The sequence below is a fragment of the Equus przewalskii genome, chromosome 13, assembly GCF_037783145.1.
Source record: "Equus przewalskii isolate Varuska chromosome 13, EquPr2, whole genome shotgun sequence".
NCBI classification, from domain to species: Eukaryota; Metazoa; Chordata; class Mammalia; order Perissodactyla; family Equidae; genus Equus; species Equus przewalskii.
In genome coordinates this window covers 26,562,973-26,679,750 of record NC_091843.1, presented here as the reverse complement: position 1 = coordinate 26,679,750, position 116,778 = coordinate 26,562,973, and the positions used below count along the sequence as shown (strand labels likewise).

Here is a 116,778-nt window from a genome sequence, read left to right as displayed (position 1 = left end):
GAGGAACCTCACAATAATTCTGCTAAATTCCACCGTGTGAAAGAAGCCAGGACAAAAGAGGACATACAGTATGATTCCATTTAGATGAAATTCCAAGACATGCAAACTAATTTACAGTGATAGGAAACAGATGAGGATTGAGGAGGCACAGTGCAGGAAAGGACAAGAGGGAGAGACGGCAAAGGGGCACAAAGAAACTTCTGTGTGTTACGGTTATGCTCATTATCTTGATTGTGGAGCTGTTTTCACAATGTATATATATGTCAAAGCTGACCAAATTGTACATTATAAGTATGTAAAGTTTATTATATATCAATTATGCCTCTTTAAATAAAGCTGTTTAAAAAGTAAGACTTTTCAAAAAGTTCTCTTAAAACACAAGCAACAAAGAAAAATAGTAAGTTGTGCTTCAAAGGACACTGTCAAGAGAGTAAAAAGTCAGCCCACAAAATAGGATAAAATATTTATAAATTATATATCTGATAAGGGTCTAATGTCCAGAATATATAGAGAGCTGTTATTACAACTTGACAATAAAAAGACAACCCAATTTCAAACAAAGGATATGAACAGATTTTTCTCCAAAGGTGATGTACAAATGGTCACTAAGCACATGAAAAGATGCTCCATATCATTAGTCATTAGCAAAATGCAAATCAAAGCCACAATGAGGTACCAATTCACACCTACTATGATGGCTATAATCAAAAAGACAGATAATAACAATGTTGAAAATGTTGTGGAGAAATTGGAACCCTCATCAACTGCTGGTGGGAATGTAAAATGGTGCAGCTACTTTGGAAAATAACTTGGCAATTTCTCAAAAAGTTAAACACAGAGCTACCATGTGACCCAGTAATTCCACTGCTAGAAATCTACACAAGAGAAATGAAAACATACTTCCAACAAAAACCTGTACACGAATGATCATAGCACCATTAATAATAGCCCAAAAGTGAAAACAATCTAAATATCCATCAACTGACAAGTGGGTAAACAAAATGTGGTATAGCCATACAACGGAGTATTATTTAGCCACAAAAAGGAATTAATACCTCAATAAAACTGTTGTTTTTTTAGAAAAGAGTGAAGTACTGATTCATGCCACAAACTGGATGAATTTTGAAAACATTATGCTAAGTGAAACAAAAAGCTACATGTTGTATGATTCCATTTATGTGAAATGTCCAGAAGAGGCAAATCCATAGAGACAGAAAGTAGATTAGTGGTTGCCAGGAGCTAAGGGGAGAAGGGGATGGGGGATGATTGCTAATAGGTATGGGGTTTCCTTTTGGGGTGATGAAAATATTCTGGAATTAGATAAAGGTGATGATTGCACAACTTTGTAGACACACAGAAAACCATTGAGTTGTCCAATTTTAAAAGCTTGAATATTATTGTACATGAATTATAGCTCAATTTAAACACATTTCTTGGTAATGATGCTAGAACACACATACCTTTGCTTCCTCTCTCACTTTGCTCTGTCACTAAAATGACAAAGAGTTTTTTGGTTTTTTTAAAGAATAAATCTATAAGGACAGAGAAAACAGCAGCAGAATTTTGGAAGCTGGAAAGCAGGTGGACTAGAGGTAATTCCCTTAACAGACCCCAGAAAGCTCAATCCTAAACCTGCAGCTAGAAAAGCTGAGAAGGCCCCTATTTACACAGCAGAACAGGCTCAGGAACTGAGGTGTTAGGCACCTGGGAGAGGGCAAAGGTGGTGCTAAAAAGGGGAGGATTTGTTAGAAGTCTGTTCACGAAACTGTCATGGATACTGTCATCCTCTGACTCCCCAAGACCCCCCACCCTCCCGCTAAGAGGAGACTGGAAGTTTCTCCCCAGGCACAGTGCAGCATATGGGCCCAGTTCTGAAGCTGAGAGTCCCGGCCTTCTCCCTACCCAGTTCCCAGAACGCCAGAAGCCAGGCCTTCTCCCTCCAGGCAATTAATGGGAGGATCCTCCTCCAGGGAGGATGGGCATCCCAGGAGGAATTACCTAAAGATTCTGACATTGGGGGTTCCCAGGTGAAACAACCCAGCCAGGCAACTCTACGGGGCAGCCCTCGGTGGATGCGCCCACTCTCGGGTCACGGCTTCCATTTGGCTTTCAGGCAATCAAGGATCATGGGACGCCTGAAGAAAGAGAGTGAACAAAACAAATAACCAAACCCCAAAAAGCACCAGGGAGGAAACAAACGGTCATTAACAGCCTTAGAGAGATACAGGACCCTACTCCATCCACGAAACAAGAATAGGATGCTATAAAGATATGAGTACTATTAGAAACACAAACAAAGGAACAAATGGCTCTTGAAGATTAAAAAGACAAGGGCAGATACTAAACATCAGTAGATGGAAGATAAAGTTTTGTTGTAGTTTCTTTTTAATCTCCCAGAAAGTAGACCACAAAATAAAGATAAAAAGAAAGAAATCAGAGAGAAAAGATAAAAGAATTAAAGACCAGCTCAGGAGGCCCAACAGCCAAATATCAGAGTTCCAGAAATAGAGAACAGAAAATTAAGGGGAAGAAATCATCAGTGAAACAATTCAGTACAATTTCCAGAACTCGAGGACATAAATTTCCAACTGAAATGGCTCAGTGAGTACCGAGGACAAGGTATGAAAATAATTCCACACCAAAGGACATCACCATGAAGTTTCAGAAAAACAAAGACAAAGAGAAGATTCTGCAAATTTCCAGAAAGGAAAAAAAAAAACAGATAGAAAGAATCAGGCATCAGAATGACTTTAGACTTCTTAACAGGAACCCTGGAAACCAGAAGATCATGGAGCAATGCCTTCAAAATTCTATGGGAAAACAATTTCCACCATAGACTCTTAACTGAGCCAAATTATCAAATGGGTGAGGGTGTCGTTAAGATATATTCAGACATTCAGTATCTCAAAAAATTATTCTTTCTCCAAAAGCTTCAGGAAGTTATGCTCCACCAAAATGAAGGAGTTCACTAAAAATAAAGGAAGATCTGGACATGGGAAACTAAAATTCAAGTCAGAAAGGGAATGGGGACCCCCAGGATGATGGTACAGAGAAATCCTAGGAGGAAAGCCACAGATCCACACTGGATCAGGCCTGCAGGCTCTGAAGGACATTTCTTCAACCAGATAAAATGGATAACTCTCTGATCTACCTGACTGTGCTGGGAGGCAAGTTAGTCATTCCTGGAGAGCATTCATGAAGCACAGGAAAACCAAGACAACTGTTAACTCTTGGGAAACAAAAGCTCTACAGGACGTGAATAGCAATCCTAGTATACTACGTAGCTCAGCTACGAACGGCATTTACATTGTCATGATGTGGCAACCACTGAATACTGACCTCACCGAACATACGATAGAGGCGTATGGGAAGACAGGAGGATAGGAAGAGGGACAGACGGACAGAGGAGGAAAGAGGGCTAAATCTTCATCTTCCATAGTGAAAAACCAACCAGATGATGCTTACAACTGGAAAACCAGGGAATAACAATCCCAGAAGTGATTCAGAGATGTGGAGTTAAATACCACAAGAACTGGCTTAAGAAGTTTGAAAGTGGCACGAAGAGGAAGGCAAGGAGCTGCTGTGTTCACAGCCAGTCTTACAGAAGCATTTGATCTTTGAAATATGTGAGTTTATAACTGACACAAAGTAAAACAGGGCCTTTTCCTTGTGAAGCCACTTTAGGCCACAGCTGAGGGTGACCCCAAAGGTCATCCTGTCCTTGCCCCCAGGAGGCTGGAGATAATTTGAGCAAGGGTGGGCCCCAAGACTGAGTTTCCCAGGGTGGGCCGGATGAGGGCTCCCTCCATCTCTTCTCACAGGGTGAGAGGTCCCAGTTGTCACACAGCCCCACCACCCACCATCACTGCATGGGGAAGGAGACAGAGTGACAGGAAGCAGGAAGGCCTAGTATCTGAAACATTCTTAGGGGATACAGGGTTAAGGAGGATTCAGCTCCCCCATTGTTCATATGGAGAAATTCTGGCTCAGAGGTGGGAAAGGAACTGGCCCAAGGCCACACAGCAAGGTCACAAAGAACTGGGACTGGCCCATGCAGTATGACACGAGTGTTAAACAAAAGAGCTCTGGGGGCTGACCCATGGCTGAGTGGTTAAAGTTCCACACATTCTGCTCCAGCAGCCTGGGGTTGGTGAGTTCAGATCCTGGGCACGGATCTACTCCACTCATCAGTCATGCTGTGGAGGCATCCCACACACAAAAAAATAGAGGAAGATTGGCAGAGATGTTAGCTCAGGGCTAACCTTCCTCAAGAGAAAAAAAGGAGGAGGGGAGGAGGATTGGCAAGGATGTTAGGGCAAATCTTCCTCACCAAAAAAGAAAAAAACAAAAAAAACCCCAAAAGAGCTCTGGGGTAGACTTCCTGGATTCACATGGCATTCAATGGCGGATCACAAAGCTGAGGAAGGGAAAATGCAGGTGAGTCAGAAACATCTTTTCTCCAGAAAGCACGGAAGTGCTCAAAGACTACTGGGGTTTGTCAGAAGGACCCCAGAGCCGACTTGAAGGGGCACCTGCCAGCCAAATAGGGGACAATTCCCGCATCAGTTAGAATAATTTACCCTCCTCTTTAGAAGGAAGTATTTGTTCAGTCTCAATTGATGATCCTTCTTTAGAGAAGGATACAAGCTAATTAATGTAGAAGAAAAGATAGAATTAGAAAATCACCTGTTTGTAACCTGCAGTGTAATAATTGATTCACGCAAGGCCCACCCATGGATGCCAAAACCGTGAGACAAAGGGTTGGGGCAGAACAGGATATTCACATCCCAAAGTTAAAGACGGAAAGGCCTTTACAATGGTGCAGACCTGCTGTCACCACCAAGCCACTGAACCTAGCATCACCAGTAGTGGGACAACCTGGCATTTTGCGTTTCCTAATCGGGTAAAATAATCAGCAGCAGCTTTGCTAAAAAAATCGTTGACCTGAATTTGCCTTTAGATCTAAACTCCAGTTTACAGGAAATACAGGGGCCAGCAGAACAAGTTAAATAACACGATGAGGAAACAGACAAATCCAGGGACAGTGTATAGATGACAACTGTGCCCATCAAAGAGTCGATATCACGAAAAAAGGCGTGTGTGTGTGGAGAGGATTCTATACTTTAAAAGATTAAAGGGAAATCTAATAACAAATGCAATCTGTAAATCCTGACAAGCCTCTGGTTTGAAAAAAAAGTTGTAAAACGTATTTTTGAGGGGCCGGCCCCGTGGCCAAGTGGTTTCGGTGGCCCACGGTTTCACTGGTTTGGATCCTGGGCGTGGACATCGCACCGCTCATCAGGCCATGTTGAGGCGGCGTCCCACATGCCACAACTGGAAGGACCCACAACTAAAGCGTGCAACTATGTACTGGGGGGATTCGGGGAGAAAAAGCAGAAAAAAACCCCATATTTTTGAGAAGCTGGGGAAATTTGAATAAGGACTGAATATTAGATGATATTTGGGAATTATTACTGCTTTTCTTAGGTGTGATAACGGAATTTTAGCCTGCTTAGGAGAATATTTTTCTTTTTAGGAGTTGAAGTCTGAATGAAGTACTTGGAGGTGATGTAACATGAGGTCTGCAACTAATTTTCAAATGGTTCAGAAAAAAAAGATGATAGAAAGATAATAGATAAAATTAATAATAGTTGAATCTAGGTGGTGGGTACATGAATGATCAACTTTTCTGTATGTTTGAAATTTTTCATAATAAATGGTTGGAAAAAAATTAAAGCAACTGTGTACAAATTTGATTTCCTCCTATATAAGAATTGTACCGGCTGCTAGGAAGACACTACATTCCCATCATTGTTACAATGACACATTGTTACACTGACAGTGGGCTCTTTCACAGCATGAGCACAAAATGTGTGTTGTATAACCCTCTTTGAAATTTCTCAGTGACTATCACAAGTTTTTTGGATAGGAAAAAAATTCCAGCTCCACCACTTACCAGATGTGTGATTTTGAGCAAATTACTTAACTCCTCTGTGCCTCAGTTTCCTCACCTGTAAAATGGGCATACTAATAGAACCTGCGTGATTGGGTTGTTGGGAAAATTGAATGAATTAATACACATATGCCTGTCTAGAGACTAAGTGTGAAATAAATGTTAGGCAGTTCAATGATAGAATTTTTTTCTGCAAACTTGCTAAATTTGAATCTGGGACCCTGCCTGTGTGCAGAGATTTGGACCTGCTCAACAGAGCCCTAGGGGGCCTCCTGCTCCCTCTCTGGGCCTTCCTGGAAGTCTCCTCCAGCGGAGACCCTCGAGCTAGTCTAGGTGGAGATGCCTGCCCTGCCTTGGTCTAGGCACTCCTGGCCCCAGAGGTGTGAGTTCCTGCCAGTCCCCCTGGGTGAGCCAGGAGGTGGAGCGTCCCGGAACCTCCGGTCCATCCTATTCTCCTTCTTGGTCCTGAGTCCCTGAGGGGGAAGAGCTGCCCCAGGTGGCAGGCGGTGCATGTCCAGCCCTGTCCACCACCCTACATGGCCTGGGGCCCTCCTTTCTGTGTGGGCCCCCGCGGGCCCTAGTACACCTTGGCTATGCACAAGGGGCTGGAAAAGGTGCTCTTTGTGGGGAAGGAGCTGGCCTGGGCTCCAACCCTGTATCTGCTACACCTGCCTCAGGCCAGTCACTGACATCACTTCTTTCATTCACTCACTCATTCATTCAACAATTATTTATTGCGTGTCTACTGGGTACGTGGGCTATGCTGTTGAACAGAGCAGACAAGTGTCCCTGCCCTTAGGGAGTTTACACTCTAGCAAGAGATAACCAAGTAAATGATATTGTTTGTTATGAGAGCCGTGCGTGAGAGGGGAAGAGGAAAGGCATCACTGGTGCAGCAGGATGGGGCAGGGTGAGTGCTTTATAGGGTGTAGGGATGGGCCTGACTGGCGAGGCGAGATCTGAGTACAGGTGTGAAGGAGACGTGGTGGTTAACAAAGCCCACGTCTGGGGGCATGAAGGAACAGCCGAAGCAGAGGTCCCACGGCGGGGATGTGCCTGGCAGGGCTGAGGAACTGCAAGGAGGCCAGCGTGGCTGGAGTGAAGCCACTGAGATGAGAGTGAGTGGACGTGAGGTCAGCGAGGTACGGGGCCAGATCTGTGGCCATCGTCACGACTTGGGCTTTTCCTCTGAGTGAAATCGGAAGCCGTGGGAAGGCTTGGAGCAGAGGAGTGACATTATCTGACTTGTGGTTTGAAAGGGTGGCTCAGGCTGTCGCGTTGAGAATCTGTCCAATAGGGACAGATAATCCCACTGCCTCATGAGACTGCTGTGAAGGTCCAGGGACAGCCTGGCTGGGCACCACGGTGTAACAAAAGGCCCTGAACATAGCACAGTGTTTCTGGGAGAAAGAGACTAGCTGCTTGACTCCTTCCTGTCTTACGGAAGGGGCAATTGAGCAAGGAGAGGATTTGATCCACCCAAGGTCAGAGGTTCTTACAACCAGTTCAGGTTCTGGAACTCTGGGACTCTCCTCCCCACTGGCATCTGGCAGGTAGGTCAATAGGATGGCCTTTGGACATGTGATCTCAGCCAGCACAGCCAGCAGGACTGACCGAGTGCTCCCCTATGACTCACTCTCCCGACACACAGATATTAAGCACCAGTTCTACGCCAGGCACCAGGACACAGGGGCATTTGGAGACACCTGGCAAGGGCAGAGCCTGCCTCTGGTGGGGCAGGAATCAGATATCAGTTAGAGACCAGGGTTCCAATGGCTTAGGGGTCAGGGGTCAATCTGTGGCTGGGGTCAGGTCACAGCTGAGGCTGGAGGCAGGGCAACCAGTTAGGAGGCTGTGCTGAAGTCAAGATGGAGAGGCAGTGTCTGAGTGTGTGGAGGAAAGGGGGCAAAGGCTAAAAACATCAGAAGGAAAGTCCACAGGATTTGAGCCGGACTGGATATGCAGAGAGAGGTGGGACCAAGAGGCCGCTGAGCTTTCCTGCTGGGGTGATGGAGAAGATGATGTCATTCATAGAAACAGGAAGTCCTTGGCACGTTACAGGAACAGAAAGAAGCGCAGCGCGTCCAGCCTAGTGAGTGAGGGGAGAGCGGTTTCGGACGCCGTTGAAGGGACTTGCCGGGGCCTGCTTGTGTAGGCCTTGTCGCAGCTTGGTTATTAGTCCAAGAACAATGGGAAGCTGGTGGAGGCTGTCAGCCAGGCAGGGGCTGGGTCTGGTTTATGTTTTGTTTCGCTTGTTTTTTTTAAGATTTTATTTTTCCTTTTTCTCCCCAAAGCCTCACCGGTATGTAGTGGTGTATTTTGTTGTGGGTCCTTCTGGTTGTGGCATGTGGGATGTCACCTCAGCATGGTTTGATGAGCGGTGCCATGTCCGCACCCAGGATCCAAACCGGTAAAACCCTGGGCTGCTGAAGTGGAGCACGGGAACTTAACCACTCGGCCACAGGGCGGGCCCCTGGTTTATGTTTTATTTATTTCCTTATTTTTTAAAGATTGGCACCTGGGCTAACAACTGTCGCCAATCTTTTTTTTCTGCTTTATCTCCCCAAACCCCCCCGTACACAGTCGTATACCTTAGTTGCAGGTTCTTCTAGTTGTGGGATGTGGGATGCCGCCTCAATGTGGCCTGACGAGCGGTGCCATGTCCGCACCCAGGATCCGAACCCTGGGCCGCGGCAGTGGAGTGTGCGAACTTAACCACTCGGCCACAGAGCCGGCACCTGGTTTATGTTTTAAAATGACGTGTGAGGGGCTGGCCCAGGGGCGTAGTGGTTGAGTTTGTGTGCTCTGCTTTGGAAGCCTGGGGTTCGCAGGTTTGGATTCCCGGTACGGACCTAGCACTGCTTATCAAGCCATGCTGTGGTGGCATCTCACATAAAATAGAGGAAGACTGGCACAGATGTTAGCTCAGCAACAATCTTCCTCAAGCCAAAAGAGGAAGATTGGCCATAGATGTTAGCTCAGGGCCAATTTTCCTCAAAAAAAAAAAAAAAAAAAAAAGATGTGTGGTATACAGATTTAAAGGGGCAGAGTGGGAGCAGGAGACCAGTTAGAAGTTGAAGTAGGGAGCCAGCCCCTGGACCAGTGGTTAAGTTCCCCCGCTCTGCTCCGTTGGCCCAGAGTTTCACTGGTTTGGATCCTGGGTGCGGACATGACACCACTCACCTGGCCATGCAGAGGCAGCATCCCACACGCCACAACCAGAGGCACTCACAACTAGAATACATAACCATGTACTGAGGGGCTTTGGGGAGAAGGAAAAAAAAAAAAAGACTGGCAACAGATGCTAGCTCAGGGCCAATCTTAAAGAAAAAGAAGTTGAAGTAGTTTAGGTGAGAGATGGAGGTGACTTCAAGTGACGGAGAAGACAAGGAGAAGCAGATGGATTCTATGGCTGTTATGAAGGCATAAACGGCAGGACAGGCTGTGGGAGTGAGGTCAAAGATGGTGCCTGGGTTTCGGGCTGTGAATGGAGGGTGGCATTCGTTGAGATGGGGACGACTGGGAGAACACATTCTGAAATAGGTAAACTCCAGAGTTTGGTTCTGGCTGTATTCTGAGTGCCACTCACGCATAGACACCAAGAAGAGGACTGAAGGTACCAGACCGAAACTTAAATGAGAGTGAACGTGTATATTTGCGAACGATCAATTTGCAGATGGTGTTTAAAGCCACGGGACTGATCAGAGCAGGCCTGCAAATTGGGTTGGGAGGAGATCGGGAGGGGAAGGAGTGGTGCCAGCATGGTACGGGGAGCAGGTAGGGGGGTAGCAGCTGCAAGAGGACGCAGTCATTGTGTTAGAGCATGTTTGTCCGAATACAGGAGTGACTCAGGGTTGGGGGGGAGAGACTGATGATGCTGAGGAGGAGGGGTCCCACTCAGTGAGTCCCATGGTGCTTCCGCAGAGCTGCCCCTCCACAGCAAGGTCACTAGGCTGTCGAGCCTCCTCCCCAGGCTGGGTGGCCCTGGAGTGTCTCTCCTCCAAGGCACCAAACCAGCTCCCTCCCACCTCTCTTTTCCTGCTCCCCAGGACTCAGACCTCCTGCCTGGGCCTGGCAGCTCATTTCCCAAATGCTGCCACCAACAGTGCCATCCACTGGGTTTGAGGGAAAAACGAAACTTACTGAATTACACTAAGACCCTAGCTCCTGACTTTCACTGTCTCTTGATGGAGCTCTGTCTCATCTCTTTGATTGAATGTACGTCATTCCCACGTGGCTTCTCATTTTATTGTCACAACAGCCCTGTGAGTCTCAGGGAGATTAATGAGATGTACAAGTGCTAGTTAAGCGCCAGCAAGTGGCAGAGCTGGGATTTGAACCCAGATCTGAGCTGTCTGCAGAGCTCATTCTCTTACCTACCAGGCCCTGCTGCCTCCCACAGACCCCTTACTCACTTTGACCAGTCTTAGGGAAGGCCATGTCTCCTGTGGCCCCTACTCCCATGGGAGGGATTAGAAAGGCAGATGGGATGCCTTCCCAATCTTTGTTTCATTTGGGCAATTTCTACCTCCATTACTCTCCAGACAAGCTTAATATCAGTTTCCCAGGCTTGTGTCCCACCCAGGAATGATTCTTTTTGAGCATTTCCTCACATCCCTGATGGTTTGCCTGCATGCCTCCAGAGATAGAGAGCTCACTACCTCCATGGGTAGTCTGTTCTAGGCAATAGGATAGCATAGTGACCCAGAGTATGGACTCCAGCTCAAGTTGCTTTGGTTGAATCTCAACTCTGCTACCTACTGGCATCCTGTGCCTCAGTTTCCTCATCTGTAAAATGGTAATAACAGTAGTACCCACTTCAAGTACTAGTATGATTATAAGGACTAAACAAGATGCTACTTTTAAGTTGCTTGGTACGTGCTTAATAAACTTTAGCTGTTGACATTATCATTACTGTATTTTTCCTGAGCTAGAATACAGCTTGCCTCCTTCTGCCTCCACAGTGGGCCCAGCCCTGTCCTTTGGAATTCTTCCGCACTCACCTGCAGGTTATCCCTATTGTTCTGCATTTCTCAATTTTCATTTTCTCCTGACGCCAGAACTTTTTTTTTGCAAGCTCAGTTATTCACCGTGCAAACACGATTTTCCTATAAACATGACTTCTCCTTGACAGTCACTGGTTGTTTGCCTGGCAAACTTGACATTGCCAAATTCATAACTCGGGGTGGAAGAATGTAGCTTCAAGACCTCGCCCCCTGCCCTCACAGGCCTGCTTGTTGGCTCCCAGGCTTTTGCATTCCCTGGTTTGGGCCCCAGTGACTGCTTATCCTAAGCATCTACCATCAGGGCAGGATCACATCATGATGAAGAGCCCAAACTCTGGAGCTAGACAGAACCAGTTCAAATCGAGACTCTTCTGCTTCCTGGCTGTAAGAGATCTTAGCCAAGACACTTGGTCTCCCTGAGCCTCTGTTTCCTCATCTGCAAAATGAGACCAATAATCATCTTGCCTCCTTCATAGGATGTGGCGAGGACTGACTGATACATAGAAACCACTCAGCACAGTGCCTACCTCAGTAAACGTTTGCCATGAACATTCCAGGGCCATGCTGTGCAATAGGGCAGCCACTAGCTGCACGTGGCAGGTGAAGCCTTGAAACGTGGCTAGTCCAAATTGAGATGTACTGTAAGTGTAAAATACACACTGGATTTCAAAGACTTAATACACAAAAAGAAAGTAAAATATCTTGACAATTTTTTACATTGATCATATGTTGAAAGGAAAATATTTTGGATTTATTGGGTTAAGCAAAATATATTATTACAATTAATGTCATTTTTGTACTTTTTAATATGGCTACTAGAAAATTTGAAATTACATATGTGGCTCAGTTTTGTGGCTTGCATTGTATTTCTTTTGGACAGTGCTATGGTGAGTTTTTCTTTTCTTGATAGTGGTGGTTTTTTTTTTTCATTGGAGGAGAAGAGAAATGGTACATTTGGTTTTGGGGTATTTGAATTTTAGTGGCTGCACCTGTCTCATAGATGGCATCTGAGCCGCACAGGCTACTTGGAGATTATAGAGATCCAATCTCCCCTCTGCAAAGATAGGGAAACTGAAGCCCATAAGAAATGGGATATACTCAGGGCCACACCATTAATAGTGGCAGAAGCCAGATCAGAACCCAGACACCTCCCCCATCCCGACAGGCGGCTTCCTGTCAGAAGAATGCCACCTGGTGGTCATCCATATATGACCGCTGCAAGCTCCCACAGCACAGGGCTCCCTCAGCTCCTCAACCTCCTTGCCAGCCTGACTGCGCTGAGCCCCAGCCTGCCAGGGGTGTCACAATGAAGTGATTAAGGGCACAATCTGTGGTTACAGACAAGTGCAGGTCTGAATCCCGCCTCTGCCCCTTTCTAGCTGTGTGCCCCTGGACCAATCGCTGAACTTCTCTGCCCCTCAGTTTCCCCATGTGTAAGATGTGGGTAATAACAGTACTTACCTCAAAGCGAATGAATGACATAACACCCGTAATCTGAGTCAACAAATATTTACAGAGCACCATCACTTACACTCTGTTCCTGGTGCTGGGATACAGCAGTGACCTAAACAGACAAATCCAGTGGTTCTCCAAGTGTGGTCTCCACCTGGGGACTCGTTAGAAGCGCAAATTCTCAGGCCTCCTCTCCAGATCTACTGCATCCGAATCAGAGGCATGCTCAAGGTTGAGAACCACTGGACTCAGAGACGTGGATGTACTTATCAGATGGGGTTAAGCAACATGAATGTGGCAGGATACATGGATAAATGGCTTGAGAAAGATGGCCTGAGGTGGCGGGATACTAATTGATCTGTGATGGTCAGGGAAGAACTGTCTGATAGGTGACAAAATTCAGCAGAGATCTGAAAGCAAATATTTAGAGGAAAGGGAAAAAGGGCATGCCTTTGCACCTTCCAAACACTGCCTGTAAACTGCATACACAACTTCTGCTTATATTGCATTGGACAAAACAGTCATATGGGCCACGTCTAGCTGCCTGGGCTGGGAACTGTAGTCTTTATCCTGATCAACCATACATTCAGCTAAAAACTGAGACTCCTATTTACAATAGAAGATGAAGAAAAAGTATACTGGGGAACAATTGTTTCTGCCATACTAAGCGATCCTGATGTAAGTAGCCTTTGGGAGTCTGGTTTACACTTGTATGCTTCCAACAATGGGGAGATCACTATCTCATGAAGCAGTTTTATTTCCTCTTTGAGCAGCTCTTTTACCTTTTTTTTGAGGAAGATTAGCCCTGAGCTAACATCTGCTGCCAATCCTCCTCTTTTTGCTGAGGAAGATTGGCCCTGAGCTAACATCCATGCCCATCTTTCTCTACTTTAGATGTGGGATGCCTGCCACAGCATGGGTTGACAAGTGGTACAAAGGTCCACACTCGGGATCCAAACCGGCGAACCCTGGGCCACGGAAGTGGAACATGCAAACTTAACTGCTGCGCCACCGGGCCAGCCCTGAGCAGCTCTTTTAGAAAACTGTTCAACTCTACCTCTCTACAACTCCTAACCACTGACCAAGTTCTACCAACTTAGGACTACACACAATACTGCCTGCCCTCTCCTCCCCAAGACAGAACTTTACCTCTTTGAAGTCCCTTAAACATCTCTTTGGACTGCCTAAGGTCAATAATGCTTCCCTGAAACCACATCTTGGGAAAGGTCCTCCTGATCTTGCATCAAAAGATTGAGAATAGCCTTGAGAGTGCCCTCCTGGATGACAGGGAGCTCCCACATGACCACCCAGGTCAACGAAGGCTAACTGGAAGCAGAAACAGCTGGCAAGGCTAGTGCTCTACCTCAGGCAGAAGCCAGAGGAAGCCATGCAGGCACACATTTAGTTCCAGTACTCTTGGAATCTTCTGTTTTGTAATTTCCTCATGTTTATTTTGCAGTTCAGTAATTCTCTCTTCACTTGGCTCTAATCTGCCATTGAACTCATCCACTGAATATTTAATTTCAATTATCATATGTATTTTTATTTCTAAAAGTTTTCTTTGGCTCATTTTTTAACATACCTGATTATTATTTATACTTTTTGCCCACTCTTTTTTGTTCCATGTGTATTTCTTTAAACATTTCTTATGCAGTTATTTTATATTGATAATTCTAATATGATCTGAAGCCTTTGGGGTATACATGTCTGCTGTTTATGCTCTCATTCAGGTGGCTTATTTTCATGTGCGTTGATTTTTTTTCTTTTGGAGCCATATTTGGTTGAACCTAACCTGTAGGAAACTGAAGGGCCTCAACCGTGCATGGTTTTCTCCAGAAAGGATTGCTTTTGCTTCTGCCAAGAGCCTGAGGACACTCCTACCTGGGACCACATTAGCCCAGAAATCTGAGGATTTCTGGCTTAACGTGGTCAAGTTCAGCTCCCTCACCTTGGGGCTGGGGATGGGAGAGGGGACAGAACCTAAATTTAACCTCCTCTCATTGACTCTGGCATTTGCCCCAACGGCCACCCCCAACTTTCTTTGCCTACAGCTCTGTTTGATGTTCTCTTTCTCATTTCTTTAATGGCCTTGTGGATTTCCTTTACTTCTCTGGAGCCCAGGAATGCATGTTTGTCTTAATTTATCCAAGATGTAGAAAGATCCTTCAAACTACAGTCATGTGCCACATAACAACATTCCAGTCAATGATGGACTGCATATATGACAGCTGACCCATAAGATTAGTACCATATACCCTAGGTGTGCAATGGGCCATACCATCTAGGTTTGTTTAAGTACACTCTATGAGGTTCAATGACAAAATCGCCTAACACATTTCTCAGACCATATCCCCATTAAGTGACACATGCCTGTATCTAGCTGGCTGAACTACAGGTGAAAGCCCATTCGTCCATTTTCTCAGTGATTCATCAAACAAATCTTTATTGAGCTCCTACTTTTGCAGACTGCGCTGGGTGCTGGGGCAGCAGACACTGAACAAGACATACTCCCTGCCCTCTCAGAGCTCAGCAAGGAAAATAGGCTATTAGAATAAAGGGCGACCAGTGGAACCATGCGGGGAGTAAGGATGCTGTGGGAATTCAGTGGAGAAGCACCTTGAGGGGCATCCTGGAAGATACCTTTGAGATAGTGCCGAATAACTGATTCTAATAGATGAGGCAGTGAAGCCAAGTGGGAGAAAGTAAACAGTGAAGGAGCCAAGCTGGAGGGGGGGACACAGGGGCAAGAGACTGAAGGCATGGACAATTGGCAAAGCGAAAGGAAGTAGGTTTGGCTTGGGCAGAGTGAGAGGGTGAAGGGTATGCCAGGGCCAGATAAAACACTGGAGATTCATGGAGGAGACTGGGTTCTAGACTGAAGACAACAGGGTGGGGCAGTGACAAGATGGCAGGGGAGCGACAATTCAATTAGTTTTAGATCACACAGCTGCAGTGTGGTCTAGGGATAGGCAGGGGCCAGAGGGAATACAGAGAGACTTGCTATGAGAGAAACTGTTGCAGGAGCTCAGGTAAGAGAGAGCAGCCAGAGAGAAATAGGGACCACTTCTAGCGGCCTGGTTGTGGGTGCAGTTATAGCCAGTGCCTTCAGGCTCACCTGCCAAGTCCGGGCTTCCGTGGTCTGCAGTCGCAGATGGGCAACAGCTCGTCTAGTCCTGCCCTGCTCTGCCCGCCTCAGTGGCCAATAGGCTGCAACGTTACAACCGGAGCTGCACAAACTGGCTCTCCTTGCAAACGAAACTCTGAAAGGAACTGCTTTCAAAGACCTGGCTGATTGCATCTCTGGTTACCAGGAAACAGCAGAAGTTGCAAAGTCCCATCAAAGGAAATAGAAAGAATGCTCCAGCAACTGCCAGCATTTTTCCACCAGGATTCCAGCCAGCTGTCACTCATGCTGTTGGCATACGAAGTGAACAGGCACAAGAATAGCAGCAGCTTCTCCAGTGCCAGGCACTGTGCTAAACACTTTAATCTTATTTAACTTTTGTGATACAGCCGTTATCATAGGAATTTTCACTAAATGGCTGAGCAGTTAAGCAATTTGCCTAGTTACACAGTCTAAAGCTGGGGAACTAGGATTTTCACCCGGGCACGTTTAGCTCTTGAGGGTCTGCGCACCACATCCTGCCTTAGAAACCAGGCTTACAGTGAGAAAGCATTCACATTTTTTTCCTAATTATTTTATTTTGGAATAATTTTAGATTTATCAAAGTCACAAAGCTTATATGGCTTTTCTGTATACCACTCATCCAGTTTTCCCTAACATTAACATCTTACGTTACCATGAGACGTTTGTCAAAACTAAGAAACTAACACTGGTACATTACTACTACCTGAACTTGAGACTTTATTCGGATTTTGCTAGTTTTTACACGAATGCCCTCTTTCTGGTCCAGGATCCAACACTGCATTTAGTTATCATGTCTCCTTAACCTCCTCTGGTCTTCTGTCCTTGTTTTTCTTGATTTTTGACGATTTAAGCACTGCTATCTTGTAGAACGTCTTCCACCTGGGCAATGGGATTTTAGCAAGAGTACCACAGAGGTGAAGTGCTCTCACCTCCTCAGACTACACGGTATCATGTAACATGATTTATCACAGTGATACCAACCCTAGGAATGTGGGGAAGGTGGTGCAGGCCAGGTTTCTCCAGGGCAAAGTTAGCACTCTCCCTCTTTCACATTGTTCTTTGGAAAGTGAGGCACTAAGTCCAGCCCTCACTCAATGGGAGGAGAAATTAAGTTCCACACAGTGGAAGGGGGAGTATCTACTTACACTATTTGGAATTCTTTTATAAGGAAAACTTGCACTTTCTTCATTTATTTATTGAAATCACTTATATGGACTCTTTTTACATTGTGGGTGGTAATCTCACTCCTCATTTTTCTTTAAAGATTTTATTTTTCCTTTTTCTCCCCAAAGCCCCCCGGTACGTAGTTGTATATTTTTAGGCAGGCTGGTAAAAGCCCTGGCTGGACCTAGGTCTCCAGGACTCTTGAGGGGAAGAGTGTTGTAAAGAATGCGATCTGTATGTCCAGACAACGGAATATTAGTCAGTTAATAAAAAGGAATCAAGTACTGATACATGCTACATGAACCTTGAAAACATTATTCTGAATTAAAGAATCCATAAAATCTATACACAAAAGACCACATATTGTAGACTGCGCTTATATGACATGTCCAGAACAGGCAAATCTATAGACAGAAAGTATTTGGATTAGTGGTTGCCTCGGGCAAGAAAAAGGAGCGACTGCTAACAGGTTTGGGGTTTTTGGGGGGGGGGGGGCGGTCACGAATATGTTCTAAAATTGATTGTCGAGATGCCTGCACAACTGAATATACTAAAAACCACTGAATTGTACACTTCACATAGGTGAATTGTATGGTATGTGAATGATAGCTCAATAAATTTGTTATTCAAAGTGCAGCTCAGGAGTCAGAACTGCTTTCTCTTGTAAGCTGTGACCTTTGGCAAGTCACTTTCTATGTCGGTTTTCCTTACCTGTATTACGGGAATGACAGCAGCTTTTCCATCAGCTTTAAGATTCAACAAGATGATTAAAATGCTCAGCAGGGTCTGGCGTGTAAGCAATGCTGCTTCATCACAGTAACCCGCCTGTCTCAGGACCTCTCTACAAACTCCTTCCCTCTGCTCAGAAAGCGGCTTGTTCCTTTGTCAGTTTCTGCTCAAAACAAGCCTTCAGAGGTCTGCCCTAAGTTAACAGCATCCCAACATACCTTCCTCTCTTTTTATTCAGTACTTATTAAACATTTACTGACGGTAGGAAACTTCCACACTTGCGGACTATGCTCACAGATGGACCAAATACATGATTCTCTAGATGACAACAGAAAGTTTGAAATTTTCAGAGATGAATGTGGAGAAGAGTGAAGTCTAATGCAGCTATGGATGTTTGGCTCACACTATTCCAATTTTCTTCTAGTTGTGATTTCCCTTTCCTCTGGAGAACAGAAAGCTAAAAAACATTCCCCGAATCATTTTCAGCTGGTGACCCAAGTTTGATTGAGCTTCCACATCAGATACAATCATGAGACTTGAAATTTAAATTGAGATAAACGGGATATTGAGCATGTATTTTATCACGTGGATTACAGCAGACGTGGCACGGTTCTGGAGACAAACTGTCTCTGAGACTTACCGCAAATGGCCTTGATAGTAGAAAAGGTGGCATGATGTGGGACCCTGAAGCTATCATGGCAGCTTCCCGATTTCACACAAGATGTCCCGATTCAAGCACAGTGATGCCATTCTGGAACTAGTAAATGTAGCTAATCCAGCAGCTCAGACTGAGGCATGTTTACATTCGTAATAAGCGATGATTCCTGACTGGACAAGCAGCTCCTTGGGCAGCCTGACTTGAGAATAACTCTGTAAGCCACCTGACATGGTGTAATATATCTTTTTATTCAAATTGTCTAGAGTAGAATCTGTTCTGTATCAGAATACTGGCCAATATGAACCCCCAAAGAGAATACACAGAACACACAATAGCTTTTAACGGCTATTTTTTAAAATAAGTAAGTAATTGTGTTGAATAATTGATCCTGATGACAGGTCTTGCATTGTGATTCTTTTCACTCCGTTATTTTCTGCTTCCTTCTATTCCTCATCTGTTGCCTTGTCATTGAGAGGAAAGGTGAGAGCAGACTATACATTCAGCTGTAAGATCTGCAAGGAAATGTTCTTCTGAAACGCAACATCTCATTTCTAATTTGCTTTGATTCTTCAAACCTTCCCCTCTTGTCCTGACTTTTCCTACGCAACTTATCACTCCCTTGTACTCTCAATGCCCTCACGTCTCTAGCCAGGGACACTCAGCATCCTCTCCTCTCCATTAGGCCTGGCTAACCCTGTTCACCCACCAGCTACTGTCCTGCATCTTGTATCCACCTGTCAGAGTAGCAGTCACCATTGCAGGGCCCTATGCTAAAACTCTTGCAGAACACTCAGTACCATCTGGTGCCACTGGGTCCTTGGAACTGAATGCAAGCTTCCGGAAAGCAAAAAACTTTTTATCGTTGATGAAAATAGGGCTTGGTGTGTATTTGTGGAATGACTGAATCTTTATGTACTTTATGTACTGATGTGGAACAATCTCCAAGATCTGCCAAGTGAGAAAAAGATGCAGCAGAGTGTGCTACCAATTTTGCACAGAAGGTGTGGGGGGGCGAGTACACCCACACGTGTTTATATATGGCTCAAGTCTGGAAGGCTCCTCTTCTGCTCAGGGTACACTTGGCTCAACAGTTTCTACTTCGTTCTGGCTCTTTAAGAATTGGTCCATTTTTGGAACCAACATCTCCCCTTTCAAACAAGGTCTCTAAGGCCTTGGTCTGCTTTGGACGACTCAGGCAGCTTACTGCAGCAATGGGCAGCAGGGAAAAGACCCAACTCCAGGACTAGTATCTCACCTCTCCTTATCCTCCTCCCGCTAGCAAAGTCAGTTTGCAGACCACAGGCTCATCCTCTGTCCCATGTCAGGGGCTGAATCAACCCCTTTTGTGTCTATCTACATTGTCTGAAGCAATATATCTTTGAAATACCGGCTTGTTTATCACTGTATCTGTGACCTTGAGTCAGTCTCCCGTCCTGGTCAAACACTGACAGCAGGAAAGAATCAAATATCCCTGAGGGGTGGCCACTACAGAGAGAAGACTAGAGTCAAAACAGCTTACATGAAGACAATTTATTAACAGAAAACAATTTGAGGAGTCCTGTTCACAGACGGCGACCACGGCGACCCCCTTTCCTGCGGGTGCTATCAGAGGGGATGGGGGTGACATCCTCTGTGGGGAGGAAGAGAAAACATCATTGCCTGGAGCTGGATGGGAAGGCCTTTATGCCTCCCTAGGCCAGTGGTCTAACGGATCGACAGCAGATGCTGCTGCTCCCCAGATGAGTCTTTGGTACCTAACAGATGGATATGCAGCTGCCCCACTGGCTGTTTCCTCAAAACTTGATTTTCACTTCTGAACTTACTTCTCCAAAGGGAAAACTGAGGCTCAGAGGGGACACAACCTCCATAGGATGCCAGAGGCAGACGACAAATCCAGGTTTCTGACACCTAGCCCACTGACTCTCTAGTGGGAAAGTCCTTGGAAACAGGGCAAGTGAAGACTATCTCCTTTTCAAATAGGTAAAAGGTTGAAAATATTCTGAAAAAAAATCTTAAGAGGAGAGAGCTGGATCATTAGACTGAGGTATCAGTACATGTTGCTGCCAAGTGCACAAAAACAATAGGATAGGGCTAACACGTCCTCTTCCTTTGAGCTGAAAGGGGCCAGATCACACGTGAGGGCACTGGTGCTACACAAAGGTAGGGCTTGCTGTGATTTTCAACTATGGGAGCCGCAGCTCCCCACATTCACTTTTGGTTGTCACAATGACTGGCAGGTCCTACTGATACTTAGGAAGGAAGGACCACAGATGCCGAGTGTCCTATGATGCAGGAGACAGGCCACACAAAATGCCAATAGTATTAACTCTTTCAAGAAACATTGGACAGGAAGGCTAACTCCTCTCCTGTCAGTGCTATCAGCTACTGTCTCAAGCCCTGCACCAGGCAGTGTGGGACACAGATTCAGAAATGAAACTGTGCTGTCCCAATGCTGAAAGGAAGGACAACACTCACATCAAGGTAACAGGGGTGTCCAGGGAGAGACTTTAAGTCACACGGTGCCTCTTGCAGTCCCCACCAACAATCCTGACTGCCAACAGTGCCCAGACCAGGCCCTGTTTCCACTGGGTACATCACATGCTTTCTGGGGTCAACGCTTCAAAGCAGATCCAAGTGCTAGCTAGAGGGGGACACTTACCAATCCGCCCTATCTTCATTCCAGAGCGGGCAAGGGCTCTGAGGGCTGACTGGGCCCCAGGCCCAGGGGTCTTGGTCCTAGGAAATGAAGGTCTACATTAAGAAAAGCCTTTGGCCAAGTCATCAGGGCTTCTTTTTAAATCCCACAACCCTCTAGTTCAGGATCTGCAAGCTTTCCATAAAGGGCCAGACAGTAAATATTTTTGGCTTAGCGGGGCATTTATGGTTTCTGTTGTATACTTTCAAAAATTTAATTAAATTTTATTTATTTATTTTTTGAGGAAGATTAGCCCTGAGCTAACATCTGTGCCCATCTTCCTCTACTTTATATGTGGGACACCTACCACAGCATGGGGTGCCAAGCAGGGCCATGTCCGCACCCAGGATCTGAACTGGTGAACCCTGGGCCGCCGAGAAGCGGAACGTGCGAACTTAACCGCTGCGCCACCAGGCCGGCCCCAGCATACCTTTTTTTTTTTTTTTAATGTAAAAATTATTCGCAGCCCACTGACAGTATAAAAACAAGTGGCAGGCCAGATTTGGCCCATGGGTGATAATTTGTGCCCTGCTCTGCCTGCAGCCTTTTAAAGCACTGTCTCTTCCTGACACATCCTATGAGTCTAAGTCTTTTTTAGTGATCTGTCCATTTCCAACTGCTCCATTCACCTAAGACCCAAGACACTACCATCTCTCCAATGGACCACTTTAACAACTTTCTCTCTGATCTGGTCCCCACATAGCAGTCATCTTTAAAAACCCTACTCTCAGTAGGTCACTACTATCAAAAAACGTTTTATCCCTCACACTCCCTCAAAGTTCAAATCCTTACTGTGTCCTTCAAGACCCACAAGGACCTCGCTCCTGCCTATTTCTGATGACACCTGTTGTCACTCTTTCCTGCAGATGTGACAACTTCATTCCCACCCGAGACCTTTTCTTTGTAGTTGTCTCTGGCTGGAATACTCTCTCCTCGTCCTTCCTTTACTGGACTCCTGGCACAACATCTAGATTTTAGTTTAAATTAAAGTGTAATTTAACCAACTAAAGTGTAATTTAACTAATTTCACTAACTCCATCCTTGACACCATACTTTTGCGTTCCAGAACTTGCCACAAATGGCAATCACATGCTCCTGTGCTTATGGGGCTTAAAGTCTGACTCTCCCACCAGCCTATGTACCACACAAGGGGGCAAGCACCTTTTCTCAACATTCTCTTCCACTATGTAGAACACAGCACCCGGTATACAGTGGGTGCTCATTATACACACTAAGTTGGAGAAGAGGGGAGCAGTGCAGGAATCAGTTATTAAATATGTGCACACATCTAAGATGTCCTGTACAAAGTCACAAAAGAAAAACCAAGCCTAAATCCACGTGTTCTGGCACCCAAGCCCAATGATCTCACACCCAGCCCCTGGCTGACCCACCTGTTTCCTCCCGTGGCCCGGAGTTTGATGTGGAGGGCAGTGATGCCCAGCTCCTTGCACCTCTGGGCCACATCCTGGGCAGCCAACATGGCAGCATATGGAGAGGATTCATCTCGGTCGGCCTTCACCTTCATCCCACCAGTCACACGGCAGATGGTTTCCCTGGGACAAAAGCAGACGGTCATTTCTCATCCAATAAGGATTCTGAGTGCTTATATGTTTGAATGAGTTAAGAGTGCCACACTCAGGGATGGCAGAGGACGAAGGTCAACTTGAGTGTGCATCCCTTCTGACAAGACTGCCATGGGCTCTGCCTTCATGGGGTTCACAGATCCAAGACAGCTAAACTTGGTATTGACACATTATATTTACTTTGCATTTAATCCACCCAATTACTCCATGAGGAAGGCACTGTTAACCTCATTTTACATACAAGGGAAACCAAAACTTGGAATCTGAGTGACTTCACACAAGTCACAAAAACTTGCTGATGGCAGCCAGCACCTGCACCAAGGGTGGACTTCCAGTCCACAACTGCCCCTACAAAGTACCAAGAGATCGAGGATTCAATGATCGCCCCACTCTAAAGCCATAAAGGCGCAGATGTGCCTTTTCCTCTTTCTTAAGTCCAGTGCCTGGGAAATTACAGTATGTGTGGACCAAACAACCAAGCACATTCCCCTATCTAAACATTCTTTTAAATTCTTTTTAAAGAACACCTTAAATGACCACCCAGTTGCGGGGTCATTTTCCCCCCAGCCCCTTGGCATTCTGCCTCTCCACCCAGGTACTCACTTGCCGGAAAGATCGGTGACGTGGACAAAAGTGTCATTGAAGGATGCAAAGATGTGGCAGACACCAAATACATTTTCTCCTTCAGCCACCTGAGGTCCAAGGCTGATGACCTGTTCTTCCTTCTTTTCCTTTCCCTTGCGAGGTGCCATTTCTGAGACGAGGAAAAGAACCCCAATGTTAACAACAGACACGGATTTCCAGAATCCCTCTCCCTGCACTATTAAAGGAAACCCCACATTTTGCTCCTCTGTGTCCTGTCTCCCTCCACCCAGGACTGTGCTATACTCTCATCTCTGCCTCACTAAAACCCACTTCTCCCTGCAGTTAGGGGATTTCAATTGATGGCTAAAAAGCAAAGTACCCTTCTTTGAGGTAACCCTTCTCCTAAACCTTTGTACCAAAGCACAGCTCACAGCACCCACAGGATAGAAGCTGAGGGTTCTAGCAGCAGACCACAAGCATTCCTCAAATGTTTACCCAGTGGGGCTCAGAAATATGAGAAACACACTGGCTAAAGTCTCTGTAGATCTGGGCAAATCAACTCTTTGGGCCATAGTGTCCCAAATACATAAGCTGACAAATTTTGGATGATTTGTTTAGGGTAACATAGCAAGTCAGTCACAGAGCAGAGATCAGAACCAGATCAGGGGATTCTCAGTCTACACCTCATGATAATTCCAATGTCAGGAGTTCTGGGTTTCCTGGCCCCCACGCACCATTTAGAGGTTAGGCTCACAGAAGCCGGAAAAGACCACAGCCCCGAAGGCTGGTAGAAAGCCAATAACCCAGGCATGCACTGGTGAGAGCTGAAGACGCTTGGAGGGGTGAGGAGCCCACTGCCTGAATTCTGCACCAACGCCTCAGCTTAGAATTCAAGGCTCCCTTACCAACACACCCCTCTGGCTTCATCTCTTACTATTTCTGTGCCCCACCAGATGCCTCCAAAAGCCAGTTTAAATGCTACCTCCCATCCTCTGGCAATTCATCTCCTGCCACCCTTCCACAACTGTTTAAAACCAAACTCTTAAGCTTTTACCAGAACTAAATATTAGAGGCACTAAAACATGTCCCTTCAGAAGGCTAATAGAAAAGACCTAGCCCAGAAACTCAAGGTGCCTGTGAAACCCAGTAATTCCCCTCTGACATACCACGCAGTCTAAGAGCAGCCATAGTGTCACAGGACCCAGAGAAAGGAGACAGGGACAGCTGGAATGCAGGCGAGCATGAGAATCTGGAAGGCTGGGAGACGACTGCCTTCTGCCAAAGCCCCAGGCCTCCTCACCCTCCCAAGACTCAAGAATCAGAACGATTTCCTAACACTTTCAGAAGACACTAGAACCAAGAAGGGCTCAGATGAAGCCAGGATGGAGAAGACAGAGACAGCAGAACCTCACCTGGTTCATGAAGACAGTGGCAAAACCAAACCTGAAACCAAAGAGTCCTGACTCCCAGCCCAGCACTCTCTACGCTGGCCCATAAGGGACCACCACTCCAGACCTGGACAGTCCGTGTCCCTCGATCCAGCCTGTGCCTTCCCTACAGAATGTTTAGTTAGTGTCTGATCACGGTAAGCACTGAGTGTCGCCCCGGGTGTACAAAGCTCACTGTTCCTACCCTCAAATCAGACCCAATGGGTGAGAATAGCAAGGAAAGTGCCAAGGGAACTCACAGGGGAGCAGCTCCACGTTCTGCCTGGAGGAGGCCAGAAAGGCTCCAGGAGAGCTGAACTAAGCAGCATGACTATCAGTTCCTGCACGGTGGGCACTGGGAACGCCGATGCCCATTTGCAGTCTCCCACCGCGCGCCACCCCGAGGGGCAGGTGAGAACGGTCAGCCGGAGGTGTACAAGCGCACGGCAGGTGCTCAGTGGACACTGACGTGCAGTCTCTCCCCCAGTTTCTGGCTTTGACAAGCCTGCCCCGAGCGCCCAGAATCTGCAACGTGCCCGACTTTGCCATCGCCCCGACTGAGGAAGCACCCGACACAGGGCCGCTTTTCCTGCACGGCCCCGTGGAATCCTCACTACGCCCCATGGGATCCACGATTCCCATCTTACCGACGAGGAAATAAACTGGAGACTAGGCGCCTGGCCTGCGACCGCCCAGGAAGACGCTGGCGGGACAGAGGCGGGAGCCCCCATCACACTCAGAGCCCCGCTCCTCCCCAAGACGACGTGCTTACACGCAGCGGCGGTCCCAGCGCGGGGCCAGGGCCTTCGAGCTACACCCGCGCTCGTCCCCACTTCACAGGTTCCTTCCTGGAGCGAGACCGCCGCCTTCAGACCAGGCGCAAACTTGAGTCTGGGTCCGCCGGCCGCGCCGCTCTCGCCCGGCACCTGGCTCGGCCTCCGCGGAAAGACCCCAGTCCCACGACCCCGGCCCCGCTGAGCGCCCCCTGACGCAGGATGCCACCCGATTGTCCTCTCCAAGGCCTCCTACCTGCACGTCTTCTCCAAGCTCCGCCACCGGAAAGACAGAGGAGGAGAGGGCGGGGCGATGGGTCACGTCCGTGTCTCCGGAAGTATATTTCTGAGGTCACGGGCCGAAGCCGGCTCCCCGAAGACGCCGCCTTTAGTGTTTCCAAGGAGATTAAGACTCGCCTTGCGGAAAGACGGTTGACTGGAGGGAGTGCCAAAGGAGGTAAGGGGCCCGGTGTCGCTGCGAGCAGGTCGGCCTCTGAGACTGCACGAAGCAGCTCTGCCTGCGGGATGAGGCGGGCCTGTATTCTAAGATGGAGGCGGCCGCGGCTAGACGGACTTCCGCCATCCTGACCCCGGGCCTAGTCAGCCTGAAGGCCGCAGCGCACTTCGTGGCGTGGAGGGGAATAACAACAACAGCACGGTAATCACCGACTTTCGCCTACCATGTACTGGGCCAAGTAAGAATAAATTATTCGATACTTGTTATTATATACCAGCCTGGGCTAAGCGATTTGTATGCATTGTTTCATTTAATTCTCACAAAGTTATCAAAGAGATGCTGTTTTAATTTCTCTTTTACAGATAAGGGATGTTAACTGAGATCACACCTTTTTAAAAAAAATATATTTATTTATATTTTTTTTGCTAAGGAAGATTGGCCCTGAGCTAACGTCTATGCCAGTCTTCCTCTATTTTGTATGAGGGTCACTGCCATAGCATGGCTTGATGAATGGTGTAGGTCTGCACCCAGGAACCGAACCAGGACCAACTGGGCTGCCGAAGGAGAGCATGCAGAACTTAATCACTAGGCCACCAGGCCTGCTCCCACCCCTTTTTTAAAAGTTGAGGTCTAATTGACATATAACCTATTAGTTTCAGGTGTACAATATAATGATTCAATATTTGTATATATGATGAAATGATCACCACAATAAGTCCAGTTAACATCCATCACTATATGTAGTTTAAAATAACCTTTTCGGGGCCAGCCCCATGGCCAAGTGGTTAAGTTCACCCACTCCGCTGCGGCGGCCCAGGGTTTTGCTGGTTCAGATCCTGGGCACAGACATGGCACCGCTCATCAGGCCATGTTGAGGCGGCATCCCACATGCCACAACCAGGAGGACCTGCAACTGAGATATATGACTATGTACCAGGGGTGTTTGGGGGGATAAAGCAGGAAAAACAAAAACCTTTTCTTCCTGTGGGGAGGATTTTTAATATCTACTCTAGATCACACATTGGTGACCTACTTGGAATTCTGACTTCAAAGCCTGTTATGTTTAATAGCTACTTTCATCTATCCCTCTAATAGCAATATTGAAGGATCTTGAAGGATTGGGAGAATACAGATGGAGATATGAGGAAGGGCTAAGAAGTAGGTCGTATATATATGTGTGTATATGTATAGATGTATATATATGTGTGTGTATATACACATACATTACATATGTAAACCCAATGTAATGGGTTATATATATTGCATATATATATATAATTTTTGGGACAAAATGAGGATTATGCAGAATAGCATATAGCCCTTTATGCACTGGAATTGATACCACTGAAAAACTTCAGCTCAGTTTAGGGAAGAACTTTTTAAAACAAAGTGTAGTGCCCCTTTCCCCTTTACAAAACTAATTAACTACAGAAAACCCATAAAATAGAAACATGCGGAAAGGAGAACAAAAAAATAAAGAGAAGCAACAGTTTTACCCACTACTGTTAACACCTTGGTGTATGTCCTTCCCAGACATCATGTATGCAGATACATTCAGAAGAGGCACTTCCTTTTTTAAGAAAAAAAAAATAACCTTAAAATATTTTTCCTTGGTGTTTTAAAAAAATCCATGCTCATTGTAAACAATCCACACAATACATAAAAATATGTAGAAAAAAGTAAAAATCATCTCTAAATTCTTTCTGCTAGAGGTACCACCATTATTAAATTGGAGCATCATTCTACAAATAACTTTCTGTACCTACATCTATACTTATATCTTTATTATATAATAAGCAATCTAATGTAAATGAAATTGTATTCTATATGGAATTTGGTAACTTTTTTTCCACTCAACATTGTGGATCATCCCAGAACAACTAGTAGAGATCTATAGCATTTTTTAAACAAATATTTTAAATATTATTTATTATTTTGAATGTTAAATGCATCCACAAAAATAAAAAATTACAGTTACCAAAGAATATACAAGAAAAGCCCAACCCTCCCCGCTCCCCTCTGTCCCCAGAAACACAATCCTCTTCCTTGCAAGCGACCAGGAATACCTGTGTTGCATCATTTTTAACTACAACATGTAGAGCTGTACCATTATTTATTTAACCAGTTCTCTACTGTTGGACATTTAGGTTATTTCCACAATTTGCAAATATAAACAAAAATTGTCAAGAACACACTTGTGCTGTTCTTTCCTCAGGGTAAATTGCCAGCAGTCAAAAGGAATATGTATTTTACGTTTTGACCTATGTTGCTAAACTGCCCTCTAGAAAGTTCCTATCAATTTTTACTTCTGCTAAACTGAGAAACTAAGTATATCTCCATGTTGTGTTTTATTTCTTCCATGGTTAGTAGGATCAGACATCTCTTTATGGATTGTTTTGAGCATTTGTGTCTCTTCTGTGAATTGTCTCTTTATATTCTTTGAAAGAGAGGGCTTTTGTGTTCTTGAGTAGTGAGTTCCCCAGTTGAGGAGGTATGTTAGCAGAGGCTGGAGTACTGTGGAGTGAGTTCCTGCTTTGGATGGAGTTATGTTAAACAAACAAACCTCTAAACCTCGGGGAGGGAGGGCTTCAGGAAGGGAGCAGGGCTTGATTGCACAGCTGCAGGCAGCCCTCTCACTCACCTCAGGACAAGTTTTTCCACAGGAAACTCTTATCTTCCTTTCAGAAACCATCAAGGTCACTGCTTTCAAACTCCACTTTGATTATTTAATCAACATGTTTATTATTTCAACAAATAGTTCTTAGTTGTGGGTTCTTGGGCAAAAATTGTAACCTCTCTGGGCTCTAGTTTCTTCATCTGTAAAATGGGATAATAACAGTACTTTTAAAAATATATATCGAAACATATACCTTTATTGGGCACTTACTCAGTGCTCAGCTCTGAGCTACAATAATAATGGCATTTATCTAAGACTTGAAAATAGAGTTGGAATTAGCTAGATGAAGGCAGGAAGAATAGTCTGGGCAGGGAGAACAGTATATGCAAAGGTCCTGAGGTGGGAAGGCACTTGGAGGGTTCAAGGAATGAAAAACATGGCCTGTATAGCTGGGATGTTGTGTATGAGGGAAGAGGGATGAGGGATCAAGCTGGAGGAATGGCAGGAGCCACTTTCTGCAGGCTCTTACCTCCCTGTTGCCTTGTCTGTTTTCTCCATCCCACTCCACCCCATGCACTGTCAACACTGTGAGCACAGGGAACATGTTCACCATCACTTCTCATCGTTTATTCATTGATTCAATAAATACTTATTGAGGGGGCCGGCTCCGTGGCCGAGTGGTTAAGTTTGCGTGCTCCACTGCAGCGGCCCAGGGTTTGGATCCTCGGCACGGACATGGCACCGCTCGTCAGGCCACGTTGAGGCGGCGTCCCACATCCCACAACCAGAAGGACCTGCAACTAAGATATACAACTGTGTACAGGGGGGGTTTGGGGAGATAAAGTAGGAAAAAAAAAAAAAAGGAAGATTGGCAACAGTTGTTAGCCCAGGTGCCAATCTTTAAAAATAAATAAATAAATACTTATTGAGCACTTAGTATGTATCTTGCACTGTTTTAGATCCTTGGGCTACGTCATGACAGACAAATGATCCCTTCTCTCTTGGGGTTTACATTCTGGCAGGAAGGGCAGACATATTATCTAAGTAGATTTTCTATTATGTTGGAGGGTGGTTAGTAATACAGAAAGAAGAAAAAGTTGAGCAGCGTACAGGGTATGGGGGTGTTCTGAGGAAAGGCCTGGGGCAGGTGGCGGAGTTAAGCAGTGAGGGCAGCGTAGCCTTGCTGAGGAGAGATCTGAGCATGTGGGAGGGACGAAAGGGAGCAAGCCTTGCCAGTATCTAAGGGAAGATTAGTGCAGGCAGAGGGAATACCATGTGCAAAGGTCTAAAGGTGGAAGCACCACTGCCCCTTTCTAGGAAGAGCAAGGAGGCCAGTGTGGCTGGAGTGGAGTGAGTGAGGGGAGGCGAGTGGGTGACGAGGAGATGTCACGATCAGTGGTAACGGGTGGTGGGGGCAGATCACTAGGCCTTTTAGGTCCTTGTAAGAACTTTGGCTTTTACTCTGAGTGGAGCCATTGGAGGGTCTGAACAGAGGAGTGATTGAATCTGACTTATGTTCTCAAAGAGTCAGTGAGGATGCTCTGTGGAGAACAGACTCTCAGTGGGGGTGAAAGATATTGGTAGCTGAGATCAAGGTGGTATCAGTGGGGTAGAAAGAAGTGGTCCACATTTGATTGTATTTTGAAAGTAGATCCAATAAGATTTCCTGATAGATAAGACATGGAGCGTAGGGGAAAGAGAGTTACCATAGATGACTCACTCCAGCATCTCTGGTTGGAGTAACTGGAAGGATGGAGTTGCCATCATCTGGGATAAGGAAGGCTGAGAGTGCAGCAGATTGTGGGGGGAGATCAGATGTTCAGTCTCAGGCCTGAGTTTGCGATATTTATTACGTATCCAAGTAGAGATGTTGAGGAAGTTTTTGGGATAGATGAGTCTGGAATTGAGAGGATCTGGGCTGGAGGTGTCAATTTGGGAGTCTTCAGCATCTAGATGGTATTTAAAATCATGAGACTGCTTGTGACCACCAAGAGGCTGAGTGTAAATAGAGACGAGATCCAAGGATGGAGCGTCAGGAGCGTGGGGATGAGAGCAGGAGATAGCCAAGGAAAAAGAAGAGGGAGCAGAGAGACGGGAGGAACACCAGGAGAGGGGCATCCAGGAGGCCAAGGGAGGAAAGAGAAGCAAGAAGAAGGGCATGGGCAGCTGTGTCCGTCTGCTGAGAGGTTGAGTGAGATGAGCCCTGAGGATGACCACTGATGGAGCACCTCAGAGGGCATTGGGGCCTTGACAAGAGTAGTGGCAGTGTGTGTGCCAGGTGGGAGTGCAAAAGCTGGAATGGAGGAGATTGAAGAGAGAGAGAAGGAAGTATAGACAGCTCTTGGGTTTTGCTGTGCAGGTGTGCAAAGGGGCAGAAGAATGAGGAAGTGGGATCAAGAGGTTCTATTGTTTTCTTGTTTTAAGATTGCATCAATAACAGATATTTGTACACTGATGGGAATGGTCTAGTTGAGAGTGAAAAATTGATGATGAAGCCGTGTCCTTAAGTCAGTGGGAGGTGACCAGCTCTAGCTCACAGGTGGAGGAATCTGCTTTAGATGGGGGCGTGGATAGTACATCTGCACACCGGGAGAAGGAAGATGCTGGAGGGTGAGCATACCTGGGAATGGGAGCTTGGGAAGTTGTCAGCAGGGCAGGAGGAAGCCAGCAGCTGTGAGGCAGCACGAGCGAGGGTTGGGGAGGGTAGGGCGGGGAGGGATATTGAAGATCGGAGGTGAGAGGAGGTTTGAAATGGTCACCGAGGTCAAGGGGAATCGAGGGTGATTCTGGGGCAGCATTAAGGGTCCACTTGAGGTTAGGGGCTGGTGTTTTCTCCAGCTGTGCTCAGCTGCATGGATGCAGGCATTCGATGGGCAGAGTGTTGGATTTAACCAGGGTTGTGGTTTTGCTAAGAGAAGACAACTTGAGAGAGGAGCAGGGGAATCAAGGCGAGTGCACGGGAACGATGCTCAGGACTGAGCGTGGCATTCACACTGGATCTCTGAGGTAGTGAGGACGTCAGGGGGTGAGGGACAGCATGAAGGTGCTAGGAACAATGGATTTGAGGTCCTGATGGGGCAAGGGATGCTGAAGTCAGGGTACTGCTGCTACTTTGAGCTGGCAGTCAGGCACTAGGGGGCATGAGATTGAGATGATGGTTTGGGGAGGAGTTACAGGTATTGGTAACAAGCATGCGAGTGAGTGGCCGAGATGGGCTGGGGGACAAGATCACTAGATAGGAGCAGGTCAGGGGACCAGAGGCCAGGGTGATGGCAGTATCGTCTCTGTGAATATCGAAATGACCAAGAACTACAACAGGAACAAACTGATTGGGAGTGACACTGAGTCCATGGTAAAGCCCTCAAGGATGGGAGGGTGTGACCCAGGGGTTGGGCGATGTCTGCACTGAGGTGGAGTCCGTGGGTGCTAGGGTGCAGAGACAAGATACAAAACTGGCGTCTTTTGGCGGGTCGGGGCAGCGAATGGCCTGAAAGGGACAATGAGGAGCAGGGAGGACAACATACTCACATCCTGTGGTTTCTCCCTCCCTTTCTCCACCTTCTCTCAGTTCCACAGGCTGTGGAAGACAAGGGAGAAGCCACTGGAGGCCTGCAGGGGGATACAGCGTCCTCAGGGACAGCCAGCTTTCCTAGGACAAGACAGGAGTATTCAGAGAAAGGGCTGGGTTGGAGAAGATTCTGCTGCAGATGTTCTGGGATTCCTGAGGGCAGCAGAAGGCTTGGAGGGGATAGGAGGAGTCTGAGGGGGGGACTGAGGAGTGGCTGCCCAGGGCCCCACAGGGACCAGAGCCCTGGAGACAAGGGAGGCCCTGGTTCGGGGTGGGTGAAAGGCAGCCTGGGATTAGAGACTGAACCCTGTAGTTGCCCGATGAATAATAGGCAACAATAGTCCTTACACTGCACGCTTACAACGTGCCAGACCCTGTACTAAGTGAGTTGCATCTATCGTCTCATCGAATCCTCTCAACTCGATGAGGTAGACATGGTTGTTCCCCCCCTTTTACAGCTGAGGAAACAAGTAAGCGGTCAGCAGCCATGGTGGTGGTCCTGGGCTCCGAGCCCAGGCAGTCTGACTCCAGAACCCCAATATTTTCCATCTCGGATCCAGGCATTCTCGAAATATCTGTTGAGTGGATGAATGAAGAGCAGGGACTCGGCCTTGAGAAAGCAGAATGTAAGCCCTTTCCTGGACCCTCAAGCCCAGATTGGAAGGCCCCATACTTCCCATTCTTAGCAACAGTTCATATTTAGTTTGCCCATGGGCTCCATCTTCTCCCACTGGAGGGAAGTTTTGCAAAAGCGAGGAAGGGGAGGATGGGGAGAAGCAGCTGTGGCCCAGAGAGGGTGAGTTAGTTCACCACAGATGCACAACAGGAGTCAGAGACTAACTGCAGCCCAGTGGGCCCTGGGGCTTGGAGGTAGGGCCCAACCTGAAGCAGCACCCTGCATCCTTCCTGGAAACACCCAGTGTCTGTCCACCACAGGCTGTGACCTGCCTGCTTCTGATTTTCACAGGACTTATCCACCGTCTGAGTGTATGGGCCCTGGACCCTCTTAGCAGTTAGCATGCAGAGGGGTCATTGCAAGGCCTGCTGTCAAGGTCTTTATCTAATGGGGCATACAGGCAAGAAACATGGCCCATGTGGAGGAGGTTTAGGAACAGGCTGAGGGGGCCTGTGGGACACTGGAGCGCAGCTCCAGCCTGGTCAGGGGCTCTGGGGAGGTGCTATTTAAGCAGAGGCCCAGAGCGGGAGTAGGCTCAGCCAGGACAGGGAGAAGAGGCTGGGGGAGAATTCCTAGGCTGAGGAAACAGCCTGTGGGAAGGTCTCCAGTCAAAGGAAAACTTGGATCATTCAGGATCTCCCATGGAGCAGTCCCGTGTGGCTGGAGGGCAGCGAAGGGTGAGAAGTGAGCTTAAAGATTGGGGGGGTAGGCCTGTGGGGGTTAAGGGTTGGGACTTTATGCTGGTGGGGGAGAGGCTAAGACCCTGATGGACAGCCTCTTGGTTTGTTCCTGGGCCCAGCTCTGCTGCGTGAGGACGGTCAGGGCACGGTCCCAGGGAGCTGCCCCACCCACCCTGAGTGGGCCAGAGGGGCTGGAATGCCTGCTCTCACCTAGGTGTCCACTAGATGGCGTCTGACCTCCATGCTTCTAGGGGAAGGATGGCCTGGGCTGAGGCTGGCACGCAGGAGTGCAGGGGGCCGGAGAGTTAGGGAGGGGCTTTGAAGTTTCTGAACCCAGAAGTCGGCTGGGAAGTGTGATTGCAAGTGTGAGTGTGTGTGAGTCTGCGCTTTAGTCAGGACATCCACGTGGGACATGGTTGGGTTGTGGCCTTGGTGTACATTCTCCCTTTGTCCTCATCACACCCCCAGGAGCTCAGATAGTATCTTCATTTCCAAGAGGGGAAGCTGAGGCAGGAGAAGGTCAGGGAGGTGCCCAGGGTCACTCAGCTGGTTCATAGTGTAGTAGGTAGACAGAGATTGCTGCCGGGACTCCCAGATCCAGACCCGGGCCTCACTTTGCCACGCGGCAGGACCAACTTGCGAAAGACCTGCTCTGAGTCACCTCAAAGGGAAGAACAGGACCCAGTGGGTTGGTGGTACAGGATATGGATTCTGGGACCATGCACTGAGCATCCTCACTGGGCAGAGCTGGGCCCAGGAACAAACCGAGAGGCTGCCCATCAGGGTCTTAGCCTCTCACCCACCAGCATCAAGTCCCAACCCTCATTTATTCATTTGTTCAGCACATTTGTTGAGCACCTACTATGTGCCAGCCCCTTTGCTAGGCACTGGTGAGCAATAAAGTACTGGATACCATAGACATGAAGGCACAATCTAGTGGAGGGGACAGCCAGACATTATACAAATAACCTGGCCAACAGCTTTATCGTTAGAGGTTGTGGTAAGTGCTGGGAAGGAAACAGGCAGACCCGAGAAGGTGTAACCTGTAAGGAGTGGGCTCACTCTTTTAGAGGGGGCAGGGACGGGACTCTGAGGAAGAGACCTGGAGGGTGAGAAGGTGCAGTCATGAGGAGAGCTGGAGGAACAGCATTTGGGCAGAGGGAACAGCTTGTGCAAAAGCTGCCCAGGCAGAGAGGAGCCTGAGGGACTGCACGAGGGCGGGGGGGCCTAGAAGAGGGGACAGAGGTGAGGTCATCTAGGAGACCAGGCGTCTGGTGGGCCCTGGTGAGGAGTGTGCGTTATATTCTACATCCCGTGGGCAGGCAGTGAAGAGCTTTAAGCAGGATGTGGCGTGTTCCGATTTGTGTATTTCGAAGTCCCCTCTGGCTTTGTTTGGAGAATCAGGAGAAGATGGTCATGCAGGTGAGAGATGGTGGTAGCTCAGAGCACAATGGCAACTGGGAAGATGGAGGACAACACCCAGATTTGAGAGAGGCTTCGCAAGTAGACTCTGTAGGATTTTCAGATGGATTGGATGCACGGGTGATTCCAGGTTCTAGAACTGAGCAATGGGGGGACGGTGGGGCCATTTACCAAGGTGGAGAAGTCTGGGACCAAGGTGGAGGAGGTCATAACTTGAGTGAGGGGTGGGAATCAAGCTTAGGCCGTTGGAGGGGGCTGAGGGTTGGGCACAGGGGGTGAAGGGGAGCACTTGTGTGGTGACAGACAAGAAATAATGTACAACTTTTTAATGTACAACTTAAATAACAACGCAGTGATGTAATTCAATAAAAAAAATTTTTTAAAAGCTTAGGCCCTGTTATCTTTGGAGCCACCCATGTGACATCCTGGTAGAAAGATGGAGCAGACAGTTGGGGCTCACTGGAAAAGTTGGAGCTGCCTACAGAACTTCAGGAGCCTCTCGATTGTTCTTAATGTCAAGGGAGTGGATGAGATCATGCAGCCCACAGTCCAGGTGGCTCAATAATGGGAGGTAGTGAGGGCCCCATCACTGCAGGTGTGCAGGTGAGCCTGGCTGATGTCAGTCATGGCTGCTAGACAGGGGAGGCCTCCTTGAGGGAGGTGGAATGAAATGGCCTCTGAGGATGCCAGAGACCCGGTCTCTGGGTGGCCCTGGGGCTATGTGGAGGAGCTGGATGTGCTGATTGTCTCTTTGTCTGGCTAGATCCTCCTTCCCAGTGGCACTTCCCCCACTGCCATCTGGCAGGGCCCAGAAACACAGACCCTGGGGTGGGGTTGGGGGGGCCAGCCTCAGGGATGGGGCTGTAATTTCAGCTGGGGGCAGGGCTCCTGGGTTTCAGTGCCACCTGGTGTGAGGTTCCTCTTTCTGGCACCTCCCCCATAACTATCTCTGCTGACAGCCCCACCCCCCCCAACTGCAGCTACTCAGCATCTCTGAAGGCCAGGTCCAGGGAGCAGCTAGCTGCTGTGTTCCCACGTGGAAAGGCATTGAGTCAGGTGGCACAGCATGGAGGGGGGTAATTGGAGGGGCTGCCAAGTTTAATTAGTGGTTGTGAAGCCCTGGAACCTGCATCTGAGAGGCCCCCCAGACTTTCATCTTCAAAACTTCCCCACCAGCCCGGATGAAAGGGCCAGGGAGGGGCCCGGTATTAATGGTAATTATTAGTTTCGCTAATAAAGAGAAGAAACGGGATTATCACAAAACCCAACTTGTTCTCCCGTTCTTTGTCTACCTCTTCTCTCCTTTCTCCAGCTCTGTCTCCTTTTTCCTTCTCCTCTCTCTTTCTCATGTTTTTTCTCCAGGCCTCTCCACTGCCATCTGTCCTTGTTTCAAGGTCAGGACCCGTCTGCATCTCTGGGTCTCTTCAGCTCTCTGTACTGAGATGTCTAGGGTACCAGGATATAGAGGAACCCTATGCTCATCTGAGTTGTAGAGGAAGGGTGGAAGGAGATGGGGGGAGGGTGTGCATGTTGGGGTGTCTGTGTTCATTCATTCATTCATCCACTGTTTTACAAATAGTTATTGAACACCTACCCTGTGCCTAGCACTGAGTTGGGCCCTGGGGATTCAGTGCTGAACAGGACAGACATGGGCCCTGCCATTGGGGGACATTCAATCAGTGGAGAGGGACAATAAACAGTAAACTGACCAGTGCACGTGAGGTCATGGATTGTGATGCACACTAGGAAGGGTTAAAGGACAGATATGATGGAGAGCTATGTGGGTGGCCACATTAGACTGGGGGACCAGGGAAGCCTCCTTTTTTTTTCATGAGGAAGATTGGCCCTGGGCTAACATCTGTTGCCAATCTTCCTCTTTTTTTTTTTCCTTCTCCCCAGTATCCCAGTACCTAGTTGTATATCCTAGTTTCAAGTTGTTCTAGTTCTTCAATGTGGGACGCCGCCATGGCATGGCTTGATGAGCGGTGTGTAGGTCCACGCCCAGGATGTGAACCAGCGAACCCCAGGCCACTGAAGTGGAGCACACGAGCTTAACCACTCAGTTGTGAGGCCGGCCCCCAGGGAAGCCTCCCTGAGGAGGCCTTTGGGCTGAGACCTGAATGATGGGAAGGACCCAGTTATGAGAGAAGATTGGGAAAGGGGTCTGCGGCAGGGGCAAAAGCCCTGAGCCAGGAAAGAGCTTGGAATAGGTGAGGATGTGAAAGGAGGATAAGGTGGCAGGAGGGGAGAGCTAGAAGGGGAAGGGGCGAGCTGAGCCAGGGCAGGCGGCGTGCCACCTGTGCACTCGCACCAGCCTATGCCTGGTGGAATGCTCTGCTGTCACTGTCTTGAAATTCTTCATTTTCGAACAAGGGGTTCTGCATTTTCATTTTGCCCTGGGCTCCATAAGTTATGTAGCTATCCCTAGTTGGGAAGGTCGGCAAAAGAAGTGAATGTGTGTGTGTAGAATGTGAGGGCTGCTTGGTGAGTGTCTGGTGAAAGAAGGAAGGAAGGATTCTGTGCTCACACATGTGTGAGCTCGTCTGTGAGGCTGTCACGGGGCCACACTGGCCTAGATAGGGGCTGCCGCTCTGTGTGGAGGGCTCACACACAGATGTGGCCCCAACATGCCCAGCGTCCGGCAGCGCCTGCTGCGTTTCCCAGGGCCTGCTGCCTGTGGGGCTTTCAGGAGCTGTGTGCACCATGCCTGAAGCAGCACCACGAATAGGGGTGAGGCCAGGCTCGGTCCAGGCCTGGCTTTGGGACACAGGGTGACTCTTCCACCCAGGTGGAGGTGACCCTGTTTTGCCTATAAGACCTGAGACTTTGGAACCAGACAGACTTGAGTTCAAATCTGACTTTGACAGTCTGACTAGAGGATGTGAATAACTGGACTTTGGGTAGGTGGTTTGCTTCTCTGAGCCTCAGTTTCCTCATCTGTAAAATGGGGGGCATTGCTTCTTAGAATTGTTGAGATGGTTAAATGAGATAATCAGAGGAAAGCTCTTGGCAGAGCCAGTGCTTGGTAAATATTTGCAATAATAATAGTTATTTTTATCATACAATCTCTGGAGACTTGGGTAAACATTTGCTTCAGCCTCTAAATGTCTGCATAGTCATAACACGTCACTTAATCTTCCTGGGCCTCAGTTTCCTCTTCCGTTAAAGAGGGGTGATAGCACTCTGGCCCATCTCTAACCAGGGTGGCAAGACGCTCCCACACGATCACTGTGGTGCTTCTCTGTAAACTGAGGTGCACATGTGAGTTGTTGGCACATTCTCGCCCCCCATCTCCGCCATCTGGGGCAGGTTTTCTCCAAATCTGCCCACCCAGAGAGAAAAGCACCCCTGGGTTCTCGGCAGTACATGGAACACAGGCTGGATTTCCAGCCCTGAGTTGTTGCCCTTGCGCTAAAAAGTCTGCCTGGGAGGGAAGCTCAAGTTCAAGGTCCACCGCTGGGCAAGGAAGAGGAAGATCAAGAAGCAGGGCAGGGGTGGGGAAGGATGAGCTGAGGGAGGACAAAGGAGCTGGAGCCCAAATCCCCGGTGGCCTTGCTTCCTGCTTCCCCCTGGGCAGGAAGCAGCAGAAAGCCATGAGAATTAGTCTCTGACAAAGGGCCCGGGCAACACTCTCTCCAGCCCCCACTTCATCTCCCACATACACCCCCAAAGGCTGATTTGCAGGAGCCTTCAAAACTCATGGCAAGCCTTGAGCAGCACCAGCACCGGCCTGGGAAGGGGAGCCCCTCCCCCACAGCAGTCCTGGCCAGAGGAACCTGGAAGGGAGCACTCAGAGGGCCCTTGGCCATCCTCGGCCATCCTTGGCCGTCCTGGAGGGAAGACCATGAGCTCTGGGGGCAGGATGGCTGGGTCCACATCTAGGTGCGGCCACCAACCAGCAATGTGACTGTGGGCCTACTTAGCCTCCCGTGCCTCAGTTTCCTCATCTAGAACACGAGTGTAGTCGTCACACCTTCTCAAAGAGCTGCTGGGAGAGCTACACGCTCTAAGGTTCGTGGCAGAGCCTGACTCATAGTGAGTGCTTTAGAAAGGTCAGTTGTTAAATTCTTTAAAAAATGAGGCCACCCACCAAGTTGTAACAGATCTATCAGATCTCCTGATAGACTAAGTTCAAAGCCTTCCTCTATATTTTGCTATATTTTTGGCTGGCAGCAATCATTCATTCATTTATTTATTCAATAAATATTTATGGAGCATATTTATGGTAGCAAAGGATGGCAGATGGGGGCCCCAGGACTGATTGGTTCCTAGAAGGGCACTTGAGAGAGAACTAACATTTATTCAGCACTAACTATGGGCTTACTTTATGTACACTCAGATTCCCGCTACCCTGGAGATGGGTATTAGCCAGTACAGAGGAGGCCAGGTGAAGTCACGGACACGAGATCACACCGCTGCTAAGAAGCAGTGCTGGGACTCAAACCCAGGCCTGCCTCCCTCCAAAGTTCGAGCTTTTCCAAATCTAGATTCCAGGTCTACCTTCCTGCTGCCCCGCCACCTTTTGGCAGCGCCAGATCCCTAGAGGCCAAAGGTCAGGCTGTTTTCTGTTGCCTTCTGTGGCAGGATCTTTGTCATTTCCTCTCTGGTTCTCCTGACCATGCGAAACAACCTTGGGGCTTTCCCCTGGAGGGGAAACCCAGCCTGGAAGCAGCCCAGCCTGGAAAATCTGTCTCCCGGTGAGTCCTGATGTTTGTCTCCTTGGCTGCAGAGCATCGGCTGCCTGGGAGCAGGGCAAGGTGGGGGGCTCCCTGGATGGGTGCTGAACCAATGATTCCCCAGGGGCCTGGACCCAGCCTCCCTCTGGCTCTGTAGCCTGCGACAGGTTGTAGCCCCACCCTGGGCCTCAGTTTCCCCATCTGTCAAAAGTGGAACAGTAACAAAACTCCAGCACCAGGCCCCCTGCTGGCATTTGTGCTGGGAGTTTATGTGCTATGGCAAGTCTTCGTGTCCACCTTTCCTCTTGGGCTCCCATGGGGATAAAAATGGGACTGTGGAGGACTTGGAAAAGGAATGCAGAGCTGGATAACAGCTGATCATTGTCGACTGACACCCTCCTCGTCCAGCCCCAGCTTCTGCCTCATGCAGACTCCTGCCTGTGCTCACGCTCCCATTACCCAGACCCTCTGTAGCAACTGTGGCCCTGGGGCAAGGAGAAGCCTGGGGCAAGGTTGGAACCAGGCAGTCTCTGAGCCAAGAATTCACCCACCTGGATATAATACCTGTGGGGCTTCCCGAAGCCTCGCTGACATCCTGCTATGCTGGATTTGTGCCTTGACTTTCGCAGCAGGCAGAGGTGGGAGGGAGAGTTTGGGAGTAGGAAGAGGAGACCCCTGGGTAACCAGGAGACATCCTTATGGCAGAGCACAACACTCATCTTTTGCTTAGGTTGGGAAACCCCTTTGGCTCTTGGGCCTCAGTTTCCCCATCTGCACCATTCAAGGCATACATCACATGACCTCAGAGAGCCCTTCTGGCTCTCCTAGCCCCAGATGGTGGGTCTCTGACTTTTGCCCTCCTCAGGGGTCCAGGCTCCAGCTTTGAGCAAATGGAGACCAGTTCCACCCTCAGGGGATTCCATCTGGGGTTTCAACCACGCTCCCCAGCTCCATCTGCTGCAGCCGCCCCCAGATGCTCTCCAGAGTGGACAGAAACAGAGGGAGGGAGGCATGAGCATGCCCTCTCCCCAGGAGGACTCCAAGGCAGGAGTCTCACTTCTGGGCTTGTGCGCTTGGATGGAGAGGTGATGAGCTGGAGGGATGGCGGGCGAGGCAGCTCCACATGGAGAGGCCAGGGCCCTGGGCACATGAGCACGCCCACCCTCCCTTCCACCAGATGGTGGGGGCTGCTGAGGGGAGAGTTCCTTGCTCCCTCACTCCCCAGGGGCTCTGTGGGGGCCTGGACTTCTTTCCACACAAAGGATATGTGGGGAGAAGCCTTATCCACAAGCAGACTTGAGGCAGACTTGGGGAAACATTTCAATCTGATGGAATCACAGTTGTAGCCTTAGAACCTTAGTATGCTGCAGAATTCTAGAATCTCAGAGGCATAGCATCCTAGAATTTTAGAAAAGTGAATCATAGACTTTAGGTTTCTAAACTGTGCTGTCCAATACTATAGCCACTAGCCACGTGTGGCTGTTGAGCACTTGAAATGTGACTCATCTGTCACATTTGAGATGTGCTGTAAGTGTAAAAACCACAGTGGATTTTGAAGATTTAGTACAAGAGAGAGAAGTTAAAACATCTCATTAATAATTTCTTTATATTAAATTACATATCAAAATGATAATATTTTGGGTATATTGGGTTAAATACAATATATTACTAAAAATTCATTTCATGTTCCTTTTTACTGTTTTAAACATGGCTACTAGAAAATTTAAAATTTTGTGTATGGCTTGCATTATATTTCTAATGGACAGAGCTGTTCTAGAACCTAAGAATCATAATATTTAAAATCTCAGAATCATGAAATTGTGGCATTTCAGAACCTTAAAGTGACAGAATTTTATTTTATTTTATTTATTTATTTTTTCTCCCCAAATTCCCCCAGTACCTTGTTGCATATTTTAGTTGTGGGTCCCTCCAGTTGTGGCATGTGGAACGCCGCCTCAGCGTGGCCTGATGAGCGGTGCCATGTCCATGCACAGGATCTGAACTGGCAAAACCCTGGGCCACCGAAGTGGAGCACGTGAACCTAACCACTCTGCCACAGGGCTGGCCCCTAAAGTGGCAGAATTTTAGAATCAGATTTCCAGATCCTTACATCGCTGACTTTGAATCTTAGACACTAACTCTTAGAGCCTGGAAGGATCTGAGAACAGTCCTGGTCCTTCTCCCACCCTCTGTCTCACCCTGATGGTGCTGACCAGCCTCTGCTGACCTCCTCCCTTTGCCCAGTGGAGAGCTCACCACTGCCACAGCTGCTGGGTTTTTTGACTGGTTAGAGTTTCTACATGTAGGGTGGGATCTGCTCCCTGCAGCCTCTTCTACCCTCATGGTTGCTTCCCAGAGCACCTTCCAGGGTCTCCCAGAACAAATCTGCATCCTCCTTCCCAGGAAAGGCGAGTCTGGTCCTGCCCCTCCCTCTCCCAGGCCATTGTCCTACAGGCTGCAGGGCCTACCTCTATACCTGTTCCTACAAGTGGGCTTCAGGGACCCTCCAGCAGGGACCCTCAGCTCCAGATGGCCCTCTCTGCTTCCCCATCCTGAGCAGAACTGTTCCTTGGACCCCAGTAATGGAGAGGGGCTCCTTCCCGCCTGTCCCAATTTGTAGATTATTCTGTCTGTCCATCTGGGTAACTGGCCTGCACTTCATGGTCTCTAGGCCCTGCCCTGTTCCCAACTCCAGGAAGCTGTGTGATGGGAGACTACAGGTGCTAGGACATAGGGTGACATGAGAATCAGGAGCTTGATTGAGTGCCCCAAATCTGCTTGAAAAATGCTTTGCTCCATTTTAAGAGACTCTGAGGAGGAAGAAGGAAGAAGCTTTCTCAGCAACAGAGTCAGGAATTCCAAGGTGGTACTAAGTGGCAATGACTCACTCAGAGGGCCTCAGCAATTCAGAGGAGGAAGACCAGAGGTCAGTCAGGGAAGGCTTCCTGGAGGAAATGGGACTGGAGCTGGGACTTGAAGGCAAGGGGAGGTTGGAGTTGTGAAGAGGTAGAGGTGAGGGCATTCTGGGCAGAAGGGATGCTGGGCACATGTGGTCTGTACCTAGGCCTTGAGGGTCCCAGGCTGCCTGGAGTAGAGAGGTCAGAGGATGATAGGGCTGTGAGGATGGGTCAGCTGGCTCAGGGCAGCCTTGGAGTTAGCATCTGGGGGGTCTGTGTCTACGATAGAGAGGAGAAACCCCAACGAGGTATAGGGGAGTGTAGGATAAAATAATAGTAACAATTATAGCTATGCCAGGCATGGTGTTAAGTGGCTTCCTAATATCTCATTTAATCTTCTCAACAACCCTATGAGGTAAGTACTATTATCCCCATTCTACAAATAAACATTTGAAGCCAAGTTAAGTGACAGTAAGTGAGGGCTGACCTTGGATTCCAACACAAGACAGTCTGGCTCCAAAGCTCTTAAGCAGTGGATGGAGGTGGGTTGGGCGAGAAGGGAGGTGGGAGGGCGTGCATGGTGTGTGCAGCATATGAGTGAATGAGTGGACTGGGCTGCCTGTGTGGGGAGGGCATCCCTGCTGTTTCCCCCACTCTCCCCTCCCCCAGCCCCACTCCATCTCAGGACAGACCCAGCCCAGACAGGTTGTGAAGAGGGGGCCTTGGAATGATAAGAATTTCCATGCCTGTTGGAGCAGATAGCCCCAGACAAGAGTCTGGCCACCAGGTCAGTTCCAGAGCCAACTTCCCACCAGGGTCAACACTGCCCACTCTTCTTGCTGGCACATCTCCAAGGGCCCAGGAATGGTGTCTAGACTTGACCCTGGGAGTCCTTGCCTTGCTGGTGCCACCTCCTTCTCAGCGTCTGACGCACACACAGCCAGGCAATGGGGAACAGTGAGAGGCAGGGGCCTGCCCAGGCCGTCCTAGCTCTGCTGCGTCACTGGTGATGGGGGCAGGCCCCTGTTCCTCCCTGGGCCTCAGTTTCTCTATTTCTGTAAGGTGGTGGATTGGATTAGTTCAGGAATCGTAAACTAAGATGCCAAGGGGGCCCAGGAGGATACTGCAGATGAACAAGGTGGGCTGGGTGTGTGTGTATGGAGTGGTGGGGACCGAGGAGAACTGGACAGCAACCCCCAGACCTGGGAACCTCGACCATCCCTCCCCACTTCACTTGAGAGGGGGGCTTTCTGGATCTCTGCTGTGGGGGCACTGGGACCCTGGGCCTCAGTTTCTTTAAAAGGGGGAGTGGTTGGGGCTGGCCCCGTGGCCGAGTGGTTAAGTTTGCGCGCTCTGCTGCAGGCGGCCCAGTGTTTCGTTGGTTCGAATCCTGGGTGCGGACATGGCACTGCTCATCAAGCCACGCTGAGGCAGTGTCCCACATGCCACAACTAGAAGGACCCACAACGAAGAATATACAACTATGTACCGGGGGGCTTTGGGGAGAAAAAGGAAAAAAATAAAATCTTTAAAAAAAAGGGGGGGAGTGGTAGTGCCTACTCCCTATCCCACAGGAGTAGTGAGAATGAACTGGAATAACTGGTGGGAATCTTGTGGAGAATCCCACCCCCTTTGATTAATGTAGTCTTTTGACTTGAGTGATGTATTTAGCTCCAGGTGATGAAGTGAAGCAAACTGAAGAGTGAGGTGGTCGGACAGTGGAGGAGTGGATGAGCAGTGGCCTGGGGGTGAGGGCGGGGCCCGCGCAGAGCCCCTCGGAGTAGCATCTGAGAGGTTCAGGAAGGAACTGACTCACCACCGCCCTTGGCACCTGCCGCCCTGGCGCCAGGCCTGGGCCCTGCCCTGCCCTCAGGGGACTCAGAACTTAGAGACCACTTGTGCTGAGAGTGTTGTTCTTCTGTCAGGTTGTAATTGGTGCATCACAATGAACACAGTAAGAAGGGAACTTGACCGATTTACATTTGTTTGCAGAGCCATTATCTTCTCTCTGTGAGGATTCTGGAGGTCTGTCACCCCCATCCCTGTTCTCTGGGTCAAGTTGAACCCTCCAGGGACTTGGAAGAGTGTGAGCAGGTGGTCTGAAACGGTGCTTAGCCACAGCTCAGCTCTTTTGCCAGCTGAGGGGATCTCCCGCAGGTTGGCCGAGCCTCCATTTTCTCACCTGTAAAATGGGGGTGATGATCTCCACTGTGTCTACCTCTCAGGACTGCTGTGGAGTCCCTGGGAGTGGCGTACAGAATGGGGAAGTGCTTTCTGAAAAACAGGACGGGGGCTGCACGTGAAAGGGACTGTGCTAGCTGAGTCCTCGACCCAGGGGCAGCTCCTGGGAGTGAGGGATGGGCTGGGGAAGGCGTGACACACGTCCTAGGTTCTGCCTGAAACAGGAAACCTGGCCCCAGAGATGGAGCTGCTTTAGAAACCAGCTGTGAGTGCTTTTCAAACAGCAGCAGCATCGACGAAAGTGGGTGTACAACAGGGGAGGGTGGAAAAGGAACCCCGTGGAAGGGACAGAAGGGGGCACAGAACCCAGGTGGTCTTGCAGCACTTGGGGACTCATGGCCCCTGAGCACTGGGAGACAGGGTAAACAGTGACAAGAACTTAGTCTTTTAGTTAGATGGACCTGGATTTGAACCTCTTCTGCCACTTCTGTCTGGGTGACCTTGGGGAAGTTGCTTCACATCTCTGAGCTTTATGCTTTCTGGGTTGCTGAGTAACAAATGGAAAGCAGGTGGCATGCACCAGAGTAAGTAATTAATTGCTGTTAATTGCTCGTATCCCCCACCTAAGACAGTGTTTGGTTGCTTTCCAGAATTTTTTTTTAATAATTTTTTTGGGGGGGGCACTGAGGAAGATTAGCCCTGAGCTAACATCTGTGCCAGTCTTCCTCTATTTTGTATGTGGGCTGTCACCACAGCATGGCTGCCAGCGAGTGGTGTAGGTCTGTGCCCAGGAACGGAACCTGGGCCGCCAAAGCAAAGCACGCTGAACTTAACCACTAGGCCGCAGGGCCCGCCCCTCCAGAACATTTTATATCCATTGTCTATCTGAAGCATGGATAACATGCGTGTTTCACAGATTTTCTCCTTCATTTGTTTAACAGATACTAAGGTCTGCCAGGAAGTAAATAGTCCCTGTCCTTGAGCTCACTGTGTGTATATATGAGAGAAAGAGAGAGAGAGAGAGAGAGGAAACTGTTACACCATGTGGTCAATGCTGTAATTATGGTGACCATGTTCTCCAAACCACAAATCAGGTCACGTGGTTTGACAGAGGCTATTTTCTGCCTCCACTAAAGTCCAAACATGAAATCACATGTAGTTACACATTCATTGAATCACCTTTTACTTTTTTAAAGAAGCAAATGACATGAAATTTGGATTGTCCTTGACAAATCCCACTATTGTCCCAGAAAATCACTAGAGCCTTGACAGGGTCCCATACGGATCCCTGAAAGGAACAGGAAGACTTCCCAGAGAAGGTGCTGCTTAAATGGGGCCCTGAAGGCCGAATAGGAGGTCTTTAGGCTGAGGAAGGGGGGGGGGGGCGGGCTGAATGCCCTGGGGACAGGACCACCCCTTTCTGCTCTAAAGACTCCCCTGTGGGAACTAGGGATGCGGCTAAGTAGGCAACAGTGTTTGCCTTCAGTTACTTCTCACTCTCATTGCTCCAGAGCCCTCCCAGGAAGCAAAATTGTTACAGGCCAGTATAACAGCGTGGTTACATTGCATTGTGTCTTCTGCGCATTTTTACGTGTCTATCTCTGCAGTAGACTATATATTCCTCCAGGACAGGGGCCACATTGTCTTGTTCATCTGTTTGTGTCCCTCTACTTGCCCTCCCCCACCAGGATGGTGTGAGGAAGACTACAGGAGAGGTACTAAAAAATGTCAAGCAGATAAATGAATGAAGTACCATTGATGAGCATTTTGTGGGTAGACAATGCCCTCTGTTTGGTGATGAATCTGCTGACTTTTATTTCATCTGTTCAGTCAGCAAATATGTGCTGGTGGCCTACCCAGTGCCTCATGCTGTGTGGGGCACTGGGGCTCAGTGGAGTCTGAGACAAACACAGTCCTGCCCACACAGAGCTTACATACTAGAGAGGGACAGGTAATTCCAAGACGGAGATGTGACATGTAGACCAGGAAGGGTGGCCTAGATTAAGGACATAGGAAAAGCCCCAGGAGGAAATGAAATTTAACCTGATACCCAAAGGATCACAATTAATCATTTAGCTAATATAGTGCTTATCATGTGACAGACACCACACTGAGGGCTTTACATATTTAACTCATTTAATTGTCACAGCAGCCCTGTGAAGTACATACTATGTTATCCCCACTTTAGAGATGAAGAAACTGAGTACTGAAAGGTTGAGAAACTGGCCCAAGGTCACACAGCTTTTAAGTGGCAGAGCCAGCATTCAAACTGGGCAGTCTGGCTTGAGTCCACGCTCTTTTTTTTGGTGAGGGAGATTGTCCCTGAGCTAATATCTGTGCCAATCTTCCTCTAATTTGTATGTGGGGTGCCACCACAACATGGCTCAATGAACGGTGTGTAGGTCCGCGCCTGGGATCCAAACCTGCAAACCCTGGGCTGCCAAAGCAGAGTGCGCAAACTTAACCACTACATCACTGGGCTGGCCCCTTGAGTCCACGCTTTTAATGACGAATTAGGTAAAGGGGAAGGTGGAGTATGCCATTTAGGATAAAAGATCAGGCTGGACAACAAGGCAGGGAATTTATCCTGAGAGCAATGGGAAGCCGTTGGCAATTTTAAGTAAGAAATGGGCATGGTGAGGTTGCATTAGAGGGGCCAAAGCAGGAGGGAGGGAGAGCACTTAAAAGGCCATTAATATGGGCCAAGGCAGAGACAAGATGGTGGCTTGGAGAGGGTGGTAGTGATGAAGAAGAAGAAACGGGGTTGGATTAGAGAAAAAACCTGGAGGCAGAGCCAATGGGATTGGCTCATGAATGGGATGTGGGGATGAGGGACTGGTGTCAGATTTCTGGACCGGACATGTGAATTGGGCACACAGGAGGAGGGGGAGAAGCAGGTTTGGGTAGAAGACACTGAGTTCAGCCTTTGATTTCTGGAGGTGGATAAAGGTGAATCTGGGACAGCCAAGGGACATGTCAAGTGTGCACTGGGGACACCACCTGGCACTGAGGAAGGGGTCTGGGAAGGGGGAATGGTCAGCAGAAGAAAGTCCCCAAAGCTCTGGGAGAGGTGGGTGGGTCCTGAGGGGACAGAGGAGCAGGGCATCCCAACAGTCTTTCTCAGAACCTCCTGGGATGTGGTTAGAAATGCAGGTCCTCAGCTTCACCTAGACCCACAGAGGACCACCTCTGGGTGGGGCCTGGGCCCCCCTCCCTACAGGCTTTCTGGGTGACGGTGACTGCAGGGTCTTGGGCCCAGCCCAGTTAACAGCAGCTTTGCAGACTTGAGAAGAGTAGGAAGAGCTGTCAGTGATGGGGGCTTACCCCAGCTCACAGGCTGCCCCCCAAATGCTGAGCGTGAGCCTGCTTTGGATCTGTAGCTTCATTGGTAAGATGGCTCCATGACCTGACTGGCTTCCCTTCCCCTCCAGCGTCCCACTGCATGGCTCTTATCACCTCCTTCGTCTGCTTACAGCGTTCTCACTCCACCAGGCCCTCAGGATAACGTCCAGTCCACAGAGCCCCTCACAGAAGGGCCCATAATCTGCTCCTAACCCTCTTCTTCAGTTTTCTTGCTTGTTCTTTCCTTCCTGCTTCCTCTGTCCTTCTGTGCTCAACCCTCAGCCTCGCAACATTCAGCTTTTCCTGAGCGCTTTCCATGTGGCCTTTGCACAGGTTGTTCCTTGTTCTGAGAATGTCCATCTCCCCATCCTAATCCCACCCATTCCTCTTGGTCCTGCTCAGAGGCTGCCTCCCCCAAAAGCTCCTTCATTCTGCTCCCCTCTTACTATGGGCCATAGCACTTGCCCTGGGCCTCCCCAGCAGGCTCTTTGCTCAGCCAGCTTTTGGACATAGGAAGGGACATACAGATCATCTCCACATATGCCTGGAGACTTTCTGAGAGTGCAGACCCATGTCTCTTTCAACCGTGCATCTCCCTTACCAGGAGCACAGCGCCTGGCACACAGAAGATGCTCACAGGGCCTCAGGTGGATGCTCTAAAGTAGAGATTAGCATGAGTGAGATTCTAGGGGCTTGTTTAACCTGCCCAAGACCCAAACCATCTTCAAGGACTTTACTAGTTGACCATAGGAATATAAACTACAAAGGAGAATTTGCTAGTGTTTGTTGATTTCCCTGGACTAACTGGTGGGGTGGCTGGAATGTGTGTTAAGAAGTCACAAGCCTATCTTTGAACATGGCCTGCAGTTGGGGCTTGTGGCCACCACCATTAGGCTCAGTCCTGTCTGATTACACTCCATCCAGACCTGGCACATGGGTGCGTCTGGGAGTCAGGAGCCTGGTCCCATCCCCCAGCATCTCTCCTTGTTCAGGCCTCAGCATCTTCCCCCTCTGAGGCATGAGTGGGCTGGCTGAAACCCTTTCCCCTCAGCACAAGGAAGTTACCCTTTGGGGGAACTGAGATGAGTCTATCCTCCTCTCATGTGTCACGCTTGGCTCCTCTACCTCCCTTTGCTCTGCTCTTGTTGCGCATATGTTTTTTGAGCTTTGCTCCTACAGTTAGATAGATGATCAGGAGCCTCTGAAGGTCCTTAGGAAAACACCAGTCCACTGTTTCCCAAATTGGCCCCAGCCTCACCCCAGGCCCACTGAATCAGCATCTCCAGGGGAGAGGCCCGGTGATCTGCATCATTAGCAGGCCTCTTAAGGCTCCCTAAATCAAATTCACTCCCCCACTCCCCACCCCTCAATTCGCAGGCTGGCTCATGGATGGCAAAAAGCCCCTGCTTGGAGCACTCAGATCTGAGTTTAGGCTGCGGCTCTCAGCTACATAGGAGACGCCCAGAAATCATGTCATCTCTCTGGGCCTGGTTGTCCCCGTCTGTTTGATGAGGACAACCACTGAAGCCTTGCCTAACTTGCAGGGCCGTTCAGATGGTTGAAATAATACCAGGGGTGGGAAAGTGAGGCTCTGTGGGAGAAGAGATGTGCACAAGGTCATCCACCTCTTCATCTGCCTGTTAATGCCAGGCGCTGGGGATTCAACGGGGAACAACTTGTTGGGGGAGATGACAGTCTAGTAAACAATGAAACCAGTAAGTGTACCAGATAATCATGATAAAGGAAATATAAAGTGGTTTTTGAGAGTCAGGGCAAAGGGGAGGGGGCAGGAAGGCCTGCCCAGAAGGGGTCACTCCAGCAGAGACCTGGTTGTCGGGAGCCGTCTGAGGATGCCTGGGGGGTTGTCATAGGCCCAGTGGCGGCAGAGCCTGGAGGTCCCCTCGGGCTGGCCAGGGCGCTCCCAGGGCCCTCGGAGGCGCGGCGGGCGTGGGTCTTTGTCTCCCTCGTTTTCTCCGCAGCCTCGCCGACCCCCAGTGCTGTTCCCTCTTTGACCCCGAATAACTTGTTGGTTTCCCCCGAGCTTTGTTTCCCCGGGGTCACCGCCTCCGGGACGCCTGGCAGCCGCCCCGCGCCCTCGTGGGCCCCGCATCTGACACCCCCTCCGGCCCCCGCCCCCTACCCGCTCGAAGACAGGGGTCAAAGGCAGCCCGCGTCACGTGGTCGCCGAGCAGCACCGAATCGGCCGGGAGAGCCGAGGGAGAATCCGGGTGGAAGCTGAGAAATCCAGCCCTGATAGCAGCGCCCGGTCCCGCCCCGGCCCCCGCCCCAGGGCGCTCGCCGCCCGGGCCTTCGGAGCCGCTCTCCGGCCGGCAACCCCGCTCCATCACGGGATCGAACCCCGCTCCCACGGCCGCGATCCGGGGAGGTAGGCGCCGGGGCCGGAGGCGGCGAGGGGCGGCGGGCCGGGGCCCCTCGGCGCGCGGGCTCGCCCCTCTGTGCTCCGCGGGCCGGCGGGGGCGAGGCAGCGCGCCCCAACTCCAGTCTCAGGGACACCCCACCGCCCAGCCGCGGGAGCGGCGAGCTGCCCCCGCGCGGGGCCGGGGGCCGGGCCTGGGGGCTGGGCACCAACAGGGGGAGGCGAGAGGGGGAGGCGAGGAGCGGGAGGCGGGGCGGCGGCGGCTGCGGCGTGGAGCGGGGGTGGGAGCGGCGGCGGCGGCCGCGAAGGGGTTAACCCGGCCCGGGCCGGAGCCCAGCGGCGCACGCACGGCCCGGGGGACCAGGCGTCCGGCGGCTGGCCGGGAGCGCCTCCTCCCCCGGGCGGCGTCCCACCCGTGGCAGGTAAGAGGCCAGGAGGGCCGGGGCCGCCAGTCCCCTGTCGCCGAGCCGGCGGGGCCCGAGCCGGCGTGCAGGCCGCGCGGGGCCCAAGCGGCCGCCGGCGCAAGTTTGGTGCGGGCGGGCGCCGGGCGGGCAAGTACAGTCCGCCGGGCCCCGCGCACCGGGGTGGGAGGACAAAGGGGTGGGGGCCGCGCGGGGGCCGGGGGCAGGCCAGGGTGCGGGCGAGGGCAGCGCGGCAGCTGTAGGTCACGGATAATGTCACTCACGAGGAATGCCCCCTCCCCCTCCCCTCCTCCCGAACAGGGGAAACTTTTGTCTGGCGGGGGAGGGGGTTAGAGGCCGGGTCCCCGCTTCGGGAAGGGTAAGGCAGCCGGACCGGTTTTCTCCGGGCTGTGAGCGGCCTGGTCTCTAACTCCCTCCTCCCTCCGCTTCTCGGGAGCCACGAGCCCCGGCGTCGAACGCTGTCCTTTAACTCCCTGGGACCGGTTGAGGAGGGGGCGCCGTGAGCGCGTGGCTCTGGGACAGGCCGGGAAGCTGGTGACTGGCCTCTTTGCTTTTTCCCAGATTCGAGCACCGGGGTCAGCCAGGAGCCAGGCCCGGCCCGGCCCGGCCCGGCCCAGGGGATCCAGAGCCCCACGGTCACGCCCAGTGCTGTACCTTCCCCCCAAAGCATTCCGAATGGCTTGGGCGGTATTGCTCCCTGGTCTGCAGTTCAGATTGACCTGAGTGTCTGTCATTCTCAGCTCTGTGACTTTGGCGTGGTTCCTTATCTTCCCCTAGCCTCAGTTTCCTCACCTGTAAAATGGGCAAAATACAGTATCTGCCAGAATAGGGATGAAATGAGGTACGGTGGTACCTTAGTGAACAGTGACATGTTTATGCTCAACAAGTATTTGTTGCGTGTTTACCATATGTCAGGCACTGGGCTAATTGCTTTCCATATGTTATCTCATTTAATTCTCCCACACTGCCATTAACCACATTTTACAGAGGGGGAAACTGAGGCACAGAATGGCTGAAGGTCACACAAGAGGGAAGTGGTGGAGCTTGGATTTGACTCCCCTCGTCCAGCCTGAGTCTCAACTACAGGACTCTCTAAGGTCCTGCTGCAACTGAGCTCATGGTGTCATTTTCGGATGGAATTATGGGGACACTTGCCCCCTCTTCCCATTACCCTTACTCCCAGGTGATGCTCCGTCTGGCTGGCGCTGGTTCTGGGTGAGGTCTTGTGCCCTGGCTCTTGTTACTGTGGGCAGCTGGAGCAGAGGGGAAGTCAGTTGGAGCCTGGGCTGGAGCTCCGTGATGGTCCGAGTTCTGTGCTGGCCGGGTCCGTGGCAGGAACACTCTCCCAGTGCGGGTAGCACAGGGAGGAGCCCGTCCCCCTGGCTCCGGCTGGGGACAGCTGGTGGCTTTGTCAACAGGCCTCTCCCCAGCACCCAGGGGACAGCAGAGCCTTTCATCTCCATTCAGACAGGTCACTTTCAGATCAGCAGGGGGCAGAGGTAGGGCTGAGAATTGGAGCCCTTGGGGCGATGAGAGGTCTAAGGCCATGGGGTTTAGATCCCAGGTGTCCTTCTGTGGGACTCATTGACAGGGTCCTCATTGCTAAACTCATGGGCTGCTCCAGGTACCCCAACCCCAAAGGTCCTTGAGGGTAGTAATGGGGGGTAGACTTTGAGCCAGTGTCAGGATGGCAGAATCCTAATGGAAAATGCATGTGTATACGGGTTTCTGAGTCATATTCTGTAGGCCCTCAGTAAATACCCTGTGAGTGAATGCGAGGGGTGGCCCAGACTTCCACCGGTTTTAGTGCTCTGTGCTGGCCCAATCTTTTGGTGGGGGCTACTATTTCATGACTCCTGATCAGGCTCTGATTGGGGACCTTGAATAATTTCTTAAAAAATGGAGGGGCTGGCCCCGTGGCCGAGTGGTTAAAGTTCGCGTGCTCCGCTGCAGGCAGCCCAGTGTTTCGTTGGTTTGAATCCTGGGCACGGCCATGGCACTGCTCATCAAACCACGCTGAGGCACTGTCCCACATGCCACGACTAGAGGGACCCACAACAAAGAATATACAACTATGTACTGGAGGGCTTTGGGAGAAAAAGGAAAAAAAATTAAAAATCTTTTAAAAAAAGGAAAACAAATTGCTAGTTAATGTGACATCTGAAAACAATGGAGTAGTAGATGATAAAAGAAGTTCTTGGGAGAGGAAGTTTGTGCATTGCTGTTCTAACTGCTCCGAGGGCTGTTGCAGCACTGTGCGTGGGGTGTCCAGGGTCCATAGGCTTTTCCTGGGCTCAGGGGATAGGGAGCCCTCCTGGGCTGACAGTTCACTGTCAGCTCTCAGGAACAAGAGTGAAAAATTTCACTACTTAGTTGGACTTTGTGGGGACTCAGAAAAGTGAAGGACTGAGTGGAGGGGCCAGAAGGCTGAAAGGAGTCCTGAGGGATAGGATGACGGTTGGCATGTGGTCAGACTCTCCTTGTTCTTGTGATCAGAGCAGGAGGAGAGGACTCTGGAAGAATCAACAGGTGAAGAGAGGAGCCAGCAAGGAAGAAAAGATGGATAGTGAGCCTCTTATCACAAGGGGTATGCAAGGAACAGTTTTACAATCACGAGTTGGGGATGTGGTTAAGAGTATGAAATCATAGGCTGGGGGCTGGCCGAGGGGCCGACTAAGAAACTTAGAAGTAGGCTCTGGCCTCAGCAGTGCAGAGCCCTCTCTGCCCTGCTTGACCTGTCTTCCATGCTTTGGGGCCACAGCCAGGCCTGCAAGTCCCTAGAGACTGGGCAAACTTCTGCTGGCCTGGAATTTGGTTTGGGGTATGACTTGAAATATCTGGACTGTTTGAAGGACTTGGACATTCTTTACTTGAAATGGAACGTTAGGGTAATTTGTTAAATATGTATGGAAAATGTCTGTGGACAGGGGTGATGGGGAAATGAAGTGGGGTGAGGTGCTGCTGGTTTCTGACTGGAGAGGCTGCTGATCTGATGGGGGAGGGAAGACAAGGATCAAGTGATGGCGAAGAGGCAGGATGTGATCAGTGATAGCTGGGCTTTGGAAGGTCAGTGGAGGGGAAAAGCTCTTCTGGTTGTTAATGTCGGCAGGGCTTCCTGGGGGAGGAAGTGTTTGTGAGGATGCAGGCTGCGGGAAGGGGGTCAGTGGGGGCAAGCTCGGGTCCTGGGGAGCCTGCGGGATCCTGCTTGGGAGTTTGGATTTTACTCTGTAGCTGGTGGAGAGGACAGAGGGTTTTAAGCAGCTCGTTGAGTCGATGCCTGTTACTGCGCCTTGTGCCAGGCTCCTTACAAATGCCCCATTGAAATCTCACAATACTCCTGCAAAGTAGCTGCTGCTGCCACTGGTAATGCCACCCCCGCCCTGTTTTCAGATGGGGAAATGGAGGCTCAGAGGCATCGAATCACTTACAGAGCTGTGTTTGAACCCAGACCTGAACTGCTTCTGCCCTGTAGTGCTGCTCCTCTCATGGGTCATTTGGGCAAAGATCGTGGCAAGATTGGCAGGGATGAGACCAGCTCAGGGATGCTGCTGATCGTGGTCCAGCAGAGAGCTAACCAAAGTCTGACTCAGGCCATGGGACTGAGAGAGAAGGAGCGGGAGGCTGCAGGACTTGGTAGCTGCCTTGAGGATTGGGGTCATCACAGGTGGTCTAAGGTTTGGGGAAGGGCCCTTAAGGGGGCAGTGTTACTGCTTTCAAATCCCTTCAGGGCTCTCTACGGGCAGAGGGCATAGTCTTGTTCTGTGCGGCTCCTGACGACAGAGACTGCACCAAGAGTGCCAGGGAAGCTAATAGGGGAATAAGCTACCTGGGGAGGAGGCAAGGTCCCCATTGCTCAAGGAATGCAGAGAGGCCGGAGAGTTGGAGAGGGTGCAGAGGGTGTGTAAGAGCAGGGTCAGGCCTGGGTGACCTCTTTCAGTTCCCTTTTCACCCGAGAGTCTCAACACTTGGGGTGGCACTTGGCCTACTTCCGCCCCCTGTTTTTCTCATAGCGTTTTGGAGCTGCCCCTTCCTGCGCATCTCGGGAAGTTCTCTGTATGTGCCCAGCCCACAGTGCTCTGCCTGGGAGAGTCCTTGCCCTGTGGAATGCACTCAGCCCAGCTGACCTTCAAGGGGCCCCTGGGGATGTCTGGATCAGCTGTCGGAGCCTGGGCTTTCTGGGACTGTGGTTTCACAGAGGACTGGAACCTTCTGCTTCCATTTCCCAGTCTGTGAAATGGGTTCAGTCTCTCTTTCCTCAAATGTGAAGAAATAAGTCTAAATTATGCCAAATCAGTAGGAGCTGGGGGAAAGAGCTGGAGGGTTTGAAAGTGAGGAACGGGAGGAGTCGGGGTGGGGGGCCAGGGTTATCCCCTTCCTTCTCCACACTAGGGGTTAAAGCAGGGTCTCCTGGTCTTGGGGGTCACCAGCAAAGGTGCTTTCTCCTGCCTGTGGGGCTGTGACAAAGCTCTGCCCCAGCTTGGAGGTTTGGAGCTTGGTGCAAGGGGTGGATGTCTTGGACTGTGTGTCCTCAGGGCTAGAGCCTGTTTGTCACGGAGTCACAGGGGGGACTGAAGCTCTTATCTAGATGGAGGAGAGTTTGTGTTAAGTTGCCTCCTGACCCTTTTTATTCCTGCCTGTTTTATTTCTTGACACAAGTTGGATTTAATTTTAAAATGTGGTTTGCGAATGAGTGCGTATTTACTGGAGGGCAAGATATGGGAGGTGCTGCTCCATGTCACCCCCACAACCCCCTCAGCCCTCCAACAAAACCTGCCTCTTTTCCCTCCCACTGTGTGCCCCGTCCCTTCCTGCTTCCACGTCTCTGCTCATGGCAGGAATGCTGCACCCAGTCGCTTCCCCTCACCCGCCCAAAAATCCTCCCCCGCCAGTGCTCAGCTCCAGTGTCACCTCTTCCGTGCAGTCATTCCTAATTCCACAGAGCTGGCGTTGCCCGCTCCCTCCTTTCCATGTGCAGAGCCTGTTATCTGCACCTCTCACGGGGCCCTTCACATGCCTGGCTTTGAATTCTGGTTCCTTAAAGACGTGTCTCATCTCCTCTAGGCTCTGTGCTCCGGATGCAGGGGCTGTGTGGGGCTTGTTTCTGCACCAGTGGGGTGGGCGGCATTGCAGAATGGGGTCAGAAGTCCTGGGTTCAAATCCCAGCTCTGCCACCATTAACTGTGAGATCTAGAGCAAATTACCCAAATCTCTCTGGGTATTGATTTCCTCATCTGCAAAATGAGGATAATAATAGTCCTGTTCTGCTAGGGAGGCTGAGCAGATCAGTGCTTGACCCATGGTAAGAGTCCAGTGAATAGGTGCTCTTCACAGACAACGACGGTTATTGTTATTATTATTTGTACCTGGGAGGTGATCTGTCCTCTTAAAATGGAGAGCAGAATCCCGGAGTTTGAGTTGCTAAACTTTCTGTCTAGTGGCTTGAGAAGGCTTGTTCAGATGAGGAAACCGAGGCACTGAGAGATAGGGTGATTTGCATGGGGTGTGGGAGCTGCTGGTCTTGTCCGGAAGCCTGACAGAATTTCCTCTCTTCGTTACACCTGTTTTTCCTCTTCTGTCCTTTCATCACGGTTAAGGTGCTCAAGAGCTATCTGTAGCCCCAGCCTCGTCCCTCGTGGCCATGTTGAGTGGTATCTAAAACTTGTGCCAGATAAGTTGGTCTGGCTGGCAGGCCCTGAGGCTGCCTTGAGGACCAGGGGCGCTTACCCTGGACTCTGTGCACTGTGGGCTGGAGCCTTGAGAGGCCTCCCTCTGCCCTGGGAAGGGGAGTGGATGGTGGCAGGGAGAGGTGATCTGAGCAAGATCTTGGGGCAGGTGACTAGGACACAGACAGAGCAGAGGCTGGGAGCTTGGCTCTGGAGCCAGACGGTCTGGGTTCACATCCCTGCTGGGCCACTTCCTACTTATGGGACCTTGAGCAAGCTGTTTAGTTCTTCATCTGTACAAAGGAGATAATAATTGTCCCCATCTCACAGCATTTAGAAAGATAATGCAGGGAAGGTGCATAACTACGAGCTCAGTCCCTGTTAGTTATGGTCGTGGTTGTGGTTGGTGTTGTTATTACCGACGGAGGAGCTCATTTAATCCTCCGGACAGCGGTAGGAATTAGGCACCATTATTATCCCCTTTTAGCAGATGTAGCACCTAAGGCTTAGTGAGGAGGACACTCAGCCTGGAGAGGTTCAGACTCGGGGGATTACTGTCAGGGTCTGCTGCTTTCTGAGGGGCTGCTCTGGCGAGATGAAGCAGACTTGTTCTGCAAGGCACCAGAAATGAGGAAACGTAAACTATCGCATCTAGCCAAGATGGAAGGGGTGGCGTCTGGAGGTGCGGAGCAGAATCCTGGCACTCAAGTGGTTGAGATGTGAGGACTGGCCTCGTTCAGACCTGAGGTCTGGCTCCATGAGGCAGGGCTAGGATTCTCATCACCGGCAGGCCGGCCAAGGATCGGCCTGTCCAGGCAGGTCTGGGTGGCCGTCGGCGGAGGTCTGCTGTAGTCATTGCGCAGCTGCAGCCACCTCTGGTTTACACGACCTGCCCAGGCAGAGGCCGGGTGAGGAGAAATGAGCATCGTCATCACAGGGCCTTCACTGGTGCTGCTCCCTCTGCCTGGATTCCCTCCCTCCTCTCCTCACCTGGGCAGCTCCTACTCTGCTTTTACAGAAGTGTGAGCCTCACATATTCACAGAAACTCTCCCTGATTTCACCTGCAGGTTAAGTCAGTGGTTCTCAGAGTTGGTCTCTGGACCAGTGGCATCAGCATTACCTGGGAACTTGTTGGAAATGCAAATTATCTAGTCCCACCGCAGATCACAAACTGAGGGGTGGGATCCAGCAATCTGTTTTAAGAAGCCCTATAGGGGATTTCAATGCATGCTAAAGTTTGAGAAACACTTGGTTAGGTATTAAAAAGAATGGATGCCTCTCTCCTTGGGCTTTCCTGTTTTCAGCATATCCAGACATTCAGCAAATGTGGAGGACCCAGAGGAAAGCCCTGTTTCTCTCTACCCTGTTTATAAGGAGCCACCATCTTATAACAGCTTCCTACCCCCAGGAAACAATCTTGTGACACAGGACTGTGGTTCTGATGATCACAGGATACAGTGCTGGGGCTACTTGAGGAAGGCAGGACTGGAGACTTGAAGCATGGGTGGCAAGTATGGGGGCCTGGAGCAAGCTGGTTGTGTTCTGGGTCTGGGCCCAGGCTTCGGGTTGGGCAGAGAGTGTGAGTCCTGCTTCAGAGAAGTGTGTATGCTGGGGGCAGGGGTGCGTGTATGCATTAGCCATTACAGTGTCTGGATGTGATCTGAGAGGGGCTAAGGGTCCTTAGCTGTCACCGGTCCAGTGGTTTTAAGCATCTCAATAATTTTAATGATGATGATCATATAATTGCTACTCACATTTATTGAGAGCTTATCAATACTTGCTGGGCACTTCTATGTAATCTTATCTGGAGTAATCCCCAGAATCATCGTGGAAGGTAGGCACTATTATTGTCCCCGTTTTGTAGACTGAGGCCATAGGCCATAAGGTGGTAGATCTAGCAGTTCTGTAGAATTCTGTAGAGGTGTTTAGAAGCATGATCTCATGGGAGAGAAGGGCAGTGGGGACTTGTCTTGCAGTGTTGGTGTAGAAGGCACAACGTAGATTGGTTTTCTAAAGATGTGAAAGTATATATTCTATTAAATGAGTGAATCAGGCTTGGCGGGGGGGCGGTGATACGATTGTGTTGGGATGGTTAGGGCTCAGGCTCCCCAGTTCTGGCCCCCACTGCAGACACTGTCATTCTCCCTGTCTTTTGGGCCATTTGAGGCACAGAGAGACTCAGTGCTGAGTTCAAGGTCCCCGAGGTAGGACAAGAGGTAAAATCAGAGACAGAAAAGTGGATCTCCTCTGGTTCTAGCAGGAGGGGATAGGGAAGTGAAGATCAGAGCCCACTGTCTGTCCAGCTGTTCTTTTCTGTCTCAGTGGCCCCAAGGTACCCGAGGGCTTTTCTGACACAGTTAGGGACCCCTTCCTTTCTCAATGGGGAGCTGAGGCCCAGAGAGAAGCAAAGATTTGCCCAGCTAGGGCCACATACTGGGACCAGAATCCAGAGCTGTCTCTGTTCTGACCACAGAAGGATTTGTTTCCGGACAACTGTCCCTGCCCCCATCTTTGGCAGGCTGGGGAGCCGTAGCCCTCAGGGTGGCCCAGAGCAATGCTGGGGGCAGAGATGGGTGTGTCCTGCGGAGAAAGCTGCCAAGGAGGGGTGAGGCAGCTTCTAAGAGGAAGAACACCAAGAAGCCCAAACCCCAGACGGAAACCAAATGTATTTTCTGGGTCCTGAGAGGATATTTGGAACAATGGAAGTAGGATGGGGGAAGTTGCACTATAAAAAGGGCTTCTTGATATCCTTAAAAAAAAAGCAGTCTTTAGGTTTGACTTTTGTTTCTCTGAAGGATGTTTATGTAACTTCCTGAAGCAGGATCCCACAGCTCCGTGAAGTTTGTCAGATGCTGTTGTTTATAGGCGCAGGGCTTTGGAGCTGGGAAGGACTTGACCAGGTTGTCTCCCCCGTTTATAGTTGGTGAAACCGAGGCTCTGAGATGGGGGAGGGGCCTGCTTGAGGTCCCACAGTGAGGCAGCAGAAGACTTGGGACTGGAGCTTGGTTTCCCGGTGCCTTGCAAGGGGCTGTCTTCTTGGCTTAGCACTCCCAGGGCCACGGCCCGCGTGGAGGCTGGGCAGGGGCTGTGCTGGGGTCTCTCTTGTAAACACTCAGAGCTGCTGGGGTTGGGGCAAGGCCAGGTCTGATCTGCAGCGAGGTGGGCCCACTGGATAGTGACTGCGTGGTGGGGAGGAGGCCAGAATGGTGCGCTTGATGATGCTATCCTCGTCCAGATGCTGGGGCCCAGCTGTGCACCGTCTGCCCAACAGCTGGGAGCTGTGAGTCACACCAAGTGGGTGCAGAGGCGAAGGCTATTGTGTGTTGTGATTCATTCTGTTCTCCTAGCCCTGAGGGATGACTAGACCCTGAGCTCTCATTCGTGCCCACGCCTGTGGACTTGAGTGGCTATGCATTAGGGCTCTGAGTTTACAGATGTGAAGGGGCCCAAAGGGCTTGGGGGAGTCCCCTCCCTCTGCCACCCCCTATCTCTTGAGTATCCTGTGATCTTGACCCATCCATTCTCACCAATGCAGGGGTCTGTGAACCCCTGAAATCATGTGCAACCTTTTGTAGGAGTTTCTGTGCATTCTTTTTCTGCAGAGAAACTCTGTAGGTTTCATCGAGTTGTCAGAGGACTCGGTGTCCTGCAAAGTGCTGACAGGAGGGCAGGGGGCCGCTCGCATGCACTGCAGGCTGAGAGAAGGTTGCTGAAGAGGCAGTGTGCTTCTAGTAGAAGGTAGCCTGGGGGCAGTGCAGTATCATGGTTCAGCGTGTGGTCTTGGCAGGGAGTGGGGGGGCCCTGTTGGATTCTAAGCCAGCTTCCCCACTTAGGAGCTGCGTGACCTTGGGTGAGTTACTGTGTCTGTACTTCAGTTTCCCTCTCTGTAAAGTGGGAATAAGAATAGTTGCCTCATGGTGTTACAGACTTTTAAATAAGGTGATGCCTGTAAAGGACTTATCCCAGTGCCTGGTACAAAGTGATCCCTTGGTAAAAGTTTGCTATTAGTTCCGGCTCTGCTACTGAGTTGCTGTGTGGTCCCATTAAGTGCCTTATCTTGGGGTCTCCACCTCCAGCTCTGCACTCTGTTGGGCTTTCCAGGAGCTGCAGGGCGAGGCCGAAGAGCAGGGGTGTGCAGGCGAGGGGGAGGTACCCCTCTGCCTCCCAGGACTCCCTAGCCTAGGCCCTCCCTGGTGCTTAAACGTGGCTTTGTCCTGAGGCAGGGTTATGTAACCAGCCGGGCCTGGCCAGGCAGGACACGATCCTCAACCTCATTTTGTCCTCCATTGTCTCTTCCTCTCCCTTCCCCCATGGAGCTGTTGCACTAGCCGACCTGTTCCTCAAGCTCCAAGAATGAAATCGAACCCACACTATTCTGCCACCAATTGATTTAGTCCAGAGGTTTGCCGGGCAGGCGGCCCCTCCTTCTGCCACCTGGGGATGCACAGAGCTGATGCCTCTGTGCCTGGGGAGGGAGAGAGGGACTCCTTTTATCCGGGAAAGGTAGGCTGTAGGCTGGGGGGGCTCTTGTCCCACGGCCCCTGTGGTTCCAGCAGGTGTGCCCACCCTCTGCCATGACTCCCTCCCCAGGAGTGCCCTCCCCATCCTTGCAGACCAGCGCCAATGCCTCCTCTCCCAAGAAGCCTTCCCTGGTACCTCAGCTGCAGGGAAGTCTCCTCTACTGAGTTCCACATTGTATTCTCTGTCCCTTTTAAGAAAACAGAGGCCACAAACTGGCAGGCCACATCCGCCCCACGGGCAGATTTTACTCGGCCCATGCCAAATATTGAGCTAACAGGAGATTTGCCAACAGGAGATTTCATATAAAAATCCCAACTTCTGGCTTTACTTCAAAAATAGGAAGATCAGAAAACCTCAAGCCTGCATTCTCCAGTGGCAGCTACTAGAGATGAGGCACGTACGCTCCACTTTGCCCCATCCCAACCTGGCCCCTTTGCACACTTACATCACCTTTCCAGGCCCCTAGGCATCTGCATTGACAGCCCTGTCCTGAAGGCATGGCCTGTTTTCTCTCCTGCCTTCTGGTGTGGGGCGTCTTCTGTCTGCCTCATGGGCTCTTTGAGGCGGGTAGAAATTGGGGGGCTGACTCCTTCTGCATCCTATTGTGCTGACTGTAGCGCTGAGCATTGTGCTGAGGCTCAGGGCTGTGTACACAGAAGGAGCATAACGAGTGCTTCCGTGATGAATGAAGGCATGGCAGTGGTGCTCTTGACCAGCTGTGAAGTTTCCATTTAATAGAGGCTGCTGGATCAGTCTGCCCTGTGGCCCTCGAATCCTCCTCCCAGATAAGCCGTGGCTGCTTAGCCACTGACCCAGGCAACTTCTTAAGCTGCAGATAAACAGTCACTGAAAGTGTGGTCCCCATGCTGCCATATAACCAAGGAGAGAAGCCTTTTGCCTGCAGCTGTCCCCGCCTCTCACTCTTCCAGGGGTTTGGAGGACTTTAGGGGGGAAGGGAGGCTGGGAGTGGCAGCCTTCAGAGGGCATCCTGTCCAGCCCTGTGTGTCCTGTGGGGACAGAGGGACGGGGGGATCAGTTCAGATGTTTACTGGACTGGGCTTCCCCTCCCTCAGGCCTTTCTCTGCTTTATTCTCCTCTTAGAGTATGGGCTTTATCCATCAGCTCCTTTGCCCGGCTGTCTGTCCGTCCAAGATTTATTTCACTCTTTTAATTGAAATCCTAACCATCCCTCGAGGCCAGCTAAGATGCCTCCTCCTGGAAGAGGTCTTACCTGAGAGGTCACAGTTGTTCTGGGCGCAAGAAAGACCTAGGAAGCTTGTAAAAAATGCATGCAGATTTCTGTCTCCCATCCTCGATTCCTTCAGTCTAGGGTACAGCCTCTCCCTTCCTAGAAGATTCAGATATGGGGGTCTGTATACATGCTTTGAGGATCCTGTCTTAGCTCATGGAGCCTAGGGCTGGTAGGGAGGACCCCTGGGTGGCAGTTGTGCTGTGTGACATCAACATGCGTCTTCCCCTCTCTGGGCTTCTCTTTTGCCCTATGTGCACTAACACGCTGAGCTCTTCCTAGTGGTTGTGGCTGAAAGTGCCTTGTGAGCCATTCTTGGAGAGGATGACGGGGATCACAGCAAGTGTTAGGGTCTGGGTGGAGTGAGGGGCCCCTTGGCCAGGCCCAGAGGGGTTTCACATTCTTCAGGTAACAGCTCAGGAGAGCAGTGCCCTGATGTCAGAGGAGGAGATAAGCTGGAATCCTCGGTCAAAGTGGGCAGAGGCTGTGTCCCTGGTGTCAGGCCCCATAGGGAGGTCCTGAGCCCAGGGAGGTTGGAGGACTGGTCTGGGCAGCCCAGCAACCTGCATAGGCTGAGGGGTGCCCTTTTGTGTGGTCCTGTGGCAGGCAGGCTGAGGCTTCAAGTGCAGGCCTGGACAAGCCATTTACAGATGGGTAACCTGAGGTATAGAGAGGGAGGGACTCTCCCAATGTCACACATGAGTGTGTGGAAAGCTGGGCTTGGACCCTACGTCTTCTCACTCCCAGGCAAGGCCACACTCCTCTGTCGCGACCTTCCTTTGCAGGGTCAGTGCCAGATCACCCAGCTGGGACAATCATCTGATTGTCTGTGAGGACCTTGGGCCTGGAAAAGTGAAGCCATCATCGTCACAGCTACCCTGGAGGCATGAAACCGGTTGGGTGTGCAAATTACCCCTCAAACATCTTCCGTCCCATTTTTTTGTTTTTCCTTTAACTGTCTCTGATGGGCCAGTTGCTTCTGTGCCCATTTCCGCCTGGCACTGGGCTTCATGCTCTTTCTTCTGAGAACAGAGCTTCCTTCTGATGGTCGTCCTGCTGACAACAGGAGAAGGGCAGGCGTGCGCTGGGCCTCCCTCCTCCGCCTCCTCTTGCTGGGCGCATGGGGCAGCCTTTGTCGGATGCTGGATCCCGGCAGCACTAGTGGGCTAGGAGGGCGGGCAGCAGCAGCCCCGTCCATGATCCTGCTGGCGGCTAGAGCCGCCCCATGGGCCCAGCTGTCAGACCCAGAAGTTCTCCCTCAGTGGCCAGAAGGTGGACAGAGGCATTAGACAGGGACCATTGTTAAGTCCTATCCTGGTCCAGCAGTCAGTTGTCCTGGGAGAGGAAGGGGATTTGGCTGGGAACTGTTCATGCGACGACCCTGAGGGTTTCAGCTGGCACAGGTGGGGTGTCATCTCAGCCTCCAGGTCCTGGTCTCCTAGTGGGTGCAGAAACCAAAAGGTGTGTTCAGATGAGCGAGGCTGTAGTCTCTCATGCAACAGATTTTTATTGAGCATCTACTCTGTTCCAGGCACTTTTCTAGGCACTGGGATGCAGTGAACGAAACAGACTCAGTCCCTGTATAGACTTGGGGCTGGCGTTCGACTGGTGGGGTAGAATCAACAACCCAACAAATACAACTATATGTCAGGTGGGGAGAAGTGCCTGGAAGAAAAATAAAGCTGGGTTGGGGGTAGACACTGTGACTCGATGGAGGGCTCCTCTGTGTCGGGTGGTTGGATGGTCGTGGAATCTCTCTGGTAAGGGGGCAGCAGACTCCAGGCAAGGGAGCCACTGGGTATCTGGGGAAGAGCGTTCCTGGCAGAGGGAACAGCAGTGCAAGGCTTTGAGGCCAGAGGGTGCGGGTGCTGGGGGCGCAGCAGGGAGGCTGGAGTGGCTGGGCAGAAAGAATACGAGCGGCCCTGTTAGGAGATGGAGCCAGGGGAGAGTGGAGGGTAGAAGGTGTAGGGCCTCCTGGCCCACAGAGACAACTCTGCTGCTTAGTCTGAGTAAAGGGGAAGCTGCTGAGGGGCTGGGCTGAGGACTGACTTGTTTCAACATACATTTGAGAGGGATAGTGTGGGCTGCCACGCAGAGACGAGATGAGGGTGGACGCAGGACTCCCAGCCCTGAGGCTCTGCAGTCATGTGGATGAGGGCGTGCTCAGAGTGGAGACAGTGGGGGAGGCAGCCAGGGGTCAGATTCTGGATTGATTTTGCAGAATGAGCTGATGGGTTAGATGTGGGGTGGGAGAGGAAGAGGTGTTGACGGCAAGGTTTCTGGCCTGAGAGACTGCAAGGACAGTATTGCCATTTCCTGAGACTGGGATGGCTGCAGGACAAGCAGGTTTGGGGAGAGAAATGGAGATTTTAGGTCAGATGTGTTAGATTGGAGCCTACCCTGGGGGTGGAGAGGGGTGGGACACCTGCATAGAGATTGGTCCTGGGCCCTGCATGTTCCAGTTGTTGAAGGAGCGATTCCTGCAGGAGGGTGAGGGGTCCCTGTAGGACCCTCCCAGCCTTGAGAATCTGTTCTGTGAGAACAGATGTTTCCTGGGCCCTTCATGTTCGTTTTTCTCTTTGCAAACCTCTTCCTGCTTTGCCCTTCCTTCTACACAGAGGAAGAAGGGAGATTCCGAGAATTCATTGTCAAGGTTTTGGCATGCCTCTTGGGTGGGAGTTCCTTCTGGGGAGGGGCCAGGGGTGCCCTGGAAGGGGAGACCCGAGGCCTCAGGCCTTGCCCTGGCTCTGCTACCAGCACAGAGAGTGTTCTCTCTGTGCCTTCGTTTTCCCTCCTGTACATGGAAGTGCTGAGCTGGCCCCAGGGCTCTGAGGCGGGCAGGGAACGCTTGAGGAGGCCGCAAAGCACAGTGGTTCAGAACCCAGGCCTGGAGTCCAGGCACGGATGTGAATCCTTGCTCTGCTGCCTGGCTGTGAGACTCCAGGCCAGTGACATAACCTCTTGGAGCCTCAATTTTCTCATCTGGAAAATGGGCCAGCCATAGTACCTGCCACACAGGGATACTGTGAGAGTTAAATGAAGAAATGCACATAAGACACTTAGCAAAGGCCCTGGCACATACCATACCCAGTTCACAGAGGCTGTTAGTTAGTACCAGTGACCTGTGTAGTCCATCAAGTTAAGCGGTTTTGCCTGGTGGGTGGTGGGAGCCATGGGAGGTTATTGAGCAGGAGCACGTCATGCATGTACTTTGAGGGGGCAGCTGTAAGTGTAGAGACTGAGGCTGAGTCTTCTTGGCAAGCCCCTGAGCCTGTTCCACCTGCCGGAGTGAGAACTGAGGGCTGATGGACTCTCCCTTGCTTCCCCAACTGAGGTCTTCACTGACTTGGCATGGGCAGCCTCCGTCTTGCATAGGTCCCTCGGGGATGGGTGCTCATTTTCCCTAAGGTCTCCCATAGGATCCCTTTTCTGTACATCCCCGTGGCTGACCTCAGGGAATGTGAGTGAGGGGCTTTGAGGGGTGGGTGACGTTGAGGGGACTTGAGCTGATGCATGTCGGGCTTTGGACACGGCTGGCAGGGGCAGGGCAGGCCTTGAGTGGCATTCCATTGAGCGCCTGGATGTGACCTCGGTGCCTGGTCTGGATCCAGGCTGGGGGTGGTTGCTCCAATGGAGCTATGGAGAGGTCGACAATGGGCGGAATGTGGCCCCCTCAGGACCCACACTTCAGTGGTGCCCAGGCATGCCGTCTGACCCTGTGCTTTTGTAGGCCTGTTTCCCAGCAGTTGAGCCATGCCAGGACAGCCAAGGACATTTCAGAGTCCCCCAGGGCTTGCAGCCAGGCTGTCACCAGGCATTGCTTGTTTTCCCAGGGTCCAAGGGTTTTTAGGGATGTGGGGGCTCTGGAGATATTCCAGGGACTTTTCTTAACAGCTGAGTAAATGGAGATCCAGAGAGAGCAAGGCACTTGACCAAGGTCTCACAAGGCCACCTCCCTCCTATCTGTCACCTCCCTCTGTTTCCATGTCCCTTGCTCAGACTCCTGGCCTCCTGCCCGGATGTTTGTAACAGCCTCCGTCTTGTGGGCTCTCCAAGAGCTTTGTTTGTCCTCCTATTATCATAATCTTGCCGTAACCTGCCAGGCGCACACGCTGTTTGAGGACATCTGGTCTCCTGTCCCCTCCAGTCTCAGTGGAGGTTCTGGGCTCAGGCCCCAGAGCCAGACCGACCTCAGTTTGAATCCTACCCTGCCCCTTCCTAGCACGGCGACCCAGGGCAAGATACCCCACATTTCTGAACCTCAGTGTCTCCGGAGAGTCTGTCAAAGACAGTAGCAATACTTAATTTACGAGGATGTCATGGTGGTTAAATGACATAATGTGTGAAGTGCTGGGTTTAATACCTACACAGAGGGAGCTCTCAAAAATGGTCATTGTTATAAGGGCCCATCAATGCTGGTTGAACTGAAAGTCGAGAGCATGGAGGCGAGACAACACCCTGCACTGGGAGGCAGAAGACGGGCTCCAAGTTACGCTCAAACTCTGCCTCATTGTGGGATTTTTAGGAAGTCACTCCTCTGCTGGGAACCCCACTTTCCTCATTTGAGAAAGGGGGAAGAAATCCCTGCTATGTTCTTCTAAGGTTGTCATGTGTCACCAAAGCACTGTCTGTGAAAAAGCTTTGTGTCTGTGTAATGATTTAAAAATGGCACAGCAGTGGCTGTGGCGTACAGATGGTGATGAGGACATTGTAGCCACAGTGGTGCACAACTGGCTTGGCTGGAGACTGGTCAGTCTGCAAATACTCAGCGCCCACGCGGGCTTCCCATCCCTGCCTGCCCCCGGTCTCCACCAGCCTGCCTTTCATCTTAGCCTAAGCATTGCACACTCGAAGATGTGGGAGGTGCAAAGACCCGATGGCATCCTCCAGGCCCTAGTGGGTTTTGGGTTATCTGGCTGATGCCATGGAATGTAGGAATTAAAGCCAGACACTGGTTTGAATCTCAGCTAAGCACTTCCCAACTGAGAGTGTGAGCAAGTTGCTTAACTTCCGTGAGCCTCAGTTTCCACATTTGTAAGACGAGGCCATGCTGAAGTGGAGCCAGCATTTAGTAAAGGACCCAGCACACTGGTATGTAGGGTGGTTGTATAATGTGTTTTCTGCCTGGAGATGGTGAGTGATGGGTTAATTGATGGTGGAGAGTGGGGCCATTGTGCTCATTTCTGGGATGAGCTGTGGAGGTCAGTTATGCTCCCTACAGAATCGTCCAGCTTAGAGTTAGGAGAAGTTAGGGGGAGTCGTTTGGTGCGATTCCATTTTGCAGGTGACCAAGGCAAGGCCCAGGAAGCAGTGGGGGTTTGCCTGAGGTCACTGGCAGGTTAGTGCGAGGCTGGGACCATGGTGAGGCGAGTGAGGCACCTAGAGGCAAATTCTAAGCAACGTTCACACTCAGGTGCTGCTGTGAGGTGACACTCACTCTCATCATCATGCAGGTGCACAGGGACACCTGCGAGTGAGTGCCTCCTTAACAATTGTGTCTGCTGCCTCGCTTGCCTCATTCTGGCCTGGTCTAGGACTAGAACTCTGGTTTCCTGACCTCGTGAACTGTTCCCTGAGTCCTGAGGGTGCAGGGATACCTGCAAGGCACCTTCTAGAATCTCATCGAGGCCCCTGGGCCCCTTTAAAATCAGCCTATGATAAGTAGGTCCTCTGGCACTTTTTGCTGTGTGTCTGCGCCATCTGTATTCCAGAGAAAGCAAGGCCCTCTCACCCCCACCTCCCACCCCCTGCCCCCTTCACCACCAGCTGCGTCTCCGTGGAAGTGTGTGGAGCCCCGCGCACCAAGGTGGATTGGCGGCAGGCTCCTGTTGTGGTGACAAGCCCCAGCGAGTCTGGAGGGACGATGCTGCTTTCGTGTGGGCCCTGGGTGAAGCCTCCCTGGTCTCAGCAGGCCCCGTGTTGTGCCCCCAGGCCTCTGGGAGATTAGGGGGTTTCTGCGGCTCCAAGGGCCTCAGAGCTTTTCCCTTTCTCTTTGTTGCCCCAGAGCACCTGGTTTCCCTCTGCTCTGGCCACAGGGCCCGGAACCTTTTCAGTGTCCCCAAGGCTTTCATGTTTTCAGGGCAGCCTGGTCTTGGGGCGTCTTTCTGGTGTGTCCCCATCACCACCGCCAGGCCTGCTGGCTAGGCCTCAGGTGGCCAAGGCTGCTAATCCCTGCGGGGGTTCCTGGGATTTACCCAGTGCCTCTGGGATCCTAGGCCACCCTCGTGGTGTGGCATGAGGGGGCCTTGGGCAGTCGGCCCAGTCTCCATCCCTAAGCTCCACGTGTACAAACGCACCATCTTTTTTCCTGCTGCTGCTCTTGGGGGCCTGAAATTCTGACGTTGGCACGTTGCCCTGTGCTCTCCTTGGTGTCCTCTAAAAAGGCAAATACGCTTGCAGGTGGATCCCGTTACGTGTTTGCTACTGAAGAGCAAACCCAGGCTAGCCTCGCCCCTTTCCAGCTGCCTGTGTGACCATGGCCGAGTTGCTTCTTGTCTCTGGGCTTCGTAAGGCCCATTTCAGCTCTAGGACCTCAACACTCTGGCACAGTTTCTACACCATCCATACTGGCCGTCACCCTTCCTCCTCCTCTGCAGGGTGGGGCAATGGGAAGAGCCTGGCAGGTGAGCTGGGCTGGGGGCAGGGGCCAACAGCTAGCAGTGCAGATGCTTTGACCACCAGATGGCTCCAATAGGGATATTGGTCCTTCTTCCTCTTCTCAGGGCAGGTGGGGAAACTGAGGCCTGGAGCAGGGAGGGGCCTTGCCTAAGATCACAGAGGAAGTCAGACAGAGCTGCAGCCAGAGCCCGGTTATCCTCGGTGCCAGTGAAGGCTCCTTCCACCCCTGGCTGCCACCTTTCTTGAGAGAGACCAGAGGGCCCATCGGCATGAGGGTCAGGGACATACTTTCTCCTCTTCTGTGAAAGGCACCTCCACGCGGGGTCCCTGCCTGCTGTGGGGTCTCTGGGTGTGGGGCAGAATCAGGCAGGACACCTCTTCCTGAGGTCCAGGAGGTAGGGGCTGGTGGCCTCTGACAAGGGACATGGCGGGGAGCTGGAGGCTTCCAGGAATGTGGTTGGTGGCTCAGAGTGCCCTAGGGCCACCCTCCTCCCTCCCTCCCCGGGGAGGGGACCGCCGACAGTAATGCCATTTGTCCTGGCTCTCGGATTAGGTGCGGCCCTGTTAAGTGAGGAGTGTGGAGCCATTGAGAGGACGCAGCGAAGTGAAGCGGAGCTGAGTGGCTGCTGCCTGGAGGTCTGGTGGGTCTTGTCATTCTTTCCCTGGCCTCCCTATACCCTCTGACCGTGGGCTCCTAGTCCCCTCTCTCCTGTCCAGTCCTCCTAGGTCTATCTGGATGTGCGTGTATGTGCAGCGTGTGTGTTCATACCTACACAGGAGGGGCCTGGGGTGCAGGGGTTGGGGCAGGCTGGTCCTCGAGCCTGGTGTGGGTTCTGTTTCCAGTCAGGACCAGAAGCAGTTGCCTCAAGGGTCCCAGTGCCTGGAGCCCCAGGGAGATGGCCCAGGGCTGACCTGCCAGATTCCTGTTGGAGGAGAAGGCAGCGGCTTAGGGCTGGGAAGGAAGCCTTTTCAGTGTCACACATAGCTTCTCATGTGGCTTCTCCTGACAGCTCGGCAAGTCCGCAGATCCACCTGAAGCCAACAGGTCCAAGAGTTAAAGATTTACTGTAGGGCCAGGGCAGGAGCTAGAATGGTGAGGTCCCAGGGCACTCGGATGTTGTATTCGTGGCTTCAGTCCTCTCTAGACTCCGAGAGCCTTGGCTCGTCAAAGCCAGAGGGGCCCCTAGAGAGTTTCCATGTTCTTAACTTGGCTTTTGGTGGGCCAGTCACAACTACCCTGAATTTGTATGGAATGTGGCATCTGTCTTGGGAGAGTCCACTGACAGCCTTCATTAGATTCTCAAAGGATTCTGTAACCCCAGGAGGTCACAGACTTCTGATTTAGTCCACATCCTTCATTGTGCAGTTGAGGAAACAGGCTCAGAGAAGGGAAGGGTCTTGCCAAGAGGCACACAGGGAGCGAGTGGAGGTGCTGGATGCTGACATGTCCTCTAGGCCCACATGGGTTTTGGCTTTTGCATCCACGAGATGGAGGTCCCCCCAACTAAGACTGCTTCTCAGAATCTCTCAAGGGGCATCTGGCAACCTTGTTGGGGGCATGTGGGAGGGTGGGGGCTGACGGCATTTCCCGGCTTCTCTGCAGGAGCAGCAGACAGGGGAGAAGTTCAGGGCATGATAAACTTGGTTCTACTTCATTGGGAATAAGTGACAAATAAATGAGGTCATGATTGGGAAGTGCTTGGTATAATACCTGGCATGGCAGACCCGTGGGGCGTGCAGGTCACCATTGTCCTCGTTGGCTGGGATCTCGTGCTTCTGAGCCTCACTCCGACCTCTGTCTCCTCTTCCTTGGCATGAGGCCTCTGCTTAGGGCATGGAGGCAGTCCCCCTTTCTCATGTGGGATCCCTGCCTGTCTGGGCTGACAGAGGCTCCTGGCGCAGGGGAAGGTGAGGACCCTCCAGCTGAGGCCCTGCTTCTCTGGGATGCATGGTGCCCTTCTCTGCCAGTGAAGGCTTTCCTATTGCTGGAGAAGCTGGGTCAGCCTGCGTTTAGGCAGCTGAGGCTGAGCACCTGCAGGAAGCCTCTCTCTGGGTGCCCACTGGGCCTCAGACCTCACTCAAGAATGGTGTGGAATGCTGGGCAGCAGGACTGTGTAGGGGCTCTGAGGTGGGCTGGTGTGGGGTCATCTTAGCACTACCACTGCCCAGCTAGGTGACGTTGAGTCAGCTGCTTACCCTCTCTGAGCCTAGCTTTCCATGTCTGTAAAGTGCACATGTCAGTGACACTACCACCAGGGTGTGAGGATTGGGTGTGATTAATCAGGGAAAACTGTCAGCATGGCCCCAGTGTAGGGCTGGTGAGTTACCAGGAGCTCAGTCGGTGCTGGCTGTTGTCAGCAAGGGAGGTTATGATAATTTGCAAGGAAATATCATTCCATTCCTTTCGAGTGCCTATGATCTGAGCCTAGGGAAAATAGTTAGGGATGATCGACTGTCGTAGATGGATTTGGGAGCTGAGCGGAGAAAGAGCCCTATTTGGGAAGCTTCATGGGCTAGTGAATAGCATGCCTTGTGACGGGCCTGCCCACCTTGGTCTGCATTAGGAGCTGCAGTGGGACGGGAGGGCAGCTGGTCCTGACCTGTCTTGCTCCCCCCTCCCACCCTCCCCACAGCTGTCTTGTTTGTTTTCTCAGTAAGCCCTTTCTTCAGAGCTGGTGCAAAGGTAAACTCTCATCTCAGGTCCAGTCGGAAGAAAACAGGTTCTCACCAAGTGGGGTCTGAGTTCCTGAGATTTTCTGTGAGGCAGTCCCTGCCGGGGAACCCAGAACAAACCCCGGGTTGAGAACCTGGGAGCCGACCAGTGCTTTATGCTTTGTTCGCTTGTTTATTGATGGAAGATTTGTGGGTCTGCTTCCAAGAAGGATCATTAGAGACTGCTTTTGATGTTAAAACACACATCAAATGGATGAAAACAAAAGCAGAAAACACCATCCAGAGGGAGCAGAGAATGGGAGGTCCAGGGCACTCATGTGTGTCCGCTGTCCTTGGGGAACACAGAGGGCCCTGGTGCTAAAGGATGAGCCTGGGCTCCGGAGCAGGGTGGCTCCGTGTTCAGATTCCCAGTCACCCTTAGTTCTGTGGGCTGGGGCAAGTCATGGGCCCCTCCCGGCCTTAGTTTCCTCATCTGTAAAATGAGGGAAATGTAGGTCATGGTGCTGCTGTAAGGGTTAAATAATAACTTGTAGTACAGGCATATTGTGTCTAATAAATGGAAATTCATATTATTAATGCATTTAGCTTGGAGATTTCTCATAGCAGATTCACAAAGGGGAAGGTGGTTGGGAAGGGCACATCTTGAGCACCTACCATGGGCAGGCGACCGCTTCTGCCTTGGAAAGCTTTCGGTGCAGTTGGGGGACCAGTGTTCTAATTGCAAGAATAGCTGACATCTGGCAGCATGAATCTGGCATTGCATGGTGGGATGCAGAGCAGGAGAGCTCATCTAGGACTTTTGAAATCCACAGCCGACGAAGAAGTCAACTCTGGGCTGACGCTGGCCTTGGAGAAGGATGGCAGGGTTTTAATGGATAAGAAAATGGGCCACGGTAGGTGGGGGTGGGGCAGCCCTAGTTGATGCAACCCCACAGGTCCTTTTCTCTCTCTGGGCCTCAGCGTCCCCATGTGCTCACTGCAGGGCAGACCGCACACTCTGCAACCTGAGACTCTGAGCTAGACTGCCGATGGTCCCTTGGTGGCAGCCCTGGACTCTGGGGTGACTGATGGGCAGCAACTTGGCCCCCAGCCAGGCAGCACTGCGGGGCTGTGGGGGATGGGGTGTGCAGCAGCTTGCAGCAGAGGAAGGGATTTACTTCTGGTCTTGGTATCCCCAGGGTGTAATTGTGCAGGAGAAACTCCCGCACAGCTGGGAAGCAAATGTGGAGGATTTTCTTTGCTGCGCTGTACATAGTGGGTGGGGCAGGCTGGGGCAGGGTGGCTGGTGGAGCTGGGCGGCTGTGGGGTGTGGCTGGGTAGTGGGTGGTGGTGTGACTGTGCCGGGGGTGTGGCAGTCTGGGAGGGGCTGGGTTAGCTGTGGGGAGTGGCCCTGGGATTGCATGTGGGGCTGCCAGTGCCTGGGCCTGTAGCCGCCCATCCTCCCTGAGCTCGGATACCCGTACACCCACTTCTGAGCCTGCTTGCAGGGCTCTTCCTGCACCTCTCCTCAGCTCCCGCCCCATGCTGTGCCTGTGGCCCAGGTGCCAGTGATGACACCATTTGAACGTGTCAGCGCCATGTGAATTTGCTTGTGCATTTGTGTGCATGTGAGTGTGGGGGATGTTGGGGGCACTGTCAGGAATGACCCAGGCAGGGCTGGGTGAGCATGCGGGGCTGTGGGGACCTTCCTCCATTCACCCTGTAGTGGCATCACACCAGAGACACAAAACCTTGGAGCCCAAAGGCCTGCATCTTCAGTGCCCAGTGCCATGCTTGGGAGCTCCTAGTGCTCACTGAGCACAGGATGCAGGAACGGGGAATGGGTCTCTGCTTGTTCCCAACTCCCAGTGTGCCCCCAAACCTGACCTCCCTTCCTCTCTTTTTGAATGCACTGTTAACTTGATATGTGACCTTGGGCCAGTTCCTTCCTGAGTCTCAGTTTCCAAATCTGTTGAATGGATAATAATTTTATTAGCTTCTATCAGCGTGTGCCAGGCGCTTAGCTGTTTTACACACATCATCTCTCTCAGTCTTAGCAGCAGCCCCACGAGATAGGTAAGTAGTGTAAACCCTCCTTTATACTTGAGGAAACTCAGAGAGATTTGCCCAAAGGTCACAAGGCTAGTGGAGACTGAAGGCAAGAGTCAAACCCAGGCAGGCTGGCTCCAGTCTAAACCCGTAAGTGTGATGTTAGCCACCACTGTCCTGCTGCCTCTCAGCTTGTTGGGGCGCAGCAGCGTGATGCGTACAGCCCTTCACAGGAGGCTTGCTGCATGCAGTAGGCACCAAGTACATGCAAGCTGAGTCATTAGGTGCGTTTCACCACGAAAAGCACAGGAAGCCTAGTTTCAGGGAGCTCTCGGTCTCACTCCTGGAGCCCACCTGTCCATCCAGGGCAGGGCTGGACTCCTCCCCAGTCCTCATTGCTACACAGCCTTTGTACCTCTGCCTCCTTCCCTCTGGGTCCTAGAGAGGATTGTGGGGAAGCCAGAGAATTTTGGAGGGGAGGGTGGGGTAGGGAGTGACTTTCAACTCCAGAGCAGTGGCCACAGTTACCGTGGCATTTCCCGAAAGTGTGGCGTTGCCATGGCATTTCCATGACGACCAGAGCATCTCATTCATTATCTCTAGCACCTTGGCAGGAAAAGCTGGGCCTAGGGCTGGGAGAGCACAGTGGGAGCCTGGCTGAAGACTGGAGGCTTCGGTGGCTGAGGCCCCCTCATTATCTCCCCTATTCCAGCCAAGGTTCCTCCATAGGCTCTGGAGCTATCTCCCTCTCGTGGACTCTGGGTCCAAATTTCAGCTTTGCCAATGACTAGATTTGTGATTTTGGGCAAGTGATTTGACCTGTCTGAGCCTCATTTCCCTCAACTGTAAATGTGAATAATGACAGTATTAGTCATAAGGATTCAGTGAGATAAGGTATGTAAAAGTACTTAGCACAGCGCCAAGCTCATGATAAATGCACACTACACGATAGCAGAAAAAATAACAATGATGACAATTATAGTGGTACTATTGCTGTTGTTATTTTTGTTGTAGAAACTCCTGGGTTTATGGAGGAATGAAAGACCAAATTTGAAATCAGGAAGGAAACCTGTTTGAGTCAAGATTTAGCGGTTTCCAGTGTGACTGTGGCAAGTCACTTCACCTTGGATCCTCAGGCTGCTTACCTGTCAACTGGGCATAATTACAGCTGTTCATTCATTCATATCCTGAGTGCTCAATAAGGACCTATGCCTGGGAAAGTGGTGAGAGCTTCCACAATGAATTGAACTGGTCCCTGCCCTTTAGGGCTCCCAGGCATGTGGGGAAGAGGAAGAAGGGAAGTTGGTGTTTGTGGAGAGCCTGTGTGTGCCAGGTGCCAGGCAGGATCTGCCCACACACAGGTCAGTAAGTCCTGGTCCTGCCCTGGGATCTGCAGGATACAGGTGTAGAAATGCCCCGAGTCTACTCTGCATGGACCACACACTGAGGTGCGCCCAGGGGCTGGGCAGGAAGGAGGTTGGTTATGGGCTGCGTTAACTGGAGAATACACGCCTGGCGCATCTGAGCCTGGCGTTGTATGTGCCTTGCTGATAGTGGCTGGTGGGGATGCATGCCCAGTGTCACCAGAATGGGCTCCTTTTAAAGAGAAGTTCTGACTTTTATGTGAAATCTCTTGATTTTAAAACGTTAATAACTAATCTCAAATTAAAGAAAAATGCGTGCAAGTCAAAGAACATACATCTGTGTCCGGTTTTGGCCTGAGGGTCCTGATTTTCAGCTTCCCACTCTCTGGCTTCCCCACAATCCTCTCTAGGACCCAGTGGGGTTGGGCGGGAGCCTGAGGAATGGGACATGGAGTGGGAAAGGGGTGGTGGATAGGATGACTTCAGAGAGGTGATGACATTGGAGCTGGGGTCTTGAAGGATGAGTAAGCATCCCGAGGGGCAGGCATTCCAGGCAGTGGGAACTTTATTAGCACAGGCCTTGATGCACGACCAAGACTGGTGACTGGCTGGGCAAGGCTGGACTTTAGGAGAATGGCTGGTGATGTCGGCGAGGTTCTGGCGGGCCCGGGGCTGCAGGGAGGTAGTGAGGCCTCAGCTCTCAGTCCAGCTGAGACCCAGCTGTCCTCAAGGCCTTGGTGGCTCCAGGGGGATTAGAAGCCCCCCACTTCTCCATCCCTTGAGCCACAGGGGCTCTGGAATGCAGGCGGGTCTGGAGGGCCTTGAATGGCAGGCGCCAGGCCTTTGAGGAGGTGCAGTGGGGGCAGTGCTGGAGGCCCCTGCCAGTGCACTGGGGGCCAGCACCTTGTTTACCAAGCAACCAGCTCTCCTGCCACCCCCACCCCGGGGTTTGTGGCCTTCCCTGAGGACAGGGGCTGGGAGGCCCACTCTCCTTCTCCCTTCACCGCCTCTTGGGCCTGGTCTCTGCCATGGCCTTCTGCCAGCCTCCTGGCCTCTAACCATCCAGCCCCTGCCTGTCCACCTAGCTCCTGGGAAAGGCCACTGCCTCTGGAAATGGAGATTAGGGATTCTGAGTGCTGTCGGAGACCTCAGAGAGAGCACGGAGCTGGACGCTGCTCTCTGGGCCCTGTTGTTACCTACATGTGAGTGCGTTATGTAAGCCACGGCGGGGCATGAAAGCAGTGGCTGACCGTCACTCAGCGCTGTGTGCCGGCTGGTTCTGAGCACTTCATGTCTAGCAACTTATTTAATTTTCACAACTTCGGGAAGTATGTCAAGTTTTCCTATCTTACAGATTAGGAAACTGGGGACACTGAGAAGTTAAGTAACCTGCCCAAGATGGCACAGCTTCTGGGTGGTGGGGCTCGGGCTTGGATGAAGCTGCCTGGCTCCAGTCTGCACGTGTGACTGTTAGGCTCTGTTAACCCAGGGCTTAGGTCTGTGGGTGGGCGTGGGGGCGTGAGCTCTGGACTCCTGGAAACCATCACGGCATTTTCCAGCATATGTGCATATTTTTTATGGGAAAAAGTCAGATTCCCACAGGGGTCTGTGACTCCCATACGCCTGACACTGCTGGTTGCATCATTAACACACACACTGTTAATGCCACGGACCGAGGGCCCATGACCACAGAGCCCAGGCCTCAGGGGACGTGGGGTGGGGTGGCTTGAGTAGGCAGGTGCCCCACCCACTGTGCTCCTGTCCTGGCCCCCAGCCAAGGGGCCAGGCTCACTGTAGCAGGGCAGAGGGCTGCCCTTATCAGTGGGAAATAGGATACAGGTGCACCCTGGGCATAAACAGGACCAGTCACCCCAGCCCTGCCTCCACCCAGGAAACTTGCCCCTTCTTCCCTGCTGTCAGCTGGGATTGCAGGGACTTCCTGGAAAGCTCTGCATGCTCCCTTATCTCCAAGCTGTGGTATGTGCCCCTCCCTCTTTCTACCCCTGGTCAACCTTACTTGTTGTTCTGGTCAGTTCAGGTGCCACTTCCTCCAGGAAGCCTTCCTTGGTCGCCCTCTTTCCCCCTCCACAGGGCGTTAAGTGCCCCTCAGTTCTCTCAAACCCCTTCCTTCCCCACAGCCACACTCGTCCCCCTGCATTGTGGGAGCCTGTTTTCTTAGCTGCCTTGGGTTCCCCTTGGTGGCACACAGTGGGGACTGAATTGTAGAATATCAGAGGTGGAAGAGCCCCAGAGATCATCTAGCCCAAGCCCCCTCTAATGGGCAGAAGCCCAGAGAGGGGCAGGGTGTGCTCGCAGGCACACAGCACATCATGGTAGAGCTGGGAGCAGACCTGGTGTCTCAAATGCCTCCTCATTTCTCACCCCTGTCTCTTGCTTCTGAGCACATCTTTTACAAACGTTTGTTTTCTTATTTTCACAAAAGTAATAAATGATTATTGTAGAAAATTTAGAAAACAGACAAAAAGTGGAAAATAAAAAAATTACTCAGAGATAATCCTTGTTAACTTTAATCTTTAACAAATATGTGACCACGCATACTGTTTGGTAAATGTTTTCCACTTTAACAATGTGTATGGTAATTATATTTCTATGCCAGTGAATGTCCTTCTTCGACATACTGTAAATGGCTGCTTGGGATTCCATCACGTGCTTCCGTTATAATTGCAGAAGACAGTCCCCTGTTGTTGGGCATTTGCTATTACAAACAACATCCTTTGCTATTATCAATAGCACCGGGATTCGTATTCTTGTGGGGAGATCTTTCTGCACTTCCGCGATCACTGCCTCTAGGGTAAGTTCCTGGAAGTGCGGTGGTTGGGGCTCTGGTGTGCTGTGCCCACGCTGAGCACGCCGGAGAGTCTTGGGTCTGGGAGGGATTTTGAAGATCTTCACCCCCAAGTCCAAGTCCAAGGCTTACATTCCCTCCCTGGCTGCGCCAGCCCAGGCCTTCACACCTTCCGTGCCTGTCCCTGCCCCCATCCTGCTGTGGGGAGCTGTCCTGCCAGCTTTCAGCAGCTGCTTCCTCTCATGTTTAAGGGAGACTGGAGGGCCGTGGTTGTGGGTGCTGTTTGGAGTGAGGAAACTGGGGCCCTTGTGTAGTGGGTGTGGGTGTCTGGTCTTCATTAACTCTCCAGTGAGACCAATACAGGTGGCATGCCCTGGGTGGGGGTGAGGCTGTGGGGGAGCTGGGGACCCCAAGTTCTGGCTGCCTGGATGGGCAGAGGCCCAGTGAGGGAGGTGCCTCCCCACTGGTCCCTTGGCAAGCATGGGATCCTCCAGGAAGGGCTTTGGTCCCCTGCCATCCTGGGCTGGGGTGCTCATCTGTGGGCATGTGCCCCCCGAGGATGAGAGGTGCCTGTTGTATCAGGGACACATAGTGACAGCTGCTGTTTCTTGAGTGTTGCCTGTGCTCAGCTCCTCAGACAGGTTTACTCAGTTACCCCTTGGCCCCAACTCTATGTTGCGGGGGCGCTGATTCACAGATGCTCCAGAACAGCCTTCTGGTACAACCAAGACTCTGATGCCCCACAGCCCTGGGCTTGAGTCCTGGCTTGGCTGCTCTGCCTGAGCCCCATACTTTTCATCTGTCAGATGGGGCTGCTGGGCCCATTCATAAAGAAATAGAGGGGGAAGCCCTGCGGGTATGTGAGAGAAGATGGCGAGGACGTGGTGTTTGGTCATGATTGAGAATTCCACCTCTAGCTCCCAGGCCTTGTGAATGTTTATTGTCTCACTTTGTCCTTCCTGTTTCTGGAGTTTTCTTGGTCTACTCTTAGACTCTGATAATTATAATAATCGCCATTCTCGATTCCGTCTGCTAGGTGCTACTCTAAGTGGTTCCTACACTTGATTGGACTTACTCCCCCAGCGTCCTATGAGGTGGGTGCTGTTGTCAATCCCATTTCACATATGGAGAAACGAAGGCTCAGAGAGGTTAAGGAGCTGGCCCCAGAGCATGCAGCCAGGTTGGGCAGCAGTACTTGGACTTGGGCCCACCCACGTCAGGTCCTGTGCACCCATAGTCAGCGGACCCCCAGAGCCACACTCTGATTTCTCACCTTCTGACTCTCCTCTTCTCTCCTCAGCCTTGGCGCCGGGGGCTCCACCGAGCGAGCGGCATGCCACACCCCCGGGCCTGCCCAGTGTCCTCCAGCCCGCTGCCCAGCGCCCCCAGGAGGCCCTGATGCCCTGGGGCACTTCTGCTGTGCACAGGACCACGTGGGGGTTTGCCATGGTGACATAACGGGGCGCAGAGGAAGGAAGGAGCGCACCCAGCCTGCGGACTGCGCCCCTGGCTGGGAGGAAGGGCCGGGGCCCAATCCTCCACTCCTGTGGCCTACTGAGGGCCTCGCTTGCTAAGTCTCTGTGAATTTGTTGGTCAGTGGACAACTCTGGTGTCTTCTGCTGCGTGGGGCCTTGGGGTGGCCAGGGCAGGCCGGGCCTCCATTGGCTGAGGTCTCGGGGGCCAGGATGCTCACCCTGGCGCGCCTCCGCAGGCTGTGTCGGCACGTGTCCCCGCAGGCTGTCCTTTTCCTGCTGTTCCTCTTCTGCTTGTTCAGCGTTTTTGTCTCGGCCTACTACCTATATGGCTGGAAGCGGGGCCTGGAGCCCTCGGCGGATGCCCCTGAGCCTGACTGTGGGGACCCTCCGCCTGTGGCCCCCAGCCGCCTGCTGCCGCTCAAACCTGTGCAGGCGGCCGCCCCCTCCCGCACAGACCCTTTGGTGCTGGTGTTCGTGGAGAGCCTCTACTCACAGCTGGGCCAGGAAGTGGTGGCCATCCTGGAGTCCAGCCGCTTCAAGTACCGCACAGAGATCGCACCGGGCAAGGGTGATATGCCCACGCTCACCGACAAGGGCCGTGGCCGCTTTGCCCTCATCATCTACGAGAACATCCTCAAGTATGTCAACCTGGATGCCTGGAACCGGGAGCTGCTGGACAAGTACTGCGTGGCCTATGGCGTGGGCATCATTGGCTTCTTCAAGGTACGCAGGGAGCAGAGTCCCCAAGCCATTAAGAGCTCCCGCTGAGCTTGAATTCCATCTCCACACTCGCTAGCTGAGTGCCTGACTGTTCTCATCTGTAAAATGGGTGTAATGGTGGTACCCACCTCCCAGGGTTGTCGTGAAGGTTATATGAGTGAGTGTATGTAAAGTGCTTGGAGCATACAGGGCCTGGTGCCTAGTAGGTGCTTTTTAACTATCAACTCTTATTAGGAGCGCATATCAGCGGGATTGCCTGCCATGCATGAGACCTGGCACACAGTAGGCTCTTGCCTGAAGGAAGTCCCGGGGATGGGTGATGGGTGCATGATAGGAGAGCAGATGCTCTGCTGGGTCCCTGCGGACCTGTCATGCGGTCATCGCAAGGGATGGGGTGTATCCCCATTTTGCAGATGGCAAACTAAGGCTCAGGAGGGTTGAGTTATGCATATGAGGCTATGCAGCCTCTAAGTGGGAGAGCCAGGATTTGAACCCAGACTTAGAGAGTTTGGGCTCTGGATCCTATGCTCTTTCCTCTTGGCTGTGGTGGGGTGTGGAATTCATGTACCTCCAGAACAGAGCCATTTTGCATTGGGAGAAAGAGGAAAGAAATCCCAGTGGGCAGGTGAGCTCCTCTGGGCTCTGTGGGGCACCCAGAACAACTACTGGGATGAGAGTCCTCGCTGAAAGGTTGTGGAGAAGCTGACCTTGGAGAGGGGGATGTTGGTGATGGCTGGATGGGGGATCCAGAGGCTCTGGCCAGAGAATTCTGACCTGCAAGATGAAAGCAAGCCACTGCTGATTGGGACTCTAGTTGGGTGTGCAGGGCAGGGGGGTGTTTGTTCTTTCATTCAGCAAATATTTACTGAGCACTTACTGTTCCAGGGCCTGTGCTAGGCACTGGGGACACAGTGGTGATCTAAGTATGCAGGGTTCCTGCTGTCACGGAGCTGACATTTCAGTGCAGTGGGGTAGCGTGGGTGACAGACAGTGAACAAATAAACATACCCATGTGGTAGGCAGTGCTAAGTACAAAAAGAAATAAAGTAGGGAGAGGGCCTAGGGGGTGATGGGTATGGGTGGTTGATGCTGTTTTTGATAGACTGGCCAGGGAAGTCATCCTTAATGAAGTGACTGGAAGGAAGGAGCTGCATGGCTCTCTGTGCAAAGGGTCTTCTAGGCAGAGGGGACAGTAAATGCACAGGTCCCGAAGCAGGTTCCTGCTTGGTGTGAGTGGGGAGAGGAGCAGCAAGTGGATCAGAAGTGACCCATGTCCACTTACTAGCAGGTGCCCACTTGTGCCCAAGCGTTCGTGGGCACCCCTGTGCACTGGGCCCTGTGCTCAGTGCTGGGAGGAGCCTGGTCTGGGTGAGGGTTTCCCACAACGTGTTGTTTCACGCACTAATGCAGCAGGATGCGCTGCCATTGAAAGAGGTTTTGTGGGCCAAGAAATTGAAGGCCCTTAGAAGTCCTGCAGCAGAGCAGCCTGGTGAGATTTGTTCCCCAACTGGCTCAATCACAAAACCCTTGATTTCACAGAGCACGCTCTGGGAAACACTGGCCTGGTTTATGGCTTTACGGTGGCGTGAAGTCAGACTGTCTTCACTGTCTGTTTATTCTTTTCTCCTGGACTCTGTTCCCTTTCCTGCCGTGAACTTCATGCAGCCTGAGTCAGGGCCGCAGGCCTGTGAGACCTCAGAGTGCCTGACATTTGTTGAGTGCCCATCCAGTGCCTTTCGTGTCCTGTATACCTTCCCTGAACTAACCCATTGAACACATAAACCCTCCTCCAGGGCAGGTGGAGATCATGCTGATTTAAGACAAGGCAACCGAGGCAAAGAGGGGTGAATAAACGTGCCCACGCTCACACTTCGAGTAACTACAGATCTAGGATTTGAACCCAGGCAGTCTGGCTCCACAGGCCTTCCTCCTAACCATTGTGCAATGAGTCCAGGAGCCGCAAATACCGTTTATTAGTAGAACTTGAATCAGAGGCCACGTCCAACGCATAGTCCCACGGTCTCCGGGGTCATGGGCACACTTGGTACTACAGAGCTTGGATCCTGTCCGGCCGCAATTCCGTGCTCTACAGAAGGTGAACACGAGAGAGAAACATGCTCAGATCTCACTGTGGGGGCAGTTCCAGGTGTTCGTGTTCTCCCTGACCTGTTGCATAAGACAAGACCCCGCCTTGGTTTGGAGCAGAGGCCTGAGATGTTCTGCTCAAACGGGCGCCCTCTGGTGGTCTAGCGGCATCTTTCGGCTCTTTCTGCAAGGCTCGCTTCAGGGCTGTGCTTTGGGCTTGCCAGACCCAGCGGGGCTGTGGACTCCTGGGATCTGGAGACTCATTTTCCGTCTCCTGCTGGCACTGGCTTCCCAGGTCAGTGTGAGAGCAGGGACTGGAAAGTCCAGACCCTGGTCCAGATCCTTCCATCACTTAGAAGCAGAGTGACGTTGGGTGGAATTGTCAGCCCATCTGTAAAGTGGGGCCAATCGTAGCTCCTACCTCACTGGACCACATTGAAGATAAAACAAGGCAGTGGGTGGGAAGCGCTAACACAGTACCTAATATGTGATAAATGGCAGCTGTCATGCTTAGTCATCTCTACACCCAGCAAACACAGCTGGTGGTAGTACTTTGTCTGTAGCTCTGACCTGTATGTGCCCCTGTGAGGTCCTTGGGGGTGGGAGCCCTGGTTCCTGGCACCCGTGAGGGGCAGAAGACTGACAAGGGCTACCCGACCCCTGAGTGGGCCTTGCCATGTGTAGTTCTCACAACTACCCTGTGAAGTAGGCACTTTGTTTTCAGGTAGGAAAGTCAGGCTCAAAAAGTTACATGGCTGTCTAGAGTGACACAGTGAATAAGTCAGAGCCAAGATTTGACAAGCACACTCATATCCTCCAACCCAACCACAGGTAAGCATGTCAGAGCAAACTGACCAGCGGACGGGGGACCTGATGCCCGGAGAGGGGACGTGGGGCCCCCTAGGTCATCTAGCTGGTTACTCTCTAAGTCCACTGGGCCTCCCAATTCCCGGAGCAGGGCTTCCTTCCTCTGCCTGGATGACCCCGCTGGAAGACTTGGTGAATCCTGAGTGGGTCCTCCAGGCTGAGGAGCAGGAGGGGTTCCCCTCCCATGGGGTGAGGGCCGCAGCAGGGGCTCAGTTTCTGCCATGCTGAGGCTTACTCTCTGTCCCCTTCCCTGTTGGCCTCCTTTCATTGCTGACTGGAGTGGACGATCAGCAACTTGGCATTCTCCCTTCCTCGACGTCTCCCAGCTGGGCAGCTGGCCGAGCTGCCAGTACCTGGCAGTCAGCTCAGGGTTGGGGCTTTGAAATGGGATCCCCCAGTGCCTGCGGTCCACTGTGGCCTCTGAGGCCACAGCAGGTGATGGACAGGGCCTGAAATGTTGCCAGCACCCGCTGCCTTTGCCCCCATGCGGCCCAAGCAGCTCTCATTCTTGATCAGCGCTGGCTTAGGGGTCATGGGGAGCCTGAGGCTGGGGGAGGTGGCCTCTCAGGATGGGGCTCTGCCTTGGGCCTCAGCAGCCAGGGCTGGCTCGGGACAGGGCCAGGAGTTGGCAGGTGCTCATGGTGTGTGGAGAATTGAAGGCATGCTCCTTATCATGGTTTCTAAGGCTAGGGCCCTGAAGAACCTTTGTGGGAGTTAGGGAAAAGCACCTCCTAGGCAGATGCAGCTCCACACGGGCCAGGCCCAGTCCTCAGCTGAGCGTCCTTGTACAGCGCTCGCCTGGCCAGCTCTCCAGGGCGGCCCCGTGCACCGCCCTGCCTCCCTCTTCACCGTCACTTGGTGCCCTTTGTCCACTCTTGCTTTGCCCCACCCCACTTATTCTCCACACAGCAGCCAGATGGGTCTTTTTAAAATGCAAATGGAAACCTGTCATCCCTCTGTTCAGAACCCTTTGATGGAGTCTTTCATGGCTTCCCACCGCCACTTCCAGCCTCCAGGGTCCTGCAGGTCTGGCCCTAGCTGACCTTTCTCTGCCTCATCTCCTCCTCTCCCTCCTGATCACTCTGCTGGCTTCTTGCTATTAGTTGACTGTGCTGAGCCCTGTCCTACCTCAGGGCCTTTGCACTTGCTATTCTTGAAACTTGGCCCCTTCCTTTCCCCTGGTTGATGCTTATTCATTCTTTAAGTCTTGGTTCAAAAGTCCCTTTCTCCAGGAAGCCTTCCTGAGCCAACTGACTATGCCCAGTTATCTACTCTTCTAGAACTATGAACCTTCTCCGTGTAGCATGTGCCACGTTGAAGTTTTATGTTTGTCTCTGCAGTTTTGATTGCTGTCTCTCTTCCCTGCTCAACTTTAAGGTTCATAAGGGCAGAGGCCCTGTCTGTTTTTTCTCACTGTGTCCCTGGCACTTAACACAGTGCCTGGCACAGTGCATAGCTGTGAAGGAACCAGTGAAACATATACTGAACAGATGTCATGTGCCAGGTACTGCAGAGCTGTCTGTTCCTCTTTTGTTCTTTTAAAAATTCAGTTACTCATCAAATATGTTTGCTCCCATGGGCTGTCGAGCCAATGCTGAACACAGGGGATCCAAAGATGGAAATGGCATAGCTCCTGCCCTCGAGGGGGTACTGGCTGGTAGGAGAGAGACCCTGAACAGAAATGCAGCAGCCAAGGTAGAAAGTGTTGCAGCTGGCTTTAATGTGGTCCCAGGGAGGCCAGTGCAGAGAAGAAAGTATGTGCATTGGGTTTTGAAGGATGAGCAGGAGTTTTCCAGACTGAGAAGGTGGTGTGGAATTGGCACAAGGACAAGGGCAAATTACAACATATCTAAAGGCAGGTGGCTGGAGGGTGAGGGATGGCATGAAGGAGCTGTGAGCCTGTGGAAGAGGAGAAGGGGGATCGTGGGTACTGTCTGCAGATCCCAGGGAGCTGGGCCACAGCAGAGCCTGGGAGGAGAAGGGAGGCCAGGGAAGCTGAACTCCTGAGAGGGGGTGCTAGGGACGTAGGAGGCGCTGGGCATGCTGTGGGGTGGAGTGTCTTTGTTCCTGCACCCCCAGCATCCTCCTTTTTGATCTCTTCTACATTGCCTTCCACCTAAGATTTCTCCTGTGGACAGGGTAGGGGAGCAGAAGTCAGTTTGGAAACCCGAGGCATGAGAGCCTGGTGGTCAGGTGTGTGGGCTCCAGGGCCAGACTGCCTGGCTGCAAATTGTGGCTCCTCCCGACCTCTGTGTTCCTGAGGGCAGCACTCCCCTCAGAGCCTCAGTTTCCTCACCTGTGAAGTGGGATAGTAGAGGAACCTGCCTCCTGAAGCCGATGTGAGGACTGAATGAGCAATTGGTAATACCACTGACCCTGTTCTGAGCGCTTTGCTGGCATTGACACTCATCATCCTCTATCACGCCTTGAGGTGTTTACCAATCTTAGCCACCTTCTACAGCAGATGGAACTGAGGCACAGAGAGGTTCCCTAACTTGCTCAAGGGCCAGGCGGTCTGGGGGCAGAGTCCCTGCTCTCAACTGCTAGACTTTCCTCGGTGTGATTTGGGCAGTTTACCTAGCCCCTCTGGGCCTCAGGCTCCTAATCTGTAAACTGAGGGCAGCAAGCGCTCCATCACTGGGTCGTTGTAAGGGTTAACAGCATCCCTGCTTGCAGAGTGCGCGGATCTGCTGCCTGGCTTTGGTCAGTGTGTCCTGTGTGTTGTTGTGAGGGTGGAGCTGGGTTAGCCCAGGCCAGAGATGTGGTGAGCCCTCCGGGAATGTTAGCAGACATTGTTGCCGTTGCTGTTACGGGTCCAGACCTGAGATTCGTGGTCCCTTGTGGTTGTGGACCTGACGGCTCTGTTCCCCCTTCCCGCCCCACCCCGGCTGCAGGCCAACGAGAACAGCCTGCTGAGTGCGCAGCTCAAAGGCTTCCCCCTGTTCCTGCACTCAAACCTGGGCCTGAAGGACTGCAGCATCAACCCCAAGTCCCCGCTGCTCTACGTGACGCGGCCCAGCGAGGTGGAGAAGGGCGTGCTGCCTGGCGAGGACTGGACCGTGTTCCAGTCCAACCACTCCACCTACGAGCCGGTGCTGCTGGCCAAGACGCGCTCGTCCGAGTCCATCCCGCACCTGGGGGCAGACGCCGGCCTGCACGCCGCGCTGCACGCCACCGTGGTCCAGGACCTGGGCCTCCACGACGGCATCCAGCGCGTGCTGTTTGGCAACAATCTCAACTTCTGGCTGCACAAGCTCATCTTTGTCGATGCCGTGGCCTTTCTCACGGGCAAGCGCCTCTCGCTGCCTTTGGACCGCTACATCCTGGTGGACATCGACGACATCTTTGTGGGCAAGGAGGGCACGCGCATGAAGGTGGAGGACGTGAAGGTATGGCCGGGGTGGGGGCCAGACCGGGTAGGGCGGCCTCACCTTCTTCAGACCTGGGTGCACCCTATCCGGAGTTTGCTGTCTGTGTCTCCTCTGAGCTGTTAGTCCGCTTCTCCCAGCCGGTTGGTTTTGTTAATTGTCTTAAAGCAGATGTCATTTAAAATCATCTTGAAGCACAGTCATCCCTCCATATCTGCAGGACGTGGGTTCCGGGACACCTCCCCCTCATGGATACCAAAATCCGCATGTTTGCATATAATCTATGCACATCCTCCCATGTACTTTAAATCATCTCTAGATTACTCATAATACTTAATACAATGTAAGTGCTTTGTAGATAGTTGTTATACTGTATTGTTTAGGGAATAGTAAGCAAAAGTCTGTGGGTATTCAGCACAGATGCAGCCATCATAGATAGGGCTTTTAGTCCTCGGTTGGTTGAATCCGTGGATGCAGACCCTGCGGATAAGGAGGGCCACTGTATAGACGAAGCTTGCCTCTGGAGTGTGGAGCTCAAGGATGTGTCTGTAGAGGAAGAGACCCAGTCACCAAAACGCAGAGATGGGAGCTGTGCAGGGTTGTGGATCTGCCTTCTAACCCAGACATCATTTTTAACTCTCAAAAATGTTTATGTCACTACCAGAGCTTCCACAAAACTCTTAAAACAAGAATTAGAGCTTGAATCATACACAAGGCATATTTTAACTGAGGTCTGTATAGATAGTGGAATGCATGTGTTTAATTCAAAAGTGATTACCCAGCTGAACTGTATGTAAAAGCATTTTGCAAACCAGGAAATTCTACACACATGTATCGCTACTAAAGAGAAACCTGCAAGTTAAGACCATTAAGGAATCTTTAATATACAGTTCTTATCTGCTCACTGTTTTACTCAAAGGTATTTGGAAAGGAAACGACATCACTAATGTCAATGGGGACATCAGAGTTGGTTGCCATAAATAGAGGGCAGCCATAGCAATAGAGCCAAAGACAACAAACTGGGGATTAAATTCTAGAGATAGTGCCGCCTGCTGACCGCCCGTCCTCTCTTACACGAACGAGATTAGCGAGCACTAGAGACATATTAGCACTAAACCACGCCTTCTTTTTGATGTGAGGAGGAGGCTTGAGGAAGAGACTGTGAGAGGAGAGCCTTGTCCCTGGGTGAGCCAGGCTGGGGGTTGTGCTCTGTCCCCTGAAGTTGTGGTCAGAATTGGCCCCGGGCTTAGAAGGAAGGCCCTTGGGGGGCTCGTCCTCCTGTCTACTCTGCCTCACACCTCTGGAGAACAGGAGAGGAGCGGAGCGGATGGTGTCGGGGAGCAGTCTGGGGAGTTGAGATCTGGGTTCAAGTACCGGTTTGACCCTGACTGACTGGGTGACTTGGGCACGTCCCTTCCCATGTCTGAGCCTCAGTAATGAAATGACAAGACGGGGTGGACTGGAGGCTTTCAGGCTGTTTCCTGGCACCCCAGGGGGTCTCACAGAGGGGCCTGGATAGCTGGGGTGGGGATATGTGCCCAGGGGCCAGGCTCTGAGCTCCCAGGCCTGCCTCCTCACCTCCCTGTGGGACAGAGCAGTGTTGCTTTACTACTCTTACGCATTGTGCTTCCTCCTGGGATTTCAGTGCCTCAAGGGCTCTCCTGTTGAAACAAAGTTTGAAGATGGTTCTTGTTGAGCTGTCCAGCTCTAAGCCTTCATGTAATGCCACAACCCACCTCTAGCAAAGCACAGTCACGTGCCGCATAGAGACATTTCAGTCAACGATGGACCGCATATAAGACGTGGTCTCGTAAGATGAGTACCATAGAGCCTAGGTGTGTAGTAGGCTGTGCCATCTCGCTGTGAGGAAGTGCACTCTGTGATGTTCGCACAACGACGAGACCACCTAAGGACGCATTTCTCAGAATATCTCTGTTGTTAAGTGGCGCATGACCATGGATTGCTCTTTCTAGAGTGTTCTTCTAGTGGCCCAACCCTGCTCTCTCCTGCTGTGACCTGGGTCTTTGCTGCCTGTCCAGGGTTGACCCCGTGAGGAAATCAGCCTGCCGAGTTCGCTGTGTCCCCTGTGAACCGAGGGGTTGCCCTTCTTGGTTCTGACTTGCCCCGTTTTTGAGTGAGAGGGGTGATGGCAGTTTGGAGCCATTTCCATGGAAGAATGCTAACAGACGCCCTCTGCTGAGCGCTGAGCGCAGTGCAGGCTGCAGGGTGCCTCACCCGCCAGGGTCCCATTTACCTTCAACATCTCGTGAGTGAGAAAGGGCAGAGTTTGTTTTTTTCTTTAATCCCAACCACAGGCTACAGCTGAGCCTTTCTTTCAGCGACATGGATGCGGCCCCCTTAACTGGTGCAGTACTGGCAGTACAGTGCAGTTTAAACAGTACCGATGGCAGCTGCTTTTTCAGGGCTTGGCTAGTGCCAGGCTCTGTGCTCAGCCCTTTTTGTGTGTGGCGTTATCTGATCCTCACAGCAGCCCTGTGAGGCGGGTATTGTTGTAAGTCTCATTTTACAGAGGAGGACACTGAGGCTCAGAGAGGTGAAGTGACTTGCCCACGGCCACACAGCTAGAGCTTGCATGTCCGGACTGCTGGCCTCTCGCTGCTTTCACAGTTGGGTCTGACAGCTTTTTATGAACATCTTCACAGCCACTGTCTCCCTGAAGCCTCGCATGACCTTCATCAGATACCAGTGGTGGCCCAGGTGGGCCAGGACTTTCAATTTGCAAAATCTTCTGATAGCAGGCTTATGCAGGGTAGGGGTCTTTTTGAGTCTTGACTCCAGAGTACAGCTGTACGTTTGTTTCCCAAGTGTCGGCATCCCTTCATTGACTTGCAAAGCGCTGGGTGTGCCATGTGTGGGAACATTGCATTGCTGGGTACACAGTACATCTTTGGAAGAGTCATGGTCCCTTGACATCAGCCTTGCATTCACCAGCAAAGAGAGTCCTCCACATTTGCCAGATGACGACATGAGGCTCACAGTGGCATGACTACAGACATAGTAACACCACCGTTTTTCATCATTTACCAAAATGTCGGGCCAATTTACATGCATGCCATATCTCATTTAATCCTCCCAAGAGCTCCGTGAGGGAGATGTTATTATCCTCCTTTCACACTCAGGGAACTGAGGCCTAGAGAAGTTACAGAGATTTCCCAAGGCCACATGGCAGAGCGAGGTCTTCTCTTGTTAGAGGCCTGGTGGAAGTGGTAGCACAGGGCTGGCTTCATGTGTCTGGGACCTTTGCCGTCACACAGGGCCCCACACTCAGAAGGGGACTGTATAAGGTTCAATGCTCCACTCTTGCCTTCTTAACATTGTTAATAATTTTTGAGCAAGGGTCCCACATTTTCTTTTTTTGCTGGGCCCCACAAACTCTCACAAAGCAGCAGGATGTTCCTGGGCCCTCAGTGGGAGAAGCAGGGAGCTCTGGCTCCCCGTCACCCTTTTCCTCCTCCTCTGCCCATCCTAGGCCCTGTTTGATACGCAGAATGAGCTACGCACGCACATCCCAAACTTCACCTTCAACCTGGGCTACTCAGGGAAATTCTTCCACACAGGTAAGTGGGCCTGGCTCTGCCCCCACCAGCAACTTCAGGGGCCTTCAACTGCCAGACCCTCGAAGCGTGTGCCACAGGGACAGCAGGCAGGCTGACAGGCCCACATCAGGGCAGATCTGGCCACGTGGCCTCCCCTGAGCCAGCAGCCCACAGAGCAGCCACAGCCCCAGGGAGAAGGCGTGTGGTGAGAGCAACACCACCACGACAGCTCCCATTCATCCCTCCCTGGTCACGGGATGTGCTGTCCTGGGGAGTTGCTTCTCCCCTTGTCTCCCTCTCACCCCCACCTTTTAAAATTATTTGTACTGTTTTTGCTTTAAAAAGTAATTAGTTGGATTTTAAGACCGTTACAGAAATATCTAGCATAGAAAGTGAAAATGCCCTGTAGCTGTACCCCACCCTGGAGGTGACCATGTAATGAGGTGATTTTCAAGGTGTAAGGGTTGAGGTTGAGGGCTGTGAGTTGCCTGGGTCGGGCTTCCCTCCTGTCTTGGGCTCTCCCAAGTCCCTCACATGCTCTCCTCGGGACTGGGCAAGAGGCAGCAACAGCCCCTGAGCGGTGACCTGCCGTGAGCAGTCCATCTAGCTGCCTTCTGCTCGGGCCACAGTGAGGACAGCCTCTCTTGAATTCTAGACAAAACCCTGTTAGTCTGCAATTCTGGAGGGAAAGCATGCAACATAGCCCCATATGCCAAGTCAGAGCAATACTGGGTTGTCTCTGCATTTCTTTATTCTCAACCTTTAGCATGTCAGAGGTAGTTGTAGTAATATACATGAGACAGGGGATTAAACATTCTGTATATATACAAAGAGCTTGCACAGATCAATAAGTAAAAGACTAATGACCCAATAGAACAATAGGAATAGGATCAGAGCAGGCATGTCAGAGCTGGAAGAAAGCCTTGGGATCTCTGCTCCTGAACCCTGCATTGCACAGAGGGGGCCTGAGGGCCCAGAGAGAAAGAGTCGGACAAAGTCACCCACTGAGCCAAAGCCACACTCTAGACTGGGATCCAGGGCCCTGGACTGGGGCTCTGTCTGCTCCTGGGCTGTAGCTCAGATATCTGTTGCAAGTAGTTCTTGGGTGGGCCATGCCCAGGCGCCCCCATCCCTAGGCACTGGCCCAGGTTGGAGTGCCTCATGGCGGATGGGCCAGGCTGAGTTGCCTGTGCTGGGGCTGCAGGTACTGATGCCGAGGACGCTGGGGATGACCTGCTGCTGTCGTACGTGAAGGAATTCTGGTGGTTCCCCCACATGTGGAGCCACATGCAGCCCCACCTTTTCCACAACCAGTCCGTGCTGGCAGAGCAGATGGCCCTGAACAAGAAGTTCGCTGTCGTGAGTAAGATTCCCTACAGGGCAGAGCTGGGTGCGCTAGGGGCTGGACTGGGGGTCCGGAGTGCTGGCCTCTCGCTGCTTTCACAGTTGGGTCTGACAGCTTTTTATGAACATCTTCACAGCCACTGTCTCCCTGAAGCCTCGCTGAGACCCCAAGAGGCAGGTATCGGTGGCCTCACTTTTAGACAAGAAACCAAAGGTCAGGGAGGTTGCAACAGCTAAAAAGAAGTCCAGCCAGATGTAAACCCAGGCCTGACTGTTTCCTGAGCCCAAGCTCTTGTTTCAGGCTAGAGTGGGAGGCTCTGGAAAGCTGGAGGAGGCACTCAGTGAGGAGGGAATGAGGCTCCGGTGCTGGCTCAGCCTTTGTCCACAGCCAGTTAGAGGCCCAGAGAGGCAGGAAGAGCCCCGTCCTTGTTCCCCGCTGCTGGGTGCTGGAGGGCACGACACTGGGCCGAAGGGTCAAGTCCCAGCTTGGCCAGTCCCTCACTCCGGGATCTGGGGCACATCCCTTTCCCTCCCTGGGCCTCAACTTCCCCATCTGTACCAGAGGGCTTGGACCAACTGCCCTGCTGTTCTGGCCTCTGATTTCTCTCTCCTGTTCTACAGAGGGGAAGGAAGGCCCAGGGGGGAAGGAGCCCCATGCTCACCCTGCCCTGGCCCTCCTCTCCCCAGGAGCACGGCATTCCCACAGACATGGGGTATGCGGTGGCACCCCACCACTCGGGCGTGTACCCCGTGCATGTGCAGCTCTACGAGGCCTGGAAGCAGGTGTGGAGCATCCGCGTGACCAGCACAGAGGAATACCCCCACCTGAAGCCAGCCCGCTACCGCCGTGGCTTCATCCACAATGGCATCATGGTAGGTGGGCCCTGGGAGCTGGGAGGTGGGGTGCACGTGTGGCCTGGGACATAGGACTTTGGTGAGCTGTGAGGGGTTTCAGGGCAATCCTGCTGCCCGCTGTGGCGTCTGAGGCTCTCTGTCTCGGGGAACGTGGGCTGCTGCTGTGACGAATCAGAGGAGGGACGTTCTTTAAAGGGGCCTCTGGTGAGGACTTGGGACAGGCTTCTGTGTCATTCATTTGTGTGCTCGTGGAAACATTATTCATGAGTTTCTACTGTGTATCTGTCTGTTTTCTAGGCACTGGGGATACAAAAGTGCACAAAACCAACAAAAGCCCCCCCCCATAAGTGTGTAAAGTGTATAATGGTCAGATGGTGATAAGAGCTGTGGAGAAAACTCAGGCAGAAGGGAGGCAGGGAGTGCCAGGGGAAAGGAGAAGCCATCTTAAATAAGGTAGTTAGGGAGGGCCTCCGGGAGTGAGCTATGCTGCTGGAAGAGCATTCAAGGCAGAGAAAACAAGTGCAAAGGCCCTAGGCCGGCTTGTGCTGGAAGTGTTGGAGGATCATCTCGGAGGCTAGTACGGATGAAGGGGAGTGAGTGAAGGGGAGGTGGTGGGAGATAAGGTCAAGGGGCTAATGGGCCAGGTCATGTAGGGCCACATAAGGCCACTGGATGGACTTGAGCGTTTTGTTTGACATGGAAAGGTTTTGAATGGAGTGCTATTGTGATCTGACTCATATTTTAAAAGGATTTCCATGATTCTGGCTGCTCTGTGGAGCAGAGACTGTAGGGGACAAAGTGGGAAGCAGGGACACCAGTTAGGAGGCCACTGCTGTCTTCCAGACAAGAGATGGTAGTGGCTTGGACCAGGGTGCAACGTTGGGACGTGATCAGATTCTGAACTTATTTAGAGGTTAGAGCCAGCAGCACCTGCTGACGAGCTGGATGTAGGGTGTGGGAGAGAGAGATGAGTCAAGGATGACTCAAAGGTTTTTGGCCTGAGCCACTGGAAGGATGAGTTGTCATCAGTCTAGATGGGGCAGCTGTGGGAAGGCCAAATTCATGCATTTGTCTGTCCTTCTGTCCATCCATCCATCCATCCATCCATCCATCTATCCATCTATCTATCTGTCCATCCACTGAACTCCTTGATACCAAGCATTCATGTTAACTCTGCGGATGAGGTAGTGACGAGACAGGCAAGTGCCTGCTGTCTTGGAGCCCACAGTTTCATGAGGGGAGACGGATAATAAACAGTTAAACCAGTGTGTGACCAGGAGTGCTAACAGGCCGGGTCCTAGTGCTGCGAGGGGAGCTGCAGAGCGTGAGTGGGAGAGCTGCTTTAGAGAGCTCAGGGACCCTCGCTGGGCAAACAATCCAAGTTTCCAGAAACATTCTCACTGGGCTGTCTGTTACTTTTAGGTCTACTCATCTCGTACAGAGAATAGCAGTGAAGTATATAAAAATAAGAGCCTGTGGGCTCCCTTAGGGGGACGGCGCAGGCTGCAGAAGGTCTTGGGGGAAGAAGACCCCCAAAGGTGGGGCCCATGTAGTCACACAGGAGGCTGCCTTTCTGAGGAGACACACTGGCCATTCTTCTGAGGAAGGGCCCTTCCACCACCATCCATTCTGGATGCCATAGTTCCCCTCTCCTGCCCGGTCCCCAGGTCCTCCCGCGGCAGACCTGCGGCCTCTTCACACACACCATATTCTACAATGAGTACCCTGGTGGCTCCAGCGAGCTGGACAAGATCATCAATGGGGGCGAGCTCTTCCTCACTGTGCTCCTCAATCCTGTGAGTGCTCCACAGCCCTTGGCTGGTGGGGAGGAGGGCGGCTGGACAGTCCGTGTGCAGTCAAGGCAGGCCTCGCTGAGCTGGGGAGGGGGCCAGGAGCAGGCGTGGGGGCTGGGAGTTGGACACCCCAGTCTCCAGCCCTGGCTCTGTGCCTGCTCTGCTGCGTGACCTTGGGTAGGGAGGCTGGGTTTTTTTCCCTTTCATAATCTTGCACTTCAGTACAATAGCATTTGCGGTTTTGTCCATGTTCTCTTCTAGTCTTTGTGTGTGTATAAATATATAAATGTTATACAGTAATATACATAGTAAGCTGCTAATTTATCAAACTGTATGTATATTAAACTATTCACCTGAGCTCTTTGGGTCTCTCTTTCCTTCTCTGTAAAATGGACATAATCATCCATGCTCTAATAATATTAAATAGATATCAAGTGGTGGCGTTATTCAGCTTTATGGGGTAACCAAGTACTCCTTTTCTTCATGTGCCCCTTAACAAAAAAATACAAAAGAATGCTCCAATTAGCTGCGCAGTGGGTCAGCGCCCCATTTCAGGGTTGTACTGGTTGATGGTCAGTCAGACTGAGGTTCACCTGGCTCTGCCTAGCCCAAGGTCACACAGGAGTTTCTTGACGGCCCCAGTGAACCTTGGACTAGTCATCGAGTGGCCCTGCAAGCTGGAGCAAGTCCAGAGAGTCAGCAGCAGGGGTGAAGGCAGCTCAGATGCTGACCAGCCCCTGCCTCCCCCCTCCCCTCCCCCGGAGCAGATCAGCATCTTCATGACGCACCTGTCCAACTATGGGAACGACCGCCTGGGCCTGTACACCTTCAAGCACCTGGTGCGCTTCCTGCACTCCTGGACCAACCTCCGGCTGCAGACGCTGCCCCCTGTGCAGTTGGCCCAGAAGTACTTCCAGATCTTCTCTGAGGAGAAGGACCCGCTCTGGCAGGTGGGTGGGGGTGGGGGCCTGGGCACCTTGTTGCAGGGATGGCATGCCCACCACTCACAGGCATCTGCTCCAGGCATGGGCTCAAGGGCTCAGCTCTCATACCTGCACAGTCCCGCAAGTAGACACTTGGGCGCACACTTGCTCTCCAGCGTGGGCAGACTCACTTGTTCTCGTGCATTCATCTGTACATGTGTACATATGTGTACATACCTCCCACACAGACCTACATGTATGCACACTCACACACAGCCTCTGAAAAGCACATTACAAAACTGTAAGTGAACATGGTGTGGATGAAGTGTAGAAAGTGACTGCCCGGCCTGATCAGACTCTTAGTAGTCTCTGCTGCCCTTTCCCACCCCAGCAGGCTCTGAGCCATGGGAAAGCGGACCAATGGGAGGGCGTTAGGGGGGCAGTTCTTGGGGAAGTCTGCCCCAGGGGGTTGTCAAAAACTAGATGCAGAAGCTGGGCTTTGTGGCAGGCTCATAGTTCAGACTAGGAGTCCACAGACCTTGGCTCGTGGGCCAAATCTGGCCTGCAATCTGTTTTTGTAAATAAAGTTTTATTGGAACACAGCCATGCTCATTCTTCTACGTACCGTCTGTGGCTGCTTTCAAGCTACAACAGCAGAGTTGAGTAGTTGCAGCAGAGACTGGACAGTATCCAAAGCCTAAAATATTTACTAAACATTTCAAAAGATTTACTAAACTTTATACAAGAAGTTTCTGACCCCTGGTTCAGACACAGCTCATCCAGCGCAATTCAATAAGTGCTCATGGAGCTCCTGTTAAGTGCCAAGCACGAGGTATGAGACTGACCAGACGTGGTCCCTGCCTCCAGCAGCTCAGTGTCCCAAGGTGGGGATATGACAGGGACACACTTAGTTATCCTTGTCAATTAGCTTGTCTGTGGCTGTAAGAGCCACAGATCCATGTGCAGTGGGAGTCCAAGTCCATTCACTGGGTTCTGGGGCCCCCTAACGTCCCTTCTGTTGTTGTTTTAGGACCCCTGTGAGGACAAACGCCACAAAGACATCTGGTCCAAGGAGAAGACATGTGACCGCTTCCCAAAGCTCCTCATCATTGGCCCCCAGAAAACAGGCAGGTCTCTCCACTCTTGACCAGCCCCTCACTGCCTGCTGGCTCAGCCACAGAGTTCTGGGGACCATCTTGTCCTGGTCCTACTCCCCAGTAATCTGACTCCTCTTTCCCAGGAAGTGGGAGCGAAGTTGGGGTGATCATGAATTGCCTGTCAGTGTGGAGGTGGGAACGAGATGGAGGGTGAGCATGGGATTCTCCTCTCTGTCGTGAACTTCAGCCTCGGGGAGCTCGCCCTGTGTTCTCCTGGGAGTCTCTGAGTCTAGGCATAGAAGCCTGGCTCTGCTGCTCTGCAAGTTTGAGCAGTGACAAGCAAAACTGGTTCAGTACAAAGAGGACTGCGATCAATTAGTCTCGTCTGCCAGCGGTGCCAGAGGGAGGAGTGGTGACACAGTTGCTGAGTATTGCCATGCACACAGTCTGTAAGGCACGAATGGATACTCCCATTTTATAGACAAAAAACTTGCGGCTCAGAGAAGTTAAGGGACTTCCCCTAACACGTTCAGTAAGGAAATGGCAGATCCAGCGTTTGAACCCTGGTCTCTGTGACCCCAAGATTATTCTTAATCACCAAACTCTGCAGTCTCCTCCTTTTCTGGGACTTCTCATTGAGGCGTGTAAAGCATAGACTCACACACAGGAAAGGAATGAACTCTCTAAGGGAGGGGGTAGGTCCCAGGCTGTCAAATAGGGGAGGGGTATGAGTGACAGAGGGCGCCCAGAAGAGGAGACATCTGAGCCACATCTTAGCCCTTCAAGAATTTCACATCAACAGACTGGAGGGTCTGGAGCTCCCTTTTCTCTCAGTTCCTCCCAAGTACAAGAGAGGACAGGGGCCCAGAGCTAGAAGGGACCGGCAGAAACCATCCAGTTCTGGGATTATGAGGAGACAGTAATCAATTGGATGTGGCTGCTGGAGTACAGCGGTGACAAGTGTTCTGCGGCCAAGTCCTTGTTTAGTGATTGAGAGTGCTGGGGTGAATTAGTGCTCTCTACAGTGGATGCAGGAGTTGGGGTGCCCACATGTATGCTGTGTGTTTGCCATCCTGGGTTTAGTGTAATCCTTCATGGTAGACATAAGGAAACTAAACCCAGAGAAGGGAAGGAACTTTCCCAAGATCTCCCACTAAGTAATGGAGAGGTAGGACCAGAACCCACAATTTCAGACTCCATCTTTGTGTTGGGGGCTAGGCCTTGGTGTCAGCTGCCTTCCATTCCTACCAGGCACCACAGCCCTCTACCTGTTCCTGGGCATGCACCCGGACCTCAGCAGCAACTACCCCAGCTCAGAGACCTTTGAGGAGATCCAGTTTTTTAACGGCCACAACTATCACAAAGGCATCGACTGGTGAGTGGGCCCTTCTGTCCGCAGTGGGACGGGAAGGCCATCGTGGAGCCTGCCTGGGAGGAGGGCTTCTGTGGCCACAGCGGGAAGCAGCTGGTGCTTGCTCACACACAGCTCAAGTTCCTGTAAACAGGGACAAAACGCAGTAACCCTTGAGCCGTGATTTGGAACCTTGTGACAGATGGGACACTTGATGAGGGACACCTTTGCCCCTTTGCCTTATCGCCTGGGGTCAGAGACTGCTGAGGTCAGAGCTGGCCCCTCTCTTGCTTGCACAGAAACATCCAGAGTCCCAGAGGAGAAGAGGGACTCGCCTGAGGTCCCAAGAGCTGGGGCCCGAGCAGGGCCAATATCCAAGGGTTCTGACCTGAGAGCTGGCCCTTCCCTCTGTGTCTGGCTGACTGCGAGCAGGAGGTGTTCTTGTGAGCCCTGCAGAAGTGGCTCGCTGCCTTCAGAGAGTGGTCTGGGGACGTGGTTGAAATTGCAGGTTCCCACTAGAACCTGTCACTAGAGGTTACCTCAGGGAGTGGGGGCTGCATAAGCGTGGTTTTACTCTATGATTTTTCAGTTTGCATCTTTCTCTACTGTTCATCTTTTCTAACCTTATACAGGTATTATTCTTGTTTATTATTTCCATGTCTGTGGTTTACCTGGGTGGAGAATTATGGGCGTTCTTCGGTTTGTTTTTTGGTGTTTTCCTGTGTGTATCTCTCTCTCTCTCTCGTCTGTCTGTCATCTCTCTGTCTGTCTACTCCAGCTGCCTATCTATCTGTCTGTATTTCTAATATGCCATAATCTCTTGTAAAACTCACAGTAGCCAGATGTATTATTGGGAGTCAGCATTTTGCAGATTTTAGACAGGTAATACGGTCCAACACCAGATATTTGGCAACACTTTCAGCAGGGCCTGGGGTGGCACTCCATTAGCAAATACGTTAATGTCTATAGCAAAGCATGTGAATATTTACACTAAATAAGATTAATAAATCAGGTTTTGCTGCTAAATGGCTTTGATGCAAATTTATGGAAAAAAGCTGTTTTCGGGACTTTCTTGATTTAGGTTTTACGAACAGTGGATTATGGACATACAAATATTATTTTATAAAGTTAGCAATTCCTCAGCCCCATTAGCAAGATTTTGATTCTGTAGGTAGGTGTATGGGGGAATGCAGGAATCTCACAAGGCTCCAGGTTATTCTGATAAATGGGATCCCTGGGACCACCCTGGAGAAACCCCATCTCATGGGAGACTCGGAGTCTTACCCCTTTCACTAGGCTGGGCCTTGTGGGCTTTGGTTCCCACGAACCCCTCAAGTTGTATCTCTGTTTTGCGTGAGTAGGTGTCCCTGGGAGGGTCTGGAGTGTTCGTTAGTTTCCTGAGGGGCCCTCTACCTATGGATGGTCCCAAAGGACTGGTGTAGACGGTTGCTCTGGGCGAGATGAGAGAGGTTCATCTGGAGAGCTGCCAGGCCCACCCGTATGAGGCTGGGGAGTGGCTATAGGTGGCAGGAGGCGATGTCTCCCCTCCTTTGTCTCCTGGTCCACGGGGTGCCTAGCAAGTGCCATCCCAGGTCAGGAAGGAAACCCTGCACTCTGGAGGCACAGAGGACAGCCCTCCCTTCCTGGGGTCAGAGGTAGAGCTGCTCGGAGTCCCAGCTCGCCCCCGAGAGGCAGGGAGAGTTCGGGCCCGGTCAGTTTAACTCTGGGAGCATCCTGTTAGGATGGAAAGACACAACCTCCTTCCTGTGCACGGCAACCCCTGTCATACCCATAAGTCTTCAGATCCTCCTGACCCTAAGGTCTCCCCTGAAAAGGCGTGAATTCAGAAAAGGGCGACTGCCAAGTGCCCCTTCTGTCTAGAATCCCTGCCAGGGAGCCGTGTGCCCTGCTTGCTTTCGGAAGTTCTCCCCCAGTGACTGTCACCCTCTTGTGCTGCGTTCCTCAAGCCCTTCCTCATGAGTCCGGCCTGTGAGCCAGCCCCTCTCTGGGCTTTCTGCAGGTACATGGAGTTCTTCCCTATCCCCTCCAACACCACCTCCGACTTCTACTTTGAGAAAAGCGCCAACTACTTTGATTCAGAAGTGGCCCCCCGCCGGGCAGCCGCCCTGTTGCCCAAGGCCAAGGTCCTGACCATCCTCATCAACCCAGCAGACCGGGCCTATTCCTGGTACCAGGTGAGCCAGGGCTGGGGCGGGGCCCTGGGTGCGGGCGCGGGGCTCTGCTGCCACTCAGCTACTCACTTGTTCCTTCAACAGATGTTTACTGTGCCAGCCTTAAGCTAGCCTCCTGCACTGTGGTGGTGGGTAAGAACAGAGTCTTGCCTCCACAGTGCGTCTAGCCTAGGGGAGGAGACAGGCAGAAGTTGGTGTTGACTCCCAGCCAGGAGTTACCTGCCCACCCTCCTAGCTTTGTTTGGGATCCTGCCTCTGATTCTGACACTAGTGGTTCCACCTTGACAAAGCCTAGATTTGGTGAACAATGCTCTGGGCTCATGCTGACTGTGGCTTCCTCACTGGGCACAGGGTGGGTGGGAATTCAGAGAAGGATGAGACACAGGACCTGCCATTCTTAGTGGAGGATGCAAATGCCCAATCAGGAAGGAAGTCACCTGGACAGTGGTCTGTGCTAGAGAGGGTATGACTCCTAGTCCCTGCTTGGCTATGTAAGAACTAGAACTTTCTTTAATTTTAATGACCTGACTTAATTTCTTCTGAGCACCATTCCACCAAGCTTATGGGAAAGCTTAGGCTCGGACCTTTTGGGGGTTTACTTCCCTGCCTGCCAATCTTCCTGGGATTATGCTACAGTGCCAGGGTGGTGGGGGGTACTTGGTCTACCAGCCAGTCCAGGAAGGCCTCCTCAGGCCTAGCCACTTTCAGCAGCTTCCTGCCATCCTGAGCCTGTTCACCCGGGTGCTTCAGATGGCTGTCTCCTTTTTGGGGCTTCACTGTGTCCACGGTGCTGGCAGGGGGTTGGGTAAAGAGCCTCTTAGCTCTCTGGTCCCACAGACCTCCCCCCCAGCTCCCTCCTCACCCCGAGCTGTGTGTACTACTCAGTGGGAGTGAGGGGGCCCCTGGTGGGCAGGTTCCTGATCTCGGGACTTTGGGAACTCTGCAGATGCCGATAACCCATGGTATTATCTTAGCTGGTTCAAACCTGACATTTTCCCCTTTCCAGTTCTTTTCCGATCCTTCTGTCTTAGTCGACTCAGGCTGCCATAATAAAATATCATAGATCGGGTGGCTTAAATAACAGAAATTTGTTTCTCACTGTTCTGGAGACCAGAGGTCAAAGATCACGGTGCTGGCTGATTCGGTCCCTGGTGAGAGCTCTCTTCCTGGCTTTCAGACAGCCGCCTTGTCACTGCATCCCCACAGGCAGAGAGAGGGCAAGTGAGCTCTCCGCTGTCTCTTCTACTAGGGTGCTAATCCCATCACGAGCTCCGCATCTTTGTGACCTCGTCCAAACCCACTTACCTCTCAACGGCTCCATCCCAAACGCACCACACTGGGGGTGAGGGCTTCAACATGTGAAATTTGGGGAGGGGACACAAGCATTCAATTTATCACGCCATCTCCTTTCTATAAAGGAGAAATTCTTAATTTCTGCAAATAGCTCTGAAGTCTTTTCTGACACTGCTAAGCTCTTTTTTTGACAAAGGGAGTGCAAACTTTGGCTTCAGGGCCTGTGGCAGACATTTGTATGTGGCTGGCGTTTGAGAACATTGCTTTATTTTTATTGTGTTTATGAATGATTACCTTCTATATATGACAACTGATTTTAGTTTTCCATTTATGGAGGTGATAGTGAGTTGTATTTTGAAATAAATTTGTGTGAATAAGAAAAATGAGTCAATGTAAAGAAAAGTATGTTGACACTGGCACGTACAGTTGGTTTGTGGATATGGCAGAGACCGCAGTGATGCGTGCCAATGACCAACATTTGGAAACTCTAGTCCAACTCCCATCTTGCTAAGATGGGGAAACTAGGGCGCAGAGAGGCCGGTGACTTCCCCGAGGTCAAAGAGCAATGAGAGGCAGAGTCAGGACTCGAACCCACGGCACCTGGTTCCAGCCAAGGATCTTCTGGCCATCTCATGGCTGCTGTCCCACAAAAGCCTCTTCCCTTGTGCCCTCCACGTGTCATGCTGACCCTCTCCCCTTGCCTGCAGCACCAGCGAGCCCACGACGACCCGGTGGCACTGAAGTACACCTTCCACGAGGTGATCACGGCTGGGCCCGACGCGTCCTTGAAGCTGCGCGCCCTCCAGAACCGCTGCCTGGTCCCCGGCTGGTACGCCACCCACATCGAGCGCTGGCTCAGCGCCTTTCATGCCAACCAGGTAGCTGCCTGTGCCTGACCCCTGGGAGGGCGATCACAGTGCTGGCTTGTGGCGGTTAGCAGAGAACCTCAAAATCTCTTTCACCAGTCATGGGGCCAGAAACGCCGTCACTGGCGAGTTAGACCTTTGAGGTCTTCAAAGGTTTTAGTCTTATTTATCCCAAGGTTGATGTGTAAGAATTCCCCAAGCCCTTGTCCCATCACAACAGGCTTTATGTCCCTAAGGGAACCCAGAAAGCCCTGGGCTGGGCCCCTGGGAGGGGGGTGTGGGGCTGTGGTGATGGAAGGAGAGGTAGGCAGGGCCAGATGGCACGAGGCGTTTTAGGGAAGCTCTTGGAGGACTTCGGCAGGACAGTGACGTGTGGAGGCTTGGAGAGGCCGTGGGCATGTGAGGGACAGGCAGGGTTTGGTGATGCTCACAGTCTAGGAGAGGATGACCTCCGTTAGGGGAAGCTGGCAGAGAGCAAGGAGGTAGACTGCAGAGAACTGAGGCTTGGGGACACCTGCCGTTCAAAGCTGGAGGAGGAAGCACAGTCCACAGAGTGCGGGGTCCCCGATTTGTAACCGTGGCTGCCGACCCAGAAGACTTGGGGCCTGTTTGCCACTGGAGTGAACACAGTTCTGATCATCCTTCTCCCTTTTCTTCTTTTCCAGATTCTGGTCCTGGATGGCAAATTGCTGCGAACGGAACCTGCCAAAGTGATGGACACAGTGCAGAAGTTCCTTGGGGTGACCAACACCATCGACTACCACAAAACCTTGGCGTGAGTGTTGCCTTGGCCTTGCGACAGGGGGATTTCTAGAGCAGGCACCTGGGCCAGAAAGCCTAAGGCTTGAATGATTACAGGAGAGACGCAGATTAATGAGAGTCAGCAAGTGTGAGAAAGTACGCATGTCCCTGCTGGCAGTTTAGCGAAAAGCTAATATTAGTATGACTTGAGTCATATTAATAAAGGTATCAACTCAAGAAAAAAAACAGGTAATGAATCTTCTGTTCTACTCTGGTCACTGGGACATTCATACCATTGGGATGTTCTTTTCAGTCTGGGCTGAACGTTTTCAGAGTGTTTTATCTAAGTAAGTTAGACCAACAAGGAACAGCCCCTTTCCCACAAGGGTTTCTTAGCATTCGATTATGTCTTAAACACAATTTCAAGAAAAGGAAACTACAAAATTGTTGATGGCTAATAATCCCACTCACTCAGAACCCAGTGAAGTGCTCCAAGAACGCCCTCCCAGGATGAGTGAATGCCACCTGTGCTGCAGGGGCTCAGGGCTGGGGAGAGGCCGTCTCCCAGTGCTGTGTCATGGACAAGTGACACACTCAGCTGGATGAGGGGGTCTCAAGAGAAGGAGGCGTAAAGTCACCTTCCCTGGCTACCCTCTTGGGAAAGTGTTGCAGCAAGAATGTCCCCTTCTCACTGTCTTGGAAGTTGAAGGTGGAGAAGGGAAGTCCGTTGTCCACCTTGAGGCAGAAAGAGCAGCAGCTAAGGGTGTGGGCTGTGCATCAGAGATGCCTGGGTTAGGATCCCACACCCACTACTTCTTTAGCTGTGTGACCTTGGACAAGTGTCTTAACTCCTTCAAGCCTTACTTTGCTCATCTATAAGTTTGGGATAAAGGTACTAATTCCTACCTCCCAAAGGTCACTGTATTGAATGAAAGCATGCACACGCAGCTCTTAGTTCAGTGCCTGGCATGTACTGATGCCCAATAAACAGTGGCTGCTGTTATCATCACCACCACCACTATCATCATCATCATCGTCATCACCATCGCCATCATCATCAGCCATGCCTACTCTGTGACCCACCCAGGACTCCATGTCTCCCTCGCCTGCCAAATGTGAATTTTTGTTTTCCTGCTGTCCTCATGCCCAGGAATCTCCTGACGGTTCCTGATCTGGGGCTGAATTCTGATGCCAGTATGCCTCCCCTTGCTGTGACACCTTCAGATCTCATCTCCCAAAAATGCTTTTGAAGCTCCAGCATAACTTAGAACCTGAAGGCAGTCTTGCTCTGTCATTTCTGAAATTTACTCCCAAAAATGAAACTTTCCAGTGATGGACATGCTTAAGTACAACTACAGATATTGCATTTCTTGATAAAAATACAATTTACTGAAAAACAAAAGAACCTCCACCAAACGTTTTCCCCTTGTTGGGGTCTTGGGTGAAAAAATGTTGCTCACCCCTGAGTTGGAGACTGCTCAGAAGAGGTTTCCCAGAATAATGAAGGACGGAAGTGTGCATGTTAGACGCTGCACGAGCTGAGGCTGCCCAGCCAGCAGAGAAGGCTCAGAGCATGTGCGCTGCCCTCTGCTGGGAAGAAGGGTAGGCGTGGTTAGTGTGGCCCAGGGGCAGAACTTGGGCCGACAGATGCGAACATCAGCCCCTCACAGTCTGTGGGTTCGAGTGTGTGTAGGGGAGTGGATTCCGTGGTCTCCTAGGCTCTGCCATTCCTGGGATCTGTGAACACTGCCTTAAGGTGGGAAGGGGCTGGGCTGGGCCAGCTCTCATCCACAGGCGTTCCCCACCTCCACAGGTTTGATCCAAAGAAAGGATTTTGGTGCCAACTGCTTGAAGGAGGAAAAACCAAGTGTCTGGGCAAAAGCAAGGGCCGGAAATACCCAGAGATGGACTTGGATGTAAGTGGTAGACACGCTGCCTTGGCGGCTGGACAGGTAGAGGGGGCCCCTATACTGGAGGGAGTCTTCTCTCCCCTTTACCCCACACCCTACGTGTTAATGGCCTTGGCATTTCTTGGATGGTGTTCTTAAGAGGAGGAAATAGGGTTTGGGACATGGTGGGTTAGAATTGGTTTAGTCAAGTGAGGATTTATTACCTTCTACTGAGGGCTGAATGCTGTGGGGCTTTGAGGCGGAATCAGACATGTTCTGTGGCTTCAAGGAGGCACACAGGGAAATGTCGTCCCAGACAAGGAGTCTGGGAGGGAAATGACTCACACACGCCAATAAGGAGAATACAAGGCAGGAAGTGCTTCGTGCAGTAAGAGAGGTGCACAGAAGTGCTATGGGAATTCAGAACAAGGAGATGCCCTGGAAAGCTGGGAAGGTGAAGAAGGCTTCTCAGAGGCGAGGGGGGGGCTCTGGAGTTGGGCCTAGAGGGATGGGGTAGCTTTGGACCCAGGGCGTGGGAGGCTCGGGCATTCTTGCAGGAGACAACAGCCTGTACACAGGATTAGGGGAAGGTCACAAACTGTGACTCTTGTTCTGTTTCCTTTTTCCCGTTTGCTCCTGGTTTTGATTAATTCTCTCTCTTTTCTCCCTATCACAAGGATTTTTTTTTTTACATTTTGTTTTATTTTTATTTTTTTATTTTTCTTTGAGGGAGATTAGCCCTGAGCTAACATCTGCCGCCAATCCTCCACTTTTTACTGAGGAAGACTGGCCCTGAGCTCACAATCTGTGCCCATCTTCCTCTACTTTATATGTGGGACGCCCACCACAGCTTGGCTTGCCGAGCGGTGCCATGTCCACACCCGACATCTGAACCGGCCAACCCCGGGCCGCTGAAGTGGCGCGTGCACACTTAACTGCTGCACCACTGGGCCGGCCCCATATCACAAGGATTTTGACCTTGTGTGCTATATGTTGGTGCTTCTACTGTATAGGAGTTTTCTTTTGGAGGCCAGCCTGTTGAAGAAGATTGTGAATAAATAATAGGTGTATGGGAGGACGCCAACAGAATGGTTTTAAAGAGGAGGGGTCATTCTTGAATCAGCACGTCACCAAGATCTGAGCTTTCCTTCCTGTTACAGTCCCGCACCTTCCTGAAGGACTATTACCGGGACCACAACATCGAGCTTTCCAAACTGCTGTACAAGATGGGCCAGACACTGCCCACCTGGCTGCGGGAGGACCTCCAGAACACCAGGTAGCCGTGGCCACCACAGCTGGACTGAACGTTTGTGACGGCAGGGACATCCCGCCACATGCTGAGCCAGACTGACCTGCAGAGTGGGGAGCTGGGCCCCGGGCTGGCCAAGCACTTATGAGCAATACTCTGCTGAGGCCCAGGCAGGGCCGGGAGAAGAGCCCAGGCAGGTCTACAAGCGCCTCAGAGCATCCAGTGCTGGGTCTGTGGCCTATAGGACCTCCCTAGCCACCTGAGGTCCTTTCTGTTCATAGCCTTTCATGGGGAGGCCGCTTCCTATTGGTGGAAGGCGACTTCCTGATAGGAGGGAGTCCCTGAGACTCTCTGTTCTGTTCCTCACTGTGTTCTACCTACCATACCCTCTCCTCCATCACGTCACCCCGTGTCCTAGCAGGGTGTCCCCTCAGTATTAGCTGCCACATCTTCCCTGTCCTCCAGACAAAAGGGAGCAGAGCCCAGCCGGGCCTTTTGCCAAACCAGGGAGAGAGACTGGATGTTTCCCTGACTGTTTCGAGCTGGGCCCTTCAGAGAGTTCAGCTGGATGTGAGGGTGGCCACCTCAAGAGAACTCTGAACGTCCACACACATCCTGGTTAATACGTTCACACCTCACCTTCCCTTTTTGGGGAAAGAATTGCTGGTTTCCACAGTATCCACCCAGTCCTCAAGGCCTCTTTCAGGGCCCTGGGGCACTGCCATGCCATTTGGACCCAGAGACCCAGGCCTCCATCCTACCCACTTTCTTCACCCTGGGATATGACATGTGTGGTGTTTCCTGTGGTAAAAGACTGAGGCATTCAGGAGTCTGCCAGTATACATGTTCCAATGTACATATGTTTTCCCCTGCCCACCCAGCCTTGGCCCCTGGCAGACACTGGGCAGAGTCAGTTTGACTGCCATCCATGGCTTTGCCCCAGCTACCTGTGGCCGAGGGTTCCTAGAGACCCCCTTAACCTCCCAAATACTAAGAAGCTAAAGTATTTTAATATTTTTTTTTTCTTGGTGCCAGAGTTTATACCCTGGGTTCTGGGGTCACACTGTGTTATATATATATATATATATATATATATATATATATAATGTGTATATATATATTATATTTTTTTTTGGTTGGGTTTGTTTTTAATTCAGTTGTACAAAATGGTGGCAAGCCCCAGTCCCAAAGGGTGTCATATGTCAGTGCTAGAGAATGAAATGGAAGAGGGTGGGGGGAGGGCATGTCTTCATGTGTCGGGGCCTCAAGGAGACAGTCTGGAGGTGCCCTTGGAGAGGTCTCTGTTCCCTCTCCCAAGTGCCATGGCTGTCCTGGGGGCTACCCCAGGTGAACAGAGGTGGTGAGATGCACAAGGAAGACCTACTCTCTCCAGGAAATCTGGCTTCATGAAGTGCAGTGACCCTGGAGGAAGTTTGGCCAAAGGAAACAGCTGGGCTGGGGTAGGAGACCCGGGGCCGAAGGCTGGCCTATTCCCCTCGCCCTCACATGGTGCTAGGTTGGGAGCTGCCCTGGGAGCAGGGATGCCCGCCGTGACCCACAGAACTGTCTCCAGGGCCCCCCTGCAGACAACAGGATCTCTGGGCTATTTTCTGGTTGGGGTCTGCTCCTACCCCCCTTCTTTTAACAATGTGAAGTGACTACAGCTGGGTGCCTCTCCCCAGCACCTCCCACTGCCAGTTCAACTTCGAACTGACACCCAGGAAATCCTTTCTGGAGAGCCTTGTCTTGTTCAGAAGACTAGCGTCTTGGGGCTGGAAGGGTCTTTCGACGGGTATGGAAACAGGTCCAGAAAGGGGAGGTGGCCTCCTTGGCTATGTCACAGAGCTGGTGGGGAGCAGGACCAAGAACTGAACTTGAGGCTCCGATTCTGAGTCCAGTGCTCTTCTTCCAATGCCACACTGCCTCTGAGCCCATCCTTGGAACCCTACTCTGTGCCAGGTTCCTCTCCCTCCCTCAGTCACACCCTTGCTCATTCCAGGATATGGGGACAAACCACTCCTTCCCTGCCAGGGTGCCTTGGAGCCTTCTCAGTTCCAGATGTGCATTTGCATCCCTGTCTTGCTCTCCCCACCTTGAAAGATCCTTTCCCAGCCTCTGGGGCCTGCGTCTATTTTAACTCTGAACCGGATCCCTTTTCTCAAGTTCTCCACTGGGATGGAGAAGAGAGTTTGGATGCTCAGCGGGACCAGCTGCGTGTGGTTTCCTTGTCTACCAAGAGAAGTGTTCCTGTCATGCTTCTCACCAGGGCCTTTGAGCCTGGGAACCCTGGGTAATGTCGACCCCGCAGGGCATGAGGAGCAGAGTGTCTGAGGACAGGGTGGCATGCTTGCTTGTACGCTCATGAAGACTTGCCCATGCCTTGGAACCAGACTCCCTGAACCGGGCAGTGACTTGCCTGGTGCGAATCCCAGGCCTCACTTCCCGTCTGTCAGCAAGGGGCTTGGGCTCCATGCCCCGTGAGGGGTACAACTCCCACATTCTCAAATCGACCCTCTGGGCCTGGATGCCTGCCCCTGTCTCTCAGAGCTCAGAATGCCTGGTGGGCAGGCTCCACTTCTCCTGCCTCTGGCCTGAGGAAGGAGCAGGCAGGTTGGAGACCCGGGGCGAGCAGAGGAAATCTTCGGGATTCTTGTCCAGGCCCTTCCGGGAGGTTGGGGACTTGACCTGACACATGTTCTGAGTCTGTCTGGTCACTGCCACTTCTTCCCTTCCCACTAAGGAATCTTTCTCGAGGACCCACTGCCAGGACCTGCAGGTACTGGGGAGAGAGGAGATGAGTCCTTCCAGGGCCTCTTAGCCACCGAGCACCCAGATTGCCCTCACGAGAGGAGAGAGCCAGAGGTCAGTGGATATGGCAGCAGCAGTGTCTGCAGTGTTCACTAATTCACTGTAGGCGTTTGGCCAAAAGAAAGAAAAGGAGAAAAATAGCTTAATTTATGTACATGACTCCTCCTTCTGTTCTGCCATCCCCTCCACGAGCCTTTGCCCCAGGGTGGGTGCAGGTGGGATGTGTCATCCACTGCTGCCTCAGTCACTCTGGATTCTAGAGCCACCCATGGTGCCAGCGTCTTGTGCTTGGAGGACAAGTCTGAAGTTTAAAAGGTGCCTCTTTTGAGCCCCTAAGGAGGAGCAGCCAGTGCGTCTGAGGCTCAGCTGAGAGAGCAGAGGTCTGTTCCCAGGAGAGGAGAACTGCTGGGCTGACCCACAGAGATTGGGGCTCCCAGCGTGGAGCGGTCCTGGTGATCTGTTAGTGGAAAGAGCAAGTAAAAAAAAGTTTTACAACATATTTTATTATGAATGCCCACTACCCACCACGTAGATTTAAAATTAACATTTTGCCACGTTTGTTTTACCTTTCTCTCTCTCTCTCCCCATGTATATTTTTTCTGAACTAGTTTAAAAGTAAGTTGCAAATAGCTTGAGATTTCACTCCAAGAAATGAAGGCAGCTTACTTCAGCCTGCACCTCCCAAGACAGGACTTTCTCCTACATGTTGGCTCCTGTCACACCCAAGACAACAGTGATTTCCTAACAACGTCTGCTGCTCAGTCCATGTTCACATTTCCCCAAGGTGGCTTATACCTGGCTTTGGAATCAGGATCCAGTTAAGGTGCACATATTGCATCTTGTAGCTGTGTTTTAAAAATTTCTTTGAATGCTGAAAAGTTCTCTCTGCTCACTCTGATTTCCTAAGTGACATTATTTCTGAGGCCACAGGCCTGCTGTCTTGTAGAAGTCCCACATTCTGGAGTGTCTGATGGTTTCTTCGTGGTCTCATAGAGCAAGTTCCTCTAGCACCTGTATCGTCAAGGGTAATTTAGGCGATATGGATTTTTGCCTTTTGTGCTGAGTTGACATCTTCATTCCAGCCTAAGATGTCCCTCTAATGTCACCTGTACCAGGTGCCACACCAGCAGAGGGTCTGCCAGAGCTCCAGGAGCTCAGGGGAGGCAACGGAGGCAGCATCACAGCTGGGCCCGGGAGGAAGGGCCAGGGGCCCTCTAGAAGGAAGAGGCTGCGTGCTCGGAGACTGGGCCAGGCAGTGTTGGACCTGTTGGGCATGAGACATCTCTGGCTCAGAGGAGCTTGTGCTGCCCGCTTTGATTCTGGTAATGGACCACAGGGCACCAAACAGCATCTCTCTCTTTTTCTCTCTCTGTTTTGTGGTCTCCGGGTTTTTACGTCCTGGGGGCCTGTGGTCTCTGTGCACTGGAGCAGAGCCAGGCCCCTGGGATGCACCAGGGAAGGGCCCAGCTGGGGAGCTGCCTCCCCCAAGCTGTGGTGTGAGGAGAAGAGCACTGGGCTGGAGGCAGGAGATGTGAAATTTCATCCCAACTGGGTACATTTAGTAGCTGCGTGAGTTTTTCTCCCAGGGCCTGAGTTTCCCCATTTATAGAATGAGCAAGCGGGGCTACAGCAGGGCTTTTCAAACGTCAGAGAAGGAGGCAGGGCCCAGCACCCTGACCCCCACCCCTGAGGCAACACTGGGTTTCCGATTTGTTGCCCTGGGCTGTCTGCTCCCCCCACTCCCCCCCCGGCTTGCCCTCACCAGCCCAGGCGGCCAGAGATTTTTTTTTTAGCTCCCAGGAAGGAGGGACAGGCATGGGCTTTGTGTGGTGTCGATGTCAAGGGCCTGGGGAGACTCTGGCTGTGTTTTATCCTAATGAGTTCATCCTTTCCCTCTCTGGCCCTTGAGAATGAGGGAGGAGAGGGTTTTCTATGACTGTGCTAGCTTTTATTATCAGCAAGAGGGCTCCTTTTGTAATTTGTGCATGAAATTCATGTCATTTCCTGGGGAGAGGAGAGGGCTGACTGGAGAGGGTGGGGGGCACGTTAGGGGAGCAGGCAGAGGTTTCCTGCCCTGTGGGGGTGGGGAGAGGTATGGAGAGGGGGTGCTACCCAGTTCACCTGATCAGGGCTCTCGAACCAGCCGTTTTGGGTTGCGTTACAAGTGGGAACCTTCCTCCATTAATGTACAATCTTGAACTAACTGCTAATAAAGTGGGGTTCTGTTTGTACGTGTTGGTCATGTCTGTCTGTCTGGCCTTTTTGCCAGGTCTCCAGGGATGGGTGGAAATAGGGATATTGTTTGCACACACAGCCAGTCTGGCCACACATCCGCACACACACACACACACGTAATATCAAAGATCATTTCCATGGGGTTGTAAACGGAAGCTTTTCCAGATAGCAGAGTCCTGTCCCAGGGCAGCTGGGTCGCCTCAGCTGTCTCAGATGACATGGAGCCTCCGGACACGCCAGGTCGTTGAGAAGTGCTGGGAACTGAGCACTACACCGAGAGGAGGCTTAGCCTCTGGAACCACTTCTGTCACAAACGTCACACACGTGTGTTGTTGACTGGGGACGAGTCACTTTTACTGTCTGATCCTCAGTTTCCCTCATCTTTAGGGGTATGGAACAAGTGGACTCAGTGGCTTTTCCTGGAGAATTTGCTTAAAATGCGGATCGTCAGGCCACACCTCCAGAGAGTCGTCTGCAGCAGATGTGGGGCTAATGCTTCAGCACGCTGAGGCACCCTGCTTTGGGAAACCCTGGTTGCAATTGCTGGTTCCTTTGGTTCTAATTGATTCAGAGTCCCACTGTGTGAGGAACTAAAACTTTGGGTAAAACAAATGATTTGCCAGGGAGGGGCAGAGCCTGGGCAGCGAGGCTCTGGCTGCCGTCTGCAGTGCAGGGGTCTGGACCTGCTCTCTTAGAATCCCCTGCGAAGCTTTTAAAAAATTCACGTTCCCGGGCTCCCGCAAATCCACTCAATCAGAACCTCTGGATGCGGGACCCAGCAATGTGCATTTTTACAAACTCCCTGATACAGAGGAAGTTTTGGGAACACCAAGTGTGAGCCAGAGACGGTGCACAGAAATGTGGGCAGCTGCCACGGCGGCGTGCTGGGATGCAGCGGTGAGCACACCCAAACGCCAACCCCAGCGGCACAAGGGCTTTGGGCTCTGTTAGCTGGGAGCTTGCTGCGGCTCATGTGGCATCACCAACAAGAACTGGCTGGATGCTGCGTCAGCAGGAACAGATCCAGAAGGCGTGATACGAAGGGATTCCTGTGCCAGGTAAGGGGTCTGGCTGCATCAGAGACTTTTTATTTTAAAACAGCCGAGATTCTTTCTTAGAAACTTAATTGAAAAGCAGGTAAAGGCAGGGGTGCTCTGGTTGGACTGGGAGGTGAGGATCTGAACTCTCACAAGCTCAACTCCACCTCCTTGTGCCCCCTCGTATTTCGGAACCCTGAGATTCCTTGAAACACTGTGAAAACCCAGCCCAGCTACTCCCAGAGGTCCCGAAAGTCCTGCAGTTCTAACAGGTTGAGTGAATAAAGGCACCTTAGACCCTCATCCCCCAGAGTGAGGAGTCCGCTCAGGGGGTCTGGTACCCCAGGAGCAGTCCAGGCTTCCAGCAGTGGGCACTTGCCTCGGAGAAGCCCCGGATCGTGTGCACAGGGTGGTGTGTTTCATAATAGCAAAGCACCAGAAACAACCTTGATGTCCATCCATAGGGGATCAGTTAAATGGCCACGTTCTGGAACACGATGATACAGTTGACAATCGTTAGCTCAATCTTCAGGTCTTGCCAGGGAAATTTCTACAAGATTGACCTATACAGTGTGACCATTTGTAGAGAGAGAATGCTACATAGTATGTTTTCTTTTGTTTTTTTCTGGGAGTATAGATACATATCTCTCAGACCAAACTGATTACAGTGGTTACTTCTGGAGGAGGGAGAGGAGACTGGGAAGGGACGGTTTTCAAAGAGGACTTTAGCTTGGGCGAAACATTTAAAAAACAAAAATGATATATTCATATATTATTTGTGGGATGAAAAAAGTCTTTATAAAAAATAACTAGAAATGGATGAAGCAGAAAGTGGGGGCTCCAGGCAACTGCACTACAGTGGGGATGGTGCCATGAAGGTAACACAGCTGTCCTTCACCCAACCCTTAGGCTCCCGTTGGAGTTCAGGGCCTGAGGAGGCCCAGGGTCGGGGCGGGGGGAAGTTCTCGCCTTGCTGAGGTTATCCTGAGCACGTGTCCAGACCTGGAGTGGGGGATCCTGACTTGCTGTTCATTCCTGGCAACTCTCAGCTCCTCCCTGCCCTCAGAGCTCGGTTCCCGCATGCTCATATGGGGTGGGGGGTGGGGGGTGGTTAGAGTAACATCAGCAGTATTGGGACAAACCAACATTGTGTGAGAAGGACACAGCCTAACGCCTGTGAAATTACTGACAAAAACACATCACATGAATCTTGCCAAGAGGAAATGGCAGATGCATCCCTGTTGAGGGACGTTTTGCAAAATAACTGGCCTGAACTCTAAAATATCGAGGTCATGAAAGATAAAGGAAGGCTGAGAAATGGTGCAGAATTAAAGGATACTAAAGAGACCTGGCAATCAAATGTCACGTGTGACCTTGGAGGGGTCCTGGACCAGGCAACAACTAGCTGTAAAGGACACCACAGGGACTACTGGCAAAACGTGAATATGGACTGTATGGATTAGATAATAGTATCAATGTTAAATTTCCTGATTTTGATTATTGTGCTGTTATGTAAGAGTATATCATTGTTCTTAAGAAGTACATGCTGAAATGTTTATGGGTAAAAGGGAAGAAATGGAGCTGAACTTGGACTGAATGCTCTCTCCTGGGTCAGACTTGTCTGGTGCAATTCAGAACATGTCCACCAGGGGGCAATATCACCCCAGCCGCTTACCGGCTAGAGTCGGTGTGAACCTCTCCAAAGACTGGGGCTGGTGGTTAATGGTGGGGTAGTAATATTATAAATAATAATATCAATAAGTTAAATGTGAATAATAAAAAGTACTTCTCCCTATGTGTCAGGCCCTCTGCTTATCAAATACTATCTTTTAGTCCTCGCAACAACCCTCTGAGGTAGGCGTTCTCATCATTCCCATTATACAGATGAGGAATCTTAGGTTCAGAGAGGTTAAGTAACTCTGCCAGGATCACATAGCTGGGAGCCCTTGGTCTGCGAGACTCCACAGCCTGAAGCTCACCGGGCAGTCCTGCCTCCTGGGCCTGTGGCTGGGACTGTGCCTTGGCTTTGTGCTAGGAAGTGCAATGCCCACAAGGCCGAGTGGGGAGAGCTCAGCCTGCCCTGCGCCTCCCAGGGCTGGGGCCTGGGCAGTCCTGGGGAGTCTATAAAGTCACTTAACAGTATGTAAATATCCATGCATGCAAAACAACATAACAGGGCATGTAGTGAGGTGTAAGTCTCCCTCCAGCCCCTGACCCTTGTCCCCCAGCTCACCTCTTTAGAGGAAACCATGACTACCAGTTTCTGTGGGTCTTTCCAGAAATAGTTTTACATATACGAGCAGCTTAGTACATAGACGTACTCTGCTGCCTTGCACCCCTCATGCTATTCTGCACTTTGCTCTTTCACCCGTACCTCTGGGCACTGAATGGAGGGTTATTGGCTGCTTTGCGTGGTAGTGGGTGGAGGTTCTTTGCCCGCGGTGCCTGGGGAGGTTCCACTCTCTCACACCTTTCAGAGTAGGAGGAGGGAGCTGGATCTTGGGCTCTCCAGCTTTTGCCCCATTCTGGGGTGTTCTCCCTTGCAAAGGGCTGAGGCTGTACAGCACAGTTGTTGAAATATACACAGGTAGGTAGACCTGGTTTCATACAGGGTCATATTGGTGTGTGACCCTGGGCAAGTACCTCATAGCTCTGAGCCTCAGTCTCCTCATTTGTGAAATGGGAATGGTAATAGGTGACAGGTAGCAGGGCTGTTGTGAGAAGTAAGGAGACAGTGCCTGGACAGCCCTCAGCATGAGCCCTCTGCACAGTGAGTGCTCAGGAAAGCCTGATCCAGTTCTTCCTGTCAGACTCATGCAGCTCCAATGCCTGAGCCTGAGCATGGGGGTGGCACTGCCACCTTTGTCCTGAGGCTGATGAGGATGGGGCTCAAGGGCCAAGAGGCTTACCCGAAGTGGAAGCTCATCACATATGATTGTTCTTTCTGGGACACTTGAAGTGGAAGTGGTTAGGTGATCTGGGACACTGAGAAGGACCCCTCAAATACACAACCACCCACTTCACAAATAAGAAGGGTCATAAGAGACTGCTATGAACAGCTGCGCACCAACAAAGATGAAATAGAGAAGTTCCTAAGAATACGCAAACTACCAAAACTGACTCAAGAAGAAATAGAAAATCTGAATAGACCTATAACAAATCAGGAGATTGAATCAGTAATCAAAAAACTCCCAGTGAAGAAAAGCCTAGGATCAGATGGCTTTGCTGGTGAATTCAACCAAACATTTAAAGGAGATTTAACACCAGTCCTTCTCAAACTCTTCCAAAAGAATTGAAGCGGTGGGAACACTTCCCAACTCATTCCAGCATTTCCCTGATGTTGAAGCTAGACAAAGACTCTACAAAAAAACTACAAACCAATAGCCCTTGTAAACATAGATGCAAAAATCCTCAACAGAATACCAGTAAGTGAAATCAGCAGCATCTAAATGGATTCTGTGCCATGATCAAGTGGGATTTATTCCAGGAATGCAAGGATGGTTCAACATATGGAAATCAAAGTAATACATCGCACTAATAGAATGAAGGGAGAAAATCACACTACCATCTCAACTGATGGAGAAAAAGTGTTTGGCAAAATCCAACACCCTTGCATGATAGAAACAATAAACTAGGAATGGAAGGAACTTCTCTCAACATGATAAAGGCCATATGTGAAAAACACAGCTAGTCATCATTCTCAATAGTAAAAAGCTGAAAACTATTCCCCTTGGATCAGGAACAAGACAAGGATGCCCACTTCCTCATCACTTCTATTCAAGATCAGGAACTTCTATTCAACATAGTACTGAAATTTCTAGCCATAGCAATTAGGCAAAAAAAAAAAAAAGAAATAACAGACGTTTAAATTGGAAAGCAGAAAAACTCTCTCTACTTGTGGATGACATGATCTTATATCTGTAACACCCTAAAGATTACACACCCACACACGTGCAAACTAGTAGAGCTAATAAATTTAGCAAAGTTCCAGGATACAAAATCAATACACAAAAATCAATTTTTTTCTATACATAAAAGACAGTCCAAAGAACGGGGGAAAATAATTGCAAACCATATGTCTGATAAGGGTTTAGTACCCAGAATATATAAAGAACTCCAGCAACTCAATTCAAAAATGGGCAAAGAACTTGGATAGACATTTCTGCCAACAAGATATGTGACTCAAGTGACCAAGAAGCACATGAAAAGGTGCTCAACGTCATTAGTCACTAGGAAATGCAAATCAAAACAACTTCACTCCTAGGATGCCTATGATTTTTTTTAAGAAAAGGAAATAAGTTTTGGTGAGGATCTGGAGAAAGTGGAACCCACATACACTGCTGGTGGGACTGCAAAATGGTGCCGCTGCTGTGGAAAATAGTTCCTCAAAAGTTAAATATGATACACAGCAGTAAAAGCTGGGAACAGCCTAAGTGTCCGTCAACACATGAATGGATAAGCGAAATGTGGTGTATACGTACAGGGGAACACTATTCAGTCAAAAAAAGGAATGAAGTTGTGGTACATGGTACAACATGAATTAACCTTGAAAACATTTTACTACGTGAAATAAGCCAGGCACAAAAGGACAAATATTCTATGGTTCCACTTAGATGAAATATCTAGAATAGGCAAATCCATAGAAACAGAAAGTAGATTAGAGGTTACCAGGGGCTGAAGGGAGAGGGAATGGGGAGTTATTGCTTACTGGGTCCAGGGTTTCTGCTTGGAGCGATGGAAAATGTTGGCAATAGATAGTAGTGATGGTCGCACAACATTGTGAATGTAATTAATGCTACTGAATTATACATTTAAAAATAGCTAAAATGGCAAGTTTCATGGTACATATATTTTACCACAATAGAAATACATATACTCATTGAAGGCAGCTGTCATTTTTAAAAATTGAGATATAATTCACATTCCACAAAATAACTCTTTAAGGTGTACAATTCGGTGGTTTTTAGTATAGTCACAGAGTCACATCGTCACCACTATCTAATTCCAGAACATTTCATCACCTCAAAAAAAAGGCTCATATCCATTAGCAGTCATCCATTCTTCGTTTTTCTCAGCCGCTGGCAAAGCCTAAACTACTTTGTGTTTCTGTGGATTGCTTATTCTGGGCAGTTCACATAAATGGAACTCTACAATTTGTGGCCTTTTGTGTCTGGTTTCTTTCACTGTACATAATGTGTTCAAGGTTCATCCATGTGGTAGCCAAAACTTGGCACATCCTTGCCAAAACTTGTTATTTTCCATTTTTAAAAGTTGTGTCTATCCTACTGAGTGTGATCTACTGTCTTGTTTTGGTCTTTGATTTGCATTTCCCTAATAACTTATGACGTTGTACATTTTTTCATGTGTTTGTTGGCCTTTCATATATCTTTGGAGAAATGTCTGTTCAAGAGCTTTGCCTGTTTTTGAATTGGGTTGTTTGTCTTTTTGTTGTTGGGTTGTAAGAGTTCTTTATATATTCTGGACACTAGACCCTTATCAAATAGGTCATTTAGGTCTTTGATCTATTTTGAGTTAATTTTTATATATCATGTGGAGTTAGGGAGCAATTTCTTTTTTTTTTGTATGTGCATAGCCAGCTGTGCCAGCACCTTTTGTTGAGAA

The 116,778-nt window shown here is 51.3% G+C and overlaps 2 protein-coding genes and 1 long non-coding RNA gene across 29 annotated transcripts; 1 reads left to right on the top strand and 2 right to left on the bottom strand.

Moving 5' to 3' along the window:
• Positions 1 to 19,625: 19,625 nt before the first annotated feature.
• RPS14 (ribosomal protein S14) lies at positions 19,626 to 25,564 on the bottom strand. Of its 2 annotated transcripts, none has more exons than XM_008517244.2 (5): positions 25,430 to 25,564; positions 22,992 to 23,142; positions 22,197 to 22,358; positions 20,770 to 20,846; positions 19,626 to 19,740 (listed from the first exon to the last, which is right to left on the bottom strand). In XM_008517244.2, the coding sequence occupies exons 2-5, from the start codon at positions 23,138 to 23,140 to the stop codon at positions 19,673 to 19,675; spliced, it is 456 nt and encodes a 151-aa protein (XP_008515466.1). In that variant the 5' UTR covers positions 23,141 to 23,142; positions 25,430 to 25,564; the 3' UTR covers positions 19,626 to 19,672. The 2 variants fall into 2 exon arrangements, with proteins under 2 accessions (XP_008515466.1, XP_070426580.1); XM_070570479.1 differs by having other exon boundaries at positions 25,173 to 25,463.
• Positions 25,505 to 106,149, top strand: NDST1 (N-deacetylase and N-sulfotransferase 1). Of its 26 annotated transcripts, none has more exons than XM_070570452.1 (18): positions 49,855 to 50,075; positions 69,094 to 69,181; positions 77,357 to 77,417; positions 78,448 to 78,505; positions 78,712 to 79,609; positions 85,453 to 85,947; positions 89,417 to 89,504; positions 90,688 to 90,842; positions 91,515 to 91,700; positions 93,350 to 93,478; positions 94,243 to 94,425; positions 95,429 to 95,525; positions 96,747 to 96,870; positions 98,867 to 99,041; positions 101,039 to 101,209; positions 101,863 to 101,972; positions 103,752 to 103,854; positions 104,988 to 106,149. In XM_070570452.1, exons 5-18 carry the CDS (start codon positions 79,097 to 79,099, stop codon positions 105,105 to 105,107), a joined length of 2,649 nt encoding a protein of 882 aa, XP_070426553.1. In that variant the 5' UTR covers positions 49,855 to 50,075; positions 69,094 to 69,181; positions 77,357 to 77,417; positions 78,448 to 78,505; positions 78,712 to 79,096; the 3' UTR covers positions 105,108 to 106,149. The 26 variants fall into 26 exon arrangements, with proteins under 26 accessions (XP_070426575.1, XP_070426579.1, XP_070426573.1 ...); XM_070570453.1 differs by having other exon boundaries at positions 49,904 to 50,075; positions 69,094 to 69,176; XM_070570456.1 differs by lacking the exon at positions 49,855 to 50,075 and adding an exon at positions 50,353 to 50,488 and having other exon boundaries at positions 69,094 to 69,176.
• LOC139075271 (uncharacterized) lies at positions 28,908 to 51,797 on the bottom strand. Its single transcript, XR_011525494.1, has 3 exons — positions 51,660 to 51,797; positions 31,776 to 31,896; positions 28,908 to 29,047 (listed from the first exon to the last, which is right to left on the bottom strand). It is a non-coding gene; the product is annotated as an uncharacterized lncRNA (long non-coding RNA).
• Positions 106,150 to 116,778: the final 10,629 nt, after the last annotated feature.

Coding starts and splice junctions, on each gene's coding strand:
- RPS14 (XM_008517244.2), bottom strand. CDS start 23,140: ATGGCACCTCGCAAGGGAAAGGAAAAGAAGGAAGAACAGGTCATCAGC. Junction 20,847..22,196: donor CGGGCCACGGGAGGAAACAG/GTGGGTCAGCCA, acceptor TTCATTTCCTAG/GACCAAGACCCCTGGGCCTG. Junction 19,741..20,769: donor AATGAAGATAGGGCGGATTG/GTAAGTGTCCCC, acceptor TCCTCCCCACAG/AGGATGTCACCCCCATCCCC.
- NDST1 (XM_070570474.1), top strand. CDS start 79,097: ATGCTCACCCTGGCGCGCCTCCGCAGGCTGTGTCGGCACGTGTCCCCG. Junction 101,210..101,862: donor GCGCCTTTCATGCCAACCAG/GTAGCTGCCTGT, acceptor CTTCTTTTCCAG/ATTCTGGTCCTGGATGGCAA. Junction 103,855..104,987: donor ACCCAGAGATGGACTTGGAT/GTAAGTGGTAGA, acceptor TTCCTGTTACAG/TCCCGCACCTTCCTGAAGGA.